Source organism: Myotis nattereri, assembly GCF_964212035.1.
Source record: "Myotis nattereri genome assembly, chromosome: 14".
NCBI lineage: Eukaryota > Metazoa > Chordata > Mammalia > Chiroptera > Vespertilionidae > Myotis > Myotis nattereri.
The window spans coordinates 35951463-36070886 of record NC_138089.1 but is presented as its reverse complement, the minus strand read 5'-3'; the positions used below and the strand labels follow the sequence as shown (position 1 = coordinate 36070886).

General features: G+C 37.5%; 4 protein-coding genes across 4 annotated transcripts; 2 read left to right on the top strand and 2 right to left on the bottom strand.

Annotated features, from left to right (window-relative positions):
- Positions 1–1293: 1293 nt before the first annotated feature.
- On the bottom strand, positions 1294–64911 carry ACAD11 (acyl-CoA dehydrogenase family member 11). Its single transcript, XM_081105922.1, has 20 exons — positions 64751–64911; positions 54787–54886; positions 52372–52497; positions 51686–51847; positions 48590–48757; positions 43888–44029; positions 43010–43131; positions 40138–40244; positions 38707–38833; positions 33621–33698; positions 32816–32954; positions 28490–28597; positions 26735–26833; positions 14325–14391; positions 13658–13743; positions 11282–11353; positions 10312–10466; positions 5788–5904; positions 4404–4513; positions 1294–3267 (listed from the first exon to the last, which is right to left on the bottom strand). Exons 1-20 carry the CDS (start codon positions 64897–64899, stop codon positions 3153–3155), a joined length of 2349 nt encoding a protein of 782 aa, XP_080962048.1. The 5' UTR covers positions 64900–64911; the 3' UTR covers positions 1294–3152.
- ACKR4 (atypical chemokine receptor 4) lies at positions 23772–25942 on the top strand. The gene has a single exon (XM_081105921.1). The coding sequence runs from the start codon at positions 24099–24101 to the stop codon at positions 25149–25151; it is 1053 nt and encodes a 350-aa protein (XP_080962047.1). The 5' UTR covers positions 23772–24098; the 3' UTR covers positions 25152–25942.
- Positions 64912–65014: 103 nt separating the features above from the next.
- Positions 65015–79467, top strand: UBA5 (ubiquitin like modifier activating enzyme 5). Its single transcript, XM_081105776.1, has 12 exons — positions 65015–65849; positions 69640–69685; positions 69789–69878; positions 72854–72963; positions 73798–73884; positions 74531–74615; positions 75453–75557; positions 75731–75858; positions 78037–78172; positions 78439–78514; positions 78658–78764; positions 79296–79467. Exons 1-12 carry the CDS (start codon positions 65689–65691, stop codon positions 79377–79379), a joined length of 1215 nt encoding a protein of 404 aa, XP_080961902.1. The 5' UTR covers positions 65015–65688; the 3' UTR covers positions 79380–79467.
- A 4200-nt stretch (positions 79468–83667) lies between these two features.
- Positions 83668–118489, bottom strand: NPHP3 (nephrocystin 3; the record flags this gene model as incomplete). Its single annotated transcript, XM_081105775.1, has 27 exons — positions 83668–84006; positions 84631–84746; positions 85319–85444; positions 87152–87392; positions 88483–88610; positions 89792–89867; positions 91119–91360; positions 91523–91712; positions 92942–93064; positions 93613–93707; positions 94736–94900; positions 98088–98226; positions 99895–99977; positions 100498–100600; positions 101844–101941; positions 102419–102562; positions 102807–102921; positions 104088–104191; positions 106361–106534; positions 107554–107628; positions 110105–110261; positions 110666–110826; positions 111578–111711; positions 113272–113424; positions 115322–115472; positions 116240–116365; positions 118094–118489. The coding sequence occupies 27 exons, from the start codon at positions 118487–118489 to the stop codon at positions 83826–83828; spliced, it is 3996 nt and encodes a 1331-aa protein (XP_080961901.1). The 3' UTR covers positions 83668–83825.
- Positions 118490–119424: the final 935 nt, after the last annotated feature.

Genomic DNA, 119424 nt, shown 5'->3' with positions numbered 1-119424 from the left:
GGGTAAGAAGTAACTTCCTTCTGAACTTCCCAGCAACCGTTGTGGCTTAATTAAAGAATGAAAAAAGTGGGTTTTTTTGCAAATGTTACCCAACCTATCTATCAAAGTACATAAATGCTGCTCTTGGACAGAATATGAGCAGGCCTGTGACGTGTGAATAGACCACAACTGAGGGAAGAGCTGGGTGATACAACCTGGGGGAAGCTGTTGAGGAATCAGCTCCTCCAGCATTAGCTGAACTTCCTGTTGTGTGTGCTCCAAGGTTAGCATGTGAACTACCTCACCTCCCTGGGCCAGCCCTGCCACGCCTTCCATGACACTTCCCTGTCGGACGTTACCAGGCCCCTCCTCTCTGCTGCTGATCACACACAAATCTTGGAGGGCAAAGTGCTGACAGTGAGTTCTCTCCTTCCCACATGGGTATCATAGAGTAACTTCTAATTTTAAAAACCATTTGGTTTCAGATGCAAGGCGAACTTCGCTGCATAGTGACACCTGGCGACAGCCTGAGGAGATCCTAGAAATCCCTGTGAGGCGCCATGTTTACTGTTGGTCACCGCGATTGAGGCAAAGGGTTGCTTGATCTTATTTTATCCTTTGGAGACTGGAATTTTCCCTTTCACCAACTCTTACTATTGTTCATCACATTTTATCTGAATGAAGTTAAGGTAGGGGTTAAGATTTTATCCACTTTAGTTAACACATTAAGCACCCTGTCGGTCATCGGTGACTGACACTATACTTTCCATCCGGAAGACAAAACAGGCTGGGCGTTTAACGTGGTAAGGATATCTTTTGAGGCAGCGGTCGCCAACTTTTCGGACCTCACGGACCACCGGTTGGTGACCGCTGTTTTAAAGTACTTCATTGTGGTTCACAAATGTCAGTTGCTTCTATATGGCCTCAGTGATTGTCACAATAAACCCTTAGCCAGTGCTTCTCAACCTTCCTAATGCCGCGACCCTTTAATACAGTTCCTCATGTTGTGCTGACCCCCAATTTCACTGTTACAAATTGAACATAATTAAAGCATAGTGATTAATCACAAAAACAATATGTAATTATGTATGTGTTTTCCGATGGTCTTAGGCGACCCCTGTGAAAGGGTTGTTCGATCCCCAAAGGGGTTGCGACCCACAGGTTGAGAACTGCTGCGCTTAGATGGTAATGGTCCTAAGGTTTAAAAGTTAATTCCAGTGTGTAGAAAGAAAAATGTGCAGAGAGGTCAAGGGTCAAAGGCAAATGTTTCAGAAGCCCACGTGACACACAAGGAACCAGAACGTAGGTCTTATTGTCAGACATCAATAAATTCATGTTACAGGTAAGCTTTCCAATAAAACAGTTTTATAGTTTTTAGAAGTACTTTCCTTTGAAAATTTAAAAACTTGACAGTTACTATTCCAATGGCTTTCACACTAAAAAGATAAAACAGATAAAAATTTAAAAGCAATGTTTTTATCGAGTCTTCAAAATTTGGTGTGTATTTTACACTTAGTCTAAATCCTCACCCAAGGACATTTTTTCCACTAAATTTTAGGGAGGGAGAGAGACATAGATTGGTTGCCTCTTACATGTGGGATCAAACCAGGTATGTATCCTACACTGGGAATTGAACCCAAGACCTTTCAGTCCTAGGGCATAACCACTGAGCAACACTGGTCAGAGCCTATACGTAGTCTATTTCTTAATTCAGAGGCTAAATTTTCATTCAAAATACTTGCTCTGTATTTAAATTTCATGGAAATTTACATTTGAAAAACCCATTCACTTACCAAGTTATTCCAAGCATACTTGAAAGTTTTCTAGTAACTGAGTTAAGAATGGATTTGAATTAAAAAAAATAAAACATTTCCTCGAGGCCAAGTGCTCGAGAGTCACATGTGGCCAATGGCTGCCATACTGAACAGAGCTGATTGAAGGGCCACCAGGAAGTCTGCTTTCAATAGGGTGGCATTCAGAGCAGATTGTCTTTAATCTCATCTCAAAATTAAGTAACTTTCTTGTACCTTAACCTATTCACTATCCCATCAACATATTATTTATAATTACACTAGAGGCCCAGTGCACGAAATTTGTGCACAGGTAGGGTCCCTAGGCCTGGCGTGCAATCAGGGCTGATCTTCCCCGCAGCTGGCCCTGTCCCCCACCAGTCGCCCTCTGTGTGTGGGGCAACCGGGGACCCTGCTCGCTCACACCTGCCTTGACCTGGCGCTGCCCCCCACCCCCAGTTTTACATTCCCCATTGGGCTATTGGAGCCTGCCGGTTGGGTGTAGCTCCTGCGTTGAGTGTCTGCTCCCTGGTGGTCAGTGCACGTCATAGTGACTGGTCGTTATGCCATCCAATCTATTTGCATATTACACATATATATATATTTTTTTTTCTCATAATATGCCATGTTTTCTAGTAAAGTTTAAACTGCATTCAGATTTTATGTATAAATGCTTTGTTGAATATGAAGCTTATGGTTATATGAACTCTAAAGTGACCCATTGGTCATGCATTTTTCTCCAATGACTCCACAGTGTTAAACTAACCCTTAAACAGGTGTTAAAAAGGAGATCCCCCCGTGACCGTTTGGCTCAGTGGAGAGAGCGTCGGCGTGCGGACTGAAGGGTCCCAGGTTCGATTCCGGTCAAGCGCATGTACCTGGGTTGTGGGCACATCCCCAGTAGGGGGTGTGCAGGAGGCAGCATATCGATATGTCTCTCTCATCGATGTTTCTAACTCTCTATCCCTCTCCTTTCTACTCTGTAAAAAAGTCAATAAAATATATTTTTAAAAAAAGAGATCCCACCATGTTTTTTATGAAGTAATGATTAAATATTTCTTGAATATTTAAGTGGAGCAGTTCTTGAGAATCAAAGAGTAAAAATATTATGCTTATGCTTTAGCTCTCCAATTTATTTCATTAACATTTAGTATTTAAACACTCAACTAGTAAACAGTTAGGTATTAGACTGAATAACCATTTTTAGAATTTATTTATCTTAATCTTGTGTGACCCTTGAAATGATTAAACCCACTGATCAAACTAGATCCTCAAATCTTTACTGAAAATGAGTAGTTACTCTGCTCAAACTGCTACAGAAACAGAATGTGATTCAAATTCTGGAGCCCATGCAGTTGTTAGGGGTGAGAGGGTGTCGCCTCCTTACACCTTGGCCCTCAGGCTTCTGGCTTGGTCTGCAAGCTCCAATTTCGCGATTGCTGAGAGGTGGACTTCATCTGGCCCATCTGCTAAGCGCAAAGTTCTGGTGAGGGCATACCTGGAAAAACAACAAGAACGGGTGGCAGGAGTTATCAGAGAGGAACATGGTGCTGTCACACCAGTCATCTGATTTTAAGCCAAAACTATTAATTTTGGAAGTCTGGCCAAGGCAGTGATAAGAAAAAGAGCACAGGGAAAATCAAGTAAAGCAGCCACGGCCTCTGAAATGCCATGTTAAGTTCTTCCCCTGGGACCTGGCCCAGTGCAGCAGGCTGAATCTGTCTCGGTTTGCTGCCGGTTACTGGAATCTGGTCGCACTGAGAGAGCTCTTAGGTGAGCCACAGTGTAAGTATATAACACTGATAGTTCTTTCTTAAAGTCAGAACTTGATGGGGCACTGCTCCCGGGCGAGAGAAGGTGGCAGTGGAGGCGAGTATCCATTTCTTCCTGACTCCCAGCAACCAGAATCAGCGGGAGATGGTCACTGGCAGGGACTGCTGCAAAGTGGACCAAGACCTCCCTGTGGAGGTGGTGAACGATCCTAAGTCTATTCCTAAGCCTGGCTCTGGGCTCCCTTTGGCCTTGTTGCTTGCCCCTCCTCTTTTTCCTGGTTCAGAATGAACCCCAGTGTAAAAGTTAATGTAACTGAGTGAATTGGTCATCTATAATAATAAAAGCATAATATGCAAATCAACCGAACAGCTGTCTGGACAATCTTCCAGACGAAGCCAGGGCTGCAGCCGCAAAGGCCTACTCTTGCACGAATTTCGTGCATCGGGCCTCTAGTCTATAATAATAAAAGCATAATATGCTAATTAGACTGGACGTCCTTTCAGATGAAGTGGGTCTCTGCAAGGGAAGTCCAGGCCCCGGGTGCCAGAGAGAAGCCAGTACTGGCAGCGGAGGGAAGGAAGGTCTACTCTTGCACAAATTTCATGCATCAGGCCTTTAGGTGTAATCATAAGAGCAACTCTTTTTTGGAACTGAGCTCTATATTAAAGTACCAACGTACCCTACTTGGTTTGGCACTGACCTCCCATGCAGTCTGTCTATAACTAGTACTTTATTTAGCCTTCAATTATACTTTAAGTTAGTATCTTTATTTCCTTCTTAAACAGTTAGTGTCAAGGCAGCTGTAGATTTTTAACTCCTAGCCTATCAAATGCAGATGATTATGAAATGGCACCTACTCACATGTTAGCCAGAGGGTAATCCTGGGAAACACCTGCACCTCCACACACCTGGATGGCCCGGTCAATAATTTTGCAGACGGCCCGAGGGGCGGCCACTTTAATCATTGCAATCTACAAAAGCAAGACACAAAAGGAATGTCCTTTTCTTTGACAATACACCATGTGGCAGAATTTGATATGATCAGTATTTTCTTTGTGAAATAACAAGGGAACTTTTCCACAGGCGTTCACCACTAAAACAGGATCTTCGATGAACGCCAGCAGATAAGTCCACTGTAATGCAGCTCATGCCATATTTCAGTCAATACGACCTTCTGAAAAGAGGTATCTCTTCCAAGTCACACTTTATTAATTTATTTATACCTTGCCTTGTTTCGGAAAGAATTTCAGGCAGCTGATAAATTACATTCATCACCTTAGGGATCATAAAAAAAGTTAGAGTTTTCAATTATCTGTCTTAGCAACTTTATTGGCTTTTAGAAATAAGTGATCATGTTCTTATTTCATATAAGCCAGAAATAAGGAAGGGTCAAGTTGTTTTATGAAATGTATACACAGTGTTGTATATTTTATATCATTTTGGCCACACTTCACCAGAACCCTAGGCCATGGCACAGACAGAAAGGTTAGATACTGTGCCCAAGGCCACAAAGCAGCAGAAAGGGACATAGTGTGTACAATGCCAAGCCAGTATAAAGTATAGGATTTCCTACTTCCTGTTGCTGTATGTAAAGAATGCTGAAGAACCTAGTCAGTTTGGCTGAATGTATAGAGCAATGACCTGCAGACTGAAGGATCCTGGGTTGGATTCTGGTCATGGACATGTACCTCGGTTGCAGGCTCAAGCCCCAGCCTTTCAGTGGTTCTCAAACTTCTGGCCCTTTAAATACAGTTCCTCATGTTGTGACCCAGCCATCAAATTATTTTCGTTGCTACTTCATAACTGTAATGTTGCTACTGTTATGAATCGTATTGTAAATATCTGATATGCAGGATGGTCTTAGGCGATCCCTGTGAGAGGGTTGTTCAACCACCAAAGGGGTCGCGACCCACAGGTTGAGAACCACTGGTCTAGATACATGCAGAAGGCAACCAATTGATGTGTCTCTCTCACATCGGTATTTCTTGCCCTTCCTTCCACTCTTTCTAAAAGTTAATGGAAAAATATCCTTGGATAAGGATTAACAAACAACAAAACAAAAGAATGTTGACGATATTTGCATCCTGAAAATCCTTCCCTAAAGCAAGGGCCATACATCTATAATCTTTAAACCAAAATCACGCGGAAGCTTCTGAATGCCATCAAGGCACCACACAGCCTGCAATGCCCAGTGGGAGGGAGAATCTAGAGCAGGCTTGACAGATGGTGGTACAAGGGGCCTCACCTGCTTGATAGCGCCAGTGTTGCCCAGAGTGTCAATGGTGTGGGCGGCTTTCAGGGTCAACAAGCGGATCTCTTCAATGGCAATGCGGCTTTCAGCAATCCAGTGAGCCACAACCTCCTGCAGGGGAGCCAAGGGCAGCAAAAGGAGGAGATTAGTTGCTATCTTATGTCACATGTAATACACTGTTATAGTTTGGTGAAAACACTAGTCTAGTCCAAGGACTGTGCCCAAGCCTTACTCTACACATTTTTCAGAATATATAGAGTTTATTCACTTGATACAGCTTCTTTATCTATTTTACCTTTCACGATTTTGGCAGTTGTGGCTTTTGAGGAATTAGTCTAATTGATCTAAGTTGTTAAATTTATATGCTTTGGACACATGCCTGGCTGTGTGGGGCCCAAGGCCCAGATCTAGAGTGAAGGAGATTCCACTGTAGCCTTAGCTCCAGGGCCCTTCTCCAGTCCAGCTTTCCCCAGAGAGCTCTGCATTGTGGGTTATAGAGAACCGACACAAACTGGGAAAATGGAATAGATGTACTTGACCCTGTTTCTCTTGCAAAGTACAACTAAAAACCTGGGGCATTATCTATAAACAAACCTAAGAAGATTCTGAAAGGCCGAGAGAAGAAGGCAGACCTAGGGACTTCAGACTAAAAGAACAAATTGGTGGTGACTTCCCTGGGTTTTCTTTTTACCTCATATATCTCAGACTTGGGGCTGAAGAAGCCAGCAACTTGGAAATGCCAAGTAAATAGAAGGCTATTTCATGCTCATGGATTGGAAAAATTAATATTGTTAAAATATCTATACTACCCAAAGCAATCTACAGATTCAGTGCAATCCCTATCAAAATACTAGTGACATTTTTCACAGAACTAGAACAAACAATCCTAGAGTTGATAAGAACCACAAAAGACCTTAAATAGCCAAAGAAACTTGAGAAAGAAGAATAAAGTTGGAGGTATCACGCTATCTGATATCAAACTACACTACAAGGCTGTAGTAATCAAAACAACATAATATTGGCATAAAAACAGACATATAGATTAAGGAACAGAATAAATAGCCCAGATATAAATCCATGGCTATATGGTCAATTAATCTACAACAAAGGAGGCAAGAATATACAATGGGGTAAAGGCAGTCTCTTCAATAAATGGTGTTGGGAAAACTGGACAGATACAAGAAAGTGAAATTAGACCACTTTCTTAAACTATATATAAAAACAAACTCAAAAGGATTAAAGACTTAAGTGTAAGCCCTGAAATCATAAAGGCCCTAGAAAAAACACAGGTAGTAAACTCTGATATTGATGTTAGCAATATTTTTTGGGTATGTCCCCTGGGGGCAAAGACAAAGGCAAAAATAAACAAATGGGTCTACATCAAACTGCTGAAAGCTTTTGTACCACAAAAGAACCCAACAAAACAAAAAAGGCAACCTACTGAGTGGGAGAAGATATTTGCAAATGATACAGCCCTTAAGGGGTTAATATCCAAACTATACAAAGAACTCATACAGCTCAACATAAAAAAAAATCCAATTATAAAAGGGGCAAAGGACCTGAATAGACACATCTCCAAAGAGGGCATACAGATGACCAACAGACATATGAAAAGATGCCCAACATCACTAATCAAGGAAATACAAATCAAAACCAAAATGAGCTATCACCTTATGCCTGTCAGAATGGTTATCAATAAATCAACAAGTGTTGGTGAGGATGTGAGAAAAGGGACTTCTTGTGCACTGTAGGTTGGATTGCAAATTGGTGCAGCCACTATGGAAAACTATGGAGGTTTTTCAAATAATTAAAAATAAAATGGCCATGACCCAGCAATCCTACCTCTGGGTATTTATCTGAAGAAATCCAAAAAGATGAATTAAGATGTAAGCACATCTGTGTTCATTTTTAAACATTTTATTTACAATAGCCAAGTTATGAAAGCAGTGCATAAATGCAAATGGAATATTAGCCATAAAATAAGAACGAAATCTTACCATTTGTGACAACATGATGGACCTAGAGGGTATTATGCTAAGTGAAATAAGTCATACAGAAGACAATTACCATATGATTTCACTTATATGTGGAAATTTAAAAAAAAACAAGCAGAATAGAAAGACTCATAGATACAGAAAATATTTTGATGATTGCCAGATGCGAGGAAGGTTGGGGGAATGGGTGGAAAAGGTGAAGGGATTAAAAAATACAAATTGCTAGTTATAAAATAGTCACAGGGATGTGAAGTACCGCATAGGGAATATAGTCAATAATCTGTATGGTGTCAGATGGTATGAGATTGGTCGAAATGATCACTTACAAGTTATATCCTGTCTAATCACTGGGTTGTACACCTGAAACTAATACAATATTCTGTGTTATCAGTAATTGAAAATATAAATGATTTAAAATAAAAAAATAACACGTTAGATATATTAGGTTAAGAATTCTTAAAATCAATTTCATCTATTTTATACTTTAAAAAAGTGCAACTAGAAAATTTTAAATTGCATTTGTGACACAATATATTTCTATTAGATGGCTCTGCCCTAGAGGTTGAAACAAGACTCTGAATTGACAACTTGAAATGAGCCACCAGTGGTGAGAATCCTTTTTGACGGTGTGAAATGGGACCCTAACTTCACGGACAGACCCTGGAGGCTGCCCAGCTGCAGCACAAAGGAGAGTGTGCAGCTGGGTATCTACATACCCTGGATTTGCTGCAAAGGATTAAGTGGGTAGAAACTGAGTGCTGTATGGAATGGCCAGATCAGTTATTAAGACAGAACTTTGATATAGAACTGCTAGCTTTAGTGCCTGGAAGGAGTCTCCAAATTCAGGGAAAAGGAATGTTACTTTCACAAATTAGAAAAAAAAAGAAAAGAAAAAAAAGCTGGCCCGAATTTTTGTTGATGATATGCTTACACATCTCTTTGACTTCTGCCAGATCATTTTCTTCCTGTCAAATGCAAGAAGTTTCCAGGGAGTCATACTTTGGAAAAAAAAGCCCAGCCTTGTTCTAATTGATACATTAATTTTAAAGAGCAGGAGGGAAATTTCCCTTTAGTGCAATATTGAAACATCTCTCATGATGTGTATTCAAGATGCTGGCCCTCAACCTTTCTGTGTCCTCCCTTTACCCTGCTCGAGGGGTTGGATGCAATCCTGGAAGGAGAAAGCGTAAGAAGTGATAGCTGATGCCTTGAGCAGCTCGCGCTACCATTCCAGCAGCAGTGCGGAGTTGCATCCATGGCCCCCAAATTCACACCTTCCTACCTTCTCCTGCTGAACCCTTGCCCTGGCCATGTACTAAAGGGGTTCCCCATGAATGATCCCTACGTGTGTTCCATAAAGCAGGCTGTATTTTCCCAAAAGAACAATGCTATGACTAAACATAGATCTGCTGAAAATATTTCACAAAAAGCAAACATAGTCTACAGAGAAATTTAAAGTGAAAAATATATTGCAACATTTCATAAGATGGTCACAAATGTACTTTACAAGGAAACCAATGTCCTAAAATATATTTGTCCAACAAACACAAGTACAATTTTATCACAAGTTTTACCTATATTAACATGTCAGCAATTTTAAGTATTAAATATTTAATGATAATTTTGTCTTCTTAAAAGTTAGAAGGGCTTTCTGGGGATGATTTGGATATCCCACTTGCCTTAAAAAGTTTTTCAAGGAAGTCTGAAATGATATCTTCTCTCATGATAAATATTCTCTAATTTTTTTAAAACATATTTTATTGATTTTTTACAGAGGAAGAGAGAGGGATAAAGAGTTAGAAACATCGATCAGCTGCCTCCTGCACACCTCCTACTGGGGATGTGCCCGCAACTAAGGTACATGCCCTTGACTGAAATCGAACCTGGGACCTTTCAGTCCGCAGGCTGACGTTCTGTCCACTGAGCCAAACCAGTTAGGGCATGTTCTCTAATTTTTATTGTGCTTTGTAAACAATAGACTCAGTAGTACGTCATTTATAGAGAGAATTTTAAAAAATCATGAATATCCCACCAACTATTGGTTCCATTTCTACTTACATTTCCCAGTGACAGGGAACTCACTTCCTCCTGATGCATCCATTCCATTTTTAAATCTCTCTCCTCTCACTGAATTTTAGGCTGTTTTCCTCTATCTTTACACTTATCTATACCAATTCTTCCAGAAAGCCGAAAACAGAGCAGTCCCTCCTCCTATGACAGCCCTCACATGCCCACAGACAGTATAATGCCCCAGATTCTCTGGAAAGCGAGAATCTGAGAAAGCTGAAGGATTGTCCACGCTCTCCGTGCTGAGTGCTGAAGCACTTTTGGAGTTATTTAATCCGCACAAAGAGAAACCTCTCTTAGCAGACTACATTTAAATACAGATATAAATGTACTTTGGGGGAAAGAATCTCCTTGTTTCATGTAGAGGAAATCTCTCTCTGACCAAATGCTGTTTTGGTTCAAGGTTAGTGTAGTGCATTGGCTGCAACAAATTGAAATAGTAAATAATGATCCTTACATGCGAATGCAGTTTCTTCTTAAAGGCCACCCTTTGTGTTGCCCGTTCGCACATGATCTGCAGAGCTCTCTCTGCCAGACCGACGGTTCGCATACAGTGGTGGATTCTGCCAGGCCCAAGACGGCCTTGGGCAATTTCAAATCCCCTTCCTTCACCTGTGAGAAAGAAACACCAAGAGGAAAGTAGCTGCAGCCCATTCATTGTGTTAGTTACACAAATCCTGAGAAAATGATGAGCTGACCTTCAGTATAAATGACATTCTGGTAGGAAAGAAAGTTCTGTAATTAGGTTCACTATACATTTACAGAACTTTTGATTTCTCTTTTTAAATCGCCATCATTAAACACTGTGATCGAATTTAAGAATTACCTCTTGAGTACCTACTATGCATAAGCTATTTATTAGTTCCACGATGGTTACAGAGGAAGATTAGCCAATAAAGTCAAGAAGAGGAGACAAGGCTGGTAGGAGGAAGAGACTGTAACCTCGGCCTGGCAGGCCTGGGTCTTGCAGAGTGGATGGGGTGAGGAGCACAAAAGCCTTCCTGGAAGAGGTGCCATTGGCGAGATTCTCTGAAGGTGGGGCAGGATTCCGATAAACGAGGGCAGAGACATTCCAGGCACACAGTGTTCAGGTTATTTATGATTATAACGTGTAAAATTTGAATTCAGAGAGTACTGAGGTTTTCTTAAAACAAGCAGAGGCCTGAAGATCATGTTTTAGGAAAAAGCATGTGGCTCTGAATTCTATAATTGTTTATGTTTTCAATTGATGTGATACAAAAACACAAACACTTTAATAAAACATTATTCCATGTAAGAAAATCCACAAAGTGGAATAATATTCCCTTGTAAATGGAGTAAGAGGGAAAGTATCTAAATTAAGGCAGACTGTATATCTTTTCCATATTTAGACATGGAAATATTTTAATACGCAGTACAGTAGAATCATTTTTGCAAACTTTTCTCACCTAGTATTAAATTGCTAGCAGGAACTCGCACTTGATTAAAATGGATCTCAAAATGTCCTCCATGCAAATTATCTATCAAATAGAAAATAAAATTTTAAAGAGCAAAATGAGTTAACAAAAAAATAGTACCATATAATTAATCTGAAGTATAATTACTTAGACAGTAGGATTTAAAAGCCTCATATGTCAGACATTCCTGGGTAGATCTGAGCCCTGAGCCAGCCCCCTAGCATCCTATACCCCAGAAAACTCATCAAATGTTCAAGTTAGAAGAGTTTTTAAAAATAAATTTGACCCAGGGCTTTTTAACTCATTCTCTGAAGTTGTAGCGCTATTAAAAGGGAAGATGGGCCTGGCCAGTATGGCCCAGTGTTTGAACACCAACTTATGAACCAGGAGGTCACAGTTCCATTCCTGGTCAGGGCGCATGCCTGGTTTATGGGCTCGATCCCTAATAGGGGGCATGCAGGCTGCAGCCGATCAAGGGGAAGATGGCTCCACAGCTCCAATCAGACTATTTTATTATTGCTGCTGCTTTGAATTTTTTTATATATGGGCTTCCAAAGAAAATTTTGCTTGGGGAAAAAAAAGTTCTAATAATTCAAAAATTGAAAGTGAGTAATGTAATTTAAGTTTCTTATTATCATTGTAAAAACCAGTGCCCAAAGATGCAAAGAGGCTGCTCAGAGGGACAGCGCGGGCTCAGCACTGGAGATGAAGCAGGCTGGGCCTTTAGGAATGTTTTTCCCAGTGCAGGCTTGTTCACAATGTGTCACCTCTTGAAAATGCTGGCATATCACTGAAACTGGGAACACATTCACACTTGTCTTTACAGCACTGCTCCTCCCGGCCCCGTTCTGGAGATAATCTCATGCTAACCCCACACCCTTTTCCTGTCAGAGCGAGGTCAGTAATCAATCTTCTCCACACTGTTTCTTTTGGCCTTGGGCATAGGGAGTTGGAGAAATGCTGATGGATTTCTCATACTGAAAATTCTAACATAGCTCTGCAATGGAGGGTATTTGCAGCCAATCAATATTATGAACCCATTGTGGGAGTTTTTCAGGCTGCTGGTCTGCAAGCCAACTTCCTATGCACAACTTGCTTCAGTGAGCTTGTTCATCCCCATCTCGCCAATGCTTAATCTGTGGGTGCGGTGCGTTCTACAGCTGCATCCTAGAGGGTGATCATGTCAGATGTTCTGTGAAACAAGCTTTTTTAAAAATATATTTTTATAGATTTCAGAGAGGAAAGGAGAGAGAGAAACAACAATGATGAAAATCACTGATTGGCTGCCTCCTGCATGCCCCCCACCAGGGATTGAGTCTGCAACTTGGGCATGTGCCCCTGACTGGAATCGAACCCAAGACCCTTCAGTCCACAGGCCAATGCTCTATCCACTGAGCCAAACCAGCTAGGGCAAAACTTGAACATTTTCATTGCACCACAACAAAGAGAAAGCCAGTGTCACCACAGAACCAGAAGTTCAATAAACTTTTTCATAGCATTATCACCTGCTCTATAATCACCATGCTACCTAATTTACTTATTTACATGTTTGTAGTTAATCCTTGTCTCCTGCCTGAAGCATGTAAGCTCTATGAGAGATCAGTCTCTTGTTTTCACTAATGTACACTAAGCACTAAGAACAGTTCAGCACTCAGATACTAGCTGAGTGAATGACCTGAGCAGCAAAGAAACAATGGACATGAGCCTGATGTGGGTGGCAAGTAAGAAAAGTATCCTTGCTGCCCGGCCAGCGTTGCTCAGTGGTTGAGTGTCAACCTATGAACCAGGAGGTCACGGTTCGATTCCCAGTCGGGGCACATGCCCAGGTTGCGGGCTCAATCAACAGTGTGAGGCGTGCAAGAGGCAGCTGGTCAATGATTCTCTCTCATCATTGATATTTCTATCCCTCTCCCTCTTTCCCTTCCTCTCTGAAATCAATAAAAAAATATTTTTAAAAAAGGTATCCTTAGAAATTCCACGCAAGGACAGAAGAGAGGAAAATTTTTGCATTCAATTCAGTCAAAACTCATTACTTACAGCTTTTATAGGATGATTAAGAAAGCTAAAAATAAATTTTATTGTGGATTGCCTAGATTTAATTTTTCTAGGTATATTTTACATTGGCCCATTCTCCTGGATGACAGATAGAAAGAACACTGGCAGTCAGAGTTGTTCCTTGAATACGCCCTTTCCCAAAAGTAAACAAAATGCACCACCTCTCTTTATTTGTTGGCATTTATATTAAGGCAGTTGTTAGGGCCAACAGATTTCTAAGAACACATGTCCTACATTAAAATGCAATCTATTCCCTTCAGTCTAACTACGTACTCCAGTCTTCCAGCAGAGCCATGTTGATGGAGCACTTACCCATGTAGCCAAAAACTGACAGAGGCCTTATGATTTCTACTCCAGGTGTGTTGATAGGAACAAGAATCATGCTGTGTTGTTTGTGTCTGATCAAAACAAAAAGAGATGTTAGGAGAAGTCTGCTAAGTGGAGAAATAAAACAGATGTTAGGAGGAATTACAATTGTCATTTTTGTTGTTGCCATCATATAACACATAAGTAATGATGTCTAGAATGGGGTGTAAAAATAATATATCCAGCAGAGTCGGATGCAGGCTGGGATCTGGAACAATAGTAAAAGTTATTTAATTGAGGCTTCTCATTGCTCAACAATGGGAACTGATATACAGTGTTAAACATTTCAAGAGTTTGATCTAAACATCACTTAATTACTTACAGACAGTTCTGAAAAATGTTGTTTTATAATCTGACCCAAAAAGCTTTGGGAAGTAGCAACACTTTTAATACAGGAATTTCCACAGTGAAGAATATACAGCAACATTTCCTAAAATATGTCCTAAATATATCTTTAAGCAAAAAAATAGTGAAATACAAATGTGTGAAATTTAATATCATATTTTATATTGTGATTTATGAACCCAAATGTTGCATTTTAAGTAAATTATGTGGATAGAGAGGAAGACTGACTTGTTTCATACATATATTTCAATCACAATTGTTTTATTACCTTGGTGTCGTGGCATTTTTAGTTCTTCCCATAACAATTGCAATTTTGCACTTTGGATTCCCAGCTCCTAAAACCAAGGGGAAAATGAGCAGAATACATCATAAAAATTTTTTTCAGTCTGACATTATATCCTAAAAGTTCTAATCCTTCCAAGTTTATCCCTGGCAAAACACACACACACGCAAAACAACAACAACAAAACAAATAGGAAAAATCCTTGATTAAAAAAAAAAAGAATGCTTATGTACTAAACTGTATGTCAACTCAAGAAAAATGACTTGGCAAGGCCAAGAATGGACTCCATCAATGAAATCTGTACAGAAGTACCCAGAAGTCAAGCCATGAAACAGCTGCAGCCCTTTAGAAAAGATGACAAGCGCTCCCATTCACACCATGTCAGACTGTAGCCAGCCAGGAAGGCTGTGAAATCTTGCCAGTGCATTTCCTCCTGTTTAGATCTCTTGTTTTCTGACACATGGACAAGGAAATGTTAAAGCTCTAAATTTACTCCCCAACCAGTGGCTGAGAAAACAACCTCATTTCCCCTGCAAGGGAGTTGGACCAGGGGAAATCTACTTGAGTGAGGGTCTCAGCACCTATCCCAGATTCCATCCTTGGCCCTAGCCTTACTGTGGAGCAGCTGAAGATGGTCTGCTTGGAGCTCTCCACACATATGAGGCTCTGATTCCACCTTCAGTAAGCCTCTGTATGTATGTATGTAAGGGTTAGAAATTTGAAATGTAGCTTCTCTCATTTTAATGCAAATTTTTATTTTATTACGGTTCAGAGGTCTAGGGCAATTCCATAAAGGAACCTATTTTCAAAAAAGTACATTTCATTTTCACCACTTAGTTGAAGAACCTGGTCCTACAAGGAAACTACCATTTAACTGGTTTTCTAATTAAGGCCATAAACAACTGGGTCCGATTAAGTTAAACATGACTACAAACTCTTAAATTATCATATTCTTTTTTTCTAACTTCTTATGAAATGCAGTTTCAAGAGATTTGAAATGATATAAAGATTTGATGAGAAATGTTAGGAATGATGTCAAATGGTTGAATGCCATAATATCCCAGGAGTTTAAAAGTTAAAAGGATATACCATTTGCAACGGCATGGATGGAACTGGAGAGCATTATGCTAACTAAAATAAGCCAGTCAATGAAAGAAAAATACCACATGATCTCACTCACTTATGGATAATAAAGACCATTATAAACTGATTAACAAAAATAGATACAGAGGCAGAGCAGCATCGAACAGATTGTCAAACTACAGGGGGAAGGCCGGGGAGGGTTGGGAGGGTGGGTAAGAGATCAACCGAAGGACTTGTATGCATGCATATAAGCATAACCAATGGACAGAAGACACTGGGAGTAGGGGGAGCCGGGGGAAGGTCAAGCGGGGCAGGGGGCGGGCGGGGGGGGGGGGGGGGGTGAGAAAGGAGACATATGTACTACTCTTCGTAATATTTTAAGCAATAAAACAAAATAAAAAAAAAGTTAAAAGGATAAACTCTATAGAACATATTAAAGGACAATGCAGGGATGTAATCAGTAAGATATGAGCTGTGGGAAATCTGAGACAAGTAATCCAGTTTCTTAGTTAAATTGCAATAAAAGAGAGAAGGAGGCTCTGGCCAGTGTACTCAGTGGTTAGAGCATTGGCCCACACACCAAAGGGTTTCAGGTTTGATTTCTGGCTGGGGCACGTAGCTGGGTTGCAAGTTCACTCCCCATCCCCTGCTCAGGATGTGTGCGGGAGGCAACCTGTCCATGTATCTCTCACAATGTTTCTCTCTCTCTCTTGCTCTCCTCCTCCAACCCTCCCACTCTCTCTGAAAAGCAATGGAAAAAGTATCCTCTGGTGAGGATTAACAAACAAATAGGAAAAAAAAATAGGAAAAATCCTTGATTGATTAAAAAAAAGAGGGAGAGAAAAGGAGCTTACAGATTAAAAATGACTTTTAAACACATATCAACCAACAGTAATTTTTAGACCCTATTTGGATCCTAATTCAAATTAAAAATATTAATGATAATTATGAAACCACTAGAAGCCTGATGCATGAAATTCATGCAAGGGGCTCAACCCTTGCAGCCCCGGCCTGGCCTCAGCTGGCCCTCGAGCCCATCACAGCCTCAGCCGGCCCTCTCAGCCCTGGCTTTGTCCAGAAGGTTGTCTGGAAGGACATCCAGAAGGTCGTTTGGCTGTTCAGTCTAATTAGCATATTAGGTTTTTATTATATAGGATTAAACAGGATTAGAAATGTGAATACTTCCTAGATATGCAATGATAATGAAATAATTTTAGGTGTGTAAATGGTTACATTTTTTAAACAGCCCTTATTGAGAAAATACTAAAATAACTGAAGGAAACGATGTGATATCTGGGATTTATTTTAAAATAATATGAGGAGAGGTGGGAATGGGAGTAGGGACAGAGCAAGACTGAACATGAATTGAAAATTACTGAGTCTCAAAACTATTCAAAGAAATACTGCTAGGAGATATAAATGTGTAGCAGAGATATGAAGAAGAAATACAGGTTGTATATTGAAATGTCTGGGAAACACACATACAGTGAGTGTGAAGAGTAAAGGCGAGCAGGGCTGAGGAGAGATGCCCTGACTCCAGATGGAGAGGGGACTGTGAAGAGGCAGAGTGAAGAAACAGTGCTAGAAGAGGACTAGGCAAGAAACACTAAGGCAAGCAGCAGACAAAAAACCTGAAGAGTGAAATTAGAGAGAATAAGCCTACTTTATTATATTTTTATTTGTTTTGAATGGGTCTACTTTAAAACCTAGCACTTGCATTTGGAATTTTGAAATTCCATACAGTTGAATCTCTGGCTCTATAGAAAAAAATGAAATAGAATGCACAACTATAGCTCTTGTAGTATTTTCAGTCTATCGAGGAGATACTAATCAGAGAAAACTAGACAATGGAAACATCAAGAATTTGCTAGAGTTCAGAATAGAAACTGAAATTATAGCTTTTCTAAAACCAACCTATAGAGAGTCAAGATGGCAGAAATGTTTGTCTCCCATTGTGCCTAAGATCCCATTGATATAAAAATATGAGTACAATGAAGGTAAAATCATAATAGAAAAGGGATATAGAAGGTGAGGTATAGGATTGGTGGTGTTGGTGGTCACCAACAGATGAGAGAGTTCAATAAATGTCTGGAAACAGAAGGAGGCAAGTTGACCAATGAAATGGACAGAGAAGTCAAGAGTCTAGAAAATGACACAAGAAATTGCAAAGGGGGAGGTTCTGGCCCCAGAGTCAGAAGGTATGACTGAGAAGTGAGGTCACAAAAGGGAAATTAATCCAAGATTTGTAAGTGGGCAAATGTGTTGCAGGCAGGTATCTAACAGCCTAAGGAGAAAGTATACCATGTGTTACGAAAACCTGTCACTCTGAGACTTGAATGCTAGCTTCCTATCAGCTGACTCTAAAGTGAGGCCCAGCCCTGTTCACCAAGTTTCTTTTTTTTTTTTAATATATTTTATTGATTTTTTTACAGAGAGGAAGGGAGAGAGATAGAGAGTCAGAAACATCGATGGGAGAGAAACATCAACCAGCCGCCTCCTGCACATTCCCCACCGGGGATGTGCCCGCAACCCAGGTACATGCCCTTGACCGGAATCGAACCTGGGACCTTTCAGTCCTCAGGCCGACGCTCTATCCACTGAGCCAAACCGGTTTCGGCTCTTTTCTTTTTTAAAAAAATATATTTTATTGATTTTTTACAGAGAGGAAGGGAGGAAGAGAGAGAGAGTTAGAAACATCGATCAGCTGCCTCCTGCACATCTCCTTCTGAGGATGTGCCCGCAACCAAGATACATGCCCTTGATTGGAATCGAACCTGGGACCCCTGAGTCCGCAGGCCGACACTCTATCCACTGAGCCAAACCGGTTTTGACATGTTCACCAAGTTTCTTTGCAGAATTCCTCCTCAGGAAGAGCTCAGTGTTAATAACAAAGAAAACCTCCACCAGCTACTCTTTCTTTTCTCTTAAGTATGAACAGAAAGACAAGGATTTGTAGTATGTGAAGAGAGTCAGAGCATTAAAGAGAATAACTGTCCAGAATAAACCAAATGGACCTTAGAGGAACAAAATAAAACAACATAGAGAACCTAAAGCAAAACAAAATGGAGCTAACTCAAAGACTTCTAGTTAATGTAATCTGAGAGGTCCAAATGCATTGTAGCTACAAAACAAGAAAAGGATGCTATGCGACAGGAACAACCAGAGAGTAGGAAAATAAAAACTCTTAAGAGATTGAGCTATGATCGCTAAAACAAAGTTTGATAGAAGCACTAAAGATCAAATCACGAAAATTTCCATAAGCAAAGGAAAAAGAGACTAAAAATAGGAGGGCAAAGATAGAGATAATTAGAGCAAAAACAAAGTCCAACATCAGAATACAAGGGGTCCAATAAAGAGAAAATAGTCCAATAAAGAGAAAACTAAAGGGAAGAATTTATCAAAGAAACTTGTAAAACTGGGAGAGAGAAAAAATCTCGGATTTAAAGGACCACTGACTGGCAAAGAAGAATCTTCAGATATGTGCTCGTGACCCTTCAGAGCTTCACAAATAAAGGGGAAATCCTAAATGGTTGGACAGGCACCGAACAATACAGTGTGTCCCAAAACATGAGCACACACTTTAACCGTTGATATCACTCAACTGATGTTCCCTCCTTTTCAGCCAGACTAAACTTTGAACAAAGAAAATTCGTCCTAAAATGCTACTGGAAGTTTGAAAATGCAGTTAAATACAAACACTGCCTTTATAATTGGGGTATCCAAATATAATGTGTATATAACAGCTGATAACTCAATTTTCACTCCTTTTAAGGTTTAACTGATTTGAAATAATGCGTGAAGCCAGACTAAGCTTTGAAAAGAGAAAATTTATCCACTAGACTTTTTTATAGCGATACATAAAAGTTAAAGTTAAGGGTACAAAACTGGCAATAGTTGATGAATCAAGGGCGCACAAATACCAAACAAAATGATTCTTGATGGTTGCGATTCCATTGCTTTGCATTATCAGCAATGCCTAGAACTGTCATCAATTTGAAAACAGATATTGACAAAAAAATTAATAATTTCTGTAGATTCTTTTAAATTTTGAAAATGAACTGTATGCTAATAATCACCGACTTTATAATCATTCAAAGTGTGTATATACTTTTTGGGGCACCCTATATTAACATGGTCCTATAAGGCAAGTGCTATCTGTTGGTTTCAAAGTTTAGAGTCATCCTATGGTCAACTATGACTGTGGTTGCAAGAAAGTACATAAATGCTATTTCTCCTGACGATGTAAAAGTAGCAGCTGAGGCTGATACCAGATACAGTATGGAAGGAAGGGATAAAGGCAGAGAAAGGGGTCAGTGCACTCTTAGCCTCATGTTATAGTAAAGCTTGAAGAGGTGCTGTCCAATGAGGATGCAGAGGAAAGATTTAGAGATCATTTAACTTTTAAAAAGTAACAAAAAATTTGAAATAATCATATATATATACACACACACACAGACATATATATATTATATATACACACACACACATGCAGAGAGTTATAATACAAATGAGTGAAATTGTCAGGATTCACATTGGAGAGTCAATAAATAAACTGGGAGAGAGAGGAAAAAAAACATTTTACTTAAAATTATAGCAGAAACCAAAGAACTAAAACCAGAAACTTTAGAAGAATTTTCTCTGAGGTAGGCTATTGGGGTGTGGAAGGATGGAAGCGTATGCTCTTAGCTAGATTCTGATTCGTTACCACTTCTAACTTAATAATAATAATAAGTTTAAACACTAGCCTACCATCTTGTAAACAAATCTGTAGATCCCAATTAGGAGAAGGAGACAGAAACTTGCTGAGTAAACTGCAGTATGTTCTTTTCTCTCTTTCCTAATCTCCTCTTAATTAGAACATCTAACATGGCCCTGGAGGACCCATTTCCTGCGCAGGGTGGGACATTTCCTCACTTCTTCCATGTGATAATACACAACTCCAGAAATCCTTCAACCACACTCTGCCTTATTAAACACTTCAACTGATTTTTTAAACCCACTAAAAAAACTTTCACCCAGGAAAGGGAACAAAGGGGAAGAAGGTAGCGTGACTAAAACTGACGACTATTCACTCATGGGCTGGGAGTGGAGTAAGGAAGCACCTTAGACTGATTTTGATCTTGAATCCCACAACTGCTCCCCAGAGTTGGCAGAACATGCAATCATATGTTCATACATGTAATTCAAATCGTGACTAGGAAATAAAGGAGAAGCCTTTTAACCAACTCAGCACAGGACATTTTTAAAAAAATAATATTAAGTTGGCCATTAAATACCACACTGTAAACAGATTAGGACATAATGGTATGACTTGGGGTTCATTTTTGGTAGAGATCTTTTCTTTTTCAATTTCTATCTTGGTAATCAAGAACATTTTGGATAAATCTTTTAAGGTTTCATGGATCTTAGTCTAGATAGCCAGAAGCTACATCCTTCAAAAGTAAAATCTTCTAATTCCCTTAAACCAGAGTCGAAAGCCCCATTTTCCTAATACTCAGAATATATATAGTTTTCTCTAATATTTCCCAATAGCATTTCTTGCCTTGCTCTTTCTGTCATAAAAAAAATTGTTGTGCCTGAGTGGGGGGGATGGGGGGTAATGTGGGGATAAGGACACATATGTAATAACTTAATCAATAAAAAAAATAAAAAAAAATAGTTGCTATAGCTTTGTGTAAGTGCCGAATAAATTTCAGATATCTGGTAAATTTTGAAGAAACTAAAAAATAAGGTAGCCTGGGCGGTGTGGCTCAGTGTTGACCTAGGAACCAAGAGGTCACTGGTTCAATTCCTAGTCAGGGCACACGCTGGGTTGTGGGCTTGATCCCCAGTAGCAGTTAAGCAGGAGGCAGCTGATAAATGATGTTTCTCTCTCATTGATGTTTTTATCTCTCTATCCCTCTCCCTTCCTCTCTCTCTAAAAATCAATAAAAGTGCCCTAGCTGGTTTGGCTCAGTGGATAAAGCCTTGGCCTCAAAGACAGGTGGAGAACAAGGGGAAGAATCTGGCTGTACCCTCACATGTGGACTGTGGTGAGGGGAAGGAAGACAACGGCCCCATGACCCAGACCCTATTTTCTGTAAATTGAGTTGCGTGGAGAAAAAATGACATGGGTCTGAAATAACTTCTGCAGGTGGAGACTAAGCCTAGCCTTGCATGAATATGTAATAAACAAGAGAGCTGTTATGTAAATATGAGGAGAGTCAACTTGGAATAAACCACAAAGGCTAAATCTGCATACATTTCTTTCTCTAATTTTCATTTGTTTGGAATCAGAAAAATAAACAACTGACTAAGACATCGGAGGGGATGCCGGTCTTTGAAGAAAAAGGTTGCAAGAAGGCCAAAGAGTTTAAGGTCATGGGGAAAGGCATACTTTGGGATCAAGGATAGAGGAACAGTGAAGCAAAGACGAGTCTCACAGCTTAAGGAAAATACTAATGTGGCACAAAAATATTAACTCCTAGATATGCCTAACGATTACTTCTAATTTAGTCTTCAAAAAGATAATTTTCTGGGTGAAAAATAATTTCTGTTTTCTTTCCTAGACAAGATAACTTCAGACAGCATTTTTCTGATGCTACCCACAGTGCTCCTTAGCTGCCTGGATGCTCTTGGGTGAGTTCTTTTGACTTGGCAGCCAGTTCCTAAGCCACAGGCACTTTCTGGTTGCCTTCAGCTAAGTGGAAACTTTGAAAGGTCTGTAGTTGTTGAAACAAGCTGAAATTCTTCCAGGTTTGTGTCGTAGGACACTTAAGAACTTGGATTTGGTTTCACAGGATGGTTATACATGAAATAAAGATCAAGTGCTCAGGAGGTTAAATTTCAGGAAAGCCCTTTTGGATGCAAGATAAAGGCGGGGTATAAAGTGAAAACAAAAGTAGCCCCAGTTAGCAAGGTCATTTGATTTCACTCCGCACTGCACTCAAGACTGCTGCTCTCTTTCTGCACACTGAAACAGGTTGGTCTTTCTTTTCTCATTCTGACTTGGATATGATTTTTTTTTGAAAGCTCAAAAATGTTTTATATTTACTTATGTAGAAGGAGTGTTGATGCATAAAAGTCTAAACATTTATGTGCAAAAAAAGCTATTTGAAAAGTTATATTTTTTAAACTTAAATATAGCAAGAAGAAAATATGCATTATTTTAATACCATTATTGCCTATGAAATTTTATTAATGAGAAACAGGTTTTGCTATACCATTATTTTTGCTTTGTTTTACAAACGCTAATTTTTTTGTTCCTGTAATAATTACAGAGCTATCCAAATATGTTTCTATGCTATTGCCAGAGCATCGTTTCTGGAAATAATTTTCATTCCTACTCCTATTTATGCACATTTTTAATGAGATTAATTCTTATTTTAAAATAACCTTCCTTAATATCTTATATTATTTGACCACATTGTTCCTTATCAGGTTCAAGATTTCTATGATAAAAGAGAAGGAAATAACAAAGTTCACATTGTGTTAATAATTAATGAAAACTAGGGTAATCTTCCAGATTGGAACTTTTCAAAAACAGTAAGGATAAAAGTAGTCATTTTAAGTTGTTAAAAGTAGTTCTTTTATGTGGTAGCTGTCCTCAGGGGCCCTTCTTTACTTTGCTTTACTCACCCCAAAAAGGTAGCAAGTATAAGAACATTCTTTTGAAAATGTACCATAAGTTATCACACTGTTCTGAAAGTAAGGTTTTCATTCATGATTCTATAAGAATATTTTGGATTCTTCCAAGGACAAAACTAACTAAAGGGAGACAGACAGGGTAAGAAAAAAGCAAAACTCAGCACTCTAATAAAAACATTGAAAGACATTATTAAATACATTTTAAAGCTTGTGAATTCTGTGCAAGTTTATCTTACTATTGCTGGGTATTAATAGCCAAAATAGTAAAATAACAGTGGTTAGGCAGGAGAATAACAGCTTTATATCTGCTGGTAAAACATGTATTTGACAGGTATTTACTGAGCAACTAGTGTGTGCCACACACTCTATAAGGTATTAATTACCATCATAGGGAATTTAGGACATAGAGGGGAAATGTAGTTGGGAGGCACATCTTTTCCATAGGATGGGGTCAGTTTTTTGAGAGATATGTCTATATAGCTTCTGGAACAGGAAAGTCTTCTGGGGAAGTAACATCCAAGTTAAATGAGCAGGAATTGGCCCTCCAAGGGAAGGGCAGGAAATAGTCCATGAGATAAAAGAGCAGAATGAGTACGTGTGCTGCAGCATGGGGTGTGCCTGTGGATGAAAACTAGTCTTGGGGATATACTCCAATGTGGCTTCCATTAAAGGATTTCAAAGAAGGGTAGATTCATGCCCTAACCTGTTTGGCTCAGTGGATAGAGCGTCGGCCTGTGGACTGAAAGGTCCCGGGTTTGATTCCGGCCAAGGGCATGTACCTTGGTTGCGGGCACATCCCCAGTGGGAGGTGTGCAAGAGGCAGCTGATCGATGTTTCTAACTCTCTATCCCTCTCTCTTCCTCTCTGTAAAAAATCAATAAAATATATTTTTTTAAAAAAGAAAAAAAAAAGAAGGGTAGATTCAGGCTCATATATGTTATCTCTTCTCTAGTAAGAGAACAAAGTATATGCTAGGTTAAAAAACAGTTTCCTTGCAAACAACATTAAAATGAATATCCTGTATTCTTTTTTGCCATTTAGATTGCAGCCATGGCTTTGGAGCACAATGAATCGACAGATTACTATTATGAGGAAAGTGAAATAAATGGCACTCATGACTACAGTCAGTATGAAGTGGTCTGTGTAAAAGAGGAGGTCAGAAATTTTGCAAAAGTTTTCCTGCCTGCCTTCTTCACAATAGCTTTCATCATTGGAGTTGCAGGCAACTCCACAGTAGTGGCGATTTATGCCTATTACAAGAAGCAGAGGACCAAAACAGATGTGTACATCCTGAATTTGGCAGTGGCAGATTTGCTCCTCCTATTCACTCTGCCTTTTTGGGCAGTTAATGCAGTTCATGGGTGGGTTTTAGGGATAATCATGTGCAAAGTCACTTCGGCCTTGTACACAGTCAACTTTGTCTCTGGAATGCAGTTTTTGGCTTGTATCAGCCTAGACAGATGTTGGGCAGTAACTAGAGCCCCGAGTCACTCAGGAGTGGGCAAACCATGCTGGCTCATCTGTGTCTGTGTCTGGATGGCTGCCATTTTGCTGAGCATACCTCAGCTGGTTTTTTATACTGTAAATCACAAGGCTAGGTGCATTCCCATCTTTCCATACCACCTAAAAACATCACTGAAAGCATGGATTCAAATGCTGGAAATCTGCATCGGATTTGTGATACCCTTTCTTATTATGGGAGTGTGCTACTTTATCACGGCAAGGACACTCATCAAGATGCCGAACATTAAAAAATCTCGACCCCTCAAAGTTCTGCTCGCAGTGGTTATAGTTTTCATTGCCACTCAGCTGCCTTATAACATTGTCAAGTTCTGCCAAGCCATAGACATCATCTACTCCCTGATCACCAACTGCGACATGAGCAAACGCATGGATGTCGCCATCCAGATCACAGAGAGCATCGCACTCTTTCACAGCTGCCTCAACCCAGTCCTGTACGTTTTCATGGGATCCTCTTTTAAAAACTACATCATGAAAGTGGCCAAGAAATATGGGACCTGGAGAAGACAAAGACAAAATGTGGAGGAGGTTCCTTTTGATTCTGAAGTCCCTACAGAGCCAACCAGTACATTCAGCATTTAAATGTAAAACTGCTCTGTGTCTTGCTTCGATACACATGAGTGATGCTTTGCCCTCAGCTAAAACATCTGCATTATTCTGAAATTCAAATCTCAAGACACTGTGGTGGGAACTTATTACAAAGAAGAGGTTGGGGTGAAGAAGGGGGGAGGGTAGAAACCAAGAAGAGGAAACACAATAATGCATAAAACAAGAAAATAAAAATGAACAATATTGGAAAATAGTAATAACAGGCATAAGTAATAAAAACATTTTGCTATGTTAGACCATCTAAAACATTAATAAAGAGGCTTATATTAAGGGGCATTTATAATTATTTTAAATCATATAAGAATGATTTCCCTGCATAATTTTAATCCTTGATTAACTATACAGCAAAATATAATCTATCCCTCTTTCCCTGTTTCTTAATTTGTAAGTGATTTCATAATAACCATCAACAACAACAAAAATACTTTAAAAGCATTTCTGGCCCTTTTAATACCTTCTTGGTAAGTTTCTAAACACATAATTTGCTTCCATATGTCACCTTTCTTTAGTAATAAACTGGTTATCCCATTAGACTTACGTTAGATTTATCATGTATATGTTAGAAGCAATCCTCAGACAATCATACCTGATTATTATAATCAGTTATTTTTATAACTTTTTAAAGGGTTCATCCATTTATGTGAGTCTATTACTAAGAGTTGATTAACAATGTATTTTTCTATGTGTAAAGATTCTTATTTTTTACTTAAACACTTGTATTTTTAAGCAATGAAAAATATGTACCACAATAAATTATTTGTAATAATGTATACTTTGTCTTTAAAAACAATTATATATAAATTACTACAGGCCTGGTGCACGAAATTCGTGCATGGAGGGGTGGGGGTGGGGGTCCCCTCAGCCCAGCCTGCACCCTCTCTAATCCAGGTCCCTTCGGGGGATGTCCAACTGCCAGGATCAGGCCTAAACTGGCAGTTGGACATCCTTCTCACAATCTGGGACTGCTGGCTCCTAACTGCTCACCTGCCTGCCTGCCTGATCGCCCCTAACTGCCCGCCCTGCCAGCCTGATCACCTCTAACTGCCTCTGCCTGCCAGCCTGGTTGCCCCTAACTGCCCTCCTTCTCCCTCCCCGCCAGCCTGGTTGCCCCACACAGCCTGCTGTTCAGTCGTTTGGTCATCCCTCACTAACCCCCCTGCCGGCCTGGTCACCCCACGCAGCCTGCTGTTCGGTCTCTGTCTGGTTGTTTTGGTCATGATGGCCCCTGGCTTTTTATATATTAGGATAGGATTATAGTCCATGTGATATGTCCCTATTAAAATTTAATTTTGGTAGAAATTACAATGGTCAAAAATATTGTGCACTAATATGAATGTTATTTTTCACAAACTATAAAAGAAAAAGATGCTTTCTGCGCTTAAAAGAAGCATCATCTAGTTGAGATGTTATTTTAAATTTACTATTCTTTTTATCAACTATTTCTAAATTTGAAAATGCTAAGGCAGAATTTAAAGAACTGTGATCAGAAAACCAATAACTATATTCAAATTCTTTTAGCACAGCATTGAGCACAAAGGGTCAATCTGAATACTCACCACTGCTCCACCATTTCTTGCCATTGACTACATAGCTGTCTCCATCTTGTTTGATGCTGCATTCAATATTTGTGGCATCGCTGGATGCTACATCTGGCTCTATAAATAAGTAAAGGCTAAATTTACAGGAAGGCAGATACCATTGGTTTACCAAAAGGAGTTAGATAAGGAAAAGTGAACTCTCTGAGGACAGAGAGCATCTTTATCTTTTTCATCTTCCTATCCTTCTCACATGCCACCCTGGTTCTCCCATAACCTACAAAGAACAGGCATTCAGTACATGTGCATTGGAGAAGGAATGAATGAAGTATTTAGGACAGTGGGGATTTGCAATCTGAATTGTGTTCTTGGCTTCCTCATTGATAAATGATTTGAGGTAAAACTCAATTCTTTTTCCAGTCATCAAAAGTAGATTAAAAGCATTGTTCTTCCCACAACGGAAGTCTGTACTAAATATTTGCAAGCCAGATTTCCTTACCATGCGGTTTACTATCTTAAACAATTTCTAACTGTGCCTTGCAAATTCCACCTTTGCCTGGTACATATCTTGCACATATGCTCTGCCAGAAATGATTGCACCACTCCCGGCAAACAAGAGACACCAGTACCTCAAACATACCCTGTTTGTTCCTTCCAGGCCTTCTCCAAGTGAAATTCTACCCATCATTCCTAAGTAAATTCTGCTTCTGAGCCACCTGCATTGTGAAGAATCTCTGCTTCCCCAGTCTGAAATATCTCCTTCTGGTCTTACAGTAATTATTGTCTTTACTGCTGACATTGCTGACATCAGGAATGCTTTCACTGACTTATTTATTTTGCATTCTATAAAGCCTGCTCAACACATAATGTTTGCAGAAAGTTTACCATGAAACTCTTACAAGGCTGCTTTACTGCATGGCATTCCAGAATTTAAAGGCCAGCTCTCACATTAATCTGTACTTGGTAATACATGCTCTTTTAAATGGGTCCTTCAGATATTTCACATGTTCTGTTTCTAAAATTAGAGACTCAGTTCCTTTAGAAATGGGGCTGTGTACTCTACTTATTTTGTAATCTCAAATTAATGCTTTGTAGCTAACGCATCATACTGCAGGTATTCAATAAATGCCTCTTATTGATTTAAATGGAGATGGGTGTTGCTATTATAAATGTATGCAATGTTATAGAAGACAAAAATTTCTGGCCAAAATTATGACCAGATGAAGTTTAGTTTAATTCTAAACTCAATTATGAAAATGTTTTTGTCCCTTTAGGAGTTCTTACTGTTTCCTATGTACAAATGGTACCAAACTATTTTTATTAACATGCTTCTAGCTTTATTTCCCCCACATAATTATAAATTGAGCTATCTGACCAGCATTGGTGAAAGTTCTATTTTTCCAGGTTTATGCAGAGTAACGTATTTTGTAAGTGTCAATATAAAATTGTCACAAAGAGGAATATTCCATTCACAAGGGCAAAAAAGATCTTAAATATCCATAAGTGGTAATTTTAGAAATGCAAGTCAAAAGATTATGAAACTAGGTTTTCTCTGCTGTTTCTGCCTATAAACTACCAGAAAACATCATCTGGTGTCCTACCTAAGGGGAGGGTAATTTTATTCTGCACGTTTCTAAATTTCCAAATTTAAAACTGTATATTCACATTTCTGACCACGGGCAAATTTACCCGAAACACAGAGCCACATCCCACATTCTTCAGCTCATCCATAACCCCGGGGGGAATGATTGCACAGAGAACAGTGACCTGCTTTACCTGTCATACAGAAGCAGGAGGCAATGCTCCCTTGGAGAAGAGGCTCAAGCCACTGCTGCTTCTGCTTTTCATCTCCATACAGGTGGAGCAGCTCCATGTTCCCTGTGTCTATACGGAACAAGAAAAACATTGGTTTCTAATTTTAAAATTTACTAATATGAAGTCCAAACTTTATATGGATAATGCAGACATGCATACTTTTAAAGCAAATGTTTACTACCAGTATTTTGAAGCACACTAGTGAATGTAATCCTCAATGAAGATGTGCCATAAGTAGTTACAAGCACGTGGCATTCAGTGCATATTTATTCAACTTGTTCTGGATCACAGACACTTGTCCACTCATCTCCACGAAGTCTGGCTCTCATGAGGTCTAACTCCATTAGGACGGCGGAAAACAATTTGCTGGCCTAACCTTTGGCCTGGTATGTATCTTGCAAATATGCTCTGCCAAAAGTGATTGCACCACTCCTGGCAAACAAGAGACACTAGTATCTCAAACACACCCTGTTTGTTCCTGCCAGGCCTTCTCCAAGTGAAATTCTACCCATCATTCCTAAGTAAATTCTGCTTCTGAGCCACCTGCATTGTGAAGAATCTCTGCTTCCCCAGTGAGAAATATCTCCTTCTGATCTCACAGTAATTATTGTCTCTTTACTGCTGACATTGCTCTTACTTTTGTGCACCCCATACCATCTAGAAAAGTATGAGGTCATATTTCAAAAATGCTACCCACAGAATCCCTGCTCTGGGGAGAAAATGATAGTAGATAACCTCAAAGACGCTCTCCAACCCTCCGAGAGAACTGTTCAGTACATGATAACACTATTTAGTATCATTCTCAGGTGTAAAACAAAAAAACAAAAAACAAAACTTCACATTTGCCATCAAGCAAAATGCTCTAGATGCCTTTCTTTGATTTTGCTCCTATCAAATTTCTAAAAATTATTTCTAAAACCTTTCCTTTGAATACTCATTTCTTAGAAGATTTTAAAGATTTTTCAACATCACCTCTTACAATGACTTTAAGGATAGTCATTAAAATGCCTATGAAATTGAGTTAAGTCTAAGATAAGTCTCTCAAAATATATTTTTCCTCTGTTTAGACACTCTTAACGAAGCCAAAGTTATATTAAAAAGGAAAGATTTTTAGATTAACAAACTGAAAATTCTTTTTGACTGAGGGAAAAAATGAGTTCTGAGTTGGAATTAACGTAGCTCAGTGTTTTCTTTGCTTATTTTCAATTCAATGTTTCTTGTTATAGTTCAAATGAGGTAAATATTGGCTATAAACTCTCCAAAATTACCGTTCATTCCAAGAAGTTGGTAAAACGAAGCTATCATTTATGGGTTGGGAAAAGAGCCTACAAAAATTACTTCTACAAATCCGTCCCCCAAGTCAGCCCAATGCCCCCCAAGTTATCCAATAACAACTTTATAATTAAAAGTGCTAGTTTCAACATTCAAATATACAACATTGTATGACTTATTGAAGGGCAAAAAACAAAACAAAAAGGACAAATTGGAAGATAACATATGTTTCTCATAAGCTTTTATAACTACCTGGGAAATAATTCGGGTAGCTTGAGTACAAATTAATCTTTTACACCTAAGAAACCTCCCAAAGTATTTAACTGGCATCAATTACATGCCCTTTTTATCTGCTTTGGAAATGCTCCAAAACACAATGCCCAACTCCTTCCTGAAGATATATCTCCACTGCAAAGAGAAAATGTCTGGTTTTCTACTTATGATTTGACACATCTTGTTTGCTGAGGAGAGTTGTTGAGCGTACTTGGATCAAAGAAAATGTATTTCCCTGGCCAACTAAAAATGTCAGCAGTTTGGTGATATCCTTTAGATAGTACAACTGATAGACTCATGAAATTTTAATACTAAAAAAAGTCCATGACCACCTAGTGAAAATTAAGTTCACAGGTCAAATGGAGAAATAGTGGCACAGCTGCATCTGCAAAGGATGTCTTCTATAGCATTATTTTTCACATTATGACCCAATGTTTTGAAGTCATTTTAGTGGAATATGGCCTGCAGTGTATAAATACTAAACTAAATCAAAACAGAATACATTAGATTAGACTTAGAGGAAAATATCTGAGTGCATTGCATGTAGTTGTTTCATGAAGCTTTTTCAATAATATATCAGTATCTCTCTCCCTCTCCCCCCCCCCACCCCTATCCATTCATCAATGAAGACACATACAACTACATATGCTACATATTGAGTCATGATATAAAATATATTTCTTACTATTGAGTAACAGTAAAAAAGGTTTTAAACAAAAGACTACCAGTTCTCTTTCCACAAAATTAAGCCACCTATGTAGCATGATGTAATAGCTTCATACAAATGAGATTAATCTTTAGAAACTTTGTGAATAGATTTCTTTACTTTAACAATAGCTTTATTATTAGACTAAAATGTATAACAACAATTTGATAAATCAGGGTTTTGAAGAAGGAGAACCTTCAACAGAAGTCTACGAACTATCTCAATTATTTCAAAGAAACAAGAGTCAAAAAACAGGGAGGAAACACTTTGCTAAAACACCACACTGTTTTCTCTCAGACATCCAATATGCCTCTTTTGGCAGGTACACCCTTCATGAACTCTTTTTGGGAGAGCTTTAGCACAAGAGCCATACAAAAGCACAAAAGGCAATACCAAGGCCTAACTTGTGTAGGAACACTATAGGCTATCATACCATCCTCCTCCTCCTATGAATCAAATGCTAGTTCTTGACTGGTGGCATGAGAATAACTTGTTTAAAAAAATAGAAAAGGCATTCCGAGGGTCGACCCTAAACCTACAGAACCACAATCTCCAGGGATGAAGCCTATGAATCTAGATCAGTGGTTCTCAACCTTCTGCCCTTTAAATACAGTTCCTCATGTTGTGACCCAACCATCAAATTATTTTCGTTGCTACTTCATAACTGTAATGTTGCTACTGTTATGAATCGTCATGTAAATATCTGATATGCAGGATGGTCTTAGGCGATCCCTGTGAAAGGGTTGTTCGACTGCCAAAGGGGTCGTGACCCACAGGTTGAGAACCGCTGATCTAGATTTTTTTTTTTTCTTTAAGTTCCTTATGTGGTTCTGCAAACCAAGGTTTGAAAACACCTTCTACAGATTACATTCCATATTATCATTTTAAAGAAAAGTTGGCCTCCTTCCCTCAGCCTTTCAATTTTCATGCCAAAGTCCTTAGCAGCATTCTTGACTCCCACCATTTATACCCCATATCCAATCAGGAAATCCTCTTGGCTCTGCCTTCTAATTATATTTAGAATCTTTCCACTCCTTACCCCTTCCACTGCTAGTACTCTAGAACAAATCATCTCTCAGTAGGATTATTTCAACAGACTCCCTGCTTCTCTCCTTCCCTCCTTTTGTTAATTCTCAACATAGCAGCCAAAGTGATCCTTTTAAAACCTAAGTTACATCTTGTCACTGCTCTACTCAAATCCCCAATGGCTTCCCATTTCACTGTTATAAACCCTTATCTGCCCTATCAGGCCCAACATGTAAATAAGGCCCTTTCCTCTCTGATATCTTCTATTTTCTTTTCCCAGCCATACTGGCCTCCTTGGCTATTCCTGGAACATACCAATTACACTATTGCCTTAGGGCCTGTGCATATTCTGTTCCCTCTGCTAAGAAAACTCGTCCCCCAGACATCAGCATGGCTAACTCTCTCACCTTCTTACAAGTCTTTATCAAATGTCATTTTCTACATAAGGCCTAGCCCCGTGGTCGGCAAACTGCAGTTCGCGAACCACATGCGGCTCTTTGGCCCCGTGAGTGTGGCTCTTCCTAAGCCTTAGGAGCACCCTAATTAAGCTAATAACAATGTACTTACCTATATAGTTTAAGTTTAAAAAATTTGGCTCTCAAAAGAAATTTCAATTGTTGTACTAAAACAGGACTTGGCACATAGTATATAATAAATAGTTGGTGAATAAATGGAAAGATAGTGAAGCTAACCAAAAGATGTGGAACTCTATTCATTCCAATAGCCATAGAAATATCCAATACCCAGTAAGGAAACTGCAGTTCAATCCCTTTGGTAGCAGATTCTATTCACTAATACTCTTAATGTCATGATGTTTAACAAAAGAGTAATCCATTGAGAACATTAGATTCATTTTTAAATATTTAAATCAAAATAACTAAAAGTAAAATTCTGGATAAATTTATAAATCAATGACTTCTTGTAGGAAAAACTTCCTTGTCATAAAATAGAGAAATTATAAACACTGCTCAAAATATCTGCGAAAGTCTGTTTTTAAATAATGAAGTAACCTGGTGCTTGGCAGTTAAAGACATCTGGAGCGAAAAAGCATTTTCCAGTTTCTTCAGCAATCAGGGCATAGTCAACCTGGCTGAGGCCACTGATAGCTGGCAGGAACAAATTCCAGAGGCCCTCTGCTTTGGCCATTTCCTGTTGAGGAGATGGATATGCCAGAGTGATTATAATTTGCCATGACAAAAAATAGGTGTTTTTAAAATATATATATATTAGTATTTATGCTTTCTGAAATTTAAAAACATGTATGAAGTTATTTCATTGAATCCTAGTGTGCAAAAACAAGTAGTTACTAATTCATCATGAATCACTAAACTGTTAAAGAAATGACTTTTCTTCCAAGCTTCCTTGGATTTGACTGAAAATTTAAATTTGTTTGAGTCCTTCTTATTGAATCATAGCTACTATAAAAGCTCCCATGCTTGAATATAATTATGCCAAGTAACTATTTTCTTTTTGCATTGTGATTTTTAACATGTGTTTCTCTTAGGATTTGAAAACATGAAATTAAATCCATGTAAGATAAATACCCTGCCTGGACTTCAGTCTCAATTTAGTGACAGGTGGCAGTGAGTAGTGTTGATGGTATTTTTTGTTTGAATATCTACGTCTTCACCATATACCACATATACAACACTATGCAACCTAATTTGTATATTACAGATGCTATTTTTAACTTCCTTTTAAAAACATTATTGATATAATTATCCTCTACATATATAACAGCAACAACAAACTAAGGTCTTAAAAAACATCTCCATGTAAATTTTCCAATGTTAAAGGTTTTCTTATTTTTCTTACCTTGAGTTTATCAATCACTGGAGGTTTTTTCCACTTGTCTACTGAATTTTCCTTTTGAACATAAAACTCAATTACCTCCTTAAAGTAACGAAAATAAAAAGTTAATTAGCTAAAGTTAATACAAAGAAAATAATGCCACAAACTGTTACTATCCAATGAAAACATATTTAGGTGAAGCAGCTTTTTCAGCTGCAGTTAAATCAATATTTCTTTCTAAAACCAGACACAGAAGTATAAAATATTCTAGAGCCTTGCTGCTCACAAATTATGCTTCCTCAATAGTAGATAATAGACTCCCAAGAAGTTACACTAAAGTGTGAATGTTTCATTCAGTAATATGGCACACTAAATGGTCAGAAACCCCTCCCAGGGTAGTACAACTGAAAATATCAGGTAAAATACTTAAGGTAATTTAAAAAATACATTTAGTAATGCACAGCTGTGCTGGAAGGAAATTAAGAAAACAGCTCAGAGGCCAGGAATAAAGCCTGACTCTTTGAGAGTGAGCACTAGAGCCAAGTTTGTCTGGGGGATGTAGGCTGATCCACATTAGTCTGGACCTTATTAGTTTTATTTTTGTTAATCCTCACCCGAGGATATTTTTCCATTGATTTTTAGAGCGAGAGAAAGGGAGAGGGAGAGACCGAGAGAGAGAAACATCAATGTGAGAGAGACACATTGATTGGTTGTGTCTGGACCAGGGCTGGGGATCGAGCCTGCAACAGTTGACCGGGATCCAACCAACACCCTTCAGTCTGTGGGCTGACCCTCTCTCCACTGAGCGAAAGTGCCTAGGGTAGGACCTTAGTCTTTAATGAGCCATAGAGACAGGGGTCAGGAGGAAAAGCCAAATGCCCCAAAAAGGGAAAGAGGGCGCATCAGAGGCCATCTCTTCCCTTCACCAAAGCAGGGGTACCTAATGGGCAAAACCTTAGTGGAAAAAAACATACCCACCCCTCAGACGTAAACCACGGGGAATAAGTCAGATATAAGATGGAATAGAAAAATAGAAACATTTCTAGCCTGAAGCCTGTCTTCATCCAAGTTTGGGATCTGAATTTAGAGACCTGTGAGGCCCTAAAATCTCAAACTGAAATAAGTCTACAGTGTTCCTGGTGACTGTGCTTGCAAGGAGCTGGCAGAATCGAAAGCAAATCCTCTCTGGAGGAAAGCTTTAAACAAAGCCTTAAATAATCCCAGCAGATAAAATTCCATTTCAAAGAACGTGACTTTAAAATGAAAAATTACCAAACACTCAAGGACATAAGCCACCATTAGCAAGAATTAGCAAAAACAATAGTTCGACAAAACAGAAACACTCCCCAAAGACTATAGGTAGAAGAATGATCTGATATAGGATATAAAATATTTGTGTCTAATAGATTTTAAGAATAAAGGAAGGAATTAAAAATATGACAAAAGATTATCAAAACAGGTCAGACAAATTTGAAAAAGAACTGAATGCATTTTGAGGAAAAGCTAAACCATATTCCTTAAACTTGGAAACTCATGGCAGTGGTTCTCAAACTTTGGTGGGTTTCAGAATCACTTGGGGAACTTGGTAAAAATACAAGGGCATAGGTCTATCTTACTTCAATGAGCCTGGAGTTTCTATACTCTTTACTATTTTTCCAGGAAATTGTGACAATCCACATTTTGAAAGCCACTGCTCTATGGATTGCTAGAAAGTAAGATTAGATACAGCTGAAAAGACAAATCAAAAGAGGGACCTGATGCCCTAACCAGTTTGGCTCAGTGGATAGAGCGTCGGCCTGCGGACTCAGGGGTCCCAGGTTCGATTCTGGTCAAGGGCATGTACCTTGGTTGCAGGTACATACCCAGCGGGGAGTGTGCAGGAGGCAGCTGATCGATGTTTCTCTCTCATTGATGTTTCTAACTCTCTATCCTTCTCCCTTCCTCTCTGTAAAGAATCAATAAAATATATTTTTTTAAAAAAGAGGGACCTGTGGAAATTCCTCCTTTCTTGAATGAAGCATAGAAATTCAGTAGAAGGAAAATATGAGTGGTTAAGGGATATGATGAACAAAGAAGTCTCACATAAATCTAATTGTAGTACTAGACGAAGAGAATGAGGAGAGATGGAATGTTGGAAAAAATTATATCTAAGAAGTTTTCAGAACTGGTAAGATACCAATCCTCAAATTGAAAAAGTACAATGAAGCCAGAGCACCATTAAGCTGCAGAACATCAAAGTTAAAGAAAAGCTCTTAAAGGAAGACGATTACAGATAATTAAACAATTAAGACTGAGAGCTGACTTCCCAGAGCAAAAAATGAGGATAGATATCAGTGGGATATCATCATCAATTTCTGAGAGAAATAACTGACAATCTAGAATTCTATATCCAATAAAATGATCTTTCAAGAAGTAGGGCAAAATAAAGGCATTAGAAAGAAACAGAGAGTTAGAGACATAGAAGTATAGATAGAGAGATAGAAGAGATGAATATAATATAGTACTTCCCTCTCCTGGGAAAAAAAGAAAAAGTAGGAAAAAAGAAAGATAAAAGCTTATTAGAAGATTCTCATTAAAGGAACTTCATCCTAGAAGAAACATCTGAGTTGCAAGAAGGAATAAATAGTGAATGAAGTGATAATTAGATGAGTAATAGACACATAAAGCAGTAACAGTAATCTCTAGTTTGTGCAACTAAAAGAATCAAGATGAACTAAAATCTTGGACTATAATGTCATTCTTTAATATTTTTCTATCACAGCATTTCTGTACCTATTTTCTTTTCTACACTTGGGCTAGTAGAATTACTTCCCTGGATTAATGGCTATGAACATTGTCAAAAGTCAATATTACAAAATTATTTTCTAAAAATTTCCCACCAATTTATAATCATATAAGTAATACACTACAATGTTCCTTTAATTGAAACATGGTTAATCTAGAACAGTGATTTTCAATTGGTGTGCTGCAAGAATTTTTAAAACATGCAATACCTGACTATTTAGTTAGGGGCACTGATCTCTTTTCCCTTATCAGCGGTTCTCAACCTGTGGGTCGCGACCCCTTTGGGGGTCGAACGACCCTTTCACAGGGGCCGCCTAAGACCATCGGAAAACACATATATAATTACATATTGTTTTTGTGATTAATCACTATGCTTTAATTATGTTCAATTTGTAACAGTGAAATTGGGGGTCACCACAACATGAGGAACTGTATTAAAGGGTCACGGCATTAGGAAGGTTGAGAACCACTGCCTTAGATTGTTAAATAAAGAAATGACAACACCTGCACAAGGATGACATGCTAATTCATGAAGTGTCCCATATTTTAAAAAAAAGAAAAAGAAATGACAACAGCCAATACAACAACAGCCATCTGGTGTGAATGAATAAAAATTATACCTATTTTTTTGTCAGATAGGCAAGAAATATATTTTTTGTATATGCAGAATATTATTCATTAGTTTATGTGTGCCATGAGGTGGAAAAGGTTGAAAATCACTAGTCTAGAGTACTGCTATATTTAGTGAAAACGTCAAGAAGACACAGGATGGCTCTTTCAAAGGCACCAGAATGAATAGCTCTTGCTATTTCTGTCAGGAAGTCGGTTAAATTTCCTGTTTAGGGTTGTTTATTATTTCCATCCCTCATATTGCTATAGAAATAGCCAATGCTATTGTGTTTGATAAGAAATATATTATGTAGTACCTTTACAAATTCCTCATTTTTGACTACCTCTTTATGATACTACAGTTCTGAGAAATTATGCCAGTGTTGATATTTAAAAACTTGTGTTATTTAATACTTCCTGTTCTAAAGTCTATCCATTTAGAGATTTGCAAAGTCTATTTGTAGTACAGTAAGAGGCAGAATTAAAATACCTTATTACGAAGAAGCTTCCTTTAGTTCTTAAAGTATGAAAAAGAGTTTAGGGGTGAAAGAAGAAAGAAAACATGCCTGATGCCTGATCACTGAACACATATAATAATTGACTATTTTAGAATTTCCTCATATTTAAGTAGTATTTTCTTTAAAACACTGTATCCCATTCTGTGAGCAAGGTTAATCTCATGCCATATCTTTACTAAAAATATAATTATTCATACAATTCAAGCAGTAACACTAACTGCCCTATAAACACATATTGACTGAAATTTTTGTTGAAAGAATTTCGGCCTTTTTCAGTTTCCCATTTGATTTTGCTAGTCTGGCTCTAGACCTCTTGGAATCATAGAAGATTAAAGTGGGAATTTACTGTACATCTAGTCATACCTATTCACACTGTAAAGGAAGAACTTGAGCTCTAAGACTGTTATGTGCCCAAGATCCTTAACTTGTGGCAGAAGTGGGCTAGAATCAAATCCTTACAATTTCTATAGCATTGTTCTACCCACACACATACCCCACCCCATCTGTCTTACATATTTTCATAATAACTTTTCTCTTTTCTTCATAGCATTTATCATCTCTTATTTCATCTTTCTTTTATGCTAAAGGATAAGCCCTGTCTTGTTCTCTCTTTTACTTTCAATGTCTCTCTAGGTGCCTAACCCATTATTAGATTCCTGATAATTAGTTATTAACTGAATGAATGAACATATCATGTCACTTCTTCACCCTGAGTGAACTGACTGAAATTTAACACCTTAAAGTAGTAGCATGTGATAGTATTTGTGAAAGCTTGAAATGATACGCAAATTTTTCTGGATATGCCTATCTCATTCCCTCTACAGTTCTTAGTTCTCAAAGGGGTTCACTTAAAAAAATAAATAAATAAAAGCTCTAAGTCACTGCCTTGGGCAAAGGTTCCTAAGGTCCCAAGGTAGTGTTTTACTCTAATGTACTAAGAATGTCAACTTTACAAAAAAAGTTAATTTCTTTTAGCTTATTTTTTATTCCACAGATTGATCTGTAGCATGCCCTTGGCATACTTTAGAAGCTTGGAATTTTTCAGGATCAGGTCTGTAGCAGGTCAGTGCTAAGGCTAGGAGGAGTATCTAATTAAGGACTGACTGCAAAGATAAGATACCATGGTACTTTTAGCAGAGATAACAGAAGTACTTCCATAGTCCTTGAGCACAAATACATTCTGTTCACACAATACTTACCTTTTCAGCTGGAAGGATGTACCGTTTCATGAAATGCTTCACCCTAGTAAGAATTTCCTGGCCTCTCCTGGTCTGTACAAACAACTCTCGGGTGGTATCAATCTGGGGTAGTGTAGTTCTGAAGGTTCTTTGTAAAAAAAAAAAGTTACAAAGATATCCCAAATTATTACATTTCTGAGTATAATGTGAAGTCTTCCATAGTTCCCCCCAAATAGCACTCAGAAGTAGTTTATATATACATATACATATACATATACATATACATATACATGTATGTATATATCTATATATATATAGATAGATATAGATATAGATATATCTAATCCTCACTAGAGGATATGTTTTTATTGATTTTTGAGAGAGAGAGGGAAAAACAGTGAAAGATTGATTGGTTGCCTCCTGTATGAGTCTGGACCAGGGGTTGAACCTAAAACCTAGATATGTGCCCTGACTGGAGTCTAACCTGAAACATTTTGGTGTTCGGGACGATGCTCCAACCAACTGAGCCACCTGCCAGGGCAGGAGTTGCCATATTTTGTAATGTTTTAAGTCTTTCATGTTATGGGGTGAACGCAGAATCACTTTATTGTACACATCAAACTTTATGCTTAAACATTTTTGGGGAAAACATAAGCCTGGCATGACCTCAATCAATAATAGAGGGGGGAAGAAACCAAAGGAACTGAACACAAATGTAATAATTCCTCTTAGTATGTGCCTCACAAATAACTATTGGTTGTCATTACAAACAAGACCTTTAAGGATGTGTATGAAGTACAACACAGTTGGTTGTTATGTTGTGGAAATCACAAATATCCATCCATGAAGTGAACTGTGAAAATAGAATTGTCCTAACTTGCACCTTAAATACTTCAGTACGTTGTGGCCTGGGCAGAATTTCCAGGGACAGCATCATCAACGAGTTCGTAAGTGCCATATATATCACACCACTTAGATGGGAGTGTGGTTGGCAAAGTGTATTAAATGCCTCAAAAAGTGCTCCACTGATGGAGACATGCGTTTCAAAGACCCTTACAAAATGTCTGAATACAACTTCATGGCATGTGATAGTGGGAGAGAGCAGCATTTCTAAATTTAACAAATCACCTTATATAATTTATAATTTTAAATAGGTACATGTAAGTAACAAATATTAGAAGGAAACATTTGAGAGTTTTATCTCTACTATTAAAAGTTTATATACTCAAGTTGTCAAAAATACTTTTAATCATAAATATGGGTATTTTCTTTATATTTGAAGTCAATTTATTTTCAGGCAGATAAGACATTTACCAAGCAAACTATTGTGATTGGAAGCAGCAATCCTGGTGTAAGAAATAAAAACAATCCCTGTCCTGATAAAGTTTATAACCTTCACATACCTAATAAAGGTTCTAGTTTGGGTTAGCCAGGGAAATCTATTTTGCTTACCTTTTTGAGAGTTGCAATCCAGTTTCTGCCAGAGGTTGCACAAAATTGGCAAACTGAGAGCTATTCTCAGATGCGCTATTCCCCAGAAGATATCTACTATATATTCCCTAAAAGAAAATTAACACAGAGCAATTAAAATCATTGAAAAGTACTATTGAGCTATTCAGTCTTTGCAGTTTCCCAGCTATGTGAGTCACTAAAGTCACAAGATACCAAGATATAAATGAGATTATATTTCTATTAATTTACATAAAGGAATAATTATTACTCCCCCCCCCCCCACTTAAATTAAAGAGCCATACTTGTATCATGTGGTTAATACACTCTTACACTAATAGATTGAAACTGGGAATCAAACCAACCTTGAAAATGAGCTCAGCAGTTACCAAAGATACCAAATTGGCAAGTTACATTACTTCTAAAAGTCAGTGCTTTCCCTTCATAGTGGGAGAAAACCAAAAGAAACCAAAACAAAATGAAAACTATAAAACTGAAAAGAAGGCAATGAGAATATTTTATCTAATTTTATCTAATATTATCTCTAAGAATATTTTATCTAATTTTTGGGACCCCTATACCTCCTTTGAACAGTGTTAGCTGAATGCTAACCAGTTTTTTCTTTCTTAATTCTCCATGTTCTGTGTTTCCAACATAATACTCTCCTCTCCCCACCAAAACACAGTTAACTGAATTTCATTACTTTATTTTTTATATAATTCTTATATTTTAAAAATAAGTACATTTTTAAAATTGTTTTAGGAGAGGAAGGGAAAGGGAGAAAGAGAGAGAGAAATCAATGATGAGAGAGAATCATTGATTGGCTGCTTCCTGCATACCCCATACTGGGGATTGAGCCCGGAAACCTGGGCATGTGCCCTGACCAGAGGAATCTGACTGTGACCTCCTGGTTCATAGGTTGACGCTCAACCACTCAACCACGCTGGCTGGGAAGTATATAATTCTTTATGTAATAAAACACTAACAGTTTTTCCATTATTTCCAATTTCATATTTATAGTTATAAACTAGAGGCCCGGTGCACAAAATTCATGCACGGGTGAGGTCCCTAGGCCTGGCTGGCAATCAAGGCATGAGCATTTGGCATGAAGGCAGGTCTCAGCTGACCTCTGAGCCCTGGACAGCACCTGGGCCTCCGGATGCCCTCCTCCACCTGAGTCACGGTGCCCAAGTCCCCACACGGAGATGCGATGAGCACAGTCAGACACCATGGGCTGGGGTGCAGCATGGGCCTCTGGGCCAACCAAGCATCGCCGATGCCTGCCATGTTCCATGTCACCCCTTGGTGGTTAGTGCATGTCATAGCGAGCAATCGAACTCCCAGTCTCCCATTCAAAAGACCACTCGAGGGGACAATTTGCATATTAGGCTTTTATTATCTAGGATTATGATCATCTCTAAGGCTATTATTAGAGGGTGGGGCAAATGTAGGCTTTTAGTTGTGAGTACAAGAAACACATATATCCTTGTATTATTGTTTATTAACTAGAGGTCTGGTGCATGAAATTTATGCAGGGGGGAAGAGGGAGGTTTCCTCAGCCCGGCCTGCACCCTCTCACAATCTGGGGGCCCTCAGGGGATATCTGGCAGTCAGACACTCCTCTTGCAATACAGGACCACTGGCTCCTAACCACTCGCCTGCCTGCCTGCCTGATCGCCCCTAACAACTTTGCCTGCCTGCCTGATCGCCCCTAGCTGCTTCTGCCTTGGCCCCTGCCATGGTAACTTCATCCGGAAAGACATCCAGAATGATGTCTGGACGGTCGTTCGGCTGTCCGGTGTAATTAGCATATTATGCTTTTATTATTATAGATTCCATATAAACAACTGTAAATCTACTTTTGCCCCATCCTGTATATAATTTATGACATATTAATATCAATCATAACTCATGTCAAACTTTTATTTGAAATGAAAATCCATTTTAAATTCAAAGCCCATCTGGTATCTGATTTATGGAAACTGACAGATATAGAAACAGCATAAACTCTGTTTTGAGAAACCCATCCAACTTGGTTAACTAATATGATTAGTATGATTATAAAATACAGGATGAGATGTAACACAACTATTTCCTTGAAGACAATTTCAGTTGGTCATGGATGGCATGAACTCTGAAGGACAGAGAGATATAACCATACTTGTCCTTAATCCTTCTTTTCCCACTTTTTCTTGTTTCTCAAATCTCATTTACCTTTTCTTTCTCCAGTCCCTAGCCTGTTGCCATTGATGAAGTATTTCGATTTCTTAAATAAACCTCCAAGATTCAAAGTACATGGAAACTGAATTATGATAATAAAGATTGCATTTTAGATCAAGCTATAATTTTAAAAAACTGAATTTATGCTCAATTAATCATATAAATATGACATTATTAGAAAATGGAAAAACTTACTCATCTATTCACTCAAAAATATATATAAAGAGACTCCTATATGATAGGTACTATGCCAGACTTTAGAAAGCTCAAAGTTAATTCTTTCCTCATCATCACCCCGGTTTATAGTCTGAAGCAGATATCATTAACATAGTTTAGCCCTGTCTTACATTGGATATTCAGGAAATAGCCAATTCTCACAAACTTTTCTCTTTTTGTCATTATGTCTCTCTCCCTTCCTCCATCTTATAAGTTTATTATACCAAAAAGTGATAACACATTTTGTTGTTCAACTTTTTTCCTTGCCAAATTGCTATTCTATTAATTCTGGAATTATATTTTACTAATGTTTGGTATTTGTCATTATGAAAAGCCAAATGGCCTAAGCATAAAAAGTATAAAACACTTGAAGACCAGAATATGCTGTCAATAGTACGTTAATAAATAATAGTGAAACATGTTAAAAACAATTAATTACCTGTGCTATTCCAGCCATTTTAAAACATTCAAGAGCAAGAAAGAAATTCCAATTAGGAAGAATAGAATTAATTCCCCTGCAGCGGCAATATATTGACATTAGTTCTTCCATTGATGGTATCCCTATAAAAACAGCACGCATTGTATTAGGGGGGAGGTAGAGAGGGTACAGAGGGATATATGTGATAGAAGGAGACTTGACTTGGGGGGGTGAACACACAATACAATATACAGATGATGTATTATAGAACTGCATACCTAAAACCTATATAATTTTATTAACCAATGTCATCCCAATAAATTCAATAAAAAAGAAAAAAAATCTCATGGTGAATATTTTAAAATGTAGTAATACTGCCTATGTTTTTTTTAAATATATATTTTATTGATTTTTTACAGAGAGGAAGGGAGAGGGATAGAGAGTCAGAAACATCAGTGAGAGAGAGGCATTGATCAGCTGCCTCCTGCACACCCCCTACTGGGGATGTGCCCGCAACCAAGGTACATGCCCTTGACCGGAATCGAACCTGAGAAAAACCCTTCAGTCCCCAGGCCGACGCTCTATCCTGTGAGCCAAACCAGCCAAGGCAATACTGCATATGTTTATAAAATTACCATTAGTCCATGTAACAAAGCATGTTCAAAATACTGATTTCCAAAAGAATGCTACATACAAAGGATTACATATTGTCATAAATTACTAAAAGTAGAATGCTATATTCAGAAAAATCAATAAAGAATAAAATGATTTAGAAACATTTCAAAAACAAATAAAAGCTATTTATCTAAAATTGTAATATAATCCTATTTTTAAGTTATGAGGAATAATAAAGATAATTTTATATTAATAGCAATTTAAGTATTATTATGTTTTCATACCTATGTTTTCTTGAAAATAAGAGCCTTGATTTACTAATGGAACTGTCCTGGGCCAAATGTAGAACAAGGATAGATGAGCTAAATCTGACAAAGGATGACCAATGGTTGACAGCTCCCAGTCCAGGACAGCTATAACTCGAGACTATAATGAAAAAGAAAACGATTTGGACATATTCAATTGAAAACAACTAAAATAAGAAAATAAGTGGGGGACTCTTTCCCCCTCCCCATGTATGAGTCTGTACTTGTTCTTCAATAAATTTCCACCTTTGCTATACCAAAAAAAAGTGAAACAGAATACATTAAAAATCATATTTTTCATCAAAAGTAAAGCTAAGACTATAGTTCGTAGTCTTTACCCACAGTGGTGCATATCATTTATCAACTAATTAGCCTTGCAAGCATGTCAAACCCATGCTCAGACCCAAGTCCTCTGATTCCACTACTGGCAATTGGTTCTCCAGCATTTTACTTTACACAGCCTTAGTATCTCTCCTAATCAGTGGAGGCAAAAACAGTTGAAACTTCCCAATTGGGAATAACTGTTGTAAAGAAGAAATTCTAATAGTCTACACTAATAAAAGAGAAATATGTAAATTGGTCATCACTCAGTTACACCCACCAGCCAATCAGGATGCGTATGCAAATTAACTCAACAAAGATGCCGGGTTAATTTGCATACACAGGCACGGAGCGAAGACTGAAGACTAAAAACTGAAGAGGCTTGGCTTCTCCACTGCAGCTGGAGCGGAGAAACCTCGAGGCTTGGCTTCTCCACTGCGGCCGGACCAAAGGCCTGGGTCCTGGGTGCTGGAGGAAAACCAGTGCCGGCAGCCACATGCACAGTCAATAAGTAATAATTCAATTAAAAATAAAGAAGGCAATTTTTAAAATGGTTGATCATGCCACATATGGGCCAGGCAGGATAAGAAGTCGAAGTCATAAGGGGTTTATGGATTCTAGAGTAAGAACAATCAAGTTTTCAGCAGCAGGAGACATATAAAGAAATAAGAGAAGTAGAAAGTGAAGAGGGCTAGATCACTGATGCTAACCAGTTACAGTGGAGAGGAGAAGCAGCACAGTGTAGAAGGAATTACACTGGATTTCTTTTCAACATTTCAGGGAGTGAGTTGCACTGCTGAAATACACGCTTGAACATGTTTTACATACTTTACATCTAAATAAATGGAAAATAACTAGGGATTGGAAAATTGAGTAACATGCTTTTGTTTGCCATAAACTTTAGTAACCCTTTACTGGCTAAACACACAAATTCCTGGAAGGTTTATCACTTAAAATTGTTTTTGTTTTCTTTCATAATTGCTTGGTTTTCTGATGATAAAAATAAAACATGATGCTTTGAAAAATAAAACAGAGAAAAAAGAATAAAACCTCAAACCTAAAACATTACAGAAATGTATAACTTTCAAGTTTCCTATAATTTCATCCCCAACAGCCATTGTTTACATTTTAGTAAATATTATGAAATATTTACTTTTACCTTAACATTTTTCTGAATAGAGATAGTCTGTATTAGAAAAGAAGAAAAAACAGAACCCCGAAACCTCCCCCCCCTCCAATTTAAAAGGTACACATACAATGTGAATTTCCTGGCTTTGATAATATACTATAGTTGTGTGAAATCATTTGGGAATCTGGATGATGGGAACATCGAACTCTTCTATACTATTTTTACAACTTCTTCTGAGGCTATAATTATTTCAAAATAAAAAGTTAAAAATTGAGGAACAGAGGAGTTAAATAATTTGCTTTAGGGTCACACTATTACAGAATAACATTTAAGCATAAATATATGAGATGAAAATAGTAACTTAGTGATTAACTAAAATCAATTCCTTCAATTTGGATTCATTCAGAAACATGTAGCCACATGCTACATAAATGAATAAGATACAGTCGCTGCTCTAAAGGAGCCCTCAGTTTAGTAGGTCTTCACTTATTGAGGACCTACCATATAGACCAGTGGTTCTCAACCTTCTGGCCCTTTAAATACAGTTCCTCATGTTGTGACCCAACCATAAAATTATTTTCATTGCTACTTAATAACTGTAATGTTGCTACTGTTATGAATCGTTATGTAAATATCTGATATGCAGGATGGTCTTAGACGACTCCTGTGAAAGGGTTGTTCGACCGCCAAAGGGGTCGCGACCCACAGGTTGAGAACCGCTGATATGGACTCTACAGGCAAAGGTTTAAAAAAATTAAATCCTTACACTCAAGGGAAAAATAAAAAGTTTTCAATCATCTATATACTAAAGAGCTAATATGCTAATTAGTCAGAACCGCAGAATGACCATCTGACACGATGGTCGTCCATTCTGGACAAAGCTGGGGCTGCCAGGGCCAAGGCAGCTGGGGCTTGGAGAGCTGAGCACCTTGCACGAATTTCGTACATCAGGCCTCTAGTATTCCTATAAATATATACAGGTGAGCACATACACATATTCAACTCCAATTTGTGAAGTGCTTTCATACAAAAGAAACAGTCTATTTTTCTATTTATTTATGAAATGTTAAAAATTAAGTGAGAAAGATATACTATTAACTAAATTAAAGTCTTAGTGCCAGTCCACAGTGGGTACTTTTCCCTCTTTGACTACTCTTATAATTCAGGTTGTGTGATATACTTTAGTACTTGAGTAATATTGTTCTCAGTCATTACCTGAGTACCTTTTATCTCCACTGATATTTTGAGCTTATTAAGAGCTGTATTTCCTTTCCAAAACCATATGTCAGAGCACATAATTGCTAATGAATAAATGCTAGTTGACTTGTACTCTGCCAACCATATGTTACTTTCATAAAAAATTAGCTGTAATATTTATAGGACATAGAAATTTATTAAATTTGATGTAATCAGTAATTATTTAGTAATCAGGATTACTAAATATAAAGTACAAGACATCTTACCAGTTACTATATAATTCTAAAACATTAAGAGATAATGATATAGGTAAGAAATCACTGGTGCAGCTAAATAGCTGAAAGCTATGCCATTAAAGAAAGTTGTTTCTTTAAAAAAAAAATCTCTCTCCCCAATTATTGAATATTCTGCTTGTCCAAAGGAAGATGATACCTGTTTGTCAACTTTAATCCTATAAGAAATTATTTTCTAATATGAGTTTGAATATAATGAAGGAATAACTTTTTGGTACTAACTGTAGTATGTCATTACTTTCAGTATATTATGCTAATCCTAAAATTTAAACATCTTAGAAGACAACATGTAATTCAGCAGATCTCAGTCTGAATTTTTCTTCCTTTGCTTAAATAGTGAATAGAACAGAACTATAGTTATAGAACACATAGAGGACTCAGACTTATTAAAAAATGCTCCTAAAATATTAATGAATCAAATGATATAGATCAAATATAGGTCAGATCCTGCTATATTTTAAGTTATAAACTTTTATAATTTTTCCAGGTTATAAGTTAACATTTTTAATTATCCTATTCTATATTTAACGAAGTTAGATATCAGAATTCATCAGTACCATTAACAAAAAGGTTACACACAGACATATAATTACATATACATAATTTTGATACCTAAATTGACTTTTCTAGGAAAAAATTTGTCTTGCTGGTGCATGTGATCACATGTGTTTATACCTTCAAATGATATAGTACTACTTTGAATTATGACAGCAATGTAATTTATAATGCATTGTTGTCATAATTCAGGGAACTAAATCCTTCACATTAATGTCAGAATACTAAGGGCCAAGTGTCTTGCCTAAAATATAGGTACTGAGATAGAACTGAAGTAGTTTCCTCACTCCCACCATACTCCTCCCATCCTAGGCCTTATTGTCAGTGCCCAGTGGAAGAGGTTATGGTTTTTGTTTGTTTATACTCTTTATAAAGATTACACTGTGTACATTAAACAGAGCAAGTTTACATTAATCTCATGCAATTCTTTCCAGGTTTCATAAGAGGCTTTTGGAATTCTGTCCTATCTGAGCTTATAATAACAAATTTAAAATTCTTCACGAAATAGTAAAATGAAATTAAAATGAACCAGAAGAAAGAACTGTAAACATGGATAAACTAAATTTTTTTATTTTTTAAAATATTTATATATATATGAATATATATATGAATATATATGAATATATATATATGAATATATATATATGAATATATATGTGAATATATATATACATATATATATATATATCTCATTGATTTTAGAGAGGAAGGGAGAGGGAGAGAGAGATAGAAACATCAATGATGAGAGAGAATCATTGATTGGCTGCCTCCTGCATGCCCCCCTACTGGGGATCGAGCCCGCAATCCAGGCATGTGCCTTTGGTTGGAATTGAACCTGGGACCCTTCAGTCAGCAGGCTGACACTCTATCCATTGAGCCAAACCAGCTAGGGCATAGATGGAAAATGTCTTTGAAGAAAAGAGAAGATATGTGCAAATTTGCAAATCCTATTTAAATAGGAAATCAGATATCACTCAGGATTAGATCCATCTTAAAAGTAGGCAACTACCTACGTCAGAAAATCTTCAGGACTCATTTCTAAAAGTTTGAGTGGTGAAGACAGTCCTGAAAGTAGGGGAAAATGGGGATGGATTGGGCCCCCTCAGTACTCTGGGAGGAACATCTACTTAGTACGTGTGTCCCATATCAAACCTACTTAAATTATTGTAAATGTCACTTATAGTACCTCTTTAGGATGGAAAACTATGTTATCTAGCTTGAAATCTCCATGGATCAAATTTTCTTCATTGTTATTATCAATTGGCAAGTTTTTCATTAGCCAGTCAGAGAGCTGGATCATGGCAGGGATGTCCCGGTGAGCTGTTGCTTGATATTGCTTCATCCATGTTGATACCTAAAGGTACATAAAGAAGGAAAATGATAGTGCTAAAGGTGAACTGTCAAATTCAGCAATTCAAAAATTAAAACAAAATTCAATTATATCAAAGTTGGTTTTATTTTTAAATGCTCAAGAGAAATGCCTGTAAGTGATGCTCATATAAGTCTAAACATTTAAATCTTTCTTCCATCTAGTTCCATTTTACTCACATAGATTTTTTGTTTGTTTGTTTTTAAATATATTTTTATTGATTTCAGAGATAGGGAGAGAAAGAGAGAGAGAAACATTAATGATGAAAGAGAATCATTGATTGGCTGCCTCCTGCACGCCCCCCACTGGGGATTGAGCCCACATTTCAGGCATGTGCCTTTGACCAGAATGGAACCTGGGACCCTTCAGTCCGCAGGCCGATGCTCTATCCACTGAGCCAAACCAGCTAGGGCTCACATGGATTTTTTTTTTATCACATATACAAACAAAATACTGGCCTAGGAATCAAGAGATGCTGGTTCTTCTTTTTTATTAAGCAACTATTTTGAGGAAGAAAAAAAGAATGCACACACATGCGTGCGCATGTGCACACACACACACACCACACACACACCACACACACACCACACACACACCACACACACACACACACACACACACACACACACACACACAAATAAGGATAGAAAAATAAATTATGGAAGGATCACAAGAAGCAATCCCTGAAAAAGGAAATATGGGGCTAGAAGAAGGGAGATTTTTACTTTTAATTTAAATATTCTTTCTTATTACCCATAGAATCTTCTAAATGTATTACAGGTATGAGAAGTATAAAAACTTTTTATTGTTCTTAGACTCAAATGTAAACAAACCAACCTATTCTCAAAGTACTCCATCAACTGAGACCATATTATTACCTGCTTATAACTTGTCTCTCCACTCTTCAAGGTTATCTCTGTTCAATTTAATGCAGTAAAGATCTTTGTTTGGAATCATATGAATCTGGGTTTAAATTATGTCTAAGCCACTTATTTGTGTTTTAAGACCTGAAAACCTGTACCCCCATCTGCAGAATGGGAGCATTAATACCTATGTCTTAGGGCTGTTACAAAAATGAAAAAGATCTGGCATATAATGAGTACTCTCCAAACCTTAGTTCTCTTTTCTCTCCCCTCAACTCCCTCAAAAAGATATGTGTACAAAGGAAAACAGCCCCATACATATCTGGTCTTGCTGTTCCTTTGATTTGAAATGCTCACCATCTCTTCCCTATCACTCTAGATTTTATCCTTCTTTAAATACACAGTGTATGATATATCTCTCTCAGGAAGCTTTCCCCACTTAAGCAAGGGTATACTGATATCTACCATCTGAATGGAACAGCTCTCGTGATGAGTACCAAACAATTTACTACTAGATTACATACTCTTTTATACCATTTTCAAGTTTCATGTAAGTAAAATTCATGTATAGGTTTCTTAAAATGACCATAGCTCCGTTGGGAAAATAACTTATTTCTATTTTCTTGATATTCAACACAGTATTTAACATATAATTAAACACAGTCATGCTTAATAAATATGTTAACCTAATTTAAAAAGGAAAAACTGTATAAAAATATGTTGGTAAATTAAGTGAAAAGGCTGAGTTTTAAATTTGCATTCATGTACATTCTGTCCCTTTCAAAAGTTTGATAAACAAAATCTGATCAAGAATATAAAGTTATTTTATGTTTAAAACAAGTCAAACTGAAGGCTAATATTAAATACTAGAGGCCTGATGCACAAAATTCATGCAAGGGGCTCAACCCCCACTGTTACAGCTTCATCTAGAAGGTCGTCTGGCCTAATTAGCATATTACACTTTTATTATTATAGATTAGAGCTGCCCTGGCTGGGTTGCTCAGTTGGTTAGAGCCTCATCCTATACACCAAAAGGTGGCAATTAGATTCCTGGTCAGAGCATATACCCAGAACAGGGGTGGGCAACCCCTGGCACGCGTGCCAAACATGGCACGCCAGTAACTTTTGCTGGCACGTGAAACCCTCTCTTATAATCTTCCATTTACAATTTTTTCATAATATCGACTTTTTTATTTTTCAGATAAATTCAGTGTAAGTGCATCTTAGATAAATAATTTTACATAACAAGTTATCTTAAAGACCATAGACATGGATTGATGAGAGAGGGGAAGAGCAATTTCTATGCCTCTGCCTTAACTCTCCCTGGCTTCCTAGATCCGACCAGTGTTTTGTTTTCATCCACATACGCTTGTGAATCTTTGTTCTCAGTGATGAATTTTGTTAAGTCTCATAATAGGAGTAGCCTGATGGATGAAAGTAGTAGCTCGTGTGTATCTCTGAAGGTCACGAAATATAAACCTGATGTAAAATCTCTGTCATCAGTGATGCAGCAGCAAAAGTCCCACTGATAATATCAAACGGTGTCATAAAGTTTTCTGTCGGACTATCAGTATACATGTATACATTAAAAAATAAATGTATTTTTCATCATCATATACTGTGTTTTTGTCGCTCGAATGAATTTTATTATTTCTTCAAGGTTCTTCACATACGTACACCTTAAGAGATATCAAGTAGGCATAACGTGTTCTCAAAAAATTAGGGTTGGCACTCAGAAGAATTCTGAGTCAGAGATTTTGCTGGTTTTGGCACGCACTCACAAAAAGGTTGCCCATCCCTGACCCAGACTGTAGGTTCAACCCAGGTCAGGGTGTGTGTGGGAGGCAACTGATGATGTTTCTCTCTTACATAGTTCTCTCTCTCTCTTTTCTACCCCCCTTCCCTTTCTCTAAAATCAATTTTTAAAGAAAGTATTTTAAATGTTAAAGCCAAGTTTCAGAAAAGTATAAAGTAATGGGTTTTTATTTTGACTAATAATGTATATTATTTCAGAACTTGAGGAAAAGAGCTCTGTATGTGGATTCCTTACCTGTCTTCTGCAGTACCCAGCACTTATACCATATCCTTTGAGCTGCAATGAGCTTATATTCAAAGAATGTAACTGAGCCAAGGTTTCTATCATGGCTACATATATGGCTGAGCGCTCTGCTGGGCTAACTCCAGGAATTGTGATGTCACGAAAAATTCGACCCTATGAAAGCAATTACAATAGATAATTTAAAACAAAATAAATCTTTTCAAACTAACTCTTTGCAGGTTCTCAACCCCTACTGCTGACAAAACAAAAGGATAATAGTTTTGCAACCAAAACCAATTATTTGTAGAATATGCTTGAAAAATGTTCATTTGTGAAACATGTCTAATATAAGAGCATATAATGCCAAAGGGAAAATGCAAAGATATGCCAATGTGAACTTAAAGGACAAAAAACGATTTTCAAGTTATATTTTACAAAAAGAAAAAGCTTTTAAACAATTTAAATGTATCATTCTTAATGGACTGATTTATAATTTGGAGCTTTTCCCCCCTACTTTCTGGACAATTTTGGTATTACTATTACATATAGCTCTTTACTGACACCTAGAGGAAAATACTGTGCTTAAATTAAAAGTCTGTAAAGCAATCTAATGCCTAAAATGATTAATAAACTATCATTTATTGACATCTAACTTCTTAATTGAAAACAAAAGCACAACAAAGATTGTGTTAATTTACCTGCACATGTTCCATCACGTAAAATTCTGTTCCAATGACAGAAGCATCGCTGCAGTACAATAGAGGCTTGGGAACAGGGAATCCAATTGAAAACAAAGCTTTCTGGACTTTAAATTCTCTATCAATCTAAATAGGATGATAGATTATTACAAATCAGAAACACAGAAATTTAATAACTACTTGTGAGCTAACATTAAGGCTAGAATTAAATTTTTAAATAACCTATAGGATTATAGCTCCCTTATTATTTCCCTTACATGTAGTTTCGTGCAGCACTAAATTAGGTGCAGCACTAAAACATGATAAATTATGCTAAATAGGATAGGCATATTCATGGAGCCTAATCCTGGTTCTGGATATATGAAGGCAACAGATCCTGATCACAATATTTCACAGGTATCATCATAAACATCTCTGTGTTCTCAGCAGTTTCCTGATCACTGGCTCACTCTGTCTCTCTCATGTCTCCCCATCGGGCGCAGGCAAGTCTCTATTCTAATGCTCTTGGATGCAGCTCCAGGGTGCTGGGGGACCAGTGGGTACAGGGAGAAGGAAAATCAACTGCTCCTTCTGGAGATCAATGGAGGTGCTTGTGTCCAAGGCAGGGCATGGGGATCCTTCCTGGTAATTGAGGCTGCTGTACAGCTCAAGATAACTATTGGGAAAGGAGGCAACAAGAAACAAGCTGGCACTGAAGCAAGAGCCCAAAGAAGATAGTGAGAAGAGTGGGCCTCCTCAATCAGAACAGTTTAATAACTACTTGTGAACTAATGTGTATGGGCTTATCACTCAGGACCTGAGAACACAGTTTACAGAGAACGGTGATGCCGACTCATCTGCAAGCAAAGTCCCCTTGCCCAGCGGTGCTCCTGATCCCTCCTCAGGAGAAGAAACCATGCAGCTCACTTTGACAGCATGGAAAAAGCAGCTACTGCTGCATAACTAGAGCAGGGAAGTGAGTAAACCTAAGACCAAGGTGAGAGAAGCTAGCAGTGCCAATGGCTGTGGAAAGAAGTGTTTATAACCACCTTGGTTCTGGGAAATGGGGTGGGGTGGGATGGTGGTGGGTTAGGGAGTCACAAAGTAGATTACAGTATGGGAGCATTGCTATTTTTCAATGCAGATCTGGGAAAAATAAAGGACTTGAAACAATGTATTCCAGATCCTTGAGCTGAGAACGTTATGTTGTGTTCAGTGTCTTCTGGTAGGATTTTATAAAAAAGAGAGTCAAGTAGAGCTGTTTATTGGGGCATAAATCTCTGGATAGGTAGGGATTCTCCTTCAGCCATGTTAAGTTTCATAAAAGTTACCCAACTTGTCCTGGCTGGGTGGTTCAGTTGGTTCGAGCAACATCCTGTACACCAAAAGGTTTCAGGTTCTATTCTGATCAGGGCACATACCCAGGTTGTGGGTTTGATCCCTGGTAAGGGCGTGTGTGGGAAGCAACCAACCAATGTTTCTCATATCAATGTCTCCCTCCCTCCCTCCTTCCTCCCTCCTTCCCGCCTTCCTCCTCTCCCTCCCGCCTTCCTCCTCTCCCTCCCTCCCCCCTCCTCCCCTCCCTTTATATCCCTTCCTTCCTAAAAATCAAAAACATATCCTCAGATAAGGATTAAAAAAAAAGTTACCCAACTTTTTTTTTTAATCTTAAGCATCCAAGTTACTTCATGTGTCTGGGAATATGATATGGGACCAAGAAAGTCAGAATCAGCATTTTCCATTACTATGCTATTAATCCCACCCCTCAAAGGCCTGGGAAGTCAGCTGGGCCTGGGAAGCACCTGTTATACATTATTATAATTATAAATATTAATGTTCTCCAGGACTTTAATTTCTTTCTTCTCCTGTTTTCTTCTCTAAAAATTCATGTTTTCTGAAAATAGAATGCCTCAATTTTAAAAAATATTTTATAATTCTCACTAAATCTAGTATTTAGAGAATACTATAAAATGATATTCAAATATATCTTTTTATCACCAAAAGATCAGAGGATTGTTATAGCAAATATTTTACAATAAGCCAGTGAATAGATATTATTATAAGATGTAATGTGCTTTTAAAAACATAATTTAAATACAGAATCAAGGTACAAAGTGTCTATAAATGAGTAGCACTGAAAATATTCACTGGATGACTATATTTCTAGCCAACTATACAAAAAGGAATGAAATTCACATAAAGACTGGATGTTGTCTGATATTAATAGCCTATAGACTTAATTTCAGCCTCAAATCCTTTTTCAAAACAAAAATGGGAAATACAATTCAAGTGAAATTTTTATCTAAGAAATAAAATGAATTTTCTGTTATTTAATAATCATCAGATGACTTTTAAAAGCAATTTAAATTGTTTTTGTGTGTATAAAATGCATTTATTTATCAACAAAGAATGTATTATTTGGTATCATTACCACACCTTATGTGCTTTAGGAAGAAGTGAACCAGGTGGTTTTTTTCTGAGTACGTATTCTTGAGAGCCCTTCTGGAGATAAAAGGTTGGATTGGACTGTCCTGATCTAGACAAGAGAAAAGAAAAGGTCAATTACAAAGATTTATTTTCCTTCTTCCGCAAATCCTACTGAAATGTCGTAAGAAACACAAAATGAAAATACATCCATTTCAATGTTGTAAAGCCGAGTGGTGCTGCCAGAAGCTCAGAACATGAGTTTGGGATGATAAAATGCAGATGGCAACACAGTGGCAGCTAGAGAAACTATAACTCACATAGACAGAAGAGAGGACTTTACTCACTGTCTGTAAATCATGAGTTTCATCAGAAGTACCCCTAGACATTGCTCACATCTAAGTAAAGAAAGGCTGGGAGAACAACAACTGGAGGTGATCAGTCAGAAATTTAATTAAAGGATGCTGGAATAGCTGGGTTAGTGTCCCCTCATCTGCCATTGGAAAGATAAACCCATATGCATCTCCAAGGTCAGTACCCAAGTACAGCCCTCTACAATGGGAATTCTGATAAGCAAGGTACTAGAGTGGATATCTGGACTAGGGAAGTGCAAGTGCTCCAGTAACTCACAGACACCAGGGCACTGGCTTTCCACACTAGGTGAATAGAAATTCTCACATACGCTAAGGAAATACACTCCAGCTACCATATCAAAATCATCCAATCTATACCTTCATTTACTATATGAGCAGTTGAGAATTACCCAACTTCTAAAGAATCCAACAGCATGAGCGAGGCCTTAAAATAGATAAGCAGAAGAATCAATCCCTGAGGTAACAGCTAATAAAGGAAAGTGAAATAAAATTATTCCTTCCAAGTTTCTACCTAGGCCTCCAGCCTCCATCTGCAAAGAACAAGAGGTCAGATTGGGCATAGCATCATCTTTCTCCTACAAACCAAACCCATCCTTCCCAACAATCAGATCAAAGAGCACTGATCTTGGCACCATCTAATTTTGTGTTGGTGTCTTTTAGCATAAGAAAGTGGGGATCATTACCAATGGTCAGGAAATGGGATCACCTCAAGCTATGTTGTTTATCTTGACATGAGACAATTTATACATGATGATCCAAAGAGTCAAGTTGCAATGAACCTTATCAAAACATTTTTTAATGCCGAGCATCTGATGGAATGTGTTTTTGATGATGCAGTCATTTATGAAGCACTGGCCTTTCATGATGGCAAATGACCCAGGTGAAATATAATTGAAAACTAAGTTTCCCATGAAAGTTACCATGTGAATTACAATATGACCCAGCAATTCCACTCCAAGGTAAAAACATTTGGGCAAAAGTAGGTTTATAGAAGACTATATAATACAAGAATAAATAATAATACAAGAATAAACATGCCCTAGCTGGTTTGGCTCAGTGGATAGAGCATCAGCCTGCAGACAGAAGGGCCCTTGGTTCTATTCCAGTCAAGGGCATATACCTCTGTTGCAGGCTCCTCCTGGCCGGGCCTTGGTCAGGGCGCTTGTAGGAGGCAACCAATCAATGTGTTTCTCTCACATCAATGTTTCTGTCTTTCCCTCTCTCTTCCACTCTAAAAAATCAATGGAAGAATATCATCAGGTGAGGATTAAAAAAATAAACTCTGTGTTTTGTGTACTTGCCACTGTAAACCTACATTTTCCCACATAAAAGTTGTACAATAATATTCATAGCAGCACTATTCACCCCAGCCAAAAAGTGGAAACTGAAATGTCCATCAACAAATGAACGGATAAACAAAATGTGATATAGCCACACAATGGAATATTACTCAGCCATAAAAGGAATGAAGTTCTGATACATTCTACATGAATGGACTTTGAAAACATTATGTTAAGTGAAAAAAAAAAACACCACTTGCAAAAGGCCACATATTATATAATTCAAATTTTACGAAATATCCAGAATATGTAAATCCATAGTGACAGAAAGTAGATTAGTGGTTGCTAGTGGATGGGGATTGGAAGGTAAGGGTTTTTGGAAAGACGGCAATGTTCTGGAATATATGTATAGTGGTGATGGTCATACAACTTTGTGAATATGCTAATATAAGCCACTAAATTATATATTTAAGTATATTTTTGAATTTTGTGTAATAAATTTTATCTCAAAACACCACATACAAAAAACACAACTGAAACCCACCAAACTAAAAGCTTTTCCTCTGACTAGGTTCTAACAAAGACAGAGAGAGAGAGAGGCGGGGGGGGGGGGGGGGGGAGAGGCCCACCTTGGGAAAATCATCATTAATACTGTGAACACAGTACCAGCTAAATTTAACCACTCCATGCATCAGGCCTCCATATAGTCTGGAACCCATTGATGAAATCAATATAAGAATCATCAATGAGTCAATGGTCATAACTTTTATTTAGGATTTGGACAAGACATTTGGTACTGAAAGAAATGTGTTAATCTATAACAGGGGTCCTCAAACTTTTTAAACGGGGCCAGTTCACTGTCCCTCAGACCGTTGGAGGGCCGGACTATAGTTTAAAAAAAAAACAACTATGAACAAATTCCTATGCACACTGCACATATCTTATTTTGAAGTAAAAAACAAAACAGGAACAAATACAATACTTGTATTTGCATGTGGCCCATGGGCCATAGTTTGAGGACCTCTGATCTATAACCAAAGAGGTGGCACTTTTTTTTTAAAAAAAAAACATATTTTATTGATGTTTTACAGAGAGGAAGGGAGAGGGACAGAGAGTTAGAAACATCAATGAGAGAGAAACATCGATCAGCTGCCTCCTGCACATCCCCCGCTGGGGATGTGCCTGCAACCAAGGTACATGCCCTTGACCGGAATCGAACCTGGGACCCTCCAGTCCGCAGGCCGACGCTCTATCCACTGAGCTAAACCAGTTAGGGCAAGGTGGCACTTTTTATTTGTCCAACCTTAAATCACAAAATGAAATCTTTGCATTTAAGTGTACAGTTAGGAACACTCACTTGTCTGAATAAGACTGACTACATAGTCAATTTCAAAAGGCCCTAACAGGTCACCCCCAGCACTAGCTCTTTTAGAAGCATGTGGAGACTGGAAATACAGTACACTAGCCGGGCAGTAGCAGATGAGTTTCTGATTTATTCTATGACCCTTCTGTCCCTTTGGTGATAGCTCAGGTTCCAAGAAATAAGACCACAATGGATGAGTATGGGTGCCACCTGGTTTAGAAGCCTCATGCTCCACAGGAGCCATTATCTCTAGTAGCAGTCCTCTGGGAACCCCTTCCAGGTCCTAGCAAGGAGTATGACCAGTAGTGAGCCCTCATTGTACTTAGGGAAACCCAAAGCATCCCACCAGATACTTGTAGTTCATTCATAGGCCTTCCAGATCAGATGCAGTGGATCAATTAGATATGATTTTTTTACCATAAGTAATGTTGCCTGGAAATGCCATCTTTAGCAAGTTTCCAGAATAACAGAGCTAGAAAGCTAACTTAATTTGTCTGCAGAGATGAAGAAAAGGTTTTTAACCCCTTCCTCAGAGCATGGTAGACAAGTCTTAGACCTATGACATTATCCGAATGAGCAGCATCTCCATAATTCAGAAACTTAGAAAATCCTACAAGATTGTTTTCAATAGCAAGAAATTGAAAAAGCGTTAATCGTGATAAGGGTGTTACTTATGTTTGCAGCTATGTAGGCAGCCATCTTGTCCCTTGACCAGATATTTGAAAATATTCAGGATTTGCTGCTCTTTGATATGACACCTTTTCCTTTGGTATTGAACCATTGGTGAAGTAATGACTATTCTGATCAAGTGTAATACAACAGTTCACGCCAAGATGAATTAGACCTTCGCCATCTGTTCTGACAATTATGTGTTCATTCAGGCTTATGAAATTGAATGAGCGCTGTGAAGGATAACAACCAGTGTGGCAAATTTGAACTCACAGACATCCCTCCTGCAGCCTATAGGTTGTACAGATTGAAGTAACTTGTGATATCGATGCCAATAGTATCTCAAATGTGTTTGCTGTAGATAGAGATCAAGAAAAGAGAAGATTAAAAGACTGATGCCATAGTGTTTGAGCATGGAAAACATTGAGTAAATGGTCCAAGAGACTTAAATGTACAAAGCAGGAGATGAGAAGCACAGAGGCAAAATATCCCCTAAGGCTCTGGCCAGTGTTGTTCAGTGGTTAGAGGATTGGCCCACACACCTCAGGTTTAATTTGTGACCAAAGGCAGGTACCTGGGTTTTGGGTTCACTTCCCACCCCACCCCAAATCCCTGGTCTCTTTTATATCAATGTTTTCCCTCCTTTCCCCCTCTTTCTTTCTACCTCTTTCTCTCTCCCCCCGCTCCCTTCTACTCTCTCTCTAAAAAAAAATGGGGAAAATATTTGCAGTGTAAGTTATATCTGAGAGTTGTCATATCTTCAAAGGAAGAATGATGAGCATTTCATACTCCTGAATCCAACAGTCATTGGTTAAGGGCCATCTTGGGCATTGCAACATTCAGGGCAAAGGAGCTTCCAGTAGGCCAAGAGCAGTAAAAAAAAAAAAAAAAAGCCACCAAACCAGTGTATATGGAAATAATAAAAAGGATCCAAAAGAATCTGGGCAAAGTATCAATAATATCTACTAAAATAAATATTCTTGCTTCCAATTCATGACCATGAACTTCAAATTGAACCCTGTGTGGCAACCATAATATATCTCTTTAGCCTACTTATCCTCCCATGCTCTTGGATCACTATTCACAATTCTCCTCTTCAAACCTCCAACACCTTTGCCTCCATCTTCACTCTCAGCTGACTCTAGCTTCCTATTTCACTGAGAGAACAGAAGCAATTAGATGAGAACTTCTACACACTTACACTACCATATCTATTGTACACAAGCATCTGTGCCCATATACTGTCTTCCCTGCAGAGTCTGTAGGATGTTCACATTCCTATCGAAGGAGACTCCCACATCTTGTGAATTAGATCCCAGTCCACTCTTGCCTACTTGACTTCATTCCACTCTCTTCTGCACAATTTTCCCCTCTCTTGATCACTCGCATCCTGGTTTGGTGGCTTTTGCTTCCAATAGTTAGACCCTGTGGCTTTTTTTTTTTTTTTTTTTTTTTTTTTTTTTTTTTTTGTACTGCCCTCTCTCTTCTGGATCACTGGCATCCAGCATATACAAACATGCTATTTTTTTTTAAGACTTCTCTTGATTCCACGTCTCCCTCTACTTGAAACATTTTTATTCCCTTTTGTCGAAAAACTTGAGTTTACACTCCCTGATCCAGTTCCTCTCCTATTTTCTCTTAAACCCATTTCAATCAAGCTTTCATTCAGATCTTTCCACCAAAACTACTTTTTTCAAGGCCACTAATACTGTTATGGTATCAAACCATGACTTCCCCCTACTTCTACAGCCATTCCTTCTTTTACTCCGTTGCAGCCTCCTCCTTGATTCTACATCTTCCTAACACTGAGGTGCCTAAGACTGTTTCTGGACCTCTTTCTTTATGCAGACTCATTGTCTAGGTAAGCTCTATGATCTCATGGCTTTAAATACCATCTCTACGTCAATGACTACTAAATGCACATGTCTAGTCCAGACCTCTGTCCTGATCCTCAAACTTGTATCTGTTAACCGCACAGATTTACCTGGATGTCTAAAAGGCATCTTAAATTCAACATTCCAAAATGGAGATCTGAGATTTCCCCTCAAGTCTGCTTCTCTATAATCACCTCTATTTTATTTTATGGTAACTCCATCCTTCCAGTTACCAAGACAAAATGGAATACTAGTTGTCTCTTTTTCTTTCATCTCCCACATTTGATCAGTCAGGAAATCCTTTCCAATAAACCCAGACTATGACCACTTTGCACCTATTCTACACTACCATCCTGGTCTATGCCACTAATATTTCTCAACTGGACCATTGCAGTATACTCCAAACTGGTCTCCTTGACTTTGTTCCTGTCAATCAAACACAACAGGCAAAGAGACTTTAAAAAGAGAACTCAGTCCCTCCTCTGCCCCCTAAACCCTAATTTCTCCCCATTTCAATTCAAAGTAAAAGCCAAAGTCCTTATAATGGCCAAGAGACAATTGTTTTCCTTGTTTCCACCACTCTGGTCACATTGGCTTGTATTCCTTCAACACACTGGGCACACTCCCCCTTAAGAACCTTTGCGCTTGCTGTCCCCCCGCCCCCCCCCCGCCCCCCCATCCCCCGCCTAGAATGTTCTCCCCCCAGATAATTGCATGGCTCATCCTCATCTCCTTCAAGTCTTTGCTGAATGCCACCTTCTCAAATGAGGCCTTCCTGTTCCCCTCTCCGAAACATTTCCTATTCCCCTTTATTTCTCTCCATAGTACATATCACCTTCTTCTACACTGTAATATTTATTGTTTGTATTCTTCAAATAGAGGGGGAATTCCAAGAAGGCAAGATTTTTTGTTATATTCCCAATGATTGGAGCAGTGCCATGCACATATTAAACACATAGCTGAAAAACACAGCTTTTGCTGTATCAAGCTATCAAATGCTTTCAATATTTAATTCTAAATATTTTGTATTTCCAATATGATTTATTTTCACAAATTCTAAAATCAAATTTGCACAGATAAAAAAGAAGTAACAAAATTTGTAAAGTGTAAATAACACAGCAAACACCAGTGTTCTCAGTACCCAGTTGAAGAAAATTACTGTTATCTCTGAAGCCCTGTGTGGCCCTCCCCTCAGAGTAACTACTGTCCTGATTAAGTTTATCTTTCCTTTGAAGTTTATGCCCTTAAACAAGATACTGCTTATTTGTCCATTTTTTAAATTCTGTGTTGCTGTATATATCTGCAGCTGAATCATTTTCCCTGTGTAGTATTCCATCATATAATTTATTCATCCAGTCTGCTACTGATGAACAGTGTCATTTCTTTTATTTCTGCCATTACAAACAGTGCGATGAACATTTTTGTAGATTACCTCTAGGAAAAGAATTGCTGTGTCTTGAGGGTCTATTTTTCCATTTTAATCTTTAAAAGATCATATCAAATTGTTTTCCAAAGTAGTTAATTCGCATTCCTACCAACTGTGGATATGAGTCCCTGTTGCCCCATAACCCAGCCACTTGTTTGAAATTGTCAGATTTTTAAAAAAAGGCAATATGGAGGTCTGAACTGGTATGTCATTGTTTCAATTTGCCTTTCACTGAATACTCGAGGTGCAGTGATCTCGAGTATCTTCCAGTCTGTTAACCATTTTTCTGTTGGGCTATTGGAGTTCTTTATACATTCTGTTTATTAACCTTTTAACCATTATATGTATATATTGCAAACATTTCTTTTCAATTTCACTTTCTTTAAGGAGACTTTTGTCTTTTTAAAGAATTTATTCTCTACTCCAAAGTCAACAATTATCTCCTATATGTCTTCCAAATGGTTTTAGTTTTACCTTTAACGCGAATTCACCTGGAACTTTGTGAGGTAATGAAAAGGTCTCATTTCAATATTTTCATACATATAATAATTATACCTATGTAATTTATTGAAAAGTCCTCTCTACACACAGATTCTTTTTTTTAAAAAAATAAATTCTTTATTGTTTGAAGTATTACATTTGTCTCCTTTTTCCCCCATTTGACCTCTCCCCAGCTACTCCCACCCCCCAGCACTTGCCCTCACCAACACTACTGTGTCCATTGGTTATGCTTATATGCATGCATACAAGACATTGGTTGATCTCTTACCCCTCTCCCCTACCGTCCCTCTGAGGGTTGACGGTCTGTTTGATGTTTCTATATCTCTGGATCTATTTTTGTTCATCAGTTTATGTTGTTCATTATATTCCACAAGTGAGTGAGATCATATTATGTTTATCTTTCTCTGACTGGCTTATTTCGCTTAGCATAATGCTCTCCAGGTCCATCTGTGCTGTTGCAAATGGTAAGAGTTGTTTCTTTTTTACAGCAGCATAGTATTCCATTGTACACACACTGATTCTTGATGCCAGCATTGCCATATATCAAAATTCTATAAATATGTAGGTCGTTTTGGTGGACCCTCTGATTTTATTGGTCTATTTCTGTGCTAATATCATGCCTTCTTAATTCAAATTTCCCACTTTTCATCTTCAGGAGTGTTTTTGCTATTCTTGGCCCTTTGCTCTTGCACATAAAATTTAAGAGTAATTTCTCAAATTAGAGAAAAAAATTAAGATTTTTTATTGCCATTGTGCTGAATCTATACACATAAGTTGGGGAAAAATGCACTATTGAATTTTTCATGAACATTGTCATCTGTCAGTTTAATTATTTTTAAAAGTCTAATAAAGTTTTATGACAGTCTTGCACAGATTTTATTAGATTAATATCTAGGCAATTTATACTTTTGATGCTCTTATTAATTATACCTTTTTTAATATTACATTTTATTGGTTTGTTTATTGGTTTCTCCATACTGAACTTCGATAAACTCTCTATTATCTGTAGATTATTGTCTTTTTAAATCCATGAATCAATTAGTTTCTAAACATGTATTTGATAGCTGTCTTTCTTCAGTTGATTTATAAACTGTTGGTATTTATATTCTGAATTTTTTTTTTTTTAAGATTGACACTTCAGAATTTTTGAAACTTTCTTTGTAGCCCAACATGTCTTCAATTTTCATAAACTTTTTCATGTGTTCTGGAAGGAAATATGTATTTTCTGTGGGATAATTCTATCCATATACTATGTAGGCATACCTCAGAGATATTGCAGATTTGGTTCCAGACCACTGCAATAAAAGTGAGTTTTAATCTTTTTGCTGGTGGAAGGTTTTTGCCTTCAATTTGTAAAAAACACAACATCTGTGAAGTGAAATAACGCTAAGTGCAATAGAACGAGGTATGCCTGTACTACTTACGCCACAACTGATTTCATTTAACAAGCACAATCCTGGTTATTTTAACATCCAACCTAACTCAGAATTAGGTATTTTTCAACTAGATAATATTCTCCAACAATTCTAGGAGATACATATTACTGTCTCCATTACTAACCCTTTTGAGTTGCTCAAAAGGGTTAAATCACCATCCAGATCTCCACAGCAAGTGGCGTCGTTGAAATTTGAACTTTGATTTGTTTTAGTTTGTTACAACACAAAACGTCCAGGCTAGAAACCTCAGCTGTTTTTTTATTCCGCCTTCTCCTTCATCCTCCATTGTCTATTGGGACTAGGTGCCTTATACCTGAATTATACCTCAAAACTCTCTTTTATCCAGGTCCTTTGCCACTATTTTTTATTTTTATTTTTACTCTAATCAGGAATAAAGACGGTAGTGATCAATGCCACTGGTATATAGTTCTGTTGCCATGATTAAGTCCTTTCACCTACTGTACTTCATTTAATTATCAGGATTACTCAGAACAGTCGGGTATTTGTTACAGATTAGGAAGCTAGCTCTCAGAGAGTTTATGTAACTCTAGAGGCCCTGCAGGGCCCCCCTCCAGCACCCAGAACTGAAGCCCAAAGTGGGGGTGTGCTTTGCCAAGTGGAAGGAAGATCTACCCTTTGAATTCGAATGGCCCAGCTGGGGCCATTAGGCCAGCCTCCGAGAATATGGCCAATTATAAAGGAGTAACACTTGTTTCTCAGGGGGGAAAAAAGTTAATGGCTACAGAACAAAAGTTGAGCGAAGGCCTCTGTATACCCCACGGGGCGTCCAAGCCTCAGTGAACCCCCGAGGTGCATAAGTGCATCCCTGAACGGAGATTCCTTCTCAGAGCTGGAACCGTGACTAGGGTCTCTTCCATAATTGCCCACGAGCTGGAAATTCCCCGAATGCCATGCCAGCTCCCGCCTGCAGAGGGCGTCATTGCAGGAGAAGAAACTGGGGCGGCGGGGCATCGGGCACCCACCCAGGGCCCAAGGGAGAAAAGCACGGCGCACAGATTCGTTTCGACTGGAGGAAGAGGCTAGTGGCGATACCTGTACTGGGCAATGGTCAGCGTGGCCTCGGGCTCGGCCCCGAAGCCGGGCAAGTGCTGGCTGAGGTAGGCCTCCAAGGGCCTGCAGTCGAACTTGTGCTGCGGCAGCACTTCGCCGACTTCTGGCTCGCGGGAGGCTCGGTTCTCCATGACGGCCGCCGCGGAACCCACAGATACTTTCGGTGCCAGGAGGGGTTACTTTATAGGCAAGTGGGCGTGGCCTGGGACGAGGCCCGCCTGCGCCCGGTCGGCTCCAGCCAATCACACACGAGTTCGGCACAGTTGCTGAGCAGCACAGGCCCGCTGAATCCCGGTGATTCCGGCTCCGCTTGGGAAATGTCTGGAGAACCGCTCTCGTGTTCGGATTTTAAACGAGCAGTCAGCCTCAGAATCGGAGACCTCAGTTTTAAAGACAGCAAAGCCGCGACCGTCGCGACCGGCAAATAAGAAGGCAGAGGCCTCTGCCACCTCTACACCTGTTGCGGAAGACCTATAGCGTCCGCTTCTGAAAAGGGTCCGTTTGGACCTCGAGCCCAGGAATAAAAAGTTCCTGGTGTTTCTCTGAACCGCCCACTCGACATGGCAATAGCGCCGGCCGCCCGCTCTGGACGCTTAGGACCTCGGCCCTGCTGAGGCCTGGTCTCTTAGGACCCGGCAAAGGAGACAAGTTATAAGGGGTGTGTGTGTGGTGTGTGTGTGTGTGTGTGTGTGTGTTTCTGAGGGAGTGATGACCGCAACCGGAAGTGGTACCGCGGGACGCCGGCGGGAGTGGCGGAGACGTGTCTTTCTGTGAGGCGCTGGGAACAGGTCCTGGGCTAGAGGGGCCGGGGCGCTCGGTGCCGCCTTAGATACTCCTTACGGGCCAGCAACCCAGTCAGTGTGGGGCGGCGGCGGCGGCGACGGCCGGGGCAGGGAGCGCCGGCGGCCGGAGTCCCAGCCATGGCCGAGTCTGTGGAGCGGCTGCAGCGGCGGGTTGAGGAGCTGGAGCGGGAACTGGCCCGAGAGAGAAGTCGGCGGGCCCTGGGGGGCGGCGACGGAGGCGGCGGCCGGGCCCGCATCGAGAAGATGAGCCCGGAGGTGGTGGACTCCAACCCCTACAGGTGACCGCGGGGCGGGGGCGGGCGTGAGGGGCGAGGCCGCCTTCTCCGAGGGGCCGGGAGTGGGGCGCTCCCCCCAGCCCGGTCCTGCTCACGCGGCCTCCCACCTCCCTTTCCTTGTCCTGGGGTCCTGTTTCCAACAGACAAGGCAAGACCTTAGTACACACAGGTCAAAGATGTGACTTCTCTTCAAACAAACGAACAAACCAAAACCACGAGTGGCTCAGCCATATGGTGCCCAGGACGCGCGTCCAGTGGCCGGCCGCCCTGGCTCTATGAGTGGGTCCCACACAGCCCACGGGCAGGACTTGCAGAAGGGGACATCGCCTTTAAAAGCCGCTAAACGTACACTCCGAGCCTCACACAAGCTCCTCCATCGGGGGCGTGGTGGGCCGAGCTCGGTTAGCTCCAGAGCCATTGGGTTTGAGCAGCTCTGCCCCCCCCCCCCCCCCCGATTCCTTTCTCGCGTCCTAAGAAGGCGCGCACATAGCGGGATGGGGACGGGGGACGGGCTGCAGAGTCCGCCTCACTGGCTTCCCATCCGCTCCCCGCAGCCGGGGAACCCCGGGCGAGGGGAGAATATGTGGGCACTGGGAACCCCAGCGTATGTGCAATGCTTAGACCGGCTTGTACCTGCGAAGCTTCGGTCCAAGACTTGACTGACTGTTCAGGACCCACGCGGACATTGCCTGCGCGTTCACCACCTGTAAGCTAAGCGCTTTGCATGTGTTGTCAGGCATGCATTGCCCTCCTCCCCACCACCCTAGGAGATGGCTGCTGTGATTTTACCTCCTTTTTTTTTTTTTTTAAGGAGGAGGGAGAGAGAGAGAGAGAAACATCCATGATGAGAGAGAGTCATGGATCGGCTGCTTCCTGCACGCCCCCTACTGGGGATCGAGCCCGCTACCCGGGCATGCGCCCCGACCGGGACTCGAACCTGGGACCCTTCAGTCCGCAGGCCGACGCTCTACCCGCTGAGCCACAGCGGGCGGGGGCTTACCTCCTTTTTATAGGGGAGGGCATCGAGGCTTGGAGAGCCGCTGGGACTTGCCTCGGGTCATGGGACTAGTGGTGCATAGAAAGGCCTGGCCTGGTCCAAGTTCCCATGGAACTGTCCCCCCATTAAAAAGAAATAAGCCACTGAGTAGTGTGGCTAAAAAAAACTGGATAGTGTTTAAAGGAGGTGAAAGTTTTGAAGTGGGTGAAACAGGAAAGGTGGTGGTGTTGCCCTTTTTTTCTTTAAGGAGGGTGCGTGTATTTTCACTGTGTTGCCAAACAGGAAGAGTTTATGATCCAACATTTTTAAGAGTTTTGAGTTAGCATGAACTGACATCTCTAACCAGAACGAGTGGAAACTATTCCCTTCGGCAACCTTCAACATTTTCTAATCTTACAAATGAAGGTTTTGAAATATTCCGTCCAAGAATGAAAAGCAAAAAGATGTAGATGATATAGTTAGATTCATCTTTCAGACATTGTTTTAACATGAGACCACCTGTTGACATTGTAATAATCACAGACTTTCAGAACTCCAATCTAAACATTTAGTATTTTTTTATTTGCACCTTTTGTCTTTATTAAAACGGCTGCGTAAGAAATGGCAGTTGTCACCCAAAGCTCTCCACTAGTACGTGGGTGTTTGATCGATGTCAGCCTTAATTTTTTGAATTGTTTGTTTAGCAAATACTGTATTTAGTGAACACCTTTTCATCTCCAGCCTCCTGGATGGTATTATCTACCATTTATTGAATATCCCTTATGCATAGACATGGGATACAAAGTAGACATGGTCATTTCCCTCCAGAGATTACCAGGTGAGTGTGAGATATATAGAAAGGTAAACATAGGATTGCAATAGGAGTAGTAGGAATTATAAAGTACAGGGTTATCAAAAAATAGAGGAGAGGGGTTTGTAAGTGCTCAGCTTCATTTTAATTTCATGAAGTGACACAAAAGAAATATAATAGAAAGCCTCTGACCCTCAAAGAACTTTTACTTTAATTTGAGAAACTCAGTGGTTGTGAAATGATCAAATAACTAAAATTATCTGTTATAGAATATAATTACAGGCATATGGAGAAAATTGAAAGGGGAGCAGAGGCTTTAAAGTTAGAAAACCTGGTTTCAAATACTAGTTTAAAAACTGAGCTCTAAATACTTGTTTGCCATTTAGCTAATCATGGCCAAGTTAACCTGAATCTTTTTTCTCATTTGTAAAAGGGGATTGCAATACATTTTTCTAGGGTTATTTATGAAGATTAAAGACAGCATCAAGGTAAAGATGGCAGATTCATCACAGACATTGATTATCCTTGTCTACCTAATCCCACCAAGATGACAGTAAAGGAATTTTATAAAAGAATAATCCCCATTGAAAAAACAGAGGGTTTCTATTAATAATGAGGATGATTAGGTTCCTGTACTTGAAGATTATAGTAACAAAGTCTTAGAAATAGAAAAGTGATGGATGACTGATAACTGATTTAATGGATCTAAAGAAGTTGATTCTCAAGCCTGCAATCCAGTTTACACCACAGAATTCCCCAAAGGCTCAGGATTGGGCACTGGTACTTCTAGAAGGGTTTAAGGTAGGGCTAGAAAAAAGATATAATTGCAAATCTGTTGTAGAAACAGAGCCCAGGTTTCCTACTTCACTTTTTATAGCTGAGCTAATGCTAATGCCTCTTCCCTATCAAAAGAGAAGACTAGAGATTTACTCATTGGAGGGAATAAAACAGAGGATTTCTATTAATTGAAGCAGGTCCTTGTTTACAATACTGAGTGCAATGACTCCCAGCCTTGCTCTTCCACTTAACACCTCCAAACGGACAGCCATAAACACCTTTCAGGTTGGAAATTGAAATATTTTTCTCCAGAGAAGCTGATAGAACCAAGAAGAAAGACTGAAAGACAGTAATATTGTGGGTTTCTGCTAAATAGCTCAGCCAGATCACCTTATGGTGAAGCCCAAAGTCAAACAAGCATTGCCCACATCTTTGCTTTATTAATGTCTGATTCTTAAATATGAGCAGAACAAAGGATGAGAGAAGCTCCTAACAAAACAAAACACAACAGAACAAAATAACACATCCCCAACATCATTATCCCTAGATGAGGGATGGTGTGTTGTAAATGAAACGGAACAAGGTGCTAACAAAAAACACCATTCAGATGGTTAAAAAGAATTCTTGAAAATGGAGAATAGTAAAAATGAAAATTTCAATAGAAAGATTAGAAAATAAAGTTGAAAAAAAATCCAGATAATAGAGTAGGAAACTAAAATGATGGAAAATAGAAGAAAGGAAATAAGAATAGAGGACCAGTCCAAGTGGTCCAACTTCCAAATAATAGGAGTTCCAGAAAGATAATCCAGGAAAAACAAACCAAACAAGGAAATCATCAAATTCAAGGAAATTTCCCAGAACTGAAAAACAATTTGTTAGTGTCTACTAAGTACTCAGACAGTGGATGAAAATAGATTCATACTAGGGCACATCATAAAATTCCAGAAGCTAGAAGACACTGAAGTCATATCTTAGACATGTTGAGGGAAAATTATTTCCAATTTAAAAAATCTTGTTGCATGGGCTGGAAGTGTATTCAGGCATTAGTGTTCTTAAAGCTGCCCCATTGATTTAGTTTCATCTGGTAAAACTGAACTGATGGAAAGATTTCTCCTCTTTTAAAAGATTAGCAATGATTGACTTTTGGAGTCTGTTTTCTGTGATGTATGTTTACATATGTCACTAAGATTGTGTAACCTTTAAAACATTTTTTGTTTCTTTGTTTTAAGCCGCCTGATGGCATTGAAACGAATGGGAATTGTAAGCGACTATGAGGTATGATAAACCTTTCCAAGTTTTTGAAGATGATTTCAATAAATTAAAATAACTTTTGAGGAAGACTTATTAACCAAGACATATATAATTTTGCATTTTACAGAAAATCCGTACCTTTGCTGTAGCAATAGTAGGTGTTGGTGGAGTTGGTAGTGTGACTGCTGAAATGCTGACAAGATGTGGCATTGGTAAGGTAAAAACATTTCTCTTTGCTTATCATGTAGAGAACTGACTTCTGGAGTAAATCAGGTACAAATTATAATCTCCCCCTCCCCCCCATTACTGATGGTTTATTGATTTATGGTGTATTTATTCAGATTTTTCTTTCTACCTGAGGGGGTTAAGACATAACCCTACCAAATTGGAAGCTGATATTATTGCTGATTAAAAACAAGGACTACCTAATTGTGTTCAGGAACATTTTTGTTTGGGGTAATATATAAACAATTTGGATTTAAGTGTTTGAAAATGAACTGGAGAATGCTCCAGATGTAGATGTTTTTTAATTCATACACACACACACACACACACACACACACACACACACACACATATATATATATATTTTTTTTTCTAAAATTGGTTTAGATTGTGGATAAGAAGGAGAAGTAACCTTATATTAGGTATCAGTCTACCAATCTTAGGCTTATAAAGCTTGAGTCCATGATGTTAAATGTGGTTGAATACATAAGCTTTCCACAATGTATACCCTTTAATTTGTCATTTTGATAAAGCATGCACTTTCCCATAAAGTTTATCAATATTTTTTAATATGTTGGTTTACTCCATGCACCAAATTTTTAAAGGGAAATGGTTTCAAAGTTGGCACTCATTTATCAATATAGAAAAGACAACATCAAAATACTAAAAATGTTTATTAACATTTCAAAGTCTGTAAAGAGGCTTACAAAAGCCAGCCAATAGTTGCTTATAGCTGACTGATCAAGGATAGTAAAGATCATGGAAATCCATGGTTTTCAGGTTTGAGTGTGCATCAGAAGCCCTTGGAAGGCTTACTAAACCACAGATTGCCAGACCCTACCTCAGTGGTTTTGATCCTGTAGGTTTCAGGTGGATCTAAGAATTTTAATTTTTAACAAGTTCCCAGGTGATTCTGATGTTATTCTAGGAATGGCACTTTAAGAATCTCTGCATCTTTGCTACTCAAAGTCAGGTCCCTGAAGTAGAAGCATCAACATCATCTGGGAGTTTGTTAGAAATGAAGACTCCCAGGCCCACCCCAGACATGCTGAATCAGAATCTGTATTTCAACAAGATTGCCAGATGATTCATATGCATAGTAAAATTGGGGAAGTGCTTCTGTATTTCTAACTAGCTTTAGGTAATGCTTGCCCAGGCCACATTATGAGTAGCAAGGATCTCTAGAACAGTGATTATCAGACACTGCTGTAATTAGAATTACCTGAGAAGTTTTAAAAAATTCTGATGTCCACACTGCACCCCATAAAAAGTTAACCAGAATCTCTGGGAATGGGACACAGACATCTGTATTTTTTTAAAAACTTCCTAAATCAGTGGTTCTCAACCTTCCTAATGTTTCAGCCCTTTAATACAGTTCCTCATGTTGTGGTGACCCCCAACCATAAAATTATTTTCGCTGCTACTTCATAACTGTAATTTTGCTACTGTTATGAATCGTAATGTAAAGGTCTGATATGCAGGATGTATTTTCATTGTTACAAATTGAACATAATTAAAGCATAGTGATTAATCACAAAAACAATATGTAATTATATATGTTTTTCGATGGTCTTAGGCGACCCCTGTGAAAAGGACGTTCGACCCCCAAAGGGGTCACGACCCACAGGTTGGCGACCCATAGGTTGAGAACTGCTGTCCTAAATGATTCCAGTGTGCACTCAATGTTGTATGCTAAGGTTCTACACATAGGCATATTTCAGAACTCTTTCTCCAATGTGTAAAACAGATAAAAAAGAAGGTAATTCATGAAGTTAAGTAGGGAAGTGGAAGATTAGAGACTCAGAGACCACGTCTTATTCCTGAAAGTTTCCGGAATCCCCAGCACACCCTGGATTACCAGATCCATATCAGCTGCTTTATTTTATAGATGAGGATACAGCCCTAAAAAGTGAAAGTGACTTATTATTCATGACTGGAGCTAATTAGTGGCAGAGTCACACTTATTGTCCCCAAATTTAGGATTTCCTGCAACTTATTCATAAACCAGTTAATGAGGCTGAAACTCAGACTTAATGCTTGGCCTGATCTAGTAAATATTGTTGAATGAGCTTAAATAAATCATATTTTGGAGACTCTAGGGTTAGAAAATTATCATAGGGGTCATAAGTGATACCTTTTCTACCAAGATTTTAAGGGTTACTTACATGCTGTTTTTATGGGTCGGGCTAGTGTTTCTGTATTGAGAAGAAGAAAATACCATTTTTGTTTTTACTGTTAAATTTAGGATGCTAAGAATTGTATTACAAAGTCACAGAATTTTAGACCAAGGAAGGGAACTTGGAAATCCTTGGGTCCAACCTGTTCTTACTGATAAGAAATGGGATCTTTTGGCCATTTTAAAGTGTGTGCCTGTGTGTGTGTGTGTGTGTGTGTGTGTGTGTGTGTATAACACTGTCATTTCTAAATATATAGCAGGAAACAAGAATTAAGTGGTTGGTTAGTAATTCTATTTGGAATAATGCTTTAGCCATGGCATGGTTGTATATGTAGTGTCATATTCACAAAAGGAGTCATGCTTTACTATAGTTTTAAGTTATGGCATTTGTATTTATCTTATTGAAAAATTTTATTTATCTAATGGGTTCTTGGCTTTTAGCAAAAATAGGAACGAAATGAAATTAACATTAATTTCTTAGCAAATATGTAGAGAGTCAGTACAGCATTGTGTTTAGGGTACAGATGCTACACTGAGAATGTTTGAATTCAAATCCCTTTTTCCACTACAAATTAGCTGAGTGGCTTTTGAGCAAATGTCCTAGTTCTTTCTAAAATGAGGATAATAGTATCTACATACTTACCTCATATGGTCATTAAATGAGTTAATATATGGCATCTAGAGTTTCAGAGTTTATTATTACTGCCAAACTGTTAAACCCATCAAATGTAAAACTCACTAGTTCATTCTTTCTTATGTTTTTCATCAGAATATCACTATTTTCATTTTAGTTACTACTCTTTGACTATGACAAGGTGGAACTGGCCAATATGAATAGACTTTTCTTCCAACCTCATCAAGCAGGATTAAGTAAAGTTCAAGCTGCAGAACATACTTTGAGGTAAGAGGAATAGCAATTAAAGACTCTATTTAGTGAAATCTTTGTGTATTTGGTATGAGTTAATCTAATGCATAAACGGACCTGAATTTTTCTCTATAGGAATGCAGGTTTCACTTCTGCAAAGAATTGTCTTACCTCTTGGATCTGGGTTGGCAACCTTTTCCTTTATAGGACTAGATAGTAAATACTTTAGCTTTGAGGGCTGTATGGTCTCTGTCAAAACTGCTCAGCTATGCACTTATAGTGTAATAGCATCTGTAGGCAGTATAAAAACAAATGAGCATGGCTATGCTCCAATAAAACTTTATTTATGGGCTCTGAAGTTAAAATTTTATATATTTTTTACATGTCATGAAATGATTGTTGTTCTTTTGACTTTCTTTTCTGCACCCATTTAAATATGTAAAAGCCATTATTAGCTTGCAGACCTTACAAAAATAGGTGGCAGGTCAATTTTGATGGAAAGGCCATAAGTGGCCGACCCTTGCTCTAGGAATTTTCTTTGTGAGCCCAAAGAAAATTGAATGCACTGAATTGAATAAGGAACAAAGGAGCTCTTTTGTCAGGCTGCAATGTAGCTAACGGAGGGGATAAGACTTAATTTTCAGTACACAGGCTGTGGGAACATTTTGTAAGCCTTCTGATAATCTACACATTATAAACCTAGTCCTTGAACTTAGTCCTTGATGTGGGACAAAAGAGGTAGAAGAGGACTTAGGATTTTCTTTGAATAGCTTAAATTTCATTTCTCTGATCTCTGTTAAATGATTTGTAGTACTTTTTCCTGCTTTCTCTTACTATTCCTCCTATAATCATTCCTTTTTCCCCTCTTAGGAACATTAATCCTGATGTTCTTTTTGAAGTACACAACTATAACATAACCACAGTAGAAAACTTTCAACATTTCATGGATAGAATAAGGTAAAATTTTACTTATGAATATTTTGCACATGTCCAGCTCAGTTAAACAAGTATTATAGAAAATGTGCGAATGATTAATTTAATGCATTGGTAGAATGAAATATAGTTTTGTTTTTAGGATAGTTAATTTTTGTGTAATTTTTATATACTGGGAGCTCAGTAAAAAGTATATATTGTCCAAAATACAATGGTAACAACAAAAGAAAAACTAACCCAAAATCCCTATTATTATAATAGTATAACAAGGAATCCTCAATTATACATTTTGTGTTCTAGAATATATTTCTGTCTGAAAGTGGTTTTCTGCAGAGACTCTTGTGATACCACTAAAATAATGAATTGTATTCAATTAACTTATTACATTTAAATAAAAGTCTGAAAGCTAATAGGTAAATGGTAACTTTTGTAAACAGACTTTATACTTGCATCCTTGTAGGTCTTGTGTAAAAAGTACTATAATATCATTGATGTTATATTCATAATAGTTACTCAATACTCTGGATCTTTAATATTAAATACTTAGTATATTATAATTATACTTAAACATTTACTGAAATAGAAAATGTGTGACTGAACAAATAAAGTCTAATTAGAGTGTATTTTGTGTCCTGATTTTTTTCAAATAACATTTATTTTCTTTGCCTAGTAATGGTGGATTAGAAGATGGAAAACCTGTTGACCTAGTTCTTAGCTGTGTGGATAATTTTGAAGCTCGAATGGCAATAAATACAGTGAGTATTCCTACTGTGTAAAATGTTACACTCATGGATTTATCTATTCTGTATCTTCTATCAGTATATATTTCCCATCCTAAAAATAGTTCTGCATCTAAACCCTTTTATAATGTGTTTTACTTATTTTTAATATTCCCTTAGCCTATTTTTGAAATGTTTTCTAATGGCTGTGGTACCTGCTTAGCCTTGCTATTGTGGCATAGGTTTCAATATCCTACTCTCTGATGCCAATAGTGGAAACTATAAAATAGCAGATAGTTGTGATGTACAATTTTTAAAATAAATGAATATCTTATAATACTCTTGGTCAGCTTTGGTTTTAACTTTAGTTACTTTATTTTTCAGTAAAGATATAAATATATATAAATTGTCTTTAAACATGGTTTCTGAAAAATAAAACTGAATTCTTTTCTTTAAATTATTGTGTTTCAGCTTTTCAAATGAAGTTTTGCATTTTTGTTGCTGAAATAATTTTAGAAAAATGAAGTTTTACATTAATGTAATAAGAAATCCAATAGACTTAATTTAGATATTTATTGACTGCTTACCTGTCAGTTTATTTTATTTATTATTTTTAAAAATTTAAAATCTTTATTGTTGAAAGTATTACATGTGTTTCCTTTTCCCCACATTGACCTCTCCCCTGAACAGAGAGTAACAATTGCCAAGGAATTCCATTATTTACAACTTTAACTTTTTATTCTGAAAATTAATTTTAAAAAATTCATGGTAATCCACTTAGTTAAATGCCACTTTTTCATGAAAAGAAATTATGGTACATTACGTCATGCTCTTTTATGTCCTTTCCTTTATTTTTAATCTACTTCTATCAAGGCTTGTAATGAACTTGGACAAACATGGATGGAGTCTGGGGTCAGTGAAAATGCAGTTTCGGGGCACATACAGCTTATAATTCCTGGAGAATCGGCTTGTTTTGCGGTATGTATAATTAATTTTGGGTTATTTTTCACTAAATACAAGAGTTCCTAGGGGCATTGAATATGTATTACAGTTCAAAGAAAAACAGACTTTGAATATGATTAACTGCTACTTGGAACACATACTTTTCCCCTTTCTTTGAAATATATTTTCTTTTATTCTTTTTCATGTAGTGTGCCCCACCACTTGTAGTTGCTGCAAATATTGATGAAAAGACTCTGAAACGAGAGGGTGTTTGTGCAGCCAGTCTTCCTACCACTATGGGCGTGGTTGCTGGGATCTTGGTACAAAATGTGTTAAAGTGAGTGAAGGTTAATTTTTCTGAATAGTCTTGTTTTGATAAAAAAAATATATATATATATTTCATGAAATATTTTAAATATAGGAACTACCAGCAAAGTATTTAATTTAGTTTTTAAAATTTAATTTTAAATATACATATATTTTTATTTTATATACTATGTATATCATATACTTTTTAATTTGTATGTAATATACCTTACTAGACATAATTTAAATGGACAGGTATTGCATGTTTTAAAAATTCTTGCAGCCCTGGCCGGTGTGGCTCAGTTGGTTGGGTGTTGTCCTGTGCACCAAGAGGTCACCGATTCCATTCCTGGTCAGGGCACATACCCGTGTTGCAGACTGATGGTATGCGGGAGGCAGCCAATCAATGCTTCTCTCTCATCAATGTTTTTTGGTGTTTTTTTTCCTTTCTCCCCTTTCCTCTTTCTCTCTAAAATCAATAAAAACGTATTTAAAAAAGATTATTACAACACACTGGTTGAAAATCATTGACCTCCTAGACTATAACTAAAAAGGACAAAGGTTTCTTTACAGCTAAAATTAATGTCAAAGAGTTTTTGAATCAATTCACACTTAATTAAAAGTACAACTCCTTTAAGTGTTCCCTCTCTCAGGCCATTTTTTGTTACAACTCTAATAAGCTTAGTTATGTTTCCTAAACCTCCACTATAAGAACAAACTGCAACATGCTATAGGGAGGCACTCTGATATCAGAAGTGTCCACTATCAGCAAAGATATTGTAAAAAGCATACATAAGAACTCTTAAGGCAACTGTCAAGAGCTATTTCATAGCTTGTGCAAACTAAACAAAACATTTCATAGAATGATATGAAAAGGGGGAAATCATGGCTATAAATTACTCTCTTACGTGTCATATTTATAGTATAGCCCTCTATTGATGGACATTTAGGCTGCTTACTGACTTTAAATTATTAATAATGCTGCAAACAATAGCTTTTCACATATCTTTGTATACTAAATTTTTGTACAGTTTTAATTTTTAGGAGTGGAGTTTCTGGGCTTATGCAAATTTTTTTGACATATTACTAAATTTTTCTTTCAAAGGGATTGTACATTTCCTTCACAGTGTAGGAGTACCTAGTCCACCCACACGTTTGATATAATTTGATATTGTAAAACTCTTTAATCTTGGTGAATCTAATAGGTGAAGAATGGGTATCTCTTTCCATTTTGTTATTTGTGATAACTTGAGCAACTTGTACTTTTATGTGAATTATATGCTCATATTCTTTGCTCAAATATTTTTTTGTTTTTCCTTGATGTATATTAAGAACATACATTTACACCCTAGCTGAGTTGGTTATTGTGACATCCTGATACACCAAGGTTGCAGGTTCGAGCCCCTGTCAGGGCACATATAAGAAACAACCAGCGAATGCATAAATATGTGGAACAACAAATCGATGTTACTTTTTCTCCTCCTCCTTTCCTTTCTCTCTAAAAATCAGTCAATAAGTAAAACTTAACAAACAAGAGTCAACCAATGAAACAAAGATTGATGTTTCTCTTTTTCTAAAAACAATAAAAAAGAACATAAATTTGCAAATATTTTTTCTTTTGTTGTTTATCTTATATACATGATTTTCTAAAAAGAATCAGATTTGACCAGCAGGGAGCACAGAAAGCTATGTGGCATACTGGAAATGTTCTATATTTTGATCTGGTAGTGATTGCATGGGTGAATACATTTGTAAAATTGTATTGAACTATACATTTAAGATTGTAAACCTTATAGTAAGTTTTATATAAAATATTTTAAATTGGTTAGATTTAGTATCATGTCTCAGGAATTTTTAATATATCATTCTTCCACATTTTAATCTCTCCAAAATCAGCATGCTTTTTAAAGTTGTTGACATAACCATAGTTTAATTGGCAGCATTTTATCTTTATTAGAGTTTCAAAAAAGAGTTCTTGGCTGATGAAAGAGTTTTCTTTCCTGCTTTCATTCAACAAATATCTTTTATGAGCCAGGCCCTGAAAATAAGATAATAAATTTGTCTTCTTTGTTCCTTGTTACAGAATAGGGGGGGAAAGGAGGCCATATGTGATATTTTCAACAATAAAGATTTAATTTTTTAAAAATCTGATTTTTAAAATATTTTTATCCTTTTATTTATTTAAGTCTACTTTGATTTGTTTTTCCAGGTTTCTGTTAAAATTTGGTACTGTTAGTTTTTACCTCGGATACAATGCAATGCAGGATTTTTTTCCTACTATGTCCATGAAGCCAAATCCTCAGTGCGATGACAGAAATTGCAGGAAACAGCAGGAAGAATATAAGGTATATGCCAGTCTGTCAGAATGTGTGAGAGAACATGTTGCATAGGATAATAGCTTAAAAAAAGAAAAAAAAATTATTTAGATTTGGAATTTAAGATAATTGGATTCTGGGTCCTTAAACTTTTATTTACCATCCCTCCAAATGAAAATTCTGTTCAAAGTCCTTTTTTGCTTTTGGTAGGATAAAAAGCCTGCCTGAATTATTGATTAATGCTTGGGAGAACTGAGAATGAATAAAAATACTTTGATACTGTTTGATTTCTACAGAAAAAGGTAGCAGCACTGCCCCAAAAGGAGGTTGTTCAAGAAGAGGAAGAGATAATACATGAAGACAATGAGTGGGGTAGGAGTCCTTTCATAAATGGAAATGGCAGCATATGACATATCTTTTATGGGAGAGAATCTCATAATTAATGTTATACAAGTTTGAGTTGTTATTGCTTAAGTTCCTTAAAAACTGTAATAAGGTCCAATTTAACTCTACAGGTATTGAGTTGGTGTCTGAGGTTTCAGAAGAGGAACTGAAAAATTCTTCAGGTCCAGTTCCTGACTTACCTGAAGGAATTACAGTGGCCTATACAGTTCCCCAAAAGGTACATCTAAAATCTGATTTACCATAAGTAAATAACATGAAAAAAGTGTTTATCTTTCATCTTTATCCTTTATAATGCCAGCACAGTACTTCCTGTATTAGATATTTTACTATAGGCATCAAGATGTCTGAAAGAGATATATTCAGTGCTAATATGGACATATGCACAGCACAATTTAACTGTTTGAAAACAAATATAAAATAGTTTTGTTCACTTATTAATGGATCAAGTCAAATAGATTTTGATTAAATGAAAATATTATATTTCTAAATTAGTTGTTTTAGCCACAATACCATTTAAAAGTACCACTTTAGTAGATATTTCAGGAATATTGAAATTACTGCCTTGTGAATCAAAAGACAGGTGTGGAAAGTAAAGGACCTTGTCTCTCCTAAAAATTAGAAGGTATATGTACTAAAGAAAGTTTACTTTGTAAACTTGTTGAACATGGTTAAAGCTTACTGATTATATATTTGTAAGCATCAAGAATTTAGGTTATTTTTTCACTATGTTTCCCTCATTTGTTGATAGCAAGAAGATTCTGTTCCTGATGTAACAGTGGAAGATTCTGGTGAAAGCTTGGAAGATCTCATGGCCAAGATGAAGAATATGTAGATAATGGACTGGACTATGTTTTATTTTCTGTGTTTAAACCTATTCCTTTGCAATTAAAAAAAGTCAATTTTAAAACTGACAAAACTTAGGACAACATCAATTGATGTGTATTCTTTGCTAAATTGTTATACTTTTTGAAAATACTGTTACTGTTGCTTGTTGTTACCTCACCCTCAACTAAATCAATAACTCTCCTAAAACTCATGTTTCATTCTAGTAAGAAAATTTCAAAGGATTATTTTAGGCAATTATAAGTTTTATTGAAACCTTAGCCATTGAAATGTTTTGGCCTTTTGTGAGGGATGGAAGAAAGGACCAATTTGATGCTGTACACATTCCTTTTCTTTCCAGTAATCCTTTGTGGTTTGGGCCATGGGCAATAAAGCAGTATGTGGTCCTGAAATACAGGGAAAAGAGCAAGAGGTACAACCTGTTGATTTGAGCTAGCAGGCCATGTACTCATTGTTTTGGAATTGTTCTCTACAAGAGAACTGCCCACTACTCCTAACTTGGCCAGCAATGAATTTAAAATAGTTAACCTATAAAATAATAACATTCTCTGAAATGTTTCCTGATTACAAATTGAAATGTAGTCAGTGGAAAAGTTGTAAACTTGTGGATTATATATTCAAAATCAGGCCACTAAAAGGAAGTTTTTTTCATGGGTAGACAGATAAAGGTACTTTGAGGAAGTACAAATTATATTTCTGCATTGACCAAGGAAATCATTGCATCTGTGGGCATATACCTGGAATCACTGTACTTTATTGAGGAGTAACGGATAAATTTAGGCTAAGATTAGATTATACCCATGATATGGGTTACCTTTAAATATTTTATTTCACTTAAATGTGATTCCCCAGCTAATTAAATATTGGAAAGGGTTTATCCTGGATAGGGCATTAATGAGGCCTAAAGTGCCTCTGAAATGACTGATAATATTTATTTACTGGAAGAGTATCATTTTTCCAGATCATGACCTCTAAATCATAAATTGATAAAACTGTTTTTTCCTAGAGTTGTATATAAATAATGAAGGCTTAGAGAGCCTTGGTTGAAATAAAATTCCAGTGGTTTGGAGACCAATATAAAAACATGCATGTGTAACCATTATTTGAGCGAGTACCCATATCACTCATGTTCCCAATGTCATGAAGGAGGAAGACAGAAGCCAAGGTAAGATCTGTAGGCTATTATTGCTAATCTCCTATTTTGATTATTATTATTATTATTTGCTTTGAAGATAGGAATGTCTAAATTGTATTTGTAGGCTGACAATGTTAGTAAAAATTAAAAAGTGCATTTTCCACTTGTAAAATAAAGTTCTAAAAACGTATTTCAGAAAGGCCCACAGATCAAAAATATGTTCAATATATTAGTTTTGTGATTTTAGGACTATATTGTGATTCTTATGTTTAAAATAATGTCAGGAAGGCAGAGGGATAGTTTTTCTAGCCTTGAAACTTAAGTTGCCTTGCTAGGTCATTTGTTATATTTTAAAAATTTAATGTATTCCTCTATAAAATAACTAACTTTTCTAGTTACTAGAGATGTTTGAATTTCAAAAAAAAATCCAGTCTTCTTAAATCCCATTCCTTTTTTAACCTCCTGGGATTGATTCTGGTCAAGGGCACATGCCTGGGTTGTGGGCTCAATCCCCAGTGTGAGGCGTGCAGGAGGCAGCCGATCAATGAATTTCTCATATCATTGATGTTTCTATCTCTCTCCCTCTCCCTTCCTCTCTGAAATTAAAGAAAAACCCACATATTTTAAAAAAATAGTTACTGGATTATTTTACCAGAAAAAAAAATCTGGTAACAGGTATCTTTTGCAACCTAGAATGCTCTTTACAATCTGATTGCCATGAAAACTTGTATGTAGGCAGCTGATTATTAATCCTTACTGAATTTCACACTACTAAATAAACCCACGGTGCTTGACAAGATTAACACTATTGTTTCTAATGTGAAAGAGAAACAGGCTCCCAAAATTGCCTTAGCACAAAGGCTCTAAATTCTAGTAAAACAAACCATATGTTCAACTTTAATCCCGTCCCTCATTGTTAATGAGAATTTGTGGTAGTACTCAAATGTTTTATACAGTTAAGAAAATATGTACTATGGGTTTCTTCATATAAAAATAGTCCCTGAATACCTATAAACACCCTGATCAACACAGGTAACCATTTAAGAGTATTTATTTTTAATTTTATTGTTTAAAGTATTACAAATAGTAGTACATATGTCTCCTTTTTTTCCCTATTGACCTCCCCCCGGCCTCCCCTACCCTGGCACATGCCTTCACACACCCCCTCCCCCCCCCCACCAGTGTCTTGCATCCATTGGTTATGCTTATATGCATGCATACAAGTCCTTTGGTTGATCTCATTTAGGAGTATTTATTAACGAAGCTTTGACCTCTCCCAAATTGCATTTTTAAATTCCTTTCTATAAAGTTTTATTAATAAAATTAATTATAACTACCATAATTTGGATCCTAGCAATTCAGTTTTATAACTATGAGTTGTTGAAAGCTACCTTTTTCATCATGAAGGTGTATATTAAAGTGAACATAATATTCCAATTTGAGAACCTCAAATACACATAAAGGAATGTCTGCCCCAGCTATTTTTTTCTTCATAAGTAGGCATTCTATATTAAAATATTTGAGCTGGTAGTACAATTAAGTAGTATGATCAAAATAGCTTTAAAAATTATATTTGAACTTAAACTTTTTGAAATAGACATTACCCCCCAGATATAATTAGTGAATTTTTACCATAATAACTTTACCATAACATTAACTTGAAGAATATGAAAAGTTTCCATTTTTCTGTTTTTCAAGTCCAAATTTTGTTACTGCTACTAAATGGATATTACTCTTTTGCTAGTTTTGCCTTTTTTCAAGGTTCTTCTAGTACATTGATCTCAAATTATTTTCTAAAGCAGTTTTAGCATTTAAATTTAATATATTACTTATATTAATTTACTATTATCACCAAATAATCAAATTTTAAACTCTTAAGTAGCTTAATTATAAAATCAATGTTTGGTATATTTGTAAATTAAATTACTTTGTGCCTTTCATAGCTGGCAAACTCAGAAAGATGTCTTATGGTCATATTTGTTTTTTTCCCCCCTCTTGAATGTCTCTCAAAAGAGGGGGAAGAAGGCTGTTTGCTTTATAAGACCCTACCTAATTTCTTTTCAGACACCACTGTAGTGCCTTAGAGTTAGACCATTGCTTTTTATGTGCATCTGAATCATCCAAGGATCTAGCTAAATTGATTCTGATTTAGTAGGTCTGGGGAGAATCTCAGGAGTGAATTTTTAGCAAGCTTCCAGATGGTGGGTTCATGGACCACCCTGTGAGTAGCCAGGCCTTAAAATCACCAAAAGCCTATACAGTCACCAAAGCTCAAGTGGAGCAAACTACTCAGCGAGTAGTAACAACATGCAGTCCTTTCGGTAGTGTACTTCTTAGTTCTATAACCCTCTTGTATTGAGTAGAAAAGGGGGAACTTAAAATTGCACTTTTATTTTAAAACAGGGGAGTATGGTTATTATGTCTTTTACCAAGTATTAAAATTAAAGATTTTATTGTATATAAATACATGGATGGTACAAAATAATATCCAAAATGTGGCAATATTTACAAAAGCTATAAAAAATATTTAATTTTCAGTATAAAAGGCAGACTAATTTGAGTTGGAGATAAATGAAGAGATAGATTTAGGCCATTTAAGAAAAAAGAAGAGAATGTCACGTCCATATTTTGGGTAAGGCCAAAGAATGCCAACAAGCTTGATTTGTTGCATTAATGACTTCAGATTATGCAGATATATACTACACAGACAAATAATATACAATGTACAGAGCACAGAAAGCAGAGGACTTGGCCCAATCTGCTCAAGGAAAAGGTAGAATTTGAAAAAAAAAAAAAAAGTAACAGAGATTCTTGTTACTAGTCATTTTACAGAAGACAATTCATACTTTTCATAAACATTATCCCTTTATTCCTTGAAACTTTTCTTTGAGGTAGTGAACTGGGCCAGACTACTGCTGAGAAGGAACATAGGGAATGGTGAGGTAAAGTACTAATGAGAGATGAAAAGAATCTTGCAGTTCTTGAACTCCCTGCATAACTGCTCTGCCAGCTCTTGTTGAACAGAGACCAACTCATTCTTCATGGCATCTTAGGATTCTAGTGTCTGCAGCCCTGATCCCACACAACTGGGAAGTTAATTCTTTTAACTAAAACGGACATAATCATGACTCAAACTTCAATGTAGCCCAACACAATTTAATACAAATACCACTTAAATCAGACAAAGTAAAAATAAAATTTCTTAAAAACATTTTTAGTAAGTTTTAAATTCTAATGTCCCAAATGTTTTTTCATTATTTTCTTCTAATATGCATTTGCAGTGAATTGTGATTGCTGCTACTACCTTTGTCCTTGATGAAGGAAAACATTAGGAGAATGGGTTGTTTTTACACTAAATGTATCTCCACTCGATGAGTGTCGGGAAGGAGCTTTTCCACCCAAAAGTGACGTTTCTGCTTCTTTTATTTCCATCGCTCTTTTGTACAGTTCAGCAGCTTTTTCAAAATCCCCTTCTTCATAGCTTTGAGAGAAAATAAAAACCTCTTCAAATCAGAATATAACCTTCTAACAATTCTAAATGACCTTATAGGATACCCTCCTCCAAAAAAAACAACCCACAAAAAAGTGAATAATCACTCATTTCCCCTCCAGTGCATTTATTTACTAAAACAGACCAGAAAAAGTAGAACACCCAAACTCTTTTCCTTTCTGTTTGTACTGCTAAGGGACATTTCAGTATCTCATGGACACCATTAAGACTGTGTTGTGAAGGATGCAGTGAAATTGCTAAGGGAAATTAGATATTTTCTATGTCCTGAGTTGAACACAGAGCAGAAGTCAACATGTACTTCATGGTAAATGAGATCTGAGGACAGCAAATTGCTCATATTATTGCAGACCCAGCTGGCTGCACATGTAAACCATCCTTCACTATTTGCCATGATAAACTCTTCTGTAAAATACATTGTGTAGCCTTCGTTTCACTTCTAGATACTACTGTATCTCTTGTAGGAAATCAACCAGAAACAACCCACCTCCAAGAAAAAACATTCAGCAGTAAGGATCTTTTTGTTGTTCCATGATGAGTCAAATTAAAAGATGTTCTAAAAGGTAGTTAGTATGAGGAAAGTGAAAAAATTCTCACCTGAGCACAGCTAAATTTTTTAAGGTTTCTCCAACTCGAGGATGCATCCGACCCAGGCTGTCTTCGTAAATCTTTAATGCTCTTTCATACAGTGGCAAGGCTTCAATGTGTTTTTTCTTATTAAAAAAATTAACAACACTCATTTGGACACTCTGGGTTTATGAAATTACTATTAATGTATTCTAGATTAAGCTGACAAGTTGAATAAGCACTTTTTAAATGTTAATATCCTCCTAAAACGTGGATAAACAGATTAATTTATAAGTAATCATCATGGGAGAAGCAGTATAATAGAAAATCAGAAACTGGCTTTAGACCTGGGTTGGTAACCATTGACCTTAATCCAATTATATAAACACAAACTTTATGTGTTTCTTTATCGCCCAGTTGGTACCATACGTGTTTCTCACCCATCACAGGCAAATGTTGAAGCTTAAAGATAATATTAGATAGAGAGATGTAGGGAGTCTCCAGAATTTAAAAACAGCCTATTCAATGAACTAAACAGTCAGTGCTTTACACTAAGAGGAGTATTACTTCAATAATTTCTCAAGTACTAAAGAAAGCATTAGTAGATAAATAACCTTCAATTTCCTCTAATTAATTTTACTGTGCCACATCTAATTCCTGTTTACCTATATCATACCTAAACACTTCATTTTTAAAGAGTTAAAGTGTGGGAACTTACCATTTGGCTATAGAGAACAGCTAAGTTCACCAAGGCAGTAGCTACACTAGGGTGCTTTGGGCCAAAGGATTTCTGCCGGATTTCAACAGCCAGCTCGTACAAAGGTACAGCTTTGTCAAGTTTCCCCTAGAACACAAAAGTGAAATCTAACAAGAATATTAAAGCAATAAATATTACCTGATTAGAACTTTTCCACCAACAAACTTTTGTATCAAAAAGTAATTTTTGAGAAAAAAATGCAGAAGCATTACCTCCCAGTTTAATGGTTAAGGTTTTAGATAGCTAAACTCTAGTACAGTGGTTCTCAACCTTCCTAATGCCGTGACCCTTTAATACAGTTCCTCATGTTGTGGTGACCCCCAACCATAAAATTGTTTTCGTTGCTACTGTTATGAATCGTAATGTAAATATCTGATATGCAGGATGTATTTTCATTGTTACAAATTGAACATAATTAAAGCATAGTGATTAATCACAAAAACAATATGTAATTATGTATGTGTTTTCTGATGGTCTTAGGTGACCCCTGTGAGAGGGTCGTTCGACCCCCAGGTTGAGAACCGCTGCTCTAGTAGAATATGTAAGTAAAGTTATATTGAATATAAAACATTTTGTTTGATAATTCAGAAAGCTCTTTAAAATCACCCATTATTAATCACTGTTTCTGGTAAAGTAAAAACCTTACAATTAAAGTACAGGGTGGGACAAAAGTAGGTTTATAGTTGTTTGTATGGAAAGTAATACAATTAATAAATAATTATTTATGTAAAATCTTTGCCCCACCCTATATATGTTTGCTACTATACATAATTAGGAGATGACATCAAAATAAAAACTCATTTTCCACCAAATCCTTTTCAGATTTTCCCAATTATTTCTTTTTTACTTGTTGGGGAGAAATAACAACAACGGAGCCTTCTTACTAAAACAACTTCGTGCCTGCATGACCAGTAAAGGGTCCTGCAAAGTGTAGAGACGGCCTACCGCTGTTCTGTTATTGCCAGTAAAGGAATGAGGCCCGGAAATCAGGATTTTAAAAAGATTCCCAAGTGATTCTAATGTGCAGCCAAGGTTGAGAACCACTGCGCTAAATGAAAGCAAACTCCTCTGGCACTTTTTGGAGAAAAGCTATATAAAAGTTCCAAACATCACTCTGGCTAGAACCCTATGGCAAAGAATGGTGTTTAGTTCATTACATTTAACTGTAGACAAAGAAAAAAGTGAAATTAAAATGCTCATTTTATCAATTACAAAAACTCTTCCTTTAGCCATGACAATTGGGTGATTTATGCTTATGATAGCTTAACACAGCAAACAATACAGATGAATTTCAGAACTTCTGAAATGTAATATGAGAATAAGTTTAATTAGAATGCTGATGAATGCATTTGTATTTAGAATGTATTTTAACGAAACCAAACCAGCGCTTTAATTTATTAAGTCTGAAATAATATTTTTAAATGTACTACTCAGCTATTTGTTATAAAACTATATCATTATGATTTAAAAGCTCATAGAAAATAATCTATCCAGCCTTGGCCAGTGTGGCTAAGTTGGTTGGGTATCGTCTCGAGCATCAAAAGGTTGCCAGTTTGATTCCTCTCAGGGCACATGCCCAGATTGCAGGCTTGAACTTGGGTAGGAGGAGTGCAGGAGGCAGCCAATTGATGTTCATCACATTGATGTTTCTCTCCCTCTCCCTTCCTCTCTTTAAAAATCAATAAAAAGTCATTAAAAAAATCTATCAAAAGGCAAATGATGTTGCTGATGGCAATTATGGTTTAATAGCTATACTATTATAAAACACAGGCAAGCACTCCAGGGATTACTTACCATTTTCTTATACAAGATTGCGAGATGCTTCACTGTGTAAGCCAAAGAAGGGTGATCAGGAGCTAGCGCTCGTCTCCGAATGTCTAAAGCTCTTTCATAAAGTTCTTCCGCCTTATCATACTGTTTCATTTCATTGCATAGAGCCGCCAGGTTATTCAAAGACTGGGCACAGTCAGGGTGATCTGGTCCCAGAACGCGCTCCCTCATTTCTAAGGAACGTTTCAGGAACTGGTCAGCTGTCCTATGAGCAAAACCCCAACATGGTTTAAACAGCTTATTCTCTAGAAATCAGAATCCCTAGTCCTGGTTAGTTGGAGAACTGAAGCACTTTTATTCTTACATCCAAGAGAGTTAAAATGAAGGATTCAGCTCGAAATCCTTCCTCCCTCTTTCCCAGCCCTCTTCCCTTCCTGCTCTTTTCCAAAAATGAAAATGCTTTCCTGATAGTGTGAGGGCCTGAAACATCTTATTTCTCCACTTCACTTCTCCAAAAAGATGAACCCATAAATATTTTCCAAAACAAATTTTTTATACCTTTAAAATAATTAGATCTGCCCTAGCTGGTTTTGCTCAGTGGATAGAGCATCGGCCTGCAGACTGAAGGGTCCCGGGTTCAATCCCACCCAAGGGCATATGCCTGGGTTGTGGGCTCGATCCCCAGTAGGGGATGTGAAGGAGGCAGCCAATCAATGATTCTCTCTTATCATTGATGTTTCTCTCTCTCTCCCTTCCTCTCTGAAATCAATATATATATAATTAGACCTAACTCAAACAAAAGATTTTGATATTCGCTCTTTATCCCTTTGGGGTTAGTACTTAATAATTTTTAATAGAAGAACTTTTTGTGAAGTAGACTAAATATTTGTTACAGTTTTTTTATGTCCAAATTATCAAATTTGTTATATATTTCTGACATCCAAAGAAGCCTCAAAACCCTTTTTTTTCAGAAAGTATAAATTTATCATTTTGTCTTTTATGTCCATTTAAACTGAAGAAGAAAACTAGCACCCATCTACATTCTTTTCTTTATTCTCCTTTAGTCTATGAGGTCTCGTGTATGATAGCCACACAAACTCACTTTTCATAAACATATAGAAAATACTAGGGAAACTACAGAATAGCTTTTTAGTTACTGAAGAAACCATGTGAAAGAAAACAGCAGAAAAAATGCCATGGTCTTTGTTAAGTGTGGCTATGTTCATAACGTATACATGAAATCTGGCATGATTGCTATTGATTTATTCTAGCTTGACTTGATAGAAATATAAAACACCTTTGCACCTAAGAGAAAAATGGATACTTGTTTTCATTATAAACACCACGGTACTCACTCCAAGTTATTCTGAAGATAGTAGAGAACACCCAGTTCATTGAGGGTCCGAGCATTGTCCGGTGTGTCCTTACCTAAGGTAAGCTCTTCTAACTGCAGGGCCCGTCTACGCAAAAGGGCAAATCCATACTGGAGCAAACACAAGAAATTCACAGCAATCACTAAATAAGTGCAATCTTTGGTTCTGAAACAATATACTGGGGTTCTACAAAATCCTTTCACCTTTTGTTCCATTTGGGAAGATCACAATTATTTTAAAAATCACACTAAGTTAATCTAATGGATATTGAAAATACACATATTTCCACATGGCATCACATTCCAAAATTCATTAAAAACTATTGTGAAAATGATTATGAGACATTTTAGCAAAGTGAACTGAGTCCCAAAGTGCTTCAAAAGAACAGGAAACAGAATTAACTTTCAGATATTTACCAATCTCACTGCTAACCACTTAAACGTCAAGTATTTAAATTGCATGTAGCACTCGCAACTAGTAGACAAATAAGTCTTGGAGATCAAATGTACAGTATAATGAATATAGACAACAATACTGTATTATAATCATCAAACTTGCTAAGAGACCTAGATCATAATTATTCCCACAAAAAATGATAATTATGTGATGTGGTGGAGGTGCTAACTATCATTTCAATGGCAATCATATTACAATATACAAATGTATCAAATCAATATGTATATTGTACTATATGTCAAATACATTTCAGTTAAAAACTGCACATGACATTTTAAGTTAAAACAAATAAACTCTATTTAGATTTTATGAGCAACTTAGAATTGTGAAAATAATTTTTTTGTTCTCAAGGGTAAGAATTTCTTTGCATTTGAATCCAACATAAAATGTTAACTAAATTACTTTTACTCCCTTTTCCAACATTTTAAAGAAACGAATTGAAGCAGCTTTCAAGTCTACATCCAGAGTCTAACCTTCAAATGAACTAGGTTTCACTTAAAAAAAATTTTAATTTCGAGATATAATTGACACACCACACTGTGTAAGCTTAAGGTGTACAGTGTGATGATTTGATGTACATATAAACTGCAAAATGATTAACACAATATATAATTCTACTTTTAAGAGTCTACTAAGTTGTACTTCTCAGTAATAGTAATATTTAAACACATTATAAATAAATAAAAATATTAAAATATTAATCAGTACTTTTCTAGAAGTCACTTAAAATAAAAAGTTCTTAAAACTTGTGAGGTTTATGCATCTATATTGTGATAGTCAGAGATGCTCTCTTCCTCTTTGTTCAAAACACAAAACAAAAGAAATCTCTCATTACCAAGTTGCCTTTTCTCCTTGTAGCTTTTTGACGAATCTTAAAGGATTTTTTCCTAAAATGTTCAGCTTGTTCATATCTTTAAAAAAAAAAATAAAGTCAAACAAAAGAAACATGTCCAAAGTAACATATTTCAGTGAAATGAAAGCACTCCTTACCTAGTGTAAAGCTATTTCTGGCTCTTAAAACCAGCACTGTTACATGGAATTACAAATCTTTAACACAACCCTTCATAAAAAAAAAAGAATCTGCCGAAACCGGTTTGGCTCAGTGGATAGAGCGTCGGCCTGCGGACTGAAAGGTCCCAGGTTTGATTCCGGTCAAGGGCATGTACCTGGGTTGCGGGCACATCCCCAGTGGGAGATGTGCAGGAGGCAGCTGATCGATGTTTCTCTCTCATCGATGTTTCTAGCTTTCTATCTCTCTCCCTTCCTCTCTGTGAAAAATCAATAAAATATATTTTTAAAAAAAAAGAAAAAAAAAAGAATCTAACAAAACAGACCTAATACTCCAAGTAATGGACATTTAACAGATTTTTAACTGATACAATTCACTTTGGATCTCTAAAGGACAACATATCTAAATGAAAATCCAAAATTTTAGCTTGCTATATCACCTTCTCCTATAGAGGCTAACGTTTGGTCAAAGATAAATGTAAAATTCATCCAAAATTTGTGTGAACAAGATTTCTTAAAGTTAAAAATATTCCAGTATGTATCAGTGATGATGGAGCAAAATAAATGATTTCTGATGGAGGAAAAGGAGCCATTCAGTGGGTATCTCATAGATACTTTTTATTATACCACTGACCAGCAAACTTTGTCTATAAAGGGCGAGGTAGTACTTTAGGCCTTATGGGCCATGCAGTCTCTGTCTCAACTACTGAATGAACTCTACCGCTGAAGCAAGGAGGCAACCATAGACAATATGTAAATGAAAACAGTGCAGCTGTGTTCCCGTAAATCCTTGTTTACAAAGCAGGAGGCCACCTGGACTTGGCCAGGGGCCACGGTTCTTAGCCCTTGTGTTAGTAATTCACTCCATGTTACAAAGCCAGTCAGTGAGGGAGCCCAGATTCCGACCCAACTATGTGACTACAAACCCCATGCTCTGTTCTCTACTCATCTTCAGATAGAGATGGATCTTACAGTTCTAATTTTTTGTTTACCTCATGAAGGCGCAGACCAACAAATAGTATTTGAATATGATGCATTAAAAAGGTACAGGATAAGTAAAGGTACCCCGCCACAAAAGAAAGCCTACTACATGAGTACCTTTAGAACTGTAATTCCCCACTTTAAAACCAGAGTATTAGTGATCTCAATCTTACTTATTTTGTTTCTGGTACAAAGTTGCAAGTGCCTCAAGTTCACGAGCAATATGTGGATGGTCTGCACCATAGGCATTTTCAGAGATTTCTAATGCCTGTTTGTACAGTTGCTCTGCGTTGCCAAACTTCTTCCACTGCACATACACACTTGCCAACTGGTGAAGGGACTGAGCTACTCTCGGGTGATCTGGATCCAAAGCTGTTTCTCGAATTTCTAGAGACCTCTGCAAAGGTACCACAGCCTGGGGAAAAGACATTAAAGGTCAACTGAAGTGAGTGAAAAGTAGGAAAGTGTAAGATCTACCATCTGATTAGCACAGCAAATAAAAGCTGCATTAATTCCTGCAGGGAGAGCAGAGTAAACAGGAAAAACCCACCCTGGCTGTGATTCCTGCTACAGTTACCTGACTGAGCAGGCCCAGGTCCTTGAGGAAGCGCCCCAGGGTTTCATAGAGATCTGCTAAGCACATCATGTTCTCCTCGCCCTCACAGTTTTTCTCATACTGCTTCAGTGAATCGAAGTATTCGGCTGCCATCGCGCTTTTGTCTTTGCCCACAAACTGCCAGTAGCTCAGCAACTCAGCAAAATGTCCTCTGTTTGAACAAATAACAGTAATTAGAGGAAAACAAACCTTAAAAGCCATTATCAAGTGAAAACGCCAGAATTCATATCAAGTAATTGACAATTTATTAGTAGGCAGGTATGGTGTAGTGAGGTAACACTGTGGACTCAGACTGTCACCTGAGTCCACTGCTCCCAGCTGCGTGATCATGAACAGGATGTCTGACCTCTTATGCCTCAACTTCCTCTTTTGCAGAGAGGGGACACGGACACCACCTGCCTCAGGTGTTACTGTAAGGAGATTATGGCACATAGAAAATACTCCATAGTGTGGGCTGTTACCATTAACATCATTATGGTTACTCATCAACAGCAATGTATTAGAATTCCTTTTAGACACTTCATGATATGTAATCAATTTGGGTTCATCCAAAAACCTATTTTAAGTGATGGAAACTAGAACAGAAGAAACTACTGAAACATAAGCAAACTGTCATAGGATATCTACTTTGTATTTTCATCATGGAATTGAATAAAAGTAAGCTTAATTATCTGTAGATGATATTAACCAGGAGAGCTAGTAAATTAAAGAATGAAACTGCTTTCAAAGGAATCATGAAAAATTGGAATGAAGATAAGAAATAAGTTACAAGGTACAACAAAGAAACTTGAGAGTTCACTCAGGAACAAAAAAAGTATGCAGCTGTTATGAGAAATGTTGAAATTTCTAAGTGAGACAGAAAAATCCCCTCATGAGGCTTAGCAGGTCAGTAGCCTGGCTCATAAGGTGTGGTTCTGACACAGGCAAATTCAAATATACCAGAAAAGACAAAACAATATGTTTATTTTTAAAGGGTAATCCTTTCTTTAATCTCAACACCAGCTGGATTCTCTGTAGGGCTCAGATACACTTTGAGGTTTCTGAAGGCCTTGAGAGTCAGATATCGTAAACCACACCTCTCTAGGTGACTCAGTCAAACCTGCTTAAATGCAAGATTGGGTATGAAGCTGTCTCAAGATCATTCTAGCTCTGATTTTATGAAGCAGCCATACTCTGTCTTTTTACTTTTTATCTTGGAAAAAAGTAAATCTCATGGTAATTTGCAAATTGTCTTAAATTCCTCCCACACTGTTTTATATTTTAGGTAGCACTGAAATTGGACTAATTTTTAAGTTAAAAATTATATTTTTCTTTGTTAAGCAGAACAACTGTTTCAATATGTTTTTCTGGGGAAGGATGTTCTACACATAAGTTCCTTACCTTTTATAAAGGTTTTGAGACACAAAGAGATTGAGAAGACAATCGTGCAACCTCTGTTTACTTCCCTGCTGCTGAAAAAGCCACGGGAGTTCATCTGCGCTTCTCCAGGTCACTGGGTCCTGACTATAGAAGAGAAGGGACAATACTCAACAGTACCTTCCTGCCATGACATCGCTTCCAAAAGCTTCAGACAGATGCTGAAGAAAACTGTATCTAACATATGTCTCTGACTCTTTAATTGTTAAAACCAGAAACTTTACCAATCTAACTAAGAAAATAAATAGTTGTAATCAGGGACACCAAACAAACTCTAAAGGTATTTTCCTAAAATTGAATTATTTTAAAAAAAACCCTCAGTGGACACAAATGGACACAAAGGTATTCACAGACACTCATATTTTTAAACTATTTAACTGGAATAAAATAAAAGTAATAAAGTGATCCTAAATTGATTTTACTTAAGTTTACATCTTTAGTATACTAGTAGTGTTAAAAGACTTATGGAATTATCTTTTGCCCTTTTGACATTAACAAGATAGGGAGAGAATTTAATCTTTTTTGTAATAATTAAATGTTATACATTAAGTTATAAGTTAAGAAAGAGAAATAAGGACACAGAGGTAAAGGGGGTAGCAGAAGTTATAGGAGTACAATATGGGTACTTCTAATACCTTAGCTGCATGGTGAAGTAGTTGATTAGCTTCTGCCTATAAGAAGAAATAATGGTGGCATCTTCCATGTACTCTAGTCTCACTGTTTCCCAAGCCTAGGGAGAAAAAGAAAAAATACTGCAGTCTATTTTTTGTACTATAAATTTCTAAAAGAGAATTTACAATCATTTCAATCTTACTGTTGTATAATAGAAATGGCATTAGAATATTTTAAAATTCAGGATGGATTTATGTGATAAACTGATATGAGAATAAAAATTCCTGTACTAATATTTTAAGAACTCAAAATGCAATTTCAAACTTTTATTTAATTACATACATTAAAATCTCAGAAATGTAAATCATTATGTTGTATACCTGAAACTAATACAATGTTGTATGTCAATTTTACTTCAATAAAAAAAGTCTTAAAGATGTGGATTTAAGAAGTACTAAAAAGAATAACAATAAAGGAGAAAGATAAGCCTGTGAAGTTATAAACATTTCACACCTACAAATATAATACAGCATACCCAAATGAAAGACTTCATTTCCATTTGTGTATGTGTATATATATTAATTAACCATGGCATTGCAGATAAGAATTATATTAGTCACTCTTTCCTAAACATTTACTACTATGTGCTAGACATTATGTCTAACACCTCATAAGGACCAAGATCTATCTCAATTAATTCTCTTCACAACCCCTATGATATGCTGGAAAAGTCTGCCCAAGGCTTAAAGAACTTGCTCATCGTTCCATAACTATTAAGCTCTAAAGAGCGTGGTTGTAAACACACACTCAGAATCCAAGCTCTTAAGACATACATAACTATACCTGCAATTCAATAAACCACAAAATGGGAAAAATATATTTCCTCTTTCAAAATTACTTTGAAAGTAACAACCATGTCATAAAGATACTACACATAATACTATTAGTCAAAATAATAATACTAGCCAAATTTTACATCTAAGGTAAAATCATTGCAAAAAAATTTATAATACCAAATTTCAGATTTCAATTTTGTCTAACAATTCAAACACTTAAAATAATGTATAATATAGCATAATACAGCATGTAATGATATGTTGACATTTGTAAGTTAAAAAAAAAACACCTGATTAAAATAACATTTACCTGTAGATGTTGAAACTTGAGCAAGCCACAACCATAAGTCAACAAACACAGTTTGTGTAAACTGTGAATAAGGGAGGTCAAGACAGCCCAGGACATCTCTGGATAGAGTTCCATCAACTCTGATTCACTCACACCATTATGACTAACATTTATGAGGCAGAGAATCTAGGCAGAAAAACATATTAACAATGATCATAAAGTATTTTTTTACATAACTAACTGCCATTAAAATTTCCACAATTCTTTTAAGCTTATTGATTTCTTATTCAAATTTATAATTCAAATGACTTACTAAAGAAACAGATTTTTTAGCATGAAACACACTTCCCAAAAATACACTAATCAAGAATATGATTGAGTGAAAATAAAGGAAATTTCATTGAAAGCAGTGGTTTTCAACCTTGGCTGCACATTAGAGTCACCGGGGAATCTTTTTAAAATCCCGATTTCTGGGCCTCATCCTCCGGAAATTCTGTTTCTTTGTTATGGGGTGGGGCCACAACATTAGTAACAAAGAAACAGAATTTCCGGAGGATGAGGCCCAGAAATCAGGATTTTAAAAAAGATTCCCAGGTGATTCTAATGTGCAGCCAAGGTTGAGAACCACTGATTTAAAGTGTCAGGCAGCCCTGAAAGGAGAACACCTCATGCACCTGTCACTCACTGCAGCCTGCATGACCAGCAGGAAAAAGGAGGAGAATTATTTTAACAAGGGAAGGCGTTAATCACATGGGAATTTCATCTCCTGCTTTTAGGAAAAAAGAGGACCCCTTCCAGCCCTTGCAGCCAATAGAAACTGTCACCACCTCGAACTCTTGTTCTTCTCCAATGAACTTTTGTTCAAAACAACTCTTGCCAATTTCCTTCTAAAACCTCATAAAAACAGGCCCTTCTTCATTATCTGGACTTGCCTATGGTTTTGCCGTAGCTTGCTTGTTTCCAATTGCAATTCTCTGCCATTCTTGAATAACCCCATTTTGCTAATAAAATAACTGGCTGCTTTAGTTTTAAGGTTGACAATAGTGTCTATATAAAATATAGCATGCCAAAGATAAGATACATATAGAAAAATTGTAGTGGAAGTTAAAACTGCAGGAAATGTATTATTAAAACGAATGACAAAGTCCCAATTCTGGGAAAATGGTGGAAGAAAATAGCCCTTCTACTACAAACGCCTGATATTGCCAGATGACATATAACAAAATATTTCTGAAAGCACAGTGGAGCTGGAGGAAAGAAAGGGAAATCCTCCAGGTGCCAAAAATGATAGGAAAGTGAAAATCAGAGGGCTAAGTGCTAGGGGTGCTGTCCCTGGGAAAGTGGGGAGAGGGATAGGCAGCCACCCCAGTAACTTCAGGGCTTGCGTTTTCACACCCACAGTGGGGATGGAAGGTGAGCCCGTATGCCCCACGAGGCAAAGAGGTGGAACTAGAATGCTTGCGAACACCAGGACCTTCCAAGGGCTGTCCCCTCAGGGAAGGGATACATGAGGAAAACATTAGCCCAGACATGGGATACTTATGAGCTAGAAAGTAAGATGAAAAGGCAAAACCCCAGGAGCCCTCAAGTTTAGAAATTAACATTAAAATGGATCAAGGTTCAAACTATAAGAGTTCAACAACATTGCTAAATATAAAGTAAGTTTTCAGAAATTAAAACTGAATTTAACTAATAACAAACAATTTTAAAATGTTATTTCATTTATTTCTTTGTTGAGGTTTCACTTAGCATAATACCCTCTGGTTCCATCCATGGTGTTATAAATAGCAAGATTTCATTCTTTTTTATTGAGTAATATTCCCCTGTGTATCTGTACCACATCTTCGTTATCCATTCATCTATCAATGAACATCTAGGTTGCTTCCATATATTGGCTACTGCAAATAAATAATGTTTTTGTTTTCTTCAGATAAATACCCAGAAGTGGAATTGTTGGGTTGTATGGTAGTTCTACTTTTAATTTTTTGAGGAATATCCATAATGTTTTCTATAGTGGCTGCACCAATTCACAATCCTATCAACAGTGCATTAGGTTTTCCTTTTTTCTATATCCTCAATGGGTAAAAAACGGCGAAGGGGAATAAGGTATAAACTTCCAGTTATAAAATAAATAAGCTACGGGAGTGACTAACAGGGGTTATAGTCAATAATATTGTAATAACTTGGCAAGGTGACAAATGTTACTAGACTTAGTATGGTGATCACATCATAAGGTAAATAAATGTCGAATCACCAGAAACTCATATACTGTTGTATGCCAACTATTCTTTAACAAAAATTAAAACAAATAAAATATTATTTTAACTTCAGAGTCCTTAGAAACAAACCTTAACAAAGGATGTGTAAGACCTTTATTGAAAGTCATTAAAGAAGATGACTAAATAATGAAGAATCATTTAGCTTTCCATAGAGGAAAGACATATAATTTATTTAACTCTATCTCTAAATTCAATGCAATTCCAAAGAATTCCAAAATAAGTTTCCAGGGCACTTGCTGAACCAACTCTAAAAATACACACAGGAAATTAGCCAATAAAATAGTAAAGAATAATATTGACAGGGAGCTTGTCCAACCAAATGTTAAAGTTCACTTTAAAGTTCTAATAGGTAAGACACTGGTATTGGCAAGGAATAGGCAAAATTGGAACAAGAAAAGCCTAGAAATGGACTCATGTGTCTATATTCTGGACACTCAACAGATAGCATTCTACATCAGTAGAAAAGATATACTATTTAGTAAAACAGCCACATACTAATAATAAAAGATTAAAAAGTAGATTCCTTCCTCATACAATAAACAAAAATAAATCAACATGAATTAAGGGCTTACACATGAAGAACAAAACTGTCAAATATTCTGAAGGGGAAAATATATATGAGAATACTTTTATGATAGCAAAGGATTTTGAAAAGAAGATACACAGACATAACCCATAAAAGCAACTGTTGATAAAACTTTGACACCATAAAGTTAAAAGATAAGACAAGGAAAGATAAGGAAAAAGACTTTTGAAAACTCTCTAACAAAGTATTTGTAGTCAGCATGCAGAACACTTAAGAATGCCCATAGATCCGAACAACTCAATTAAAAACTGTTTAAAGGACTTGAACAAAGAAGTCACATACAGGAAACAAGAATAACTAATGAACATGAACGGATAAAAAAATCTCAATGACAATCAGGAAAATGCAAATTTCCCAAGATATTACTTCTGGACACAAGCACACATTCCTGTATATGCTTGAAATGTATTTGAGCACAAATTTACCAAAATTTGCTATTTACTTTAATTCACATATAAATGCAAACAAAGCAAAATAATCTTCCTTTGATAAATTTACTGCACTTTACCTGTTTCATGAGTTCTTTATCCATATCATTCGCCATGGACTCCTGGATGGATCGCAGAACAAGTCTGTATAATGAAACTGTATCTTGACACTGGAAACACTGATGAAGAATTTTATCTAAATTGCCTGATCTCCCAGCACTGTTGGAATTGAAAACAGACTTAATTTCTTATAGACTGCCAACATCTGTGAAAAACTGGGGGTAGATTAAAAACAATGTGGTCTTGCCCAGCAAGCGTGGCTCAGTGGTTGAGTGTCGACCTCTGAACCAGGAGGTCATGGTTCAATTCCCTGTCAGGGCATATGCCTGGGTTGCTGGCTCAATCCCCAGTGTGGGGTGTGCAGGAGGCAGCTGATCAATGATTTTTCTCTCATCATTGATGTTTTTTTTTTCTCTCTCTCTTTCCCTTCCTCTCTGAAATCAATAAAAAACAAAAACAAAAAAACCCACAATGTCATCTCTATATTTTATATTGCAACTGATAAGAACAGGAATTCAATAAAACATAATACAGAAAAATGGTAGTTTTATGGGGCTGCTGGAGTCATCAAATTTATTTTAGTGTACCATTTAATTCAATTCAATAAACAAATGCTGGTTCTTATTAAATTCAAACAATTACTATGTATTATAGAACATAAGAATGAGTAAGACATGATTCCTATCATCTAGAAGCATGCTACCTACATACTAGAAGCAGAAAAATAATTATAAATAAATATTATTAGTTAGTTAGCCATGCAAATTAAAATTTTTAAAGCCAGAATTTGAAAAACATGAGGCTAAAAGAAAATCAGTAAACTGGGGGGAGAGGAGGGTGTTTTAAATTATTACACAATATTTACCAGTAGTTTCTTTTTTAAATATAAAGATATCGAAACATAAAAAAAATCAAAACAAAAAGAAGTGGTCCATAATCCCTCTTAAGTAGATAATTTCAATAAAAATTGTGAAATGTATAGAAAGTAACTCGCACTCTTGAATTATACTTATTCAAGCTACTGATAGGCACAGAGGCCAGATTCACTGCTCAACTGGGAAGCAGGAAGGAACAGTGCAAATATCATGGACAAGTGAAAGTTTCAGAAGATTTTTTTCATTTGGTTCTTAAGATGAGAATGTGGAATTAAGAGACAAGAGTACCAGGTTCAGTGTCTAGAATATGCATTGTGCTAGGATTACTATCTATTGCAATGAAAAAAAATCATTACTATCTATTGCAATGAAAAACAACCTCTGGTTTTGAATGGACAAACAAGTAGTCTGAGGCAGTACTGAAGAAATCAAAGTAACAAAACTTTCTAATGCTTATCTAAAAGCAAATTACTGATGGATATGTAAAATGGAATAATTTATTTCAAGGTAAAAGGTTTATCAGAATTTGATAACAAAGACAGCTACAAATTCCTACCCACATACCTACCTACTGATAGTCAAAGGCACCGGAAGTAATATTTTTAACACCTCAGTTGACTCCTCACTTCCCTTAAGCAGGTGACCTTGAGCACTCATGGATGGGCTCCAAACGAGGGCAAAGATGGCCTTCTTTTGCAACCCCCAGTAAGGAAAAGGTTAGTGTGATGAAAATTACACAAACATATTCAACAAGTTATGGTAATTCACAGGTTATCGATCTTCAGTTACAAGTCACATTCTCACAGGTTGTTAGTATCACTGTTAGAATAAACAGAATCTGAGTGGCCCAAGAGATTGTCATAGTGATCAGTTCTCCATTTCATGCGGTGAGGAAGCAGTCTGCAGCAAACATAAAACATGCAGAAGGTCATGTAAAAGAATCGCCACTTACCATGCAATCATTTTGCCGAAAAGGGTGACATAAAGGGCATTGCAGGTTGCAGCAGAACGACAATGTCGTTCTAGCTTCTTCTCCTGCACAGTTTACCAGAAAACAAAACAAAAATACAAAACCACCCTGGGATTAAGTGGCCTTTCCTACCGAGCCATCAACAAACATCCCTACAGGAATGACACGGTTCCTGCCATCTCACCAGCAGCACCACTGCCGTGTGGTCGAGGACCACAGGTGAAGTCGACATGCAAATGCTTTTTTTAATTTTTTTTTATTTTTTTATTTTTTTTTAATTGCTTAAAGTATTACAAAGGGTATTACATATGTGTCTTTCCCCCCCCCCCCCGCCCTTGGCAAATGCTTTTTTTGCTGTTAAAATACCTGCTTAATATAATATAGTAAAGTAAATCTATGACCAAAATTTTCTTTATTCCTTCTTCTATATCTGCTATAGGTTTAAGAGCAAATGCATTTAACACAGTAATTACTAAACTCCAATTTTCCTTCTAACAACAGAAAATATTAAATATTAAGTCTCATATAAGGTGTTTTAATGGAAAGCTAATAGAAAAAGATAGCAGCACAATTAAAGACACTTACCTGCTCTTTACTCAATTTAATGTCTACAGAGTGGCACTCTGCAATTATAATAGATTTTGCATCTTTTGGATTTAAAGGATCAAGATGAAGTGTAGGCCACAACCTTTTATTTAAAGAAAAGGAAAATGAAATTATCTTCTAATAATACCACCAAAGCTGTACTCTACCCACAAGTCAAAATCCACTACAGGAATTAATTTTTTATACTGCCTTTATTAAATAAGCAAAACTAATTTGTTAATCCTATTAAGTAACATTATTTCATTTATTCTAACATCATTACTTTCAGCTATTAATCACAACAAAAACTGTACTAAAATAAACAACATGGACTTTAGACAGTGAAGTGGTAAAATATTTCTTGTTCTAAGTACACTATCGTAAACATAGGTATCAGTACCTATGAGGAATAGTACAAGACACAGTCTTTGCCCACAGGTAATTTGTAATCCAATTGAAATTTATTCACTTTATAATATGCATTCTCAGTGGAGTGATGACAATTGCTAGTTGCGGTGTGTGTGTGAAAATATCTTATTCTTTCGATGTATAAGGCACAAATATATTCGCATATCTGTTTCTATGCATAAACTGATATACGTATATTATATCCCACGTTCAAAGGCTGTTAAATTGTGTTGTTTACCCATATCTTCAGAAAAAAAATCACTTCTATTGTCATGGTAAACAATCTGCTTCCCTATTTATAATGGTCTGGCCCTCTAGCAACAATTTGCCTACAAACATCAGGTGGTCATAATAATCTGGCCACTCAGTGTACAGTATATGTGTGGTATTAAATTTCTTGGGAGGGAGGTGATTAGGAATATAATTAGTAAAAAGGCTCCATTTGGGGCAAAAATATGTTGAGAAATACTGCCCCACAGAATTCAACCACTTCATCCCTTTTTTGAGGGCTGTTAAAGTGAGCTCGCATTTCAGGATAACAGGTGACTTAGCCCAGCCCTACCCCATTTTCCTCATCCATAAATTTGTCTACTAGACATCACAACTCAAGTTATAATTGGCAACTCAAACTAACCATGTTATAAAACAAACCTGCCTGTCCTTTGTGCTTCTCATTCAGCTCATAGGCCCACAATTTACTAATTTCTCAAGTCAGAAACCTGGGAGTCATCCCAGCCTTCTCCTCTCTCACATCCCAGATTTAACCTCCCACCAAATCCTTATTGATCGCATATTTATCCTGGTATTGTCCACTTCTCCCCATCCTCACTGCCACTTTTATAAAAAATACAAAAAACACAAACACATATGAAAAACCTTGCCTTGTTTGTACTTAAAACATTTCATGTAATCTGAAAGAACTAAAGTTAGCATCGTACCTCCATGCTGGAGGGCATGTTTCTACATTCACAGAAACAATTACTCTTACATTCACTGGCAGGGGATCTATCAGCCATTTCATGTGTTTTTCAACTTGCTTAAAAATATAAAAACAAAATTCAATCTATTAATTCAAAATATTTCAAAACAACCCATAACAGCTCCCCAGATAAAATGAAAATTCTCTTTAAGTTTCTCTTACTGTTAAGGATAAAACCTTATTTTTGGAAGATTTATCTCAGAATAGTAGAAGAACAAGTGGCAAAAGTCTACTGCTGCTGATCTAAAGTCTGGACACTTAAGGAAAAGTCCAGGCCCTAAAAATGTCAAAAGGAACAATTTTTGCTAATTATGAAAATTTGGTTGGTCTTTCCCAATAAGATATTAGCAGGTACTGGCATACAGTATTTTTTTTAAGTCCACATGCTTCCTCTTTAGAAATTAAGCAGAAATAAAAGAAACAATGTTAATATTTTTTTCTCACGAACGTATAAATAAAATGCCTGCCATGGTTATTACTGATACTTTTGTCTCTTTCTGAGTATATCAATGGGTTACAAAGTGAAAACAGTACCTGAACTTGATCTATAGAATCAATAATGATGATGATGCTGCCTTGATGACGCGCAGAGAGTTTTTCCAGCCAACGAGGAAATTCTTCCAGAAGCTTCGCAGGATCCAGGGTCAGAGCGGACACTGACCAAGAGTGCTGCATCAGCTGCCAGATGAGAGCACACAGACTGAAGTAGTTGTACTTTATCGCAGCTGGTGAAAAATAGGTCTATCTCTGCACTTTGAACCAAAACCAAGTCACCAATCGTATTGAGTATTATTTTTAATCTTATGCAAAACCAAAACAAATGGGTAATCACTGAAAACTGGTTTATCATCAGGTACTTAGCCCCAACAAAATCTGAATCTAAATAAAAATTCTGAAAATTCCAAAAGATGGCATACTATACCTTTAGAGTAAGTCGTTTAATAATCAAGGAAGACTCTGAGCTGGTTGACATGGGCCTCCCCACAAAATGAGAAAGAATTAGTGTATTAGGGGAATTCTTCTGTTGTAATTGAATCCTGAAAGAAGAGCTTTTATAAGACTGATAAAGCTCCTTTACTGTCAACTAAAAAAGAATTCACAGTGCATTAAACATCAAATGCTACTTATCAGCAATCACATGGTCAATTTTGAATAAATATGAGAAGTTTCCATTTTTACTCTACTTTTAGATCCTTTTAAATTAACCATTAAAATTTATAGATTCATTATAATTACAAGTTGATATTAACTAATATAAGCCAAAATAGTATACATTTGAATTTAAGGTATTAGTAAAATTAGCATTACCCTCTAGTTTCAAATATGGTAGTAGAGGAAAAAGGAAGTTTCTTTTATTAAGTACAAAAACAGTATTTTTTCAAACATAACTTTAAATAAAAGGCAATAAAAAAGAACCAGCATGTGCTAACTCAGGGGTCCTAAAACTACGGCCCATGGGGCCACATGCAAATACAAATATTATATTTGTTCCCATTTTGTTTTTTTACTTCAAAATAAGATATGTGCAGTGTGCATAGGAATTTGTTCATAGTTTTTTTTTTAAACTATAGTCCGGCCCTCCAATGGTCTGAGGGACAGTTAACTGGCCCCCTGTTTAAAAAGTTTGAGGACCCCTGTCAGCTAACTCTTCAATGTAAATAATTATGAAAGAAAATATTTTCACTAATTATCTTTAAATAATATGATGAACTGAAATAAAATTAAGAGAATGTATTAGTTTATATGAACCTTAGTCCATAATTTGAAAAACTAGTTTGCATTCATATTAAAGGTTATTGTCTATTTTTATATTCTTTATGACTTATCTCACTCTAAATAGTCTTTGTCTTGTTTCACATAATTTAAAATCCCAATAAAACCTTTAAGATGAAGCCAATAAATGAAAATAAAGGCACATTCCCTCTAGAATTCACCTAATTCGATGTCATACTGACCACTCCCTTACAGAGCACTCCTTTACCTCTGACCTACATCATTTAGCTACATAATCACAAATGCTCAATTTCTGTATCTTCTCCCTAACATATGTATTGTGTATACTTCAAGGCACAAATCTATTATTTCACTCCTTTTTGCTCTTTTGATGTTTAGCACAGACTAGACAGGAAGACAGACATTTTGTTGAATGAATTTGGTGATTCAAATGACACAATGATAACAATTTAATTGCACGGAATCATACCACTTTGATAAAAGCAGAGACTTTCCAGAGCCTGGTCCTCCAGATATGAGCAGGGGTGGAATTGGTGCTGGTGCTGCCACTAGATCATTGAGGCGTTCATAATACTGGAAACAAAAATTAGTTTAAATGGTGAGGAACCACATGCCTCTTAGAATAGTAAATATAGCCAACACCCTCTGAAATCATTGGTAAAAAGTTGCATGAGAAAATGGAATCTACTTTTAGTCAATAGCACCCTCATAATTACTTATTTTTATGACTTGTTAAATATGCCTAAGGTAGTAAACAACAAATGGGCCCCAATTTCTTATACACATAGTATTGTGATGAATAATGAAGGAGGGACAACACTTAAGATTCCCATGGGGTTTTACAAAATTCAGATGTTTTGCACAATGCCGCAGGGAGGCCACTCTCCTAACCTAAACCCCAGAAAATACCACAGAAGGCCTTGACAGGGGTACCACAGGCATCCTCGATCTCCTGGTCAAAACACCTGTTCTAGAGACCACCTCAGTTTCCAGGGCTTCTGAGGACAGATCCAAACAAGAGCAGGTTTCATCTGAGGACTTGAAGTCTCCCAGTTGCTACAGAGAATCAGGTTAGGACAGGCCACCTGAGATCTTTCTGAAATTAAGTGAGCTCTAGGCAAAGCCCAAGAACCATATTTCCCAAGCTTTCCTCAGACACTAAAAACTGGTTCAGAGCTGAAAAGGACACCTTCAGAAAATCAAAATATCTCAGTATCTATTAAGGAGATTCCAAAGTTATCTTGGGGGCTGAAATGTTTATTAATTTTACCAATGCTCTAAATGACAGTTGATAAAGATTTAAAGGAATTTGTACTAAGTAGTTTGTGGCTTGCTTTAGGGTAGCAGAAATTTCCAGCAATTACAATAAATGATTACCTGGTATAGTTTCTCAATCAATTTTCTGTTTGTCAAATCTAAATACAGAATATATTTTCCAGGAACTCAAATAATTCTGATAATAATGATGCCTCTGAAGAAGCAAAGCCTTCATTGATTTAATTGCAAATCCTAACAATTTAGTTCACTGTCCTAAATAAAGCCCATTTATAGACCCATGGTTCCCAAATTAAGACCTCTTGCAATAGAAGAAAGAGCATAGGATTTGGAGCCAAAAGTCTTTGGTTCAAAGCCCAGATCTACAATCTACCCACTGTGTGCTCTTAGGCAAACCATAATCTGAATCTTAGGTTCCTCATTTACAAAATAACAATAATAATAGCTCTCTTATAAAATAACAATTTTACATTTCTCAAGTGCCAGGTACTGTGCCAAGTGCATTATATGGTTTAATCCACCCAACAACCCTGTGGTAGGTACTATTAATTATTCTCATTTTATAGACAAAAAAGTCCAAGTTTAGAGCTAAGTAACTTGACCAGAGCCCCCTAGTTAGGAAATGGTGGAACTAGGACATAAACATACACAGTTCAAATTATAAAAATATAGCTGTTAGTGACAGCAACTGTACAATATTCTTTAAAATATTAGTTCTTACATTAATTCAAAAAGCACTCCAAATTTTTTGAACTTGGACTTAAGATTCTTTGAGTACTTCAAATTCTGTTAGTTATTTTTTTAGATATTTAAGGCATGACCTGCCATTCACATTAACTACTGTGCTTTGTTTTCTGAATGCTTGATATATATACTTTTTAATCTTTAATTTCTTTATTGGTTAAGGTATTACAAGTGTGTCCTCATCCCCCCCAGTGCTTGATATTTTGATTTCTCCAAGAACTGGAAGAATAGGTAGCTTTACTATTTTTATCAAACTTCCTAGATATCCTAATCTTGATCTGGTGAATTGCAGATGGGAGCATAATGAACATGTGGTTTATAAATCCTAATCTGTAACTAAAAATGTTTGATGTTCATAAGTATATTTTGTGTCACATATCTTTCATATGATATGTACCTAAGCACATGTCTCAAAATAGTTAATCAAGCCATGAGGGCAGACACTAACACAAATATTAACCTTGACTATACTTAGCTGAAAACACAATCATAATGCAGTCTTTAAATGGAGATTGATCTTTGCTGGAACAATACAGTAGGGCCTTGACCTACTAGTCTAATTCCTTCCGAGACCGAGCTCGTTAAGGAGCTCGTTAAGGAGCTCCTTATGTCAAATTACTCTATCAACTCAATGCAAAAAATCGGGGGAGAGACAGCTGGTATCTCAAAAAACTCGTCAGTCGGGACACTCGTAAGTAAAGGCCCCACTGTATTCCAACTTACTTTCTCAAATCCCAACTCATGGGCTGAATTTGAAGCCTGTTGAAAAGTTTCCATTTGCTCTTGTTCATCATGTATGTCCCACAGAACATCGCCAAAATCGTCTTCTTCTGGAATAGAATCTTCACTGCCCAAATCCTTAGTGTCCAGGTCTGTGTTCTCAAAGCCTAGGATGTCCTGAACACCAAGAGCAAGCACATGGAAATTAATGAAACGCGTAAAGACCTTGCAGCAGCATTAGCACACAAGTCTAAGGTGGGCTTCACCTACGAAGGAAGGCAAGTCCCAAACCATGGCCTTTCGTATAGTACCTATAAGAATAAACTTATAAGTTCAAAATTGTTGTTGAGAAAATCAAAAACGATAGTCACTATTTATGCTAAGATACATTATACAAAATGCATTGCCAGAAGTCTTATCATCATGTTTTGGGGCTCACTTTTTCTCTGACAACATATCTCCATACTTGTAATGAAAGTTCACTTTTAAAATTAATCTAATCTCTTACTTCTCAAGTAGGGTCCCCAGTACTCTGGGGGAGGTTTCAGCAAGTATGGGCAACCATAGGCCGAACATAGTATATCTTCCTCTTGTGCCCATTTCACTTAAAGATAAAGGCTTATTTTTCTTTTCATCATTATTACCATTTTTGCTAATACATGATTTTAAATGATTTTTATATTAAAATTAAACACATGTATACTATGAAGCAGAATATATAACTCCCATAAATTTTCAGATAATACTTGAGACATCATAGAAACTTTCAGCTCAGATACCTCCAGACCTCTAAAGGTGTATTTTCATCCCTGCTGTTAGGAATAATATGGTGGAAAAATTTGAGAAGGATTTTTCTAATATAAAAAATTCAAGGTGCACACAGAATCTGAGAAGATTCACTATTAAATAGAATGAACGTTTTCTCTTAAATACTTTTTAGCTAGCACTTTCATAATTCATTTTACACTTAACGGTATTGAAGCATCAAATAGCTTTGTGAGACAGATGAGAGGTAAAGGTTTATGGTACTAGTAATAGCACATGATACTGCAGGATGAACTCCCAACAGAAACAATGGCACTCTCTCTGAGTCCTGTTTTCAGAAAACAAACAAGTGATTTTCTCTGGAAAATCCAAATTTACGGAAAACAGTCTTAAAAATTTTAGATGCAATCTTGCAGGAGATGTATATTTACCTGTTTAATAATCTTTTCCACATAACTATAAGTTTTATATACACCTTCTGCAGGATCTCCTGTGTGATCAATGATCTGGAAAAAAAAGGAAGTTTAACAACAAGAAGAAACAATAACAACAGGAGGAAGTGGGGTTGGGAAACATTTTTATAGTGCTTATGTGTCACGAACTGAACTGTACTAGGTACATTCCCTGTATAGCAGCTCATTTGTCCTCACAACAACCCTCTGAGGGAAACACTGTGGTTACCTCCATTTCACAGAGGAAACTGAGACAAGTTAAACTTGTCCAAGGTCAGACAAGGGATTTAGTGTGAACAATGCTGTAATAAAACAATGTTGCAATAACCACTTAATATATATATATAACCTTTAAAATACATCATAAGCAATTTTTATGCCAGTGAAGCTAATTCTACAAAACAAAAAAGCAAAATGGTATTTGGCTATATAAAATGGTCTTTTGAGTACTGCCCTGGCTGGTGTGGTTCAGTTGGTTGGAGCATCGTCCCATATACCCTGAGGTGTCAGGTTCGGTTCCCGGTCAGGACACATGCCCAGGTTTTGGGTTCAACCCCAGGCAGGAAAATGTGGGGGAGGCAACTTATTGATATTTCTCTCTCTCCCTTCATCGTTCTTCAAAAAATAATATAAGAATGCCCTATTTATAGAGCGTCGGCCTGCGGACTGAAAGGTCCCAGGTTCGATTCCGGTCAAGGGCATGTACCTGGGTTGCGGGCACATCCCCAGTAGGAGATGTGCAGGAGGCAGCTAATGGATGTTTCTCTCTCATCGATGTTTCTGACTCTCTATCTCTCTCCCTTCCTCTCTGTAAGAAATCAATAAAATATATTTAAAAAAAAAAAAAAAAAGAATGCCCTATCTGTGAAGAATATGTGTATTACTAATCCTAGCTAATAAAAGGGTAATATGCAAATTAACCATCACTCTGTCACAAAGATGGCAGCACCCATAGCCACAAGATGCTGGCACCCAGTCCCCTCAGTCCCGCCGCTGGAGTGTCCGGTCCTGTCAGCCCCGCTTGGGGTAGCAGCGGCCAAGTGGCATGGCTGGATCCGCCCTCAGACGACGAGCCCCAGCGTCCCATGCGCCCTGGCCCATGGAGGAAGGAAGGGAGGGCGGGCGGGCCTCTGGCCAGAGGCCGGCCAGGGTGCAAGGGACGCTGCCGTCGTTGCAGGCTGGGCTGAGGGACCCCCCCGCCGCCCATTGCATGAATTTTGTGCACCGGGCCGCTAGTAAATGATAATGTCTGTTAAGATTACAATAAGACAATGGTTTTAAAAAGCATATCAAGTGAACTGGTATGGAAGTTTAGCCTACATTTACACTTTTAATATGGCAAAGAGATCTTATTTTATCCTAATTTCATAAAATAGACTTATCCTTATAGTATACTAATTTGTAAAAGCAAGATTTATAGAATAGAATAGAGATAAGGAAGATGAATTAATATCTTTTCCTATGAGACCTAGTGGATTAAGGTGATAATATAAACAAACAAAAAACAAAGGCTCTGGAGATTAACTATAATAAAAAAGCACTTTATTTTGGCTTAGGTTCTCTGGTTTAATGTTATGCTGGTCTCAAGCTATCTTTTCAATACTACATGATGTAAGAAAAATGCTTGTATTCACATTTGATCTTATATTCTGGCTGAAATAATGAGAACCGAAAACTTTTTAAAAATCCTAGAGTTGTTTTCTATTGTATTCCTAGCATTATAGACATCTACCAAGTTAACTCAGTGTGCAGTCATACGAAGCCTGTAATCTCCATTCTAAAGTATATCTCACCATGAATCTAGGGATGATCAAATCTCCTTCACTCATCATCAGTTTTTTGCTTTTCCCAGTGCTCTTAGGAAAGGTTACTATGAAAAGGCTCCTTCTTACACTAATCCTTGGTCAATAGTAGATAGAAAAGGAAAAGAAAAAAAGAAAGAAAATTAAAAAAGGTTGGAGGGAAAAGAAAAGCACAGAAAAGAATCTGAGTTGTCCACTCACAAGTCATATTTTTTTCGCCATATATTGATTGCTATTTTTTTCCTCTCTCATAGTCTGCAATTAATCTGACAGGAAATCTATTGACCCGACTGTCAAAGTTTATCCAGAATCCTGCCATTTCTTATCACTCCCTCTACATCACCCTGGTCCAAGCCACCAGCACCTCTCACATGGATGACTGCAACATGTCTCCAACTCTGACCTCTCCCACAATCCCCCAATCCACAGTGCATTCTCCACCCAGCAGCCTAAGAGACCCTTCTAGAATAAAATTTCTTCTGCTGTTGCTTTAAGTCCTCCAATGGCTTCCCATCTCACTCCAAGGAAAAAAACCAAGGTCCTTAAAACGTTCTCCAGGGTTCTTCACTATCAGTGCCCTCTTATCTTCCCTATTAATCCCCCTCTGCTCCAGCCACTCTGGCTTCCTTCCTCTCTCCGAAACGCCAGACCACTCCTACGCCATGGCCTTTGCTCTAGTACTTGCCGCTGCCAAGCATGTTCTTAAAAAGCAACCCTAAGAATTTTACCTTGGCTTTGTTGGTCTTGTTCAGGTTGGCAACTTGGTCAATCAATTGCTGGACAGAGTCGGAACTGACTTTCCCATCCTCCAAACGATGATAAATTAATCGTGGTTTGCCTTCAGGATTTTTCAGAAAAGCTTCTTCACAGTCTTCCAATAAAAGGCTAGATTGGAAATCAGTATTTCTTTTACTATATTGCACAGTGACAGCAAAGAGTCAATCAACCTAAGTGTCAATAATGGGGGCTTCCTGCAATAAAAAGTGGCCAGAGAAGGCCAGTTGCAGAAGAAGTGAAGCTTTCCAAAAATGGATGTTTTTATAGCTCTCTTCCAGCTTAGTGTTAAAAAATGTTTATTATCAGACAATAAGAGTGCATTAAATTTAATTGTGCATTAAATTAAATTTTAAAGCATATATAACTTTAATATTTTTAAATCTAGTATAAAACACTCTCAAATATACTATTACACATGGCTTCCAATAATGGGTCAGGTGCATGAGACTTTGCAAAAAAATGAAAAAGTTGTAAGTTAACTCCTCTAATAAATTACAGAATTTTCAGTTTACCTTGGTAAAGTTAAATGAATGAATAAGATAACTAAGGAGCTCTTTTCAATTTCCCATTTTCTTGCAGTGAGGTACTGATTTTCGACATCTATTGGGAAGTACACAGCATGGAAAAAATATCCCATTGTCTCACACATTCTTTTCAGTTTAGGTGAGTAGTCCTAGAAACAAATTGAAACATGTGAAAGCACAACTTATTTAACTGAAGATCTAGTCAGTTTTATCCTACTTTAAAAAAGCATGCTTTAGAACAGGTTAGGTGGGATATTTTCTGATTTAAGTTTTAAAAAAATATATAAAAAAGTCTTTAACAGAAAAGGCAAGATTCTCTATAAAACAAAAATAATATTAGCTTAATAACTTGGCTGTTTCCTAGCTCAGAAAATTTGAATTTCATATAATTTTCACATGTCAAAAAATATTGTTCATTGGATTTTTTTCAACCATTCAAAAATGTAAAAACCAGTCTTAGCTCTGGGTCATACAAAAATAGACAGCAGGCCAAATTTAGCCCACAGGCTGTAGTCTGCGGACCCCTGCCTTAAATTACCCCTAACGGCTGCTTTGAGCAATGAGAAACTATAACAAGGATTAAACTTTGTTATAACCTGAAACAGATTCAAGATTGGGTGGACAGATATTAACTAAAGCAGGTACTATCAACAAGGTTTTTAAACATTGTGGAGAATGTGTAATGAAGCACTCAGAAGCACACAGTTCCTTAATTTAAACATACTGATAATACTAAGCAAGATTTTCTCTTAAGAAAAGCCTAAAATGCTTCCTGCTCTTTAAGGCATATAATCTAGCAGGTAGTAAACTACTTGGTTTAGATGTAGTAGAATCAGAAATAGGATACAATATTAACTTGTACTTTAAATCAGTGAATAGAGAATTTACAAATGTCCTTACCTTAAGAAAAAGATCCATTTCAGGCTGGGTTTCATCTGTATAAATGAGGTAACATCTGACAGTGTTACTCCATAGAGAATGTGAAAACAAGGGAGTAACTTGTAATAAGCTAGCTACAGCAATATCCCAGTCATCTGAAAATAAAATTTCTCTTAAGTTAATGGAAAAAAAAAAATCACCAGAAGACATTTGACAAGATGATTTTTAGAAAGTCACAATAGGCATCATAGAATGGATATATAATTTCACTTGTTAATACTAACATAGCTTCTGGAATAACATATTAGGAGGCAAACAGTCTTCCAATGTCAAATTCTATTCTGGGGCTTAAAGCAATCAATGTCACCAGTGGTCTTTGCTGGGGTACTGGTGGTTCTGGTCAAATATCATGCAACTGTGCCACATGGGCTGTTCAATTAGTTTGCTACTTGAGGAGAGTCCACATTCCCAGGCTGTCCTATGGTTCTACCTACTTATTATTCTTGAAATATATGAGTCAAAAAGAAAGTTCAAGAATTGTATAAAATGAAAAGTAACCATATGCTATTTACTGTGAGAGAACATTTTAAGAAATATTTGGTTAATACAAATGGCATAATTTAAAAAATGATTTTCATTTTGCATATATATATATATATATATATACACACACACACACACACACACACACACACACACACACATATATGCGCCTAAGCAACCGTTTGACCGGTAGCTATGATGCGCACAGACCACCAGGGGGCAGACGCTCAATGCACAGGCATTGAAACATGGAACAGACTAATGAATCTCAAAGAGAAGTGGGGAGGGGGGAAGGTGGGAAGAGATTAACCAAAGATCTTATATGCATACTAGCGGCCTGATGCATGGATTTGTGCACTGGTGGATCTCTCAGCCTGGCCTCTAGTAGATAAATAATTTTACAGTTTTAAGAAATAAGAGCAGAGCTACTTATAACATCTCAGATCTTCATGGGTACTGAAATTCTAAACAGATCTTAGAGCTGTTTTGTAGACCTAAATTACATAAAAATAATGAAAATATTCTTTTGACTAAGAATACTATATTACATAACTGAGGTTTTGTATTCTACTCTGCAACCTGCTCTCACCTTCAACACTTATTAAAGATGCAGAGGGAAAGACTGAAAACTACTATTTCTCAGTTAATCTACATTAGACCCTCACTGCTCAACTAAACTACCTGAGAATTCAGATCAGAAGTTCAGTTATTAGAACCTGAATGGACAGCCTGGCCAGGGAGCACCATCTGATCCTGATGTGAATAAGGTCACTTCATCAGTCTTGGTCAGTGACAGCACCAGAACATGATGGGTTTTATATATACATATTTTATTGATTTTTTACAGAGAGGAAGGGAGAGAGATAGAGAGCTAGAAACATCGATGAGAGAGAAACATCGATCAGCTGCCTCCTGCACACCTCCCACTGGAGATGTGCCCACAACCAAGGTACATGCCCTTGACCGGAATCGAACCTGGGACCTTTCAGTCTGCAGGCCGATGCTCTATCCACTAAGCCAAACCGGTTACGACAAGAACATGATGGTTTAACAATGGAAGACACCCAGTATACAAATCTCATGTTTTGCTGATGGTAGTTGGCCCAGCACAAGATTATAGTACATAAACAGTCACTACATTAGCTAAGGTAATTAGTAAATGTGTGTGTTACCTCTGTTGACGTTTGCAAAGGGTCCTTCTACATCTATAGAACTATGTGCGAACTCTGGGCCCCTGAAGGATTGCTGAAGCTGGATCATACTCCCTATGGAAGGTTCACTTCCCAAGGCTCCACCAGGCCAATATTCACACTGGGTTCCAGCAGCTGTTAAAGCACGAGATTGTATCTGAATGTTCAAAAACTTAGTATTCTCAACAGGATTGTTAATTTATAAATACAACCAATATTCAAACTTTAATGATCTTTAAAGTACTTCGTCATCCACTTCTGGCAAGTTCTAAGTTGCAGGTTAATATAATTCTGGTTATCATCTCAAATTCAAAGAGAATTAAAAAGAGAAAGATAAAAAAACTAAGAATACAATACAATACACAGATGATATCTCATAGAATTGTACACTTGAAACCTATGTAATATTAGTAACCAATGTCACCACAATTAATGTAATTCAAAAAAGAATAAAATAACCAAAGGAATTATAATAACAGATAGAGGTTAAAAACACCCCCACATACTAGTAAAAATTTTAAAAAACATTTCAACTATATGGTTTAGGTATCAATGTAAAATTTGTTATCAAGGAAAGAATTTCAAAGGAATACTATTATTAGCACAGCAGTAATTAATGTAGGCAATTCATTAGGCTGTAAGCTAAGGATGTAAAGAATACATCCTCCAATCTCCCAGAGCAACAAAACTGTTTGAATCAATAGGTACTTAAGAACTTACTGATGTTTTATGTAAATTATATTTGCCAGAATATCTATATGGCATCCTTGACTAACCATAAGTAAACTGGAGGTTGGGCTAAATCTCTGGCAAAATTGAGATGATTATTTGTAGGTCTTTGAGTCTCAAATGAGTCAGTCACATTCCCTCAGACATTCTTTCTTCATGTTTAAGTAAAAACATGAAGAAAGACCTAGGAAGAAATATTAACTTGTTTTTATTAACTTGCCTAAACAAAAACAATACAATAGTTTTGAAACACTGCACATTGTAACATGTGTCAATACTGAAATAACTACTATGATTAACGTGGGGTCATAAAAGAATCTTCTTAGTCACTCTAAGCCAATAAGAATCACTTCATTTTTTCCCCTCTCAAAAGTTAGTAATAAAAATTCCAGGATGCTGGTCAGATTCCAGTGGTATTAAAATACAAATTAAAAGGGAATTGTTAGTTGCTATACTTCACTCCAAAATATAACATTTGTAAGAGCATAATTAATTTTTTTAATAAATGGGAGAGTGATTGCACTTCCCCACCACATTTAAAATAGAATACTTTTTTTTTCCCAATATCAGTCACACTTTATTAATATTTTCTTGGAACATGGTAGACCCTTTCATTCTATGATTCCAGGCTTTTCTTTATTTCTAGAGAAAAAAAAAACCATTTTATTTGTTTAATTATAAAATAAAAACTTTTCGAATAGTTCACAACACTGCATTGAAAACTACTCAATGAAATACTATGCAGACATTCTAGCTGATAGTTGCAAAGAATACATCATTACTAGTATGTGGGAAAAATAATGTGACAGAGACTACTGCATGTCTGCCAATATCCCATTTCCCCTTCTTCCTTTAATAAGAACCCCAGACTTCAGGTGGATACAGGGGTCTCCTATTAATGATTACACTTTCCAGTCACTCTAGGCATAGTTCTGGCCAATGGAATTTGAGTGGGAGTAATCTGTATAGCTTTCAGATTGTGCTCTCAAAGAAGGGAATGTATTCCCTTTTCCCCTGGCTAAGGTGCAGATGTGATGGTGGTACCTGGAGGAACTATCTTAGACTAGAGAGGAAAGCTGTAGGTTACAGCTGGCAGAGCAACAAGATAGAAGGAAACTCAGCCCCTGACCAACTCATGGATTTCATGGGAAAGAGCTATTGTAACAGCTGAGAAACCAGAGAGAAAATGCAATTCTATAACAGCAATCACTTATAAGTAAAAGGATTCAAACAAAGTTGGCTCTACAATAGCATTACACTTATATTGAAAGCTCAAAATACCATAAGTAGGAAATGCATTTACCAGTAACATCTGTACAGTTGTCATCTGAATCAGACTCCCCAGGATCAAATACTTGGATCCCCTGCGCTTGTAGCCTCTGAAGTTTGCTCTCCAACTCTCGCTTGGCTCTCAGTAAGTCCTGAATTTCATTTTCTTTGGTCTCCCTAAAAATCTTTGAAAGAATTTAAATTTTGAAACTTTTTCTATAATAAAAATCCTTGCGTCTTCAACTTTTAAGGACAAAGCTTTCATTCATTTGGTCCTTGATCTCTTCTTTTGTAGGATAAATAATCTGAGTACCTCCATCTCACTGTTTTGTAACTGGAATCCACTGGAATTCCAGCAAGATGCACATCTGCGGTGTGGGGCTGTCTTGTGCTCTGCCTAATATTTAGCAAATCTGTCCCCCCACTTCCACTAAATGCTAGTAATAGTCATACCCTCCCAGCCCATGGGGCATGGCTCAGTGGTTGAGCGTCAGCCTATGAAGCAGGAGGTCACTGTTTGATTCCCGGTCAGGGCACATGCTGGGGGTACGGCTCGATCCTTAGTGGGGGCATGCAAGAGGCAGTCGATCAATTATTCTCTCATAGTTGATCTATCTATCTCTTCCTCTCCCTTCCTCTCTAAAATCAATAAAAATATATTTAAAAAAGATGCCCTCCCATACAAAACATCCCCAAACATTTCCAAATGCCTTCCTCAATAAAGAAACACTCCATTTTTTTTCAAAATCTTATTAAAATGTTCACTTTTATACCTTTTCTTCGAAACTATCTCAAGTTTATCAGAAAATGGAAAAAGTGTTCTACTCTAGTTCTTCTAACTTTCATGACTCCTACATCACTTACATTACGTATTCATTGCAGCATTATATGAGCTTTGAAAATACGTAGTTTTTACTCCACTTCACTTTGAGGATAAAAATGGAAAAAATACCTTGAATTGCCTTTTAACTTTATCTCTGTCATGTTCAAATGTAGCTGCCCTTTCCATTGCTTGGTATTTGGCTTCTAAAGCACTCTCCTTTTCCCGAAGTATCTTCTGATACGTTTTTTGAAGTGCCTGGAATAATTTATCTTGTTATTTCTAAAAAAAATAGTATTCTTCCCAAATTGTACATTATCTTACATACATATTACGTATCTTAGAATTTTAACTACTTACTTACTAATTTTACCAGTTATCAAGACGTGCATATTATCATTTTATTCAAACACATAATAAAACAATGCAAACATGCTTGAACTATAGTAAATGAAGACACTTCAACATTACACTTTCAATGGAAAATATTTTTCCATTTACCAGCTCTTCATCCTACACCTCGGTTTCCTGATCTTTAAGAGAACATAAAGTATAATTTCTAAGCTTAACTTGCAAGATAATTCTGTAATTCTAAGAGACCACGTGCTCATTGCCTCCATGTCTTACTCATCTTGTTATCTGGAGACCTCCTTCACTTAATGTCTGACTTAATGTCTGACTTAAATAAATACAGAAAAATATTTTTAATGCCTACATATGTGAGAAAGGAATCAAAACGATTACATAAGGAATCAGACTGGTAACAGGAGGAAGCTGAGACTGTGGCATTTGTCCACCCCTTACTACACTCTACCCTGGTTGGTCCAGACTTCTTTTCTACCTCCATCTCACAGTCATTCCCAATGTGCAGTGCCTATTGGATAGTGGCTTGGACCCATGGAATCAGATATCTGAAATGCATACATCCATTTTATATATGCAAGTATTAAGAATGCCAATTAGGAAAACTGATAAGACAACAGATAGACTGCTGATAAATGTCTTCCCATAAAAGTGTGCTCATTATATGACAGCGAATGCAGGGTGGGTGGGTTAACTAGCATGAGGAAGAATGCTTCTTCCTTTTAGAGAACTCAGTCTGAGGTATTCGTTCAATTCCCAGCATGACGCACCCAGAAACACTTGTGCTGCCTAGAAGTCTCTTCCATAGTAAAGAAAAAGAGAGTAAACAAACCACAACTCTCAAAGGGGCCCCAAACCAATGGCACAAAGTCTCACAACTCTGTTCACAGAAAAGTAATCTTTTGCTTTTTTTTTTTTTTTTTTTTTTAGTAAATTAAATGGATTAAGGCAGTGGTTCAGGCCCAGAAATCAGGATTTTAAAAAGATTCCCAGGTGATTCTAATGTTCAGCCAAGGTTGAGAACCACTGGATTAAGGGAACTTAACTACACCCCAACCACAGCAGTTAAGATGATGAAAATCAGGGGCTTCGAGAAAATTCACTCCAGGGTCATTAAAACCCAAGAGCAATGGAACTTCACAAAGAAACTGAGACATAACACCCCACCCTGGAGGGAGGTAAAATTCTAGGGGGGATGGGGAGTTAAAAACTCCTGGGAAAGCTTTGGCGAGTTGCTCCAACAGATGTCATCTAAGTCTTGTGTGCCCCTTGTGAACCTACTTCCCAAGAGCCTCATGGAGCCTGGCATTTGACACTTTCAGGCCAACGGCCTCAAGGCTACTGAATGAATGAACTAGAAACAGAAAAGGGGTGGCATTAGTTCAGGAATCAGTTTAGACAGCAAGAGAATATGTCCCTTCAAATGAAAATGCACAGGAGTTTCTGCTCAACTTTCAAAACTAGCTGGTTTGGAGAGGAGACAGGATGGGCAAGGAACGAGGTCAGGCGTCCAGAGTCCAGCCTGGCAGTGTCTCCGGGCGGCTCGCGGCCATGGCAGGCCGCCCGGGCCTCACTTTGCCCGGTGTCCTGTCCGGCCTCGTTGGGCGCCAGGCCCGGCGTTACCTGCAGCTCGGCCCGCAGCCGCTTGTTCTCCGTGTCCAGCTTGGCCTCCCGGCGGCCCATGGACAGCAACTCCTGGTTCTTGCTGACCCGGAAGATCTCATACTCCTTTTTCAGCCGCTCGTACTCCGCCACCGCGTACTCCAGCTCGGGCACCGACGAGCCGGTGGACTTGAAGCTGGCCCCCAGCAGTCCGCCGCCGCCCGCCCCGCGGGGCAGCGACCCGGGCCCGGCCCCCGCGGCTCCCGCTCCCGCGCCCCGGCGGAACGAGCTGCGCAGCAGTCGGGCCTTGGGTTTCACCTCCACCGGGATCTCGCAGGCCTCGCCTCCGCCCACCCCGTAAGTGTCCTCGATTACCTCCCCGCCCGCGGGGCTCACGAGCGATGAGGCTGTCCCCATGGCGCTCGCAGCCCTCCGGACCCAGGTACCAGGAGGGGGCGGGACGGAGCGAGCAGGGCGGGACCGGTGAGCTGGAATGGGCGGGGCAGCAGGAAGGGACGGGGTGGGGCGAAGGGCGGGGCGAGCGGGATGGGGCGGGGCATCAAGACGGGGCAGGGCAGAGCAATAGAAGAGTAGTATAGGGAGGTGCGGGCGAGTGGCAGGGACTGATTGGGCGGGGCCTAGGAGGGGCGGGGCGTCAGCTGCGCCGGGGAGCGCACGCACGGCTTTCCTCCGCTGCCACCACCTGGCTCGAGGCCCCCTCAGGGGCGCCGACGTCCCGGGGGGCGCTGGCCTGGGCTCCCAGTTGCTCCCTCTCCGAGTTGCCGTTGTGTCCGGCGGCCGCCCCTGACTCAGCGCTCCTCTCGGAAGGCAGCTGGGAAACCTGGGGACTTTATGGAGCGCCGGCTGCGTGCCTCTCTCTGCGTGCCTCTCAGCATGCAAGCAGTTGATTTGACCAGAAAGGCATAGGACCAGCAGAGAAAAAGCGTTTAGGGTTCACAGCGCGAGACCACCAGGAACAGTCCTTAGACGAGGTGAGGTGTTTTTTGTTGTTGTTTTGTTTTGGACTTTTTGCAACAACTGACACTGGATGGAGACTGCACATCAGGGAAACTGTGGAGCCCCTCACCAAATAAAGGGGGCGGGGAGATAGAGCATTATACTATAGGGGGGAAGGGAGAGGTCTAAGTGCTATAAAGAGGGGGGAAAAGAGGCAGGGGACTGTTTTAGACTTGACATTCAGAGAAAGGGCGGCATTGGCATCTTCTCTCTTACTCTATCTTGTGTTCTTGCCCCTCCGCCTTCTAACTCCTTGCAACTTCTCTGGGTTCGGAGCCCTGGGAGAGAGGACCGAGGAGAGGCCAGGGAAGGCTCCGATTTGATTGACATTGCTG

Coding starts and splice junctions, on each gene's coding strand:
- UBA5 (XM_081105776.1), top strand. CDS start 65,689: ATGGCCGAGTCTGTGGAGCGGCTGCAGCGGCGGGTTGAGGAGCTGGAG. Junction 72,964..73,797: donor GCTGCAGAACATACTTTGAG/GTAAGAGGAATA, acceptor TTCCCCTCTTAG/GAACATTAATCCTGATGTTC. Junction 73,885..74,530: donor CATTTCATGGATAGAATAAG/GTAAAATTTTAC, acceptor TTCTTTGCCTAG/TAATGGTGGATTAGAAGATG.
- ACAD11 (XM_081105922.1), bottom strand. CDS start 64,899: ATGGAGAACCGAGCCTCCCGCGAGCCAGAAGTCGGCGAAGTGCTGCCG. Junction 48,758..51,685: donor CTGGGTACTGCAGAAGACAG/GTAAGGAATCCA, acceptor ATGTACCTTTAG/GTATCAACATGGATGAAGCA. Junction 14,392..26,734: donor CAAGAAATGGTGGAGCAGTG/GTGAGTATTCAG, acceptor CCTTGGTTTTAG/GAGCTGGGAATCCAAAGTGC.
- ACKR4 (XM_081105921.1), top strand. CDS start 24,099: ATGGCTTTGGAGCACAATGAATCGACAGATTACTATTATGAGGAAAGT.